This window comes from Coregonus lavaretus, assembly GCF_964263955.1.
Source record: "Coregonus lavaretus genome assembly, chromosome: 23".
Lineage (NCBI taxonomy): Eukaryota > Metazoa > Chordata > Actinopteri > Salmoniformes > Salmonidae > Coregonus > Coregonus lavaretus.
In genome coordinates this window covers 40101572-40245750 of record NC_140010.1, presented here as the reverse complement: position 1 = coordinate 40245750, position 144179 = coordinate 40101572, and the positions used below count along the sequence as shown (strand labels likewise).

Sequence of the window (144179 nt, the reverse complement as noted above, 5' to 3'; positions counted from 1 at the left end):
TTCGCCTTCTACTCATTGAAGTAGAAGTCCTCGTCCAAATCTAGGTTAGTGATAGCTGTTCTGATGTCCAGAAGCTCTTTTCAGTCATTGGAAACGATGTTGGAAAGCTTTGTCAGGGATTAAATGCAACGTCTCAACACTTATATCCCAAGAAAGCACATCTAATTAGTACATTTTCTAACTGTATTAAATTATTCCTTTTTTAAATTCCACAAAAAATGAATACCCATTCAAATAAAGTTTTCTTCTCTTTCTTGTGATGTAAGTATTGAGACAGTGCGTTTAATCCCTGATGAAGCTTTAGCGTTCTTATAGATTCAACGGAAAGACAATGTATTCCATTGAGCCCATTTCAGCCATTACCGAGGTGTGTTTGACAGGTCATTACAAACGTTTCCGCGGTCGTAAGGTTATATGATGGGATTCTTCATCCTTTTCCAGTATTTTGTACCACAGGGCCCGAAGAGACAAGGAACATTTGTACCCCATTTAAGAGGTTCCTTGCATTAAATGCCAAATAGTATTTCTGAATATCAGGAAGGCCCAGGCTACCTCTATTTCTGTCCATTGATCATTTTGAACGGCTGACTCAAAGAGGTTTCTCTCTCTAGAGGAACTTCCTGAACAAATTATTTAACTTCTTGAATCAGTCTCCTGAAAGGGGTAGAGAGATTGCACTGAGGAGGTACAGTATGTTATACGTGGAAGAATGTTCATTTTTATTGTGTCTATTTTACCCCAAAGTGAGAGAGGGAGGTCTTTCCATCTTTCAAGGTCATCAGTTATCATAAACCAAACTCTGATAGTGTTCTAAACAGGTATGACCATTCTATGTGATCCAATGCCTTCTCCAAGTCCAAGGAAACAGCCATTGTTGGGAAATGGGACTCTGGTGTTTGGGACTCTCTGGCGTAAAAAAAGAGTTTCCGCATATTTGTCTATTTTTTACAAAGCCAATTTGGTCTTTGTGGATTAGTTTGTGTAACATCTTATCTAAGCTAATATCTTCCCAAATATTTTATTATACACGTTAAGTTCAAATGGTCTGTAATTTCTGCAATCTACCGAGTGTTTATTTGGTTTGGGCAATAGGGTTATTATGGAGGAGTTCAATGGTTTTGGAAAGGTGCTTTTAGAATTAGAATTGTTTTTAAAACCTTTTAACAGTTTCGATGACCGTTGCTAATCAAACACTCCAACTTGTGAAAATCACATTTTAAAGGTTACAACATCTGTGATGAATACAGTACGTCATGTTACCCTCACTAACCAAATTAATTCCCCAGTTCTATTGCTGTTCGAGTTTTGCACTGACTGTTAATCTAATAGGGTGGTTCCCTGTCTCTGTTTCACTATCTGTCTGTTATTCCCTTTCTCTATATCTCCTTTGTTTCCTTTGTTTCCTAATCCTTTTTTTTTCCCTTTTCCCTCCTTTTTTTCCCTCCTTCCTTTTTGTTTCCTTCCCTGAGGATGTGATTAAAAGTATAGGCGGTCCTGGTGGGAAATTGGTCATTTCACTGCATGGTGTGTCGGTGGTGGACTGTTTTTCCTGCTTACCGCCGGCTAAATTACTGTGCAGACCTGGGTGGAGGAGGAGGACAGATGCTATTTTAAAGAGACTAGAGAACTGCACTAAACCCTTAACACTGCTCTGTTCCATCTCTCCACCATGGAGCTCCACGTCCAGACCTGTGCATGCTGTAAACACTTTTAACAGTGCTTCTAAACTTGAATTGCTGGAGTTCTTTGTGTGCATGTCTGTGAGCGCTGAAGTACATTCCTAAGGCAAATCTTCACTCAAAGGGAAATTTGGCGGATTTATTAAGACTGATTAAAATGTTGCTCTTATCACCAAACGCATATGAAACAGAATAGACTTAGGCCGGGATTCAATCCGAACTGTGTTGTAGCTCGCTTGAAATGTAAAGGTAAATTCCAATTGAGCCGTCAACTTGCACTGTTAATGAATGAACATTACCTTTAAATGCTAGCTGTTATTGGCAGAGCGGTTTGGAACTCCCTTTGTTATTGTTCTATTAACCAATTTATTGCATGGTGATGTCACCATGGAAACCTGAAACTCACACCCATGCAAATCTGCTGATTAGAAGGTCCTGTGTAGATTGTATTTTCAACCTGTGAGAGTGGGATATGAAGGAGTCAGGCCAGGGGGGTAAATCACAGAATACAGAGTTTATTCCGTAGTACACAGTTACACTGGATAGCGTCAACAGCACAGGGCGTGACAGTACCCCCCCCCCCCCCCCCCCCCGACGCGCAGCACCAACAGCACGCCGACCCTGGCCTCGGGGACGGCCAGGAGGACGCGGAGCAAGGCGAGCCGGATGGCGTCAGTGGAAATCCTGCAACAGAAAGGGATCAAGGATATCCCTCACCGGGACCCAGCACCGTTCCTCCAGACCATACCCCTCCCACTCCACGAGGTACTGATGGCCCGCCACCCGACGCCTCAAATCCAGGATGGAATGGACAGAGTACGCCGGGACCCCCTCAATGTCCAGAGGAGGTGGAGGGACATCCCGCACCTCAGACTCCTGGAGCGGACCAGCCACCACCGGCCTGAGGAGAGACACATGAAACGAGGGGTTAATACGGTAATCAGGGAGAAGTAATAACCTATACAGTGAGGGAAAAAAGTATTTGATCCCCTGCTGATTTTGTACGTTTGCACACTGACAAAGAAATTATCAGTCTATAATTTTAATGGTGGGTTTATTTGAACAGTGAGAGACAGAATAACAACAACAAAATCCAGAAAAACGCATGTCAAAAATGTTATACAATTATTTGCATTTTAATGAGGGAAATAAGTATTTGACCCCCTCTCAATCAGAAAGATATCTGCCTCCCAGGTGTCTTTTATACAGGTAACGAGCTGAGATTAGGAGCACACTCTTAAAGGGAGTGCTCCTAATCTCAGTTTGTTACCTGTATAAAAGACACCTCTCCACAGAAGCAATCAATCAATCAGATTCCAAACTCTCCACCATGGCCAAGACCAAAGAGCTCTCCAAGGATGTCAGGGACAAAATTGTAGACCTACACAAGGCTGGAATGGGCTACAAGACCATCGCCAAGCAGCTTGGTGAGAAGGTGACAACAGTTGGTGTCATTATTCGCAAATGGAAGAAACACAAAACACCTGTCAATCTCCCTTGGCCTGGGGCTCCATGCAAGATCTCACCTCATGGAGTTGCAATGATCATGAGAACGGTGAGGAATCAGCCCAGAACTACACAGGAGGATCTTGTCAATGATATCAAGGCAGCTGGGACCATAGTCACCAAGAAAACAATTGGTAACACACTACGCCGGGAAGGACTGAAATCCTGCAGCGCCCGCAAGGTCCCCCTGCTCAAGAAAGCACTTATACAGGCCCGTCTGAAGTTTGCCAATGAACATCTGAATGATTCAGAGAGAACTGGGTGAAAGTGTTGTGGTCAGATGAGACCAAAATCGAGCTCTTTGGCATCAACTCAACTCACCGTGTTTGGAGGAGGAGGAATACTGCCTGACCCCAAGAACACCATCCCCACCGTCAAACATTGAGGTGGAAACATTATGCTTTGGGGGTGTTTTTCTGCTAAGGGGACAGGACAACTTCACCGCATCAAAATGACGATGGACGGGGCCATGTACCGTCAAATCTTGGGTGAGAACCTCCTTCCCTCAGCCAGGGCATTGATAATGGGTTGTGGATGGTTATTCCAGCATGACAATGACCCAAAACACACAGCCAAGGCAACAAAGGAGTGGCTCAAGAAGAAGCACATTAAGGTCCTGGAGTGGCCTAGCCAGTCTCCAGACCTTAATCCCATAGAAAATCTGTGGAGGGAGCTGAAGGTTCGAGTTGCCAAATGTCAGCCTCGAAACCTTAATGACTTGGAGAAGATCTGCAAAGAGGAGTGGGACAAAATCCCTCCTGAGATGTGTGCAAACCTGGTGGCCAACTACAAGAAACGTCTGACTGCTGTGATTGCCAACAAGGGTTTTGCCACCATGTACTAAGCCATGTTTTGCAGAGGGGTCAAATACTTCATTAAAATGCAAATCAATTCATAACATAGTATTTTTCTGGATTTTTGTGTTGTTATTCTGTCTCTCGCTGTTCAAATAAACCTACCATTAAAATTATAGACTGATCATGTCTTTGTCAGTGGGCAAACATACAAAATCAGCAGGGGATCAAATACTTTTTTCCCTCACTGTAGGTGACCTCGTTGATTCTCCTCAGGACTTTGAACGGCCCCATAAACCGCGGTCTCAGCTTCCGGCAGGGCAGGCGGAGGGGCAGATTGCAGGTCGAGAGCCAGACCCGATCCCCCGCTACGAAGACCGGGGCCTCGCTGCGGTGGCGGTCAGCGTTGGCCTTCTGACGACGCACGGCGCATTGGAGGTGAACGTGGGCAGCGTCTCGGTCTGGCTTCGGTGCCACGGTACCAGAACCGGTTGGTAACCTAAAACACATTGGAATGGCGTCAGGTTAGTAGAGGAGTGGCGGAGAGAGTTCTGGGCATATTCTGCCCATGGCAAGAACACTGACCACTCCCTCGGTGGTCCTGGAAGTAGGACCGCAGGAACCTACCCACATCCTGATTTACCCTTCCACCTGCCCATTATTCTCGGGGTGGAACCCAGAGGTCAGGCTGAACGAGACCCCCAGACATTCCATGAACACCTTCCAGACTTTGGATGTAAACTGGGGACCTCGGTCAGACACTATATCCTCTGGTACCCCGTATTGCCGGAAGACGTGTGTAAACAGGGCCTCTGCAGTTTGCAGGGCCGTGGGGAGACCGGGCAGAGGAAGGAGGCGGCAGGCCTTTGAAAAGCGGTCCACATCGACCAGGATGGTAGTGTTACCTTGGGAGAGGGGAAGATCAGTCAGGAAATCAACACTTAGGTGAGAACATTGTCATTGTGGAATTGGTAAACGTTGTAACTTACCCGCTGGGAGGTGCCTAGGTGCCTTACTCTGGGCGCACACCGAACAGGAGCAGACATACACCCTCACGTCCTTAGCCAAGGTAGACCACCAGTACTTTCCGGTCAGGCAGCACACTGTACGACCAATACCTGGGTGACCAGAAGAAGGTGACGTGTGTGCCCAGTAGATCAGACGATCACGGATAAGAGCAGGCACGTACCGCAGACCAGCTGGCCATTGAGGTGGAGATGAATCTGTGCACAATGCCTGCTCTATATCCGCGGCCATCGCACATATTACCGGCGCCACAATGCAGGAAGCTGGAAGTATGGCGGTGTTGTCTCTGGGCCTCTCCTCTGTGTCATACAGCCATGACAATACCCGGGATGTATGACAGTGAAAAATCAAACCGGGTGAAGAATAGGGCCCACCTGGCCTGGCGAGGATTCAGCCTCCTCGCTGCCCGGATGTACTCCAGGTTACGGTGGTCCGTCCAGACGAGGAAAGGGTGTTTCGCACCTTCGAGCCAATGCCTCCACACGGTCAAGGCTCGGACAACAGCCAACAGCTCCCGATCACCAACGTCGTAGTTCTGCTCCGCCGGGCTGAGCTTCTTAGAGAAGAAGGCACAGGGGCGGAGCTTGGGTGGCGTGCCTGAGCGTTGAGATAGGACAGCACCTATCCCTACCTCGGACACATCCTCCTCCACTACGAACGGTAGTGATGGATCGGGGTGGGCCAGTAACGGGCTGAGATGAACAGACAACTCAGTTTCCTGAAGGTCAGGTCAGCCTCAGCAGACCAGCAGAGCTGGGACGGCCCACCCTTCAACAGAGATGTAATGGGAGCTGCGACCTTGCCAAAGCCCCGGATAAACCTCCGATAGTAGTTGGCGAAGCCCAGAAAGCGCTGCACCTCCTTAACCGTGGTGGGAGTCGGCCAATTACGAATGGCTGAAATGCGATCCCCCTCCATCTCCACACCTGAGGCGGTAATGCGGTATCCGAGAAAGGAGACGGACTGCTGGAAAAACATAAACTTCTCTGCCTTGTCATAAAAGTCATTTTCCAACAGTCGGGCCAGCACTTTGCGAACCAGGGACACATGCTCGGCGCGCGTAACGGAATACACCAGAATGTCATCGATGTAGACCACTACACCGCGACCAAGCATGTCCCGAAACACCTTGTTCACAAAGGACTGAAAGACGGATAGAGCATTCATCAAACTGTAGGCATCACGAGGTATTCATAATGCCCCATGGTTGTGCTGAATGCTGTCTTCCACTCATCCCCCTCTCGAACACGCACCAGGTTGTACGCACTCCTGAGATCTAATTTGCTGAAGAAGTGCGCCCCATGCATTGACTCGATCACTGACGGAATGAGCAGGAGAGGATAACTAAATCTTACCGTCTCCTTGTTCAGTGGTCGATAATCAATGCAAGGGCGCAGACCACCGTCTTTCTTCTTCACAAACAAGAAACTCGAGGAGGCGGGTGAAGTGGAGGGATGTATATACCCCTGGCGCAGGGACTCTGTGACGTATGTTTCCATAGCCGCCATTTCAGCCTGCAACAGGGGGTACACATGACTCCTGGGAGGTACAGCATCTACCTGGAGGTTAATCGAGCAATCCCCTGCCCGATGAGGTGGTAACTTGGTAGCCTGTGTCTTAGAGAATGCGTGCGCCAAATCGAGGTATTTGGGGGGAATGCGCACGTTGGAGGTACTGTCTGGACTTTCCACTATGTTTGCACCAACGGAAACACCTAGACACCTACACTGACACTCTCGCGACCACCCCGTGAGAACCCTCTGCGGTCATGAGAAGGTGGGGTTGTGGAGTGCTAACCAAGGGAGACCTAATACCACAGGGAAAGCAGGAGACTCAATAATATAAAAAGTGACCTGCTCACAATGAGTCTCCTCATGGTGACTGGTGCAGTAACCTCCTTAACAAACCCGGACCCTCCTAATGGTCGACTATCAAGTGCTCTAATGGGGAGTGGAATGGATAGGGGAACCAATGAAATGCCTAGCCGGTGTGAGAATGCCCTGTCCATAAAGTTCCCTGCTGCGCCTGAATCGACTAGTGCCTTACAATGGGGAACTACCATGTGATCAGGAAAGTAGATGGGTAGGGTACAGTGCGCAGCAGAGGGCTCTGATTGAGTGTGGGTGTTCGATGCCTGGGGTGATGCGAGAGTGCCCTGCCTGCCGCCTCCAGACCCAAAAGAGCGCTGACGACAATTTGTGGTGTACTGTCCCTTCGTGCCACCAGTGTGACACTGTCGCTGTCATCCTCCGCTTTCTCGGATGGCGGTTCCACCCAGCTCCATCGGCTCGGGATCCAAGTCGGCCGGGGTGAGAACGGGCAGACCCCTTCCAGGACGTCCTCTGGCTGCCAGCAGGTTGTCCAAACAAATGACCATGTCCACCAGTTGCACGAAGGACAACATGGTGTCCCGGCAGGCTACCTCCCGTTGAACGTCCTCCCGCAGATGGCACCAGAAATGGTCGATAAGGGCCTGCTCGTTCCACCCGGACCCCGCTGCCAGAGTCTGAAACTCCAAGGCGAAGTCCTGTGCAGTCCTTGTCCCCTGCCTCAGGTGGACCAGCCGCTTGCCTGCCTCTCGACCTTCGGGCGGGTGATTGAAGACAGCCCGAAAGAGGCGAGTGAACTCCCCGTAGTTCTCCAACGCGGCTCCTCCTTCGTTCCACACCGCGTTGGCCCACTCTAGGGCTTTCCCCGAGAGGCAGGAGACGAGGGCGGACACCTTCTCCCGCTCCGATGGGGCCGGCCTGATGCTAGAGAAATAGAGCTCCAGTTGGAGGAGGAATCCTTGGCAGAGAGCCGGCGTCCCGTCGAACTCCTGTGGTCAGGATATCTGGATCCCTCCGGGTGCTGGGGTGTGGGTGGCTGGATCCGGTTGGCCAGCTGGTCTCGACAGATCGGGTCCTCTCCTCTCCAGGCGTTGGACGACCTGAAGAACCCGATCCATCGCTTCTCCCAAGCTGGCCAGCATCGTGGAATGCTCCTGGACCCGTGCCATGACTCCAGGCATGTGCTCCTCTCCCGCTGACTCCATAGCGGGTGGGTGATTCTGTGAGAGTGTGATTTGAAGGAGTCAGGCGCAGGAGGGTAAATCATCGAATACAGAGTTTATTCCGTAGTACACAGTTACGCTGGATACCGTCAACAGCACAGGGCGTAATACAGGCGCACTGGAACACAATACAGGCACACAGGGAGAAATAACCCCTGTAATACAAAGTACGGGTAGCTCAACCGAGCTACACTCATCTTCACATAAAACAAACCCAGGGGGCAGAGGGAAAACTTATTCACGGACTAATGAGGGGATATGAACCAGGTGTGTGTAATTGACAAGACAAGACAAATGGAATGATGATACAGGGAGGGAAAAAAGTATTTGATCCCCTGCTGATTTTGTTCGTTTGCCCACTGACAAAGACATGATCAGTCTATAATTTTAATGGTAGGTTTATTTGAACAGTGAGAGACAGAATAACAACACAAAAATCCAGAAAAATTCATGTCAAAAATGTCATGAATTGATTTGCATCCACAACCCATTTTCAATGCCCTGGCTGAGGGAAGGAGGTTCTCACCCAAGATTTGACGGTGCATGGCCCCGTCCATCGTCCATTTGATGCAGTGAAGTTGTCCTGTCCCCTTAGCAGAAAAACACCCCCAAAGCATAATGTTTCCACCTCCATGTTTGACGGTGGGGATGGTGTTCTTGGGGTCAGGCAGCATTCCTCCTCCTCCAAACACGGTGAGTTGAGTTGATGCCAAAGTGCTCGATTTTGGTCTCATCTTACCACAACACTTTCACCCAGTTCTCCTCTGAATCATTCAGATGTTCATTGGCAAACTTCAGACGGCCCTGTATATGTGCTTTCTTGAGCAGGGGGACCTTGCGGGCACTGCAGGATTTCAGTCCTTCACGGCGTAGTGTGTTACCAATTGTTTTCTTGGTGACTATGGTCCCAGCTGCCTTGATATCATTGACAAGATCCTCCCGTGTAGTTCTGGGCTGATTCCTCACCGTTCTCATGATCATTGCAACTCCATGAGGTGAGATCTTGCATGGAGCCCCAGGCCAAGGGAGATTGACAGGTGTTTTGTGTTTCTTCCATTTGCGAATAATGACACCAACTGTTGTCACCTTCTCACCAAGCTGCTTGGCGATGGTCTTGTAGCCCATTCCAGCCTTGTGTAGGTCTACAATCTTGTCCCTGACATCCTTGGAGAGCTCTTTGGTCTTGGCCATGGTGGAGAGTTTGGAATCTGATTGATTGATTGCTTCTGTGGACAGGTGTCTTTTATACAGGTAACAAACTGAGATTAGGAGCACTCCCTTTAAGAGTGTGCTCCTAATCTCAGGTCGTTACCTGTATAAAAGACACCTGGGAGCCAGAAATCTTTCTGATTGAGAGGGGGTCAAATACTTATTTCCCTCATTAAAATGCAAATACATTTATAATATTTTTGACATGCGTTTTTCTGGATTTTTTTGTTGTTATTCTGTCTCTCACTGTTCAAATAAACCTACCATTAAAATTATAGACTGATAATTTCTTTGTCAGTGGGCAAACGTACAAAATCAGCAGGGGATCAAATACTTTTTTCCCTCACTGTATATGGAGCGGCAGCGGCTAGTAAGCCGGTGACGACGAACGCCGAAACCTGCCCGAACAAGGAGGGGAGGCAGCCTCGGCGGAAGTCGTGACACTAAAAATGTAAATGTATTAGGAAATAACACTGATCCAATGTTTTGGGAAAAACATAATAGTTGGCCTATTGGTCTGCCCTTACAAAAATACATTTGTTTTGGTGAATCTGCAGCAAACTTTTGGTAACAACAGTATTTATTGCCACTAGTGGCAAACAGTTCGCCAGAGGTTTTTTTCAGGCTAACAATTCTCTCAAGGTTCTATTTGAATCTGTGGCAAACCTACACTACATGACTAAAGATTTGTGGACACCTTCTCGTCGAACATCTCATTTCAAAATCATAGGTATTAATATGGAGTTGGTCCCCCCTTTGCTGCTATAACAGCCTCCACTCTTCTGGGAATGCGTTCCACTAGATGTTGGAACATTGCTGCAGGGACTTGCTTCCATTTAGCCAGGTTGGGCACTGATGTTGGGCGATTAGGCCTGGCTCGCAGTCGGCGTTCCAATTCATTCCAAAGGTATTCGATGGGGTTGAGGTCAGGGCTCTGTGCAGGCCAGTCAAGTTCTTCCACACTGATCTCAACAAACCATTTCTGTATGGACCTCGCTTTGTGCACAGGGGCATTGTCCTGCTGAAACAGGAAAGTGCCTTCCCCAAACTGTTTCCATAAAGTTGGAAGCACAGAATCGTCTAGAATGTCATTGTATGCTGTAGAGTTAAGATTTCCCTTCACTGGAACTAAGGCGCCAAGCCCGAACCATGAAAAACAGCCCCAGACCATTATTCCTCCTCCACCAAACTTTACAGTTGGTGCTATGCATTGGGGCAGCTAGTGTTCTCCTGGCATCCGCCAAGCCCAGATTCATCCGTCGGGGACTGCTAGATAGTGAAGAATGATTCATCACTCCAGAGAACGCATTTCCACTGCTCCAGAGTCCAATGGCGGTGAGCTTTACACCACTCCAGTCGACGCTTGGCATTGTGCATGGTTATGTTAGGCTTGTGTATGGCTGATAGGCCATGGAAACCAATTTCATGAAGCTCCCGACAAACAGTTTTTGTGCTGACTTTGCTTCCAGAGGCAGTTTAGAACTCGGTAGCGAGTGTTGCAATCGAGGACAGCACTTGGTGGTCCCATTCTGTGTGCTTGTGTGGCTTATCACCTTGCGGCTGAGCCGTTGTTGCTCCTTAACATTTCCACTTCACAATAACAGCACTTACAGTTGACCGGGGCAGCTCTAGCAGGGCAGAAATTTGACAAACTGACTTGTTGGAAAGGTGGCATCCTATGACAGTGCCACGTTGAAAGTCACTGATCTCTTCAGTAAGGCCATACTACTGCCAATGTTTGTCTATTGAGATTTTATGGCTGTGTGCTGGATTTTATACACCTGTCAGCAATGGATGTGGCTAAAATAGCCAAATCCACTAATTTGAAGGGGGTCCACATACTTTTGTATTCAGTATACAGTATAGTGTATGTGTGCACCAGGTCAAAGCTTCTTGCATGCATGGCTTTGAGATGTAAGTTAACAATATTTCATTTTTGAAAAAAAATATGAATTGCCATATTAGGCATAACTCAATTTTATGTTGCTTTTCTTTTACTCAAGCCATATACACTTTAGTCAGGAAGAAGAGACAACTAGTAGACAACTGATTCTTAATGATGAAGTCCCCAGTCTTTGAATCAATTGTTTTGAGGCTTGGCTGGAGAAAAATGTTGTATTATGTGGCTCTCTAGGAACAGTTGGCAACACATTTAAAGGTAGATTTAGTGGGCCTGAGTCCCAGTTTATGCTAGCTACATCGTTTGTTTATATAGCATTTATACAAGGCAGAAACATTGTTTCCTTGCTGAACAATATATAGATTGCCAGTGTCAGTGAGAAGCATTGCAACATCAAGACAACTTTGTAACAGCTGACGCCAAAACCTTACCTGCACATTAGCCACTGAATCTACATTTTCAGATCAAATCAAATCAAATCAAATTGTATTGGTCACATGCGCCAAATACAACAGGTGCAGACATTACAGTGAAATGCTTACTTACAGCCCTTAACCAACAGTGCATTTATTTTAAACAAAAAAAGTAAGAATAAAACAACAACAAAAAAAGTGTTGAGAAAAAAAGAGCAGAGGTAAAATAAAGTGACAGTAGGGAGGCTATATATACAGTAAAATAAAGTGACAGTAGGGAGGCTATATATACAGGGGGGCACCGTTGCAGAGTCAATGTGCGGGGGCACCGGCTAGTTGAGGTAATATGTACATGTGGCCAATATAGAACATGTTTTCAGTAATTGTTTTCAGTATCCTAATGTTGTTTTGTGTTTTCTGATTGTTTCAGTGCATGCATTCAACAAGCTTTGGGTGGAGGACTTCGACAGGGCAATAGTTTTTGTTGTTTTACTTATTTACATTTTGATCATTCTCTTTTAAATGTCCATTGGTTGGAAGCTATTGCTCTGTCTTTACTTGGCTCATGTAAATTATGTAACTGCCCCTTTAAACATCCTAATTAATGGAACCATCCAACATCCAGTTGAGAATGTCCTGGATAAAAGTTAAAGGTTAAGCCCAATGACCTTGTGACCCTAGTAGCGCCCTTGTAAAAGGAGAGCTCTCTGAAGTCAATCAACGGTATTGACCTAAAAAACTACGAAATACCACGGAAGTCCCACTGAGATCATTAAATGGAAAATATATTCAGCAGAAGACCTAAAATGTCTGAATCCAACCCAATTAGGGCTGTGTATCTGGAAGACGTTTTTCATATTAAATGTCGCCATGCTGTTTTTAAATGGGTAATTAAGCTTGAAAAAAACGGTAGTTTGGGAAGTACTTTCCATCCGTCTCCTATAGTGCAAGAGCAAGCATAGGCTTTTATGGCCATGCATGTGACTATAGAGTAGTCTTACATTACAGCAATGAGTTTATAACTACCAAACCAAATGCAGCCTTCTTCCTCATAATGGACGGTTAAAGGTCCATGCGTGGGCACCAAAAATAATTTGTCTCACACAGTCGACAACGGAGACATCTGGGAAATGTCCATGTCATGTGATTCGGAGTACTTCAAATAAAATTGTATTGGTCACATGCACCGACTATAACAGGTGTAGACATTACAGTGAAATGCTTCCTTACGAGCCCATTCCCAACAAAGTTAAAAAGTAAGACAAATGTTTGCTAAATAAAAATGGCAATAGTTACACAATAAAAACAATAACGAAGCTACAGTGTGTGTTTTTCCTATTTTGTTGCATTACAACCTGTAATTTAAATGGATTTTTATTTGGATTTCATGTAATGGACATACACAAAATAGTCCAAATTGGTGAAGTGAAATGAAAAAAATTACTTGTTTCAAAAAATTCTAAAAAATAAATAATGGAAATGTGGTGCGGGCATATGTATTCACCCCCTTTGCTACAAAGTCCCTAAATAAGATCTGGTGCGACCAATTACCTTCAGAAGTCACATACTTAGTTAAATAAAGTCCACCTGTGTGCAATCTAAGTGTCACATGATCTGTCACATGATCTATGTATATATACACCTGTTCTGAAAGGCCCCAGAGTCTGCAACACCACTAAGCAAGGGGCACCACCAAGCAAGCCGCACCATGAAGACCAAGGAGCTCTCCAAACAGGTCAGGGACAAAGTTGTGGAGAAGTACAGATCAGGGTTGGGTTATAAAAAAATATCCAAAACTTTGAACATCCCATGGAGCACCATTAAATCCATAATAAAAAAATTGAAAGAATATGGCACCACAACAAACCTGCCAAGAGAGGGCCACCCACCAAAACTCACGGACAAGGCAAGGAGGGCATTAATCAGAGAGGCAACAAAGAGACAAAAGATAACCCTGAAGTAGCTGCAAAGCTCCACAGTGGAGATTGGAGTATCTGTCCATAGGACCACTTTAAGTTGTACACTCTACAGAGCTGGGCTTTACGTAAGAGTGGCCAGAAAAAAGCCATTACTTAAAGAAAACAATAAGCAAACACGTTTGGTGTTCGCCAAAAGTCATGTGGGAGACTCCCCCAACATATGGAAGAAGGTACTCTGGTCAGATTAGACTAGAATTGAGCTTTTTGGCCATCAAGGAAAACGCTATGTCTGGCGCAAATCCAACACCTCTCATCACCCCGAGAACACCATTACCACAGTGAAGCATGATGGTGGCACCATCATGCTGTGGGGATGTTTTCCATCGGCAGGGACTGGGAAACTGGTCAGAATTGAAGGAATGATGGAATTCTTGAGGGAAACCTGTTTCAGTCTTCCAGAGATTTGAGACTGGAACGGAGGATCACCTTCCAGCAGGACAATGTCCCTAAGGCATACTGCTAAATCAACACTCGAGTGGTTTAAGGGGAAACATTTAAATGTCTTGGAATGGCCTAGTCAAAGCCCAGACCTCAATCAAATTGAGAATCTGTAGTATGACTTAAAGATTGCTGTACACCAGTGGAACCCATCCAACTTGAAGGAGCTGGATTAGTTTTGCCTTGAAGAATGGGCAAAATCCCGGTGGCTAGATGTGCCAAGCTTATAGAGACATATCCCAAGAAACTTGCAGCTGTAATTGCTGCAAAATGTGGCTCTACAAAGTATTGACTTTGGGGGGGTGAATAGTTATTCATGCTTAAGTTCAGTTTTTTTGTCTTATTTCTTGTTTGTTTCACAATAAACAATATTTTGCATCTTCAAAGTGGTAGGCATGTTGTGTAAATCAATTGATACAAACCCCCAAAAAATCCATTTTAATTCCAGGTTCTAAGCAACAAAATAGGAAAAATGCCAAGGGCGGTGAATACTTTCGCAAGTACAGTGTAGACATTGTTCATGTTGTAAATGGCTATTGTAGCTGGAAACTGCTGATTTTTATTGGAATATCTGCATAGGCGTACAGAGGCCCATTATCAGCAACCATCAATTCCAATGGCACGTTGTGTTTGCTTATCGAAAAATATCATTTTAAAAGGCTAATTGATCATTATAAAACCCTTTTGCAATTATGTTAGCACAACTGAAAACTGTTGTCCTGATTAAAGAAGCAATAAAACTGGCCTTCTTGAGACTAGTTGAGTATCTGGAGCATCAGCAATTGTGGGTTCAATTCCAGGCTCAAAATGGCCAAACTCGTCAGTCTAGAAATTGCCAAGAAACTGAAGATCTTTTACAACGCTGTGTACTACTCCCTTCACAGAACAGCGCAAACTGGCTCTAACCAGAATAGAAAGAAGAGTGGGAGGCCCGGTGCACAACTGAGCAACAGGACAAATATATTAGAGAGTTTGAGAAACAGACGCCTCACAGGTTGTCAACTAGAAGCTTCATTAAATAGTACCCGCAAAACACCAGTCTCAACGTCAACAGTGAAGAGGCGACTCCGGGATGCTGACCTAGGCAGAGTTGCAAAGAAAAAGCCATATCTCAGATTGGCCAGTAAAAATAAAAGATTAAGATGGGCAGTCTGAGATATGGCTTTTTCTTAGCAAATCTGCATCCAAGAAGGCTCAATGTCATTGGCCACAGATAAAATGACATCAATTTAAGTTATATCTAGAGTAGCTTTGATTGGACTGATCATGTCAACATCATACTTTGAAAATCTTAGCTAGCAAGCTAGCAGTCATTAGCATGAATCAAGTCGACAATCTACTGGCCAATCCTTTTCAATCCTTGTCATATGAAGAGAAATTATGAAGATAAATTATAGATAAAACGTACCGGTGCTCATCGGCCATTGGACATAAATATTGCACAACAAGTTGGAAATCGCAAATTCAATAATGAGTGGTTTGGAAGGAATCAATGGCTAACTGCAAGCATTGCAAAGCAATCACTAGTCTGCTATTCAGTGGAGTAGATGTGTGGTCCAAGTCTGGGTTTAAGGGTCTCTTTTCCAAGCTTAGAAGGATAAACATTCAACATTGGCCATGCTTTCAATCGAACATGGCTTCTGCCACTTTCAAAACAACTCGGAACTGGGAAATGTCAGACTTCAGTGAGTTCAAGACAACTGGGAACTCTAAAAAAAAAACGAGCTCCAACTGGGAAAATAGGTTTTGAACGGGCATCCGACTCGGAATTCCAAGTCGGGAACTTGGGCCTCTTTCTAGAGCTCCGACCTGAAGATCACTAATGTCATGATTCCACCTTGTTTTTTTCAGAGTTCCCAGTTGTCTTGAAAGTACTGTAAATCCAGAGAGTGCCAGACTTAATGACAAAGTTTGATGACAGAATTTGCCCACGAAGGACCGCCGTGCCACCTTCCAATTCAAGTGAGCACAGCACAACAAGGTGAGTCCAAAAATTGATTGTATGCTGCTGCATAAATTATGTAAAATGCCAGGGAGATATGTACACTGCTCAAAAAATAAAGGGAACACTAAAATAACACATCCTAGATCTGAATGAATTAAATAATCTTATTTAATACTTTTTTCTTTACATAGTTGAATGTACTGACAACAAAATCACACAAAAATTATCAATGGAAATCAAATTTATCAACCCATGGAGGTCTGGTTTTGGAGTCACACTCAAAATTAAACTGGAAAACCACACTACAGGCTGATCCAACTTTGATGTAATGTCCTTAAAACAAGTCAAAATGAGGCTCAATAGTGTGTGTGGCCTCCACGTGCCTGTATGACCTCCCTACAATGCCTGGGCATGCTCCTGATGAGGTGGCGGATGGTCTCCTGAGGGATCTCCTCCCAGACCTGGACTAAAGCATCTGCCAACTCCTGGACAGTCTGTGGTGCAACGTGGCATTGGTGGATGGAGCGAGACATGATGTCCCAGATGTGCTCAATTGGATTCAGGTCTGGGGAACGGGCGGGCCAGTCCATAGCATCAATGCCTTCCTCTTGCAGGAACTGCTGACACACTCCAGCCACATGAGGTCTAGCATTTTCTTGCATTAGGAGGAACCCAGGGCCAACCGCACCAGCATATGGTCTCACAAGGGGTCTGAGGATCTCATCTCGGTACCTAATGGCAGTCAGGCTACCTCTGGCGAGCAAATGGTGGGCTGTGCGGCCCCCCAAAGAAATGCCACCCCACACCATGACTGACCCACCGCCAAACCGGTCATGCTGGAGGATGTTGCAGGCAGCAGAACGTTCTCCACGGCGTCTCCAGACTCTGTCACATCTGTCACATGTGCTCAGTGTGAACCTGCTTTCATCTGTGAAGAGTACAGGGTGCCAGTGGCGAATTTGCCAATCATACCACCCTCATGGAGTCTGTTTCTGACCGTTTGAGCAGACACATGCACATTTTGCAGGGCTCTGGCAGTGCTCCTCCTGCTCCTCCTTGCACAAAGGCGGAGGTAGCGGTCCTGCTGCTGGGTTGTTGCCTTCCTACGGCCTCCTCCACGTCTCCTGATGTACTGGCCTGTCTCCTGGTAGCGCCTCCATGCTCTGGACACTACGCTGACAGACACAGCAAACCTTCTTGCCACAGCTCGCATTGATGTGCCATCCTGGATGAGCTGCACTACCTGAGCCACTTGTGTGGGTTGTAGACTCCGTCTCAAGCTACCACTAGAGTGAAAGCACCGCCAGCATTCAAAAGTGACCAAAACATCAGCCAGGAAGCATAGGAACTGAGAAGTGGTCTGTGGTCACCACCTGCAGAACCACTCCTTTATTGGGGGTGTCTTGCTAATTGTTGTCTATTCCATTTGCACAACAGCATGTGAAATGTATTGTCAATCAGTGTTGCTTCCTAAGTGGACAGTTTGATTTCACAGAAGTGTGATTGACTTGGAGTTACATTGTGTTGTTTAAGTGTTCCCTTTATTTTTTTGAGCAGTGTATATTGTAGCTAAGAAAGTAATACTAAGTGTATGTTGTGTAGTAAACTGTTAGTCACCCATGTGCCTCACCCTAATCATTTGGTCCCTTTCCCCTCATAATTTAGCCTACTGTTCTGACTTGGTGGTGCACACACTGTAAACGGTATGCTTTACTAGCACAAATATATTGAGTAGACTGACCTTAAATATTTCCAAATGTTTTACATTGAACATTCATTTGCAATTGTAACATAACAAAACCTGATTTTTATAAGTAAGCATTACATTTGTTTTGCTTTAAGTACCTTGAACTCAATTGATTTCACTTCCTCACACATAAATAAATATATAAGACGGGGCGGCAGGTAGCTTAGTGGTTAAGAGCGTTGTGCCAGTAACCGAAAGGTTGCTGGTTCTAATCCCCGAGCCGACTAGGTGAAAAATCTGTCGATGTGCCCTTGAGCAAGGCACTTAACCCTAATTGCTCATGTAAGTCGCTCTGGATAAAGAGCGTCTGCTAAATGACTAAATAAAAAAAATAAAATGGTATCTTTCAAACAACAGTTATTTGAGTCATTTTGCACACAAACGTATTTAGTGCAATTTACATTAAAAATATTTATTTATTTTACATGTGATATTTAGTTGGCATTTGTAACATTGTAATTTTGTGTTCAGATCAGGTAAACATATTGTGTTAAACTTACATTTTAATTGTCAACCTTGAATTTTATATATTTGTTCAGCTGACTTCGCAATAAAAGTATTATGACCTTGCTAATTTAAGTACTTATGTAGCACTCAAATATTAAAGTAGGCTAATTTGTTGATTTATAAGTCCATGTCAGGTGAACATAACAATTGCAATGGGTGTGCACAAAAACGTTCAATAAAAAAATATGATGTGGATATTAGAGCAAGTTTTTTGTGTTGACTTCAATTCTGAATATTGTGTCTTCAACTTACAACTTATTTATCTAATATGACTTACAGGTTTTCGTCCAGCTGACTTCGCAATAAAAAATAGCCTAATTTAAGGATCATTAGCTAACGTTACTTGCTACTGTTGTAGCAAATTGTCTTTGTCCTCAGTCAAACACAAAGTATTTCAGAGTTTTTGTAGAATTAAGATAGACTTTATTACACAAGCAATAGAGCCGAGGTGGTCTGCAGAGCATCTGATTGTCCACCTCCCAGCTCTCAGTTTATATAGTAATTTTACATACATTTTTATCTTAACCCCTCCCTCTTGGGTTCCACCACCACTGTCTTCAGTTTCCCCTCTTGACCGGTCCGCCCACTTCCTTAGTTTATGATAGTGGCACAATCTGATTTCTATTCAGTTTAGAAACAATGGTGGTGTGACCAATCAAGCTTTGTCATGCACAAATAACAGCCCTGTCATGTAAAAATAATCATGTTCAGTTTGAACTTTGTTCAACCCTGGCTCACCCTGGCTTAACCTGGTATGGATTGTGGACAACATGGCAGGCCCACAATCAATCTCTCAAACATACCCAAGCCTAACCCCTCTGTCCCAGCCATCACGCTATAATTTAATCAGGAAGACGCTCAAGGAGAGACGTTTCAGTCACTGATAAGATAAGACAACCGAAGACAGGTCAGATGACCAGAGAACAAACACATAAACCCAGTGAGAGAAACCAATTACGTTCTTGCCTAGCAACAGAGATGTATCAATGTTTAACCCTAGCTCTGTGTTAGTTGATTAACCATGTCTATCCCATAGTCCACTGAAAAATCCTCATCATATGGTTAAAATCTAACAGAGCCATTTCCTGGCTCTGTTTCACAATGTTTCAGGCCTCTTCTTGTCATGTTGTGATTAACTATTTAACCATACATTGTTAGCTTGTCATGATGTAATTAACTAGGCTTACTATGCTTAAATGGAAAATCCCCATCACTTCCTGCTAAGAATGTTCAGGGTTCGCCTGCAGCGTTGCGATTACTTCCATTGTACTTGCTCATTTACGATTACGTTGCCACTGCTAGCAAACAACAATACTTTTGTTGCGTGTGGCCACCGACATCACTCAAAACAGCTTCACATTCACATATTATGGATATGCTTAATTCGAGCATATGCATATTAATTCCATTACTACTTATTAAATTACAGTCTTGACATCAGTCGTCTTAACGTAATTGTTATTATGTTCTCTCTGGTTTTGCAGAAATGGATATGACATCATCTCCCTTCAAACTTAGTGATCTTGGAGGAAGGTGGAATTGAAAGAATGATAATACCAAAACGTCTAGCCTCGGTTGACCAACTTATCATTTTATTGAGGCAGCAATTTTACATTCCTTACACCATTGACATTCAATTTCAAAACTCACGGTCTGATTCACAGTTTTGCAAGCTGACCTGCATTGATGATCTGCCAAACAGGGGCACAATTAAGCTTTTGATATTGGAGGTTTCCATGACTGGCTCTGGGGTGTCATTGAGTAATCCACACTTATCAACTTCACAGCATCCAGGACAACCGAGTGACAACTTTGAGGTGCCAACCTTTTCACATGATCTTGAATTGTTACTGAGAGAAAGATATCAAGGATATGACCAATTTGGAAGACAACTGGTGTTGACCAGAAACCAAAGAAAACTGATGTTTGGATGGCGTGGCAAAAGCTATGTATGAGAGGAATGAGTATCCAAGTGAATGTGACTTTGAAGATGATGCAGAAGCCTTAGTCCACCGACAAAAATGCCTTGCTGACAATGGGTCATCAAAAGGGTGGGAGGGATGGAAGAATGGCCTTAAGTTTAAAGTAGGCAAATACAGAACAAAACTAGGCAGAGAAAGGTGTCCTGAGGTCGGTAGAAAAAGTGCCAAAAAATCCAGAACCACCACTAAAACACACCGTTTACTGTGGCCCAGTCAACCTCTCACAGCTCCCTCATTCAAAAGTTGAAGCAGATCTGGAAAAGCTAAGGACCGATATTGCTCTTGAGATGAAGAAGACACACAAAGACTTGGCTGTAATCAATCGCTGTATGGGAAAGACATTTGCCCTGAGAAGACAGGAGATTCTGAACAGCAGTCCTGAACTGTGGAGAATAGATGGCCGGCACTATTTCTAGAGTCACAGGTATTGCTTTGGCCTGGTGGCAGGGTTTACATTATGTTACAATGTCTAAAACGGAGGGAATGGAGGGTAAGTGTGTCTGTGTGTGTTTGGTCAGTTTCCTTGGTCTGTGCGGGCACTCTCCCTATTTATAATTTTTTTATTTCATTTTTTACTATTTTCCGAACCCCACCTGCAGTGTACATAAAATTGGTTTGGGGTGAAATGTTAGTAAAATGGGTGTTGTCTCGATTAGGGATTGAGCCTATGGATAGCCATATTGGTTTAAAAGCACGTTGCCTGTATACTTTTCCCATTTGTCCTTTGCAAGTTGATTTATTAATGTTCTGTCTGTATACTGTTCTATGTAAGTTTATGTCAAATGCATTACTTGTCCACAGAGTTATGGGGACAATGTAAATGGTTGTTTGGCTAATGTGTGAAATGCATTGTCTTTGAGAGTTAATGTTAAGCCTGCTTGCTTGCTAATGATGCATTTGCCTGTTCTTGCAGACCTTGGGACAACTGTGCAGTATTTCACCTTTGCCATAGACCTTGTAGAGAAAGGTAAGTTGTCAACAGAATTTTGGCCCAATAACAAAAGGCTTAATATACGTTTATATAATGAGGTTGTTAACCAAAGATCCAATAGGCATAGAACAGTATACATCCCCATTCTTTAAGCTCTACAATAAATCAAGTCAAAACATGCTAACCTTAGAGTTAAAGGCATACTAGAGTATTTTCAATTTTAGCTGCTTTTCAGTCACCCCTGCTGATTAATTAGAACTATTTTAAAGTCCATCAATCTTAGGTTAATGAAATGTCTGAATTACACTGTGAAAGTGGATGGTTTGGATGAATCGGGAAAAACACTACAGAAAATAATGTTAACATTTGTTGGTTGGCCCTGAATGCAATAATATATCCAAACAGGCATCTGAGTTATGTGCATATAACTTAAATTGTAAATAGCTTTTTTGAATTTCTATAATAAAGTGCATGAATTGTTTCCACTTCCATTTTTGCAGACATCCATCAACCAAACATGCTGTGGAACTGTAAACTCTGCCGTTTTTCCTACCATTCCCAAGGAAATCTTCTCAAACACTACCGTTTAATACATAGTCCTTTGGCATGTTTGTATGAAACCTGCATCTGCACCTTTTGGCTCTTTGACTTCACAAAAAATCTATTTGTCAAGACTCCATGCACCGATACGTGCATGTTCAGCTGTCGAGACACATTTGGCGTTCCACTGCCCAATTTGTGCTTTTACACAACCATTTGATGAGAGAGAGCTTTTTGTCACATTTAAGAGCACATGTGAAGAATCATGAAATGGTTCAGTGTCCAGTTAAAGATTGCACATTAAAACAAATGTGTCAAGAAACCATTCCTCTTTAAGCTCTACTGATTTCAAAGTTGGCATTGTGAGACAAGCAAGTGAGTCCCTAGATGATTTTTCTCAAAGCCAAATTACAGATGTTGCAGGTAGCTCCAAGGATGATGAATCAAATGCGCGGGATAGCACACCTTCTCTTAAACAGCAGCTGCAGCAAAACCTGGCCTCCTTGCTGTTAAAATTACAATCACTTCTTCATGTGTCACAAAGTGCAACTCAAGAAATGCTAGTGAACTTGGATCAACTGCTCTTACTATCTAAACCCCTAATGAAACAAACAGTCTCGGAAATTCTAGAAAAACATAATGGTAATGTGAGCACTGATGTCGTCAAGGAAATTGTGAATGGCATAGTAGACAATGACGTTCTTCACAGTTGTACTTCAAAAGATGGACCTTTGTCAACAGCATAAAGAAGGAATACTTATTATGATAGGAAATTCCCTGTGGTGAAGCCAATTGAGTACACCACAGATGGTGCAAAACATTCCATAATGTATGTCCCCATCCTCACAATGTTACAAGAAAAAATGTATGTTTTAGAGCAAGCAATGAAGAAGCTGCACAACAAGGTGGCCAGTATGCATCATATCGTGATGGATAATTTTGTAAAGACAATGAAATGCTTTCTAGTGAGGAGTTTAAGGTTGCTGTTCAACTCTATATTGATGATTTTTAAGTAGCTAACCCACTTGGTACATCAAGAAAAAAGCACAAAATATGCTGTGTTTACTGGACTTTAGCCAATATTCAACATTGCATACAATACAGCTAGCATTGCTATGCAATTTCAGTGACTTGAAGACTTGTGGATATGCAAAGGTTTTGGAGACACTGTTGAATGACTTAAACATTGTGGAAACAAACGGTTTATATGTTGACACTTTTGGAGAATATGTTCAAGGTACAGTGTAAGTTGTGGCTGATAATTTAGCTGCACATGGACTTGCAGGGTTCAAAGAGAGCTTTAGTGGAAAATACAATAGCAGATTTTGTCGGGCAATGAAGGAGGACATTCAAACATATGAGGCAAGGACTTTCGAGATGAGAACAAAAGAAAGCCTTGATAATTTATGTAACGATATACAGTTGAAGTCGGAAGTTTACATACTCCTTAGCCAAATCCATTTAAACTCAGTTTTTCTAAATTCCTGACATTTAATCCTAGTAAAAATTCCCTGTCTTAGCTCAGTTAGGATCACCACTATATTTTAAGAATGTGAAATGTCAGAATAATAGTAGAGAGAATTATTTATTTCAGCTTTTATTTCTTTCATCACATTCCCAGTGGGTCAGAAGTTTACATACACTCAATTAGTATTTGGTAGCATTGCCTTTCAATTGTTTAACTTGGGTCAAATGTTTTGGGTAGCCTTCCAAAAGCTTCCCACAATAAGTTGGGTGAATTTTGGCCCATTCCTCCTGACAGAGCTCGTGTAACTGAGTCAGGTTTGTAGGCCTCCTTGCTTGCACACGCCTTTTCAGTTCTGCCCACAAATTTTCTATAGGATTGAGGTCAGGGCTTTGTGATGGCCATTCCAATACCTTGACTTTGTTGTCCTTAAGCCATTTTGCCACAACTTTCGAAGTAGGCTTGGGGTCACTGTCCATTTGGAAGACCCATTTCTGACCAAGCTTTAACTTCCTGACTGATGTCTTGAGATGTTGCTTCAATATATCCACATCATTTTCCTTCCTCACGATGCCATCTATTTTGTGAAGTGCACCAGTCCCTCCTGTAGCAAAGCACCCCCACAGCATGATGCTGCACCCACGTGCTTCACGGTTGGAATGGTATTCTTCGGCTTGCAAGCGACCCCCTTTTTCCTCCAAACATAACGATGGTCATTATGGCAAAACAGTTCCATTTTTGTTTCATCAGACCAGAGGACATTTCTCCAAAAAGTATGATCTTTGTCCCCATGTGCAGTTGCAAACCATAGTCTGGCTTTTTTATGGCGGTTTTGGAGCAGTGGCTTCTTCCTTGCTGAGCGGCCTTTCAGGTTATGTCGATATAGGACTTGTTTTACTGTGGATATAGATACTTTTGTACCTGTTTCCTCCAGCATCTTCACAAGGTCCTTTTCTGTTGTTCTGGGATTGATTTGCACTTTTCGCACAAGTACGTTCATCTCCAGGAGACAGAACGCATCTCCTTCCTGAGCGGTATGACGGCTGCGTGGTCCATGGTGTTTATACTTGCGTACTATTGTTTGTACAGATGAACGTGGTACCTTCAGGCATTTGGAAATTGCTCCCAAAGATGAACCAGACTTGTGGAGGTCTACACATTTTTTCTGAGGTGTTAGCTGATTTCTTTTGATTGTCCCATGATGTCAAGCAAAGAGGCACTGAGTTTGAAGGTAGGCCTTGAAATACATCCACAGGTATACCTCCAATTGACTCAAATGATGTCAATTAGCCTATCAGAAGCTTCTAAAGCCATGACATCATTTTCTGGAATTTTCCAAGCTGTTTAAAGGCACAGTCAACTTAGTGTATGTAAACTTCTGACCCACTGGAATTGTGATACAGTGAATTATAAGTGAAATAATCTGTCTGTAAACAATATTTGGAAAAATTACTTGTGTCATGCAAAAAAGTAGATGTCCTAACCGACTTGCCAAAACTATAGTTTGTTAACAATAAATTTGTGGAGTGGTTGAAAAACAAGTTTTAATGACTCCAACCTAAGTGTATGTAAACCTCCGACTTCAACTGTAGAATCTGGCATAAGTGCAGAGAACTATTGTGTGAAGAGTGCTTGTGTTTTTTTCACAGCAACTACAGAACTTTCATACAACAAGTGGATTTCCTCCAGATATCCTTCATGATTTCCTAGAAGGTAGAAATGTCTCTGTGTCTACAATAATTAATTAGAAAGAAGTGTTTCTCGTTAAAACAATTGAACATTGCTATTGTCAAGTTTCCTTATGAGAACAGTGACAGAGTTGATCGACCTCAGCCTATACCTAAGAGCTTTGTAAAAAGAAAACGAGGCAATGGCCACGAAAATCTCACATTGCTTAGGCTGCTTCCTGCAATAATTGGCTACGAGGTACCAGAGGATGAGAGTGCTTGGGAGATTTTGATGGATTTGAAAGACATTGTGGAACTAGTATTGTGTCATGTGTTCACAGAGGAAGTGATTCAGTACTTGACTTTAAAGATATCCGATCATAGACAACTACTGCAGAAGGTATTTCCACATGTCCAACTGCGTCCAAAGTATCACTTCATTGAACAATATCTACAATTGTACATTTCTGGACGATCAGATTTGAAGGAAAGCATCAAGTATTTAAAAAGATTATACATGACGCACAAAACTTCAAGAACCTTAACAAAACCCTTGCGCAAAGACATCATAGAATGATAGCATATCATATCATATTTTTTAACACTCTTCCGACTGTAGCACAGGATTATATTCAGGAAATAACTGACAGCACCTCGGTGTACAGCACTTCACATGTTGTTGTAGACAACACACATTTTGTCAGTGGCATGTTTGTTTGCACTAGACTACATGGTGGTTTGCCCCAATTCAAACAAATTGGAAACATCATACTCGTCAACAATCAAACTCTGTTTCTATGCCAAAGCTGCCAGTCTTGGTATATAGAGCACCTGCGCTCCTATGAGGTGACAACAGAAGAGTCATATGTTGTAACAACACCATCAGATCTCCATGACTTCATGCCTCTAACTGCATACAGACTGAATGGACAACTTGTCCTTACTACTAAGCACTTCATACTTTTGAGCAGGCAGAAAAGTAATCTTTGTTCCTCTGTCCTACAGCGACTCAGACTGAGAGTCCACTTAGGAGACGGAGGCATTGAATGGGTGACACTCCCCTGTCGTCCAGATTCTGTCCCTCAACTGACTGATTTACTGCGTGATCAAATTAGAAATTCCATACAGTGTCCTTGTCCAGTTTGAAGACCCTGATTTTGGTGGCCAGCTATGCAATCTGACCAGTATTCATGAACTACAAAACATGGGAACTGTCAAATTGATCAGAGTAATGGACTGTAGCTCAACTTCCAACTCTGCAGGGACAAGTGAGTGGAGAGACCGACAGCTGCCTAACACCCCAAAGGGAAAGTGCATGGCCAGACGTGTTTGTGGATCCCAACTTTCCACATGACATAGATTTTGCTCTCAGGGAAGGCAATGAAGCTAAAGAGCTGCATGGGAAATGCCTTACTTTAAACTAAGAGCAAAAACATATGATTCTTGAGGGCATGGCTAGAGCAATATTTGAATACAAGGCGTACCCTTGCAGCAAGGAGATTAAAAGTGCTGATGAAGCGTTTGTTCAGAAACATCCATGCCTGGAAGAGTCTGGCTCCAAAAGTAGCTGTGATGGATGGAGAGACAGCTTGGTGTTCAAAATGGGCAATTTCAGACGCAAACTCAGCAAGTCAGGGTGTCCAGAAGTGAAAGTTAACAGTGGCAAGAGAAGTAGAAGTAGCCCAGATGGCGACTCGCCACATTCAAAGATAAAGTGGCCTCGACAAGCAGAAGTAAAGCAGTTTTCAATTGCCTTTGTACTTTGTTTTAGGTATGTGCAGAGTACCATTGCATCACAAACCAGCAACTCCGGGATTCGTTTTATTCCATGTTGGACCAACACACAGAACGCTTGCTAGCCCTATCCAGAGAGAAGCAGGGAAAGACTGCAAGAAATGGACAGAAGATAGCTGCCATTCTGAATTTGTACAGTGATACCCTTACACAGATGTATAGTTCATGTTTCTCTGTAGCAACCACGTGACGTGAACACCGATGAAACTGTTGTCCTCAGATGTCTTCCAGCAATACTCCAAGAGGATGACTCTGGAGTGTTCATAACATGCACAGTGGGTTGTGTTTGTGTGCGAAGTTGTTCAAATATTATTTGACCCAAAATAAAGGAGGGGAGAAACTACCTGTGTGTCTTCATAAGAGTTTATTGTGACATGATCATAATATTTTCATGTTCTTTCTCAGGTGTGAACATCCCAAGACCCTGCAGCCATCAAGAGACCAGCAGCCATCATCTCAGTCATTGATGACAATGGAGATATAGCTGCTATGCCATTCCATCCAGGAAGAGTCTACGTGGTCCTTGAGGAAAAGGTGGTTATGAAGGATTTCCGGTGCTGGCCTGATGCACTTGTATGTTTGTACGGGCTAATGTACTCACTCCAACATGGATACCCGAATTGCATGAAGAACATGTTTGGGTTTATATAAAAGTGTTGTTAAACTTGAATGGAGACAGAATGAAGCCAAAGGTCCTTGCTTTGAAAAACCAACTGTAAAATACCAATACCAAAAACATTTATGGTGCTAAGCAATTGTAAATAGTTAAGTTATCCTATAAGGAAAAGAGATTAGGGACAAAAAAACAACAACTGAAGACGACTAAATGTTTTGTAGGCAAATGCCAACTAAAATGTCTGCCTGCATTTGATTTGATCTGTGCCTTAAGTCGAACCGGTCACAAAAATGAGAAAGTCATGCAATACTATTGGCCTTTAATCTATTGAGTCTTAACATGTACAGCGATACAAGACTAACTTGACTTCAGTTGGTGTAGAGTTTAATTGAAAGTGTTACTGTTTGGGGAAACTGAACATTGGCATTGTGAAGTTACCTTACAAATCAGTGATGAATTTGTTGGCCTCAGCCTAAATCCTTGTATATAGGAAGCTTTAGAGACATTGGCCACAAATCTCACATTGCTGACGTCATCATGCGAAAAATGGCTGAGGTCCCAGAGGATGAAAATGTATAGGGAATCTTCATGGAGTTGTAAGGAGAGGTATTTTGCATACCTGTGTAGTGTTGTTGACCAAGGAAGTTGGGGAAACAACGTTCGCACACACTGTCTACTTGCATTTAGAACGTGTATTTGTCTGTTTAATGATTCGGCCCTACACCTTAGTCAGAAATGAAGGTTTAGGACCGAAACATTGCCTGCATAAGCACATTTTATAATCTGCAAGTATAACTTTGTTTTGTAAACATAATGGAGTGAAAATTTGTCGTGGAGGAAGACATTTCAATTGTCAACATTAAACATTTTGTACAGTTAAATGTAGTCAAGTAGTTAGACTGTGGAATGGCACATCACTACCTCGTTATTATGATGTTATATCCTTCAGCACAGCTTTTAATTGAATGGAAGCTACCACATCAGTTGAAAGTGTTAATTGGAGAAGGGTCATTATACTGTGCTTATGTTTTAATAGTTAAGTTGTTGATGGGGAATGTTGCAATATTACACAGTATTAAATTGATTGAAAGTTGGGGTTTTGTTATCGGAGCCTTTTAAAAGTTATAGCATATGTTAAAATGAGTCATCCTGTACAGAATTGGCTTTCATCTATTGATAGAGCTTAAAATAGATGAATCATGTTTTGTGCATTCATGTAATTAGAGATGTGTGGTTCTGAAGACGCAGTGTTTTAAAGAAAATGTCATTTTATTTTTTAAGAATTAACTGTTGTAAAGCTGACTTGCTTTAGAGTAGTTGATTGGAAGAAAGAACTTGGATTTTAAGAGTAGTTTTTGACTTAAGATTTTGAAGTGCAGCTGGTTTCCACAAATTATTTGAGTTACGTAAAAGAAACATCAAGTTACACAGGACTAAAATGTGATATTTTGTTTGTTACTGTTTTATGTTTAATTTACTAAATAAAAGTTGGATGCAAACTTGAACATGTTGATTCGGTATTTGCTGAATGCACTCCAAAGAATACAGTAAGTCATTAATTACAGTGATACAACATGAATGATTTAAGTTATTAATCAAGTGATATTAACATATGCAATATAGTAATATTACTTGGAATTGTAAGTAAGTTGCGCAAAAGTTACAGTTTGGATACTTAAACAATTTAATTCACAGTGACACGATAGAACCAAGTTAAGTGCCAAGTTGCCATGGCTTTAATGTTTTGAGTACAAACAGAACTTTACAACTAAAGTTATTGTAGGGAGTAAAAGCAAGTTAATGGACAGACATCTTTTAAGTATTCTGCACTCAGAAAAATATACTTCAACATGTTGCCCAGAATCCAAATATTTTAGTAGATTTAGCTCAAACTATTATGTTTATGTAACTGAAATTACCATTAGTGGACAAAAATTATTTCAGTGTGTGTTACACTACTAATCTACTTCATTTAGCAAACGATGTTGAGTACAATGTACTTAAAAGATCTCTACTTACTAAAACCTTTTGTGTTTAATCAACTTTAAATTGTGGCTCATTTGGGATCATGTGACACTTATAGTTTGAGTAAAGCCAGCTCTAACGTTCTAAGGAACTGTACTTTAGTATATTTGTGCAGCAGGTTTCCACAAAACTTTTGAGTAAAGATAACTAATAAGGGTTTACAGTGCATGTAGCCTATACCCTGTTTCAGAGAAATGTCATTGAATATTGTAAGATATTTCATTGTCTGCTTATATGCCCCCTTTATTTATCCTACAGTTCTGACTTGGTGTACAGGGAGAACACTGTAAGAACGGCTCATGTTCTGAATTCTGTCGCTGTACATTTCAAAAGTGCTGAACAAATGGTTATATTAACTACGTCTGTCCTAGCTCGCTCATTAATGTCTTAATCACGGATTGCCTCTTATCTGCTCGTCGTCCCCTTATGCCATAGTTTGTACATCTCAATTGTCAGTAGAAACCACATTTGTTTAAGCAAGTCAGCCATATCAGCTGTGTTTTTTTTAAGGCAGTAAATGAGGCTGAATGAACTGTTTAGCTGCCAGACAAGGCTCCGCTGATAGCCAGGTGTAACAGTGGTAAGGTGTTGGGACTGCTGTTGGGACTCTGCTGTTGGGACAGCTTTATGTAGGCCCGAACAGTTTGTGGGCACCGTTTGTCACCGTTATGGTCCAATTACTGTATTGTTTAGTGTTGTGTTGTGGCTTTGCTGGCATTCATTTTTTTTTTAAATGGGGAGTTTGCCCCACCAAGATTTACATGCTAAAATCGCCACTGGCCACCACCATGCTTCACGGTAAGGATAGTGTTAGACGGGTGATGAGCTGTATCTGGTTTTCTCCAGACATAGCGCTTTTGCATTCAAGCTAAAGAGTTACATTTGTCTTATCAGATGACAGAATCTTTTGCGTTATTATCTCAGTCTTTCACATGCCTTTTTGCAAACTTCAGGTGTGCTGTCATGTGCCTCTTTCTCAGGAGTGGCTTCCGTTTGGCCACTCTCCTATAAAGCCCAGATTGGTGAAGTGCTGTAGAGACTGTTGTCCTTCTGGCAGTTTCTCCCATCTCAGCCAAGGAACTCTGTAGTTCTGTCAGAGTGGTTATTGACCAAGGTCCTTCTTGCCCGGTTGCTCAGTTTGGTCGGACAGCCAGCTCTAGGCAGAGTCTGGGTAGTTCCATATTTTTCCAATTTCCCAATGATGAAGACCACTGTGCTCTTGGAAACTTTCAACACTCTCGAAATTGTTTTATACCCTTCCCCAGATATATGCCTCATACCAATTATATCTCAGAGATCTACGGATAGTTTACTGGACTTCATGGTATAGTTTCTGCTCTGACATGCACTGTCAGCTGTGGGACCTTATATAGACAGGTGTGTTTCTTTCTAAATCATGTCCAAACAATTGAATTGGCCAAAGGTGGACTCCAATCAAGTTGTAGTGACGTCTCAATGATGATCAAAGGAAATTAGATGCACCTGAGTTCAATTTTGAGTGTCATAGCAAAGGGGTGTGAATACTTACAGTACCAGTCCAAAGTTTGGACACACCTACTCATTCAAGGGAACCTACGGAATCCAATATGATTACTTTTGATTTCCAATACGAAAAAAGTAATCCAATAGGATTCTGATAGAGGTGACACAAAATCCTATGGGGTTGCAAGAATCCTATAGGATCCAATTCACCCATCTGTATCCAAAACCACACTGGCTCTGTTAATATCAGAGCTCTGTACAGCAGCTCCAATCTTAACAAAAATGTTATGAAATGTTATATCATCTCGGTCTGAGATCATCCTGCGACAACAATACACAGCTTGATAATGAATAGGCTATATTGGATTTGCAACTTTACCTTTGTTTTACATAGAAATTATAAATGACCTTAACAACGAAGACAGACTGATGGCAAGCACAAAACAGCCACAGACTGTCATGTGTAGCCTATAACCGATTTATGTGTTATGGATTAAGTGCTACGAATGAAAATGCGAGTAAAACAAAAGGAACAAATTAATCCCCTGAAACAGAAGAGTAACTCCTCCCTCACCGGATGCTGACATTCATAAAGGGAACTATTTTGTACGAAACTTTTCGCACCGATGATTGGTGGCGATATTTAGAACAGTGATGTAATTCAATTGGAAAAGATTTCAGGACCATGGACCGCGCCTGCAGCATCCAACAGGCGCGTGCACGCGGTGGTTACTAAGGTACAGAATAACAGTATCAGTGGTGGCTACTATCACAGCAGTTAGCCTAAATTTGGTTAGATTTTGATCAAAAGAAGTTCAGAGTCGGCTGCATTTGGGAGGGGCGGCAGGTAGCTTAGTGGGTAAGAGCGTTGTGCCAGTAACAGAAAGGTCGCTGGTTCTAATCCCCGAGCCGACTAGGTGAAAAATCGGTCGATGTGCCCTTAAGCAAGGCACTTAACCTTAATTGCTCCTGTAAGTCGCTCTGGATAAGAGCGTCGGCTAAATGACCTGAGTAACATTTATATTCGCTCGCTTTCATCTGCGTTGTCCTTCTAACCCTCACTGCATTTTCAGGTCATTTGTACCCCATGCGAAGACAACGTGCCCAGTTCCACCGCGCTCACGTCAGCTGTGAAAGTGGTACAATAATATCAACAGATGAGGGAGTCTAGTCCGCCTGTGTGTGTGGATTTTAACTACCACATGGTGGAGCACAGCCTCGTCTAACTTTGTGCTGGCTTTAAAAACTGAACTGGGAAACAAAGTTCTACATTTGGAAAACATATTAATCAAAGCAAAAAGTGACTCAGAAGCCCACATTTTTCGTCTCTCCTAAAAATGCCAACCACACGCTTGTGCCGCAAAAACAGATTGCGATGATTGTGCCCAACGTGAGCATCAGCGGCTGCACAAGGGCCAATAGCGCGCTGTGTGCGGGTGCTGGAGACAGAAATCTGGAAGCGTCATACCGCACCACCCTAAGCCCGACCGGGAACCTGATAGTCGCTGTGTGTTTGGGCTTTATTGGTACCTTCGGATTCCTCAACAACCTTCTGGTTCTCGTCATCTTCTGCCGCTACAAGGTGCTGCGCTCGCCTATCAACCTGCTACTGATCAACATTTCCTTCAGTGATCTGCTGGTGTGTGTGGTGGGCACTCCGTTCAGTTTCGCGGCAAGTACACAGGGAAGATGGCTCATAGGAAAAAGTGGATGTGTATGGTACGGCTTTGCCAATTCACTATTTGGTAAGTGTATTATATAGTTGCTTCATTATTAGTGTTTGGTTATGTTTCAAATGTGGTTGTAAAAGAGGTATAGGCTATCATCGATGTGGTGTACGCTTTTGGAATCTGGCCAGGACAATGCGTAAAGAGGGGATATATATATGCTTGGTATTATTTTTTGACTGTTTAATTTGAATATCACAATTGCACATCGATAGACATCTGTTCTAACCGTGGCATCCAGACCTAGATGAATGATGGGTCCTTTCTATTAAAACGTCCACATATCACCAATTAATATCTTGCTTCAACATCCCCATCTGAAGTCTCTGACTCATTTGTGATAGATAATAACCTGTAAAAATATATATACAGTACCAGTCAAAAGTTTGGACACACCTACTCATTCCAGGGTTTTTCTTTCTTTATTATTATTATATTATATTCTTTATTTTTACTATTTTCTACATTGTAGAATAATAGTGAAGACATCAAAACTATGAAATAACAGATATGGAATCATGTAGTAACCAAAAAAGTGTTAAACAAATCAAAATATATGTTATATTTGAGATGCTTCAAAGTAACCACCCTTTGCCTTGATGACAGCTTTGCACACTCTTGGCATTCTCTCAACCAGCTTCATGTGGTAGTCACATGGAATGCATTTCAATTAACAGGTGTGCCTTGTTAAAAGTTAATTTGTGGAATTTCTTTCCTTCTTAATGCATTTGAGCCAATCAGTTGTGTTGTGACAAGGTAGGGTTGGTATACACAAGATAGCCTTATTTGGTAAAAGACCAAATCCATATAATGGCAAGAACAGCTCAAATAAGCAAAGAGAAACGACAGTCCATCATTACTTTAAGACATGAAGGTCAGTCAATATGGAACATTTCAAGAACTTTGAAGTGCAGTCGCAAAAACCATCAAGCGCTATGATGAAACTGGCTCTCATGAGGACCACCACAGGAAAGGAAGACCCAGAGTTACCTCTGCTGCAGAGGATACGTTCATTAGAGTTACCAGCCTCAGAAATTGCAGCCCAAATAAATGCTTCACAGAGTTCAAGTAACAGACACATCTCAACATCTACTGTTCAGAGGAAACTGCGTGAATCAGGCCTTCATGGTCGAATTGCTGCAAAGAAACCATTACTTAAGGACACCAATAATAAGAAGAGACTTGCTTGGGCCAAGAAACACGAGCAATGGATATTTGACCGGTGGAATTCTGTCCTTTGGTTAAAATTTGAGATTTTGGGTTCCAACCGCCGTGACTTTGTGAGACGCAGAGCAGGTGAAGGGATGATCTCCGCATGTGTGGTTCCCACCGTGAAGCATGGAGGAGGAGGTGTGATGGTGTGGGGGTGCTTTGCTGGTGACACTGTCAGTGATTTATTTAGAATTCAAGGCACACTAACCAGCATGGCTACCACAACATTCTGCAGCGATACGCCATCCCATCTGGTTTGTGCTTAGTGGGACTATCATTTGTTTTTCAACAGGACAATGACCCAACACACCTCTAGACTGTGTAAGGGCTATTTGACCAAGAAGGAGAGTGATGGAGTGCTGCATCTGATGACCTGGCCTCCACAATCCCCCGACCTCAACCCAGTTGAGACGGTTTGGGATGAGTTGGACCGCAGAGTGAAGGAAAAGCAGCCACCCCTAAAACAGAGCCTCCCCATTAGCCAATACAGTCACATACGCAGGATTTGTAGTACACATCGTTATAAAAATAGGGAACATTATAAAACAGGGAACGTTATAAAAATATGACCCAGGATGACAGCCTCACGCCCAAACCTCCCCGCTCTCCTGACCAACGCGTTCAATGCTTCCTTCAGTACTCCCCACTTGGTAAACAGTTCGACCACATCATTAAAAAACACTGGTACATCTTGAGCACTGATCCACAACTAGATAATATGTTTAAAGGACCCCCGCGGGTAGTTTTCAGACGCGCCCCCAATATCAGTCAAATGGTGGTGAGGTCTGATCTTCCACCAGTGCCACGCAGTACCTTTCTAGACAATGTTCCGGACGGTAACTATAGATGTGGAGGATGTACAATCAAATGTACAATGTTCAATCACCCTATTACGGGCAAGGCCATTAAGATTAAGGGCATCATTACATGTTCCCCCAAAAATTGATATACCTGATCAAGTGTATTTGAGGTCTATGCTATGTAGGAAAAACAAAATGAGCTCTGAAAACAAGAATAGCAGAACACAGGAGTAATATCAGGACCCTTCACCAGAGAAACCCTGTGGCTGCGCATTTCATGGAGGCTCGTCACAACATCAGCTCTTTGAGATACATTGGCATCGAACATGTTAAGACTCCTAGGAGAAGAGAATTGTATTGGATTCACCATTTGTGTACCATGTCTCCTAGAGGTCTGAACCAAGAGTTTGATATCAGACCATTTCTTACATGAATATGTCACTTTACTTTGATTTGTCTTGCCTTCCAGGTTACCCACTTGGTCATTTTGTAAATATATATTCTTTTCTGGAACTACTACATGTACCCATCTCATTGTTATTACATTATTACATTATTTTGAGAAACACAAATGTTTTTTGCACCCACCATGCGTCATGTCCGCAATGGTCATGTGAGGTGAAATTTGTACATTTTGGGATGTGAGCACTCAGTTTGTTTGACCTGATGAAGATCAGTTTCGGATCGAAACGTTGTCAGGCGTTTCGATCCTTCAGGCTCTGATCAGTCCCTACACCCAAACGAGGGCATTGCGTTCATCCACCTCTGGCCTGCTGGCCCCCCTACCTCTGCGGAAGCACAGTTCCCGCTCAGCCCAGTCAAAACTGTTTGCTGCTCTGGCACCCCAATGGTGGAACAAGCTCCCTCACGACGCCAGGACAGCGGAGTCACTCACCACCTTCCGGAGACACTTGAAATCCCACCTCTTTAAGGAATACCTGTGATAGGATAAAGTAATCATTCCACCCCCCCCCGCCCCCCCCCCCCCCCCCCAAAAAAAAAAGCATATTGTAATGTGGTTATCCCACTGGCTATAAGGTGAATGCACCAATTTGTAAGTCGCTCTGGATAAGAGAGTCTGCTAAATGACTTAAATGTAAATGTAATAAAGTGGTGAATTGGGAGCTTTAAAGGTGTGCGGGCCTTCTTGTTCTATACTAGTGTACTCATCTTAAACTCAGGCGTTCAGAATACAAGATTAAACATGATAGTCAGCTTTTTCCAGTCATTTCCAACCAGGAGAACATCTATATCTCCTGAGTGTTCAGATTTTAAACACTAGTGGTTACATTCCCATCATCATTAGAAATGTATGTGACCTTCCATGCCTTTTATTCAGTTCAGTGTTAGGAATGTCTGTCACCTTACCTACATTTCAGCACAACTGAACAGTACATTTCATTCAATAAATATTTTCAATTGCGTGGTGTTACATGTATTTCTGTTAACTCTCTCAGAGTGAAAAAGACGTGGGAGGGGCCTCATCATATTTCCCAGTATACTATTTTGCAGGTAGATTTTTAGAATAGTTTGTTTTAATATCTATGTTTCCTCATGCACATTGATAAATTAATTGATCAATACAAAGATAAATAACTGACATTTTTCTAAACTATTCCAACCTGTTAGGTAGTCTTGTTTGTTAAGTTCTTCACCATAGTAGTTATTCTGAGTACAGGTTGAAGGTGATAAAATATTCAAATTCTTGGATATCCTCCCTCACTTCACAAACCAACGTATTGTGACATGCAGGTCTGATGTGGCCCATGAGCCAGGATTTTCAGACCACAATGTTGAGGATATCTAGGCCATAACTAAAGTCCTTATGTAATGTATAATATGTGGTCATAAAGGGTTTACTTTTAATTGAAACACATTCACTTAGGCAGTCACTTGGTGAAGGCTTCAGGAATAGAAGTTATTGAAGGCAACAACCAAGTCTCTGACACTAACAAACACAGTCATTGGTGGGTATCGCTCTCATTCACTCGAAAGACACTCTAGGAAATATGAAAATACGTATTTTACACCCTACAGTGTTAAAACAACACCCCCAGTGTTTAGTGTTTAAAACCTAAACACCTTGTGTAGAATAAATGTGTTAATGTGTTTAAAAAGTTTTACAGCGAATAAACATGTTCTGGTGTTTACGATCTAAACACTATGACACGTTTTCATTGAAATTCTAAATTCCTTGATGCATTTAAAAAGTGTTACAGAAAAGTGTTTAGTTATGTGTTCAGATCATAAACACTTGGTTTTACAGTGTACCAGAGATTCAGGATACCATTGACTTAATTTCTTGCGATTTCAACCTAACTGAATTGTCCAATGTAATCAAGTCAACTCTGTGATGCTGTTTCACTCCCTCACAGATGTCTGGAGTTTAGAACTGTGCCATGTTGGCTTCTCATGAGTTAAATTGTCTGAGTGTTAGAAAATGAAGGTTATGTAAATACTCCAGTCAGGCTTATTCAGCGATATCGGATAATACAACATTAGGCTGCCTCTTTGTGTGGTTTTTACTGTTGTTTTTGGAGTTTCTCCTAATTGCCCGAAACCCAGCTCTTTTGCTGCCTTGCACATTAAACTGTCCAAAGTGCATTAGTCCATCCAACCAGGCCTCAATAGGCTGTTAAGGAAGAATCACCAATGTTCCTGTGATCTGTTTGCCGATATAAACACAAGTTTATTGAAACTGGCCGTATGTGGGCTGCTCAGGTTGTTCTAGGCCAGAGCCAGTGCATATCCTCTTTTTATAACATCTCAGGCTCTCTGCTATCTTTATACAACAGTATTTAGCAGCTATAGCTCTTTTTAATAGTCTCCATAAAGCTTGTTTAAAAGCCCACTGGCAAATAATGTTTTAATGTGTCCAGACCTGCATTAATACCCATTGGCACCATTTGAAAATAAAATGTAATGTTTCAACCCAGTATGGCACATCCAAACCAGTTTTAACTGCCCCAATCACATCCAATACTAGTCCCTCTCTTTTGACGACACGTGATAAAAGCTGGAATGTCAGCCCCTAAGACATGTTGTCACAAAGATATATAAGTGTTGGTTTTCCATCTGTCCCTTGTGATTAAGAGATGCAGGCCGTGCAGAGACATTCAGGGGGGCTAAAGTTTAGGGTGGCAGGTAGCTTAGTGGGTAAGAGCGTTGTGCCAGTAACCGAAAGGTTGCTGGTCCTAATCCCCGGGCCGACTAGGTGAAAAATCTGTCGATGTGCCCTTAAGCAAGGCACTTAACCCTAAATGCTCCTGTAAGTCGCTCTGGATAAGAGCGTCTGCTAAATGACTAAAATGTAAATGTTTAAAAATGGCACATCCAATTTTGTATCATGAATTCCGTTTTTGCCATCCAATGTTCCATTAAAAAGCTTTTCCACACTGGTTTGCCTAGAAGTGCTTACTAGGCAGTGGCGGTGAGCCATGGCAACAACAGAATACAACCATCACTTAGGACTATTGAATACAGATGCGTTTTTCATTAAAATTATGTTTAGTGATACTCCAGCATGGTTTAATTCATTCATTTTTGGGAAATGAAGTTGAAATCGACAGGAAACTGATATTCTCCTGTCTTCAACAGCTTACTTCTAAAACAAAAAAAGGGTGCTTTTCGGTAGAGCTATGGGCAGTATCAACTTAATTTAATACAGGAACATTGTTAGTGCATCCCTTCAGGTTAGATTACTTGTTTCCTTGTGACATTGTTAAAACTTGACACTCGCAAAACTATCTTGACTTTTTCACTTCTCAAATAGTTTTTTGCCTCCAAATTGAAAGGAAGCTCACATTCAATCACACCAGCTCCCGGAGATGCATGAGCAGTTTTGGCTGGGACATTTCAATGTGATCATTTCAGACACAATGAAGCAAGTCCCTTAGTCTCGCTTTATTGCTTACTAAGTTAGACATTCTGTGGTTCCGCATTACTTATATTAGCCTCTGAAGTGGTATCACAGTACGATCCGCAAGGAGCCAATTTACTAAACCTAATAACCCTTTGACAAGTTTTGGCATCTTAATCTGAGGCATGGAGTGTGGTCGCTAGGCACTGTTGCTCCCAGACATCAACATGGCTCTATTTTATGTTGGCTGTGGCTGAGGAATTACTCTAGGAGTTACAGTGTCACGTCCTGACATAGAGATCTCTAGTTGGTTTGGTCAGGGTGTGAATATCTATGTGTAGATCTATGTTATCTATCTCTATGTTGGCCGGGTGTGGTTCCCAATCAGAGGCAGCTGTCGATCGTTGTCTCTGATTGGGGATCATACTTAGGTAGCCATTTTGCCTACCTATGTTGTGGGATCTTGTTTCAGTTTGGCTTGTTGGCTGTTTAGCCTTTTGAACTTCACGGTCTGTTGGATTTTGTTATTTTGTCGGTGTTTAATATAATAAACAACTATGTACGCATACCACGCTGCACCTTGGTCCGATCCTTTACTCAAAGAACGTGACAGAAGATCCCACCACCAACGGACCAAGCAGCGTGAACAGGAGGAGCAGACATCCTGGACACAGGTGGGGAAGACATTTTGGACATGGGAGGAGATATTAGCCGGTAAAGGACCCTGGGCGAAGGAGCCCAGGCAGGAGAGGATCAACGGCGATGCCGACGGTGCCGACCGCGAAGGAAGCACGAGAGGCAGCCCCAAGAAAATGTTGGCGGGGGGCACATGGAGCAAAAGGAAGCCCTGAAAGGGCTGACTGTGGAGGAAGAGGAGGCCGCTATTATAGAGGCCCTCCAAGACATGCAGCTCAGCACTCTGAGAGAGGAGATAACTACCGTACAGGGGCTGTTAGCTAAGAGAGAGCAGGATAGCTCCCTTCAGAGGGAGGCGCTGCAGGAGGCCCACTTAAGGAGAGAGGAATTAACCCTAGAGAAAAGGAGAACGCAGTCCTTAGAGCAGAGGCTGGCGGAGCCAGGTTTCAGTGTAAAACCAACTCCCTGCACTCGTGTTAAGGAGCGTGGGACCATACAGGCACCCTGTTATGCTGTGATACGCACTGTATCTCCAGTGCGCATTCACAGCCCGGTGCGCTTGGTGCCTGCGCCCTGCTCTTGCTGGGCTAAAATGAGCGTTCAGCCAGGACGGGTTGTTCCTGCTCCTCACACCAAACCAGTGGTGCGTGTCTCCAGTCCGGTACGGCCCGTTCCTGCTCCTCGCACCAAACCAGTGGTGCGTGTCTCCAGTCCGGTACAGCCCGTTCCTGCTCCTCGCACCAAACCAGTGGTGCGTGTCTCCAGTCCGGTACGGCCCGTTCCTGCTCCTCGCACCAAACCAGTGGTGCGTGTCGCCAGCCCGGTACGCCCCGTACCTGCTCCCCGCACCAAACCAGTGGTGCGTGTCTCCAGTCCTGTACGGCCCGTACCTGCTCCTCGCACCAAACCAGTGGTGCGTGTCCCCAGCCCGGTACGGTCCAGTCCAGGGTCAGAGCAGTCCGCTCCACCGGTGCCTAGTCCAGCTCCGGTCAGCTGCTCCACTCCAGTGCCAGAGCAGTCCGCTCCACCGGTGCCCAGATCAGCTCCGGTTAGCTGCTCCAGTCCAATGCCAGAGCAGTCCGCTCCACCGGTGCCCAGTCCAGCTCCGGTTAGCTGCTCCAATCCCATGCCAGAGCAGTCCACTCCACCGGTGCCAAGTCCAGCTCCGGTTAGCTGCTCCAGTCCCATGCCAGAGCAGTCCACTCCACCGGTGCCTAGTCCAGCCCCGGTCAGCTGCTCTAGTCCAGAGCCAGAGCAGTCCGCTCCACCGGGGTCTAGTTCAGCTCCGGTCAGCTGCTCCACTCCAGTGCCAGAGCAGTCCGCTCCACCGGTGCCCAGATCAGCTCCGGTTAGCTGCTCCAGTCCAATGCCAGAGCAGTCCGCTCCACCGGTGCCCAGTCCAGCTCCGGTTAGCTGCTCCAGTCCCATGCCAGAGCAGTCCACTCCACCGGTGCCAAGTCCAGCTCCGGTTAGCTGCTCCAGTCCCATGCCAGAGCAGTCCACTCCACCGGTGCCAAGTCCAGCTCCGGTTAGCTGCTCCAGTCCCATGCCAGAGCAGTCCACTCCACCGGTGCCTAGTCCATCCCCGGTCAGCTGCTCTAGTCCAGAGCCAGAGCAGTCCGCTCCACCGGGGTCTAGTTCAGCTCCGGTCAGCGGCTCCACTCCAGTGCCAGAAGCAGTCCGCTCCACCGGTGCCGAGTCCGGGTCCGGTCGTCTACTCTCCCACACCAGGGTCCAGACAGGACTTGGTGCATCGCGGGAGGACTGAGAGTGGAAGCATCGCGCTGGGGTCCAGACCGGACCAGGTGTGCAACGGAGAGCCAGAAAAGGAGAGGACAGTAAGGTTGACGTCGCGCCCGGAGCCGGAGCCGCCACCGAGGCTAAATGCCCACCGAGGCTAAATGCCCTCCCCTAATGAGTCAGTTTTGCGGCCGGAGTCCGCACCTTTGGGGGGTGGGGGTACTGTCACGCCCTGACATAGATATCTCTAGTTGGTTTGGTCAGGGTGTGAATATCTATGTGTAGATCTGTTATCTATTTCTATGTTGGCCGGGTGTGGTTCCCAATCAGAGGCAGCTGTTGATTGTTGTCTCTGATTGGGGATCATACTTAGGTAGCCATTTTGCCTACCTATGTTGTGGGATCTTGTTTCAGTTTGGCTTGTTTGATGTTTAGCCTTTTTGAACTTCACAGTCTGTTGGATTTTGTTATTTTGTCAGTGTTTAATATAATAAACGACTATGTACGCATACCACGCTGCACCTTGGTCCGATCCTTTACTCAACGAACGTGACATACAGAGTCACTGTTGAAGTGATTATTTCTCAAATTCAGTGTTATGCACTCAGGCTTGTAGGATCTGTCTTATGTAGGCTTGTCTGAAAATAACTCAGTGGAAGAACAATATGTATCATAAATCATGCTTATAAGAAATAATCACTTAGAGGGACAAAAACAGAAAGTATACACATTTATAATATACACACAATTGATGTGTTTGGTATCAAAATACATATTTTGATATGTACGATAGAGTGTAAAGCAAGAGGCTGCAGTTGTCGGCACCCACACATATACTGTTAAGCATCTTCCCATATACACATGGGTTCGCTGAGCTCTGCTGCAACTTGACAGCTGTGTGACAACAAATACTGACAAGGATAACCTCACTTCATGTTCTCTTTCAGGCCAATTCAGAGTTTAGGTAAGTGTGCACAACTCAGACGTTCATGTAAGTCATTAATTGATGTCAATGGATGACTTCTGTGGAAATGTGTGTTAACTCTGCAGATCTCAAGTCGGAATACCATCCTTTATTCTATATTGTTAGTTGCCCAGCATGGGAACATCATATCGCTGAATAAACAATCTACCTAAAGAAAAGCACACCAACTTACCCACAAGAAGCTGTGCTCATGACATAAGCACAATATCTAGCTTTGGTAGGATTTCTTTTTGTTCTTTTTTGAGGCTGTAAAACAGTTGAATGTTGCATACGTCAGTCTCGCCCCTGGACCTGAACTGCCATTATTGTAGTTAAGTGATGTCTGGAATGACTCTAGAACCTGCTGCCTCAACTTAATGGCCTGAAAAGAGAACTCAGCAGGTTTCAGACCGGGAAAACATGATTGCAGTCACACATTTTTCACATTAAAATGGCTTGCTTAGTTAGCAGCCCTGGGCTCCCATTTAGCCAGTCCAACTCCTCTTTGCAGGTTCTAAAGTCATTCCAGACATCACTTAACTACAATAATGGCAGTTCAGGTCCAGGGGCGAGACTGACGTATGCAACATTCAACTGTTTTCCTTCCTCTTTTTGAAATTCCTTCCCTCCATCACTGCATACGGTATATACACTACATGACCAAAAGTACAAGGACACCTGCTCGTCGAACATCTCATTCCAAAATCATGGGCATTAATATGGAGTTGGACCCCCTTTTGCTGCAATAACAGCCTCCACTCTTCTGGGAAGGCTTTCAACTAGATATTGGAACATTGCTGCGGGGACTTGCTTCCATTCAGTCGCAAGAGCATTAGTGAGGTTGAACACTGATGTAGGGCGATTAGGCCTGGCTCGCAGTCGGCGTTCCAATTCATCCCAAAGGTGTTCGATGGAGTTGAGGTCAGGACTCTGTGCAGGCCAGTCAAGTTCTTCCACACCGCTCTTGACAAACCATTTTTGTATGGACCTCGCTTTGTGCACAGGGACATTGTCATGCTGAAACAGGAAACGGCCTTCCCCAAACTGTTGCCTCAAAGTTGGAAGCACAGAATCATCTGGAATGTCATTGTATGCTGTAGCGTAAAGATTTCCCTTCACTGGAACTAAGGGGCCTAGCCTGAACCATGAAAAACAGTCCCAGACCAATATTCGTCCTCCACCAGACTTTACAGTTGGCACTATGCATTCGGGCAGGTAGAGTTCTCCTGGCATCCGCCAAACCCAGATTCGTCCGTCGGACGGTCAGAGCGTGATTCATCACTCCAGAGAACGCGTTTCCACTGCTCTAGAGTCCAATAGCGGCAAGCTTTACACCACTCTAGCCGACGCTTGGCATTGCGTATGGTGATCTTAGGCTTGTGTTCGGCTGCTCGGCCATGGAAACCAATTTCATGAAGCTCCCGACGAACAGTTCTTGTGCTGACGTTACTTCCAGAGGCAGTTTGGAACTCGGTAGTGAGTGTTGCAACCGAGGACAGACGATTTCTACGCGCCATGCGCTACAGCACTCGGCGGTCCTGTTCTGTGAGCTTGTGTGGCCTACCACTTCGTGGCTGAGCCGATGTTGCTCCTAGACATTTCCACTTCACAATAACAACACTTACAGTTGACCGTGGCAGCTCTATCAGGGCAGAAATTTGACGAACTGACTTGTTGGAAAGGTGGCATCCTATGATGGTGCCACATGAAGGTCACTGAGCTCTTCAATAAGGCCATTCTACTGCCAATGTTTGTCTATGAAGATTACATGGCTGTGTGCTCAATTCTATACACCTGTCAGCAACGGGTGTCACTGAAATATCCTAATCCAGTAATTTGAAGGGGTGTCCACATACTTTTGTATATATATTGTATCTGCCTCAGGTGTACACAGGCTTTGAATTAACCTAACCTTGGTCTGCTCTTGCTGAATGCAGAAGTTGGACTGTATTCTGTATTTCGGCCCTGATTCGTCTAGTGGTTTTTTGACAGTAAAGGGAAGCGCAATCCCTCTAACCTAAAGGTCTTGATACGACGGTAATGAGCAAGTCCAATAAATAGTGAATAAACACATCTCACAACACTCATTATGTATGATGGGAGGTGGGATTTCAGAGCATTAGTATTCCTATACAGACTTGCCTTGGGTGCAGACAGCAAAGGCAGTCATTTGTACTTTATCCGTAACCTTTAATTCATAGAAAGAAAAATCGTACACAGCTTATGTTAAGCGTGTAAGCTACTTTGAGATCCTGTATCTTGTCAGTGGTGCATTCTTTGACCTTTTGTGCCTGTAATGCCTTTTAAATTTATGCACCTCCGCTGGCCTTATGAAAGATAAAGCAGAGGTTCGCAAACTTTTGCAAAGGCTTCCTGTCGCTAATTTGTGTCATTCCCCACATTGAAAGTCATTCACAGTGGTTGTTTTCTTTCTAAATTGAATTTAATCAATCACACAGCCGCTTCTCCATAATAAAACAGTGTATCCACTAGAGTCCAAACTTTTAACAATGGGCCTTCATTCATTTTCTTGCTGATTGTATTTTCCTTATGGTACAAAGTATTCTGAGGCTAGTTTATGTATTCTGTACTGATATTGTATGGCTTACATGATTTGTGAAATCATGTGAAAACGTGTTTTTGGAACACTTCACATGTTCATGTGAAATTGATGTGGCAGGTAGCTTAGTGGTTAAGAGCGTTGTGCCAGTAACCGAAAGGTCGCTGGTTCTAATCCCCGAGCCCACTAGGTGAAAAATCTGTCGATGTGCCCTTGAGCAAGGTACTTAACCCTAATTGCTCCTGTAAGTCGCTCTGGATAAGAGCGTCTGCTAAATGACCAATTATTTATAATTATATGTGGTTTTTCTGTAAGGGCGACTATGGTTGAAGTACAGATAGTGTCTATGCAAGAAAACCTTTTGCAAAACAGTTGTGGTGAGCTCTCAAGTTTATATTTGATAGGGAAACTTGTCCGAAATATTGCACTGATTAAACTTTTCCAGATGTTGAGTTACTGTCCGAAATGGAAATCAGAAATGACGGCAGTCCAGGGTTTATTCTGGCGTGGAGATAATTGTTTAGAGATAATTTTCTCAAAGTTCTCAATGGAGCTACATTTTAAAGCACATTTCCTGCAATTCTACACATTATGCCATGCAGCTGAGAGAAAATGTAGCATTTTTAAAGCAAATTTCATGCGATTCTACATATTCTGCCATGGCGCCGAGAGAACATTTAGCAGTTTTAAAGCTAATTTCCTGCAATTCTATTCATTTTGCCATGGCTAATCCTGTGTTCTTTTGCTCAAACATGATTACAAAATGCATACTGCTAAATCTCCCTGACTCTCTTGCTTTTATTTTGGTAATTGTTAGTTCTCAAAGATTATATAATATAAATATATATAGGTCCATTGTCTTTTCTACATACTTTATCTCTGGTTTAAGTTAACACTGAAAGCGTTTTTCCATCCTGAAAATGTCATTTAAATGTGTAAAATTATTTATACAGTTTGAATTTAGGCGGCCCGAGAAAACGCTTAGGCGGCCGCCCAAGGATTTCAATGGCAGAAAAATCCCTGCAGGCAATTATTGGGCAAATGTAGGTATCATTCCATCCTGGGGTAAAAACTGTACAATACCGAAACATTTACTTTATTCGATTTTCATTGAAAGACAAACACACGATGCACAAGGAACTAACCCAAAACGGGGGAGCTGCTCAAGTGAATTTAATCTTATTTAGTTAATTTCAAAACATTTCAGATCACATTTTGAGCATTTTGAGGATATTATATTAAGCTGGCCTCTCTGATGTGAGGTCCAACGAGTTGGTCCTACTCCATAAGGACCTACTTTGAATAAGCAGTCCCATGTCGATTTCATGCTAGCGAGCTGGCCCAATCTTGGGCAGAGGCATCTGCTTGGCCAACTAACATAACCTAATTTCGCCGGTTGGTTCCTCCACATAATGATGGGAATATTAGATTTCATATTCGCCGTCTTTGAAGAAAGGCTTCAAATTCACTGCTGTGAATCAGTGTGCGCGCGCACGGACGCACGCACACACACTCACACCTAAACAATCTGCACTTTCAGAGCCCTTGCAATATCTCCCATTGCCTTTGAGAGCTGAGAACTATACAGCACCTCAGTGAAAGGTCTGGCCCACACTTTTAAATTAGAGGGCTGGTTAGGTCTGCTTCATTGCTGTTGGAAATCAATGGCCGTGAAGGACAGCCTCATGGATCAAATCAAATGTTATTTGTCACATGCTTCGTAAACAACAGGTGTAGACTAACAGTGAAATGATTAGGGGCCCTTCCCAAAAATGCAGAGAGAAAGAAAATGGAGAAATAATATTAAAGTAATAACACGTAATAATAAAAGTAATAATAAATACACAATGAGTAACGATAATTTGGCTATATACATGGGGTACCAGTACCGAGTCGATGTGCAGGGGTACGAGGTAATTGAGATAGATATGTACATATAACTGGGAATAGAGTTACTAGGCAACAGGATAGATAATAAACAGTAGCAGCAGTGTATGTGCTGAGTGAAAAAAAAGGGTCAATGTAGATAGTCTGGGTAGCTGTTTGGTTAACTATTTAACCAACTATTTAGCAGTCTTATGGCTTGGGGGTAGAAGCTGTTCAGGGTCCTGTTGGTTCCAGACTTCAGTGCATCAGTAACGCTTGCCGTGCGGTAGCAGAGAGAACAGTCTATGACAGGTGTCTGGAGTCTTTGACCATTTTTAGGGCCTTCCTCTGACACTGTCTGGTATAGAGGTCCTGGATGGCATGGAGCTCGGCCCCAGTGATGTACTGGGCTGTATAAACTACCCTCTGTAGCGCCTTGCGGTCGGATGCCAAGCATTTGCCATACCAAGAGGTGATGCAGCCAGTCAAGGTGCTTTCAATGGTGCAGCTGTAGAACTTTTTGAGGATCTGAGGGCCCATGCCAAATCTTTTCAGCCTTCTGAGGGTGAAGAGGCGTTGTCGTCACCTCTTCCCGATTTTGTTGGTGTGTGTGGACCATGATAGATCCTTAGTGATGTGGACACCGAGGAACATGAAGCTCTCGACCCGCTCCACTACAGCCCAATTAATGTGAATGGGGGTGTGCTCGGCCCTCTGTTTACTGTAGTCCACGATCAGCTCCTTTATTTTGCTGACTGCCAGGTCTCTGACTTCTTCCTAGGCTGTGTCATCGTCGTTGGTGATCAAGCCTACCACATTGTGTCGTCAGCAAACTTAATGATGGTGTTGGAGTCGTGCGCGTTCACGCAGTCCTGGGTGAACAGGGAGTACTAAGCACACACACCTGAGGGGTAGGGCTGTTGCGGTGACCTTTGAGTCACGGTAATCTCCTTTTATGCACTCTGGACATGCTTTGGTAGTACCCAACTTGCTAACAACCATCAGGTCCTAATGAACTGGCACTCAGGTCTCTATTGTCCCTCTAACCACTCTGACATCAATGCAAGTGCAATCGAAAATCACATCAAACACATATAATCAAAAAAGTAGGCCTATAGTACTTTTAAAACTCACCTCACTGTGATTATCAATTTGAAGAAAGAAGTTCAACAGCAGGTTAAAGTGCAAAACATGGTTGTTGTGGATGTTGTTTCAAAGCCTAACATAAAGAGCAAAACAGGGTTGTTGTGGATGTTGCTTCAAAGCCTAACATAAAGAAATGGACAGCGCTTTCTAAGGTGATGATTAATTCAAAACACCCATAAGCATATTAGAGCATATGCATGAGCTTATGAGTTCCCCCCGTGCTGTTATAAAATACATACTGTAGCCTACCGCATATATGATGGCAGAAAAACATATAACAAAACTGATTAAAGATGTCTTTGGTACATAATTGGTCTAGCCTATATTCAAAAATTAAACAAATTCAATAAATAATCTTTGAGTGTGGACTGGATGGACTGGTTACCTTACGATACGCTCCCAAATGTATATCCATGAGTTTGGGAGAGTAAGTATAGCCCTAGGCGATGCTGTTGGTTCATTGATTGTCCAGGGCGGCTTACAGTTAGCCGGGGCAGCGAGAGCATGCTCCTCAAACAGTGATTGATGCATGGAGTGAAATAAGTGTTCTTCTATGTATTTCTCAGCTGGTCATATTAAGCACATCTCCGCCATAAAACCGAAGTAGCCTACAAAACGGACCGGTGGGAAACCGTGCGGCTCCATTCGCTATTCGAGAGAATACAGATGCCATGTCTTGTTTCCCCTGCCCCGGTTCCTGCCCAATTGATAATGGGCCCTTCTAAATCGAAACTAATTTTACATACAGTGGGGGAAAAAAGTATTTAGTCAGCCACCAATTGTGCAAGTTCTCCCACTTAAAAAGATGAGAGAGGCCTGTAATTTTCATCATAGGTACACGTCCACTATGACAGACAAAATGAGTGAAAAAAAATCCAGAAAATCACATTGTTGGATTTTTAAAGAATTTATTTGCAAATTATGGTGGAAAATAAGTATTTGGTCAATAACAAAAGTCTCTCAATACTTTGTTATATACCCTTTGTTGGCAATGACACAGGTCAAACGTTTTCTGTAAGTCTTCACAAGGTTTTCACACACTGTTGCTGGTATTTTGGCCCATTCCTCCATGCAGATCTCCTCTAGAGCAGTGATGTTATGGGGCTGTCACTGGGCAACACGGACTTTCAACTCCCTCCAAAGATTTTCTATGGGGTTGAGATCTGGAGACTGGCTAGGCCACTCCAGGACCTTGAAATGCTTCTTACGAAGCCACTCCTTCGTTGCCCGGGCGGTGTGTTTGGGATCATTGTCATGCTGAAAGACCCAGCCACGTTTCATCTTCAATGCCCTTGCTGATGGAAGGAGGTTTTCACTCAAAATCTCACGATACATGGCCCCATTCATTCTTTCCTTTACACGGATCAGTCGTCCTGGTCCCTTTGCAGAAAAACAGCCCCAAAGCATGATGTTTCCACCCCCATGCTTCACAGTAGGTATGGTGTTCTTTGGATGCAACTCAGCATTCTTTGTCCTCCAAACACGACAAGTTGAGTTTTTACCAAAAAGTTATATTTTGGTTTCATCTGACCATATGACATTCTCCCAATCCTCTTCTGGATCATCCAAATGCACTCTAGCAAACTTCAGACGGGCCTGGACATGTACTGGCTTAAGCAGGGGGACACGTCTCGCACTGCAGGATTTGAGTCCCTGGCGGCATAGTGTGTTACTGATGGTAGGCTTTGTTACTTTGGTCCCAGCTCTCTGCAGGTCATTCACTAGGTCCCCCCGTGTGGTTCTGGGATTTTTGCTCACCGTTCTTGTGATCATTTTGACCCCACGGGGTGAGATCTTGCGTGGAGCCCCAGATCGAGGGAGATTATCAGTGGTCTTGTATGTCTTCCATTTCCTAATAATTGCTCCCACAGTTGATTTCTTCAAACCAAGCTGCTTACCTATTGCAGATTCAGTCTTCCCAGCCTGATGCAGGTCTACAATTTTGTTTCTGGTGTCCTTTGACAGCTCTTTGGTCTTGGCCATAGTGGAGATTGGAGTGTGACTGTTTGAGGTTGTGGACAGGTGTCTTTTATACTGATAACAAGTTCAAACAGGTGCCATTAATACAGGTAACGAGTGGAGGACAGAGGAGCCTCTTAAAGAAGAAGTTACAGGTCTGTGAGAGCCAGAAATCTTGCTTGTTTGTAGGTGACCAAATACTTATTTTCCACCATAATTTGCAAATAAATTAATGAAAAATCCTACTGTGATTTTCTGGATTTTTTCTTCTCAATTTCTCTGTCATAGTTGACGTGTACCTATGATGAAAATTACAGGCCTCTCTCATCTTTTTAAGTGGGAGAACTTGCACAATTGGTGGCTGACTAAATACTTTTTTCCCCCACTGTATTAATAAAGACGAGATTGAATTGAGAACAGTCTGATGGGTGAAAATATGATCACGCTGCACGCCTGAGACAAAGAACAGAGCTTTTTTTGCTACTTTCTCAAATCATCAATAGCACCATGCAGCCCATATATGTTTTAATTTCAAAGAAATTCTAAGGTTTGTATTATTCACAATTAAAGTTGCCAAATAAATCTAGCATATAGGACAAATGATAAGTTTCAAATGGGTTTCAAATGATCACTTTTACGCTCAACATAGCCACTTCATATGCAGAGTCGCTCCTTAATGGGAAAAATATCCTTTCTATTTTATTCAGCTAAGTTCAATTATAGTCTTTTGCTATAAAATCATATATAAAATAAAATAATGGCACAGGACGTATAAATATATCTTGTCAGCTAAATGAATAAGCCTACAGCCTATGGCATGGAGCATAGCCAGATAACATAGGCCTACAGTAGGCCAACTCATATTCTGTTTTTCTGAAATACATTTTCTTCATATCATAATGTTTCTTTAGACCTGACTAAAATAAGGAATGGATTTATTGTGATGGTGTATATTAGATTGATTTATTAGATTTGTTTAAATGTAGATGTTTCAAAACGTGTGCATCAGCAGCGTGTATGCGTGAAGGCCTGGAGATGCTAAATATGTTTATGTTAATTAACGGTAAATTACTGTGAGACCAGCAGTATTTTTCATTACACTAAGCAGCTGACAAAATGTCATGACCGCCACAGCCCTACTGAGGGGTCCCCACGTTGAGGGTCAGCCCTACTGAGGGGTCCCCACATTGAGAGTCAGCGTGGTGAATGTGTCGTTATCTACCCTCACCACCTGGGGGCAGCCCATCAGGAAGTCCAGAATCCAGTTGCAGAGGGAGGTGTTCAGTCCCAGGGTCCTTAGCTTAGTGATGAGCTTGGAGGCCACTATGGTGTTGAACGCTGAGCTGTCCTGGTAATCCATCTGGCCCTGCGGCCTTGTGAATGTTAACCTGTTTAAAGGTCTTACTCACATCGGCTAACATGAAGGAGAGCATGATCACACAGTCGTCCGGAACAGCTGGTGCTCTCATGCGTGGTTCAGTGTTGCTTGCCTCGAAGCGAGAATAGAAGCAAGCATAGTTTGCAAGCCCTGCCACATCCGACGAGCGTCAGAGCCGGAGTAGTAGGATTCGGCCTAAGTTCTGTATTGACGCTTTGCCTGTTTGATGGCTCGTCGGAGGTCGTAGCAAGATTTCTTATAAGCGTCCGGATTATTGTCCTGCTCCTTGAGAGTGGCAGCTCTAGCCTTTAGCTCAGTGCGGATGTTGCCTGTAATCCATGGCTTCTGGTTGGGATATGTAAGTATGTCACTGTGGAGACGACATCGTCGATGCACTTATTAATGAAGCCGGTGACTGATGTGGTAAACTCCTCATTGCCATCGGATGAATCCCGGAACATATTCCAATCTGTGCTAGAGAAACAGTCCTGTAGCTTAGCATCCGCTTCATCGGACCATTTCTAAATTGAGCTGGTACTTCCTGTTTTGAATTTTTGATTGTAAGCAGGAATCAGGAGGATAGAGTTGGAGGGTGAGTGCGAGCTTTGTATGCGTTTCTGTGTGTGGAGTAAAGGTGATCAAGAGTTGTCTCCTCTAGTTGCACAGGTGACATGCTGGTAGAAATTAGGTAAAACGGATTTCAGTTTCCCTGCTTTAAAATCAATGGGCACTAGGAGCACTGCCTCTGGATGCGCATTTACTTGTTTGCTTATGGCCCTATACATCTCGTTGAGTGCGGTGTTAGTGCCAGCATCAGTTTGTGGTGGTAAATAGACAACTACGATAAATATAGATGAAAACTCTCTTGGTAAATAGTATGGTCTACAGTTTATCATGAGGTATTCTAACTCAGGCGAGCAGAACCATGAGACTTTCTTAATATTAAAGCTGTTGTTAACAAAGAGACACTCACCTCCCCCCTTGAGCTTACCCGATGCTGCCGTTTGATCCTGCCGATGCATAGAAAAACCAGCTAGATGTATATTATCCATGCTCTCGTTCAGACCACGACTCGCGAAACATAGGATATTACAGTTCTTCAGGTCCCGTTGATAGGATAGTCTCGAACGGAGCTCGTCCAGTTTGTTCTCCAGTGATTGTATGTTCGCCAATTGAACGGAGGATAGAGGCAGATTATTTATTTGCCGACTTCGTTTCGTAAGGGTGCCCGCACGCCGGCCTCTCTTACACCGTCTTTTCCTTTCATTTCAAAGTCTCTGAGATTAGGGCCTGGTCCGGGGTGAGCAGTATGTAGTATGAAGTAGAAATCTTCATCCAAATTTATGTTAATGATCGCTGTTCTGATGTCCTTTTCGGTCATAGGAAACGATGGCAGAAATATTACTTACAAAAAAGTTACGATCAGCACAAAAAAACACACAATAGCAGAATTGGTCAGAATCCTGTAAAACGGCAGCTATCCATTGCGGTGCCATTCTAACGCCATCATGTTAACTTCAAAGGAAATGACAAACAAGGCAAACATGGGATAATGTTCACTTCGATGAAAAAACAAACAAGATAAAGAAGATGAGGGGTCAGGTTTCTGGGAGCAGTGGCTGGATATGAAATGCTCCTTTGCGATTGCTGCAGAGCAGGAAATGTGTGCATTGAGAGGTGATAAATGATAGATCTATTGATGCTGTTGTGGCATCTACTCATCACTGGTATCATGGGCCCTCCTGCGGAATGTCTAAAAGCTGAATTCTGCATGCCCTATTCTACTTTATGTGAAGCAATCACACTTACCTGTTGTATAGTACATTGGGATCTCTCTTTGCAAAGTGATAACAACCTATATGGATGCATTACTTACCCTTCCAGGATAAAACAGTAGGAATCCAGCATACACCCAAGTGTGATATAATTTACTTGTGTCTGTATGAGCACTCCCACTGTTGAGTCTGCATGCATTTTGTTCAAACACCCCAGAGGTAAACGTTTGTTTTAAGGCTAGAGTGTTGTGTCTGTGTTGTTGTCTTTGACCCCCGATGAACTCCTGTATTGGCCCTGTTCTACATAGTCTGAGCGAGTGTCTGTGTTCTCGTTCCCAGGCATCGTGTCCCTCATCACCCTGGCTGTGCTCTCCTACGAGCGCTACAGCACCATGATGGGCCCAACCGAGGCTGACTCCACCAACTACCGGAAGGTAGCCTTGGGCATCGCTTTCTCCTGGGTCTACTCCTTGATGTGGACCCTGCCGCCGCTCTTCGGCTGGAGCCGCTACGGCCCCGAGGGGCCCGGTACCACCTGTTCCGTGGACTGGAAGGCCAAGAGCGCCAACAATGTCTCGTACATCCTTTGCCTCTTTGTTTTCTGCCTCATCATCCCCTTCCTGGTCATAGTCTACTGCTATGGTAAGCTGTTGTATGCAATCAAACAGGTGAGTAGGACAACCACACTTGTTTTTTAGAATTCATTCATGTTGATTTTCATTACAGTAGCTATTGCACACATAACTCTGTTACAGTGCACACTACGAAATGCATAGACTACTGTTCCTTGGTCTCAGCAGTGCTGAGTTGCAGTTACAGAGACATGTTATGACCATTGTGGCCCGCTCTGACCTCCCCATCCTTACTAATAACAACATACACTATGGGGTATTTTTGCAGCTACTTTATTGTTGCAGTAAATGCACTACATGTTGTAAGAACACACGTGGAAATGACTAGAGATTCATGCATTAAAATCTTTTTCAGCCATTGTCCAAGTTCAGCAGTTAAATACGATACAGTATATGGAATAAACCACAATTGTGTCTAGAGTGCAGCAATGATGTACACTACCGTTCAAATGTTTGGGGTCACTTAGAAATGTCCTTGTTTTCCATGAAGACATACATGAAATGAGTTTGAATAGGAAATATAGCAAAATGATTAGGAAATGTAGTCATTGACAAGGTTAGAAATGATGATTTTTAATTGAAATAATAATTGTGTCCTTCAAACTTTGCTTTCGTCAAATAATCCTCAATTTGCAGCAATTACAGCCTTGCAGACCTTTGGCATTCTAGTTGTCAATTTGTTGAGGTAATCTGAAGAGATTTCACCCCATGCTTCCTGAAGCACCTCCCACAAGTTGGATTGACTTGATGGGAACGTCTTATGTACCATACGGTAAAGCTGCTCCCACAACAGTTCAACAGGGTTGAGATCCGATGACTGTGCTGGCCACTCCATTATAGACAGAATACCAGCTGACTGCTTCTTCCCTAAATAATTATTGCATAGTTTGGAGCTGTGCTTTGGGTCTTTGTCCTGTTGTAGGAGGAAATTGGCTCCAATCAAGTGCCGTCCACAGGGTATGGCATACCGTTGCAAAATGGAGTGATAGCCTTCCTTCTTCAAGATCCCGTTTACCCTGTACAAATCTCCCACTTTACCACAATCAAAGCACCCCCAGACCATCACATTGCCTCCACCATTCTTGACAGATGGCGTCAAGCACTCCTCCAGCATATTTTCATTTGGTCTGCATCTCACAAATGTTCTTCTTTGTGATCCGAACACCTCAAACATCGATTCATCTGTCCATAACACTTTTTTTCCAATCTTCCTCTGTCCAGTGTCTGTGTTCTTTTGCCCATCTTAATCTTTTCTTTTTATTGGCCAGTCTGAGATATGGCTTTTTCTATGCAACTCTGCCTTGAAGGTCAGCATCCCGGAGTCGCCTCTTCACTGTTGACGTTGAGACTGGTGTTTTGCGGGTACTATTTAATGAAGCTGCCAGTTGAGGACCTGTGAGGCACCTGTTTCTCAAACTAGACACTCTAATGTATTTGTCCTCTTGCTCAGTTGTGCACCGGGGCCTCCCACTCCTCTTTCTATTCTGGTTAGAGCCAGTTTGCACTGTTCTGTGAAGGGAGTAGTACACAGCGTTGTACGAGATCTTCAGTTTCTTGGCAATTTCTCGCATGGAATAGCCTTAATTTCTCAGAACAAGAATAGACTGACGAGTTTCAGAAGAAAGTTATTTGTTTCTGGCCATTTTGAGCCTGGAATCGAACCCACAATTCTCAAGAAGGCCAGTTTTATTGCTTCTTTAATCAGCACAACAGTTTTCAGCTGTGCTAACATAATTGCAAAAGGGTTTTCTAATGATCAATTAGCCTTTTAAAATTATAAACTTGGATTAGCAAACACAACGTGCCATTAGAACACAGGACTGATGGTTGCTGATACGCCTATGTAGATATTCCATTAAAAATCAGCCGTTTCCAGCTACAATAGCCATTTACAACATTAACAATGTCTACACTGTATTGCTGATCAATTTGATGTTATTTTAATGGACAAAAAAAATTGCTTTTCTTTCGAAAACAAGGACATTTCTAAGTGACCCCAAACTTTTGAATGCTAGTGTATGTTATGGTACTTCCAACTTGTCTCACATTTGTATGTTCTTAACTGCATTATTACCCCAGTAAATCACCATGAACTATGGCAACTTTTGTTTTCGCTTCCACCTTCATCTCTGACTATGAGCAGACAAGCTGTAAAGGCAGTGTTGTCTCACACTGAGAGAGAGAGACCTCCCGGGAATCTCGCCCCCTGCTCTGATTTCTGAAAGCCAGTCTCAGAGCAATCTTTCCAGGATTACAGCTCACTCAACTCTCAGTGCATCATACCTTAAATGATAAACACTCAGCGGTTCGTCAACAACCATGAGGAGCGACATGCCGCCATGAATAATAACCAAAGTTTCCATTATTTTAATAAGCAGATCCCTCCTTTCTTAATTTTCTTATTTTTCCTTCTGAAGACGCATAGTAATCAAAGCAGAGAAGCTGACAGCATTGAATTCCCCAATCTAATAAAGTGCTCGTCTTTGGTTCGGGCCACACGAGGATAGCAAAATTGATTAATCTCTTTTAAGCTGCGACAGGCTCCACCATCTCTACTTTATCAATGATAAATAGCCAATCAATGTAGGGGAGGTGAAGGAGGGAAGTTTGGGATGATGCAGCTTCCCCATTGTGGGTGTTATCATATTTTTATTGCTGCCGTATTGTACGGACAATAGGGGTGTTTATCAGTAGAGAGGAGTTGGTCATGGGACAGACTCCCTCTCTCTGTCCTTACATAGAGAAGACTTAGGGACAGTTTTGCAGGTTTAACTATATAATTTCTTCCATCCTAGACAAATTTTCTCATCTGCTTGCATGCGCCTCCCCTATCAAGGTGTTTTGGTACCTCCCTTATACACTAAGCTTTTCGGCACGCTAACTATACCACAGGTCAATATAGTCTACCAGCCTAACGGTGTATCCTGCCCTCTATCCACCATTCATAGTGGCAATAGTGGGAGGTGGATCGTTTGTCCAGATCTGCAATAGGCTAACTAGCAATCATACCACACATAGAAGCATTGTTGTGTGGTGCATTGGCACAGAAAACTGTTGGTGGAAAATGTGTTGCATTTATTTTATAGAATTATAAATAAAGCATTGAAATGTTGAAAATCTGTTTTCCCCCTAGCTGATCATTGTCTGCAGCCGGCTCTGATCATAGTGTAATGAGACAGGAAGAGTGAGCTCATACGTGGTGGTCGGTGAAACCCTGCGTGGAATCAACTGTGCCACAAAAGCATGCTTGACTTGAATGTGGTATTTGATTAATCAATCAATCAATCAATCAAATGTATTTATATATCCCTTTATACATCAGCAGATGCCACAAAGTGCTATACAGAAACCCAGCCTAAAACCCCAAACAGCAAGCAATGCAGATGTAGCATGGTGGCTAGGAAAAACTCTCTAGAAAGGCAGGAACCGAGCAACAAACCTAGAAAGGAACCAGGCTCTGAGGGGTGGCCAGTCCTCTTCTGGCTGTGCCGGGTGGAGATTATAAGAGTACAGTGCCTTGCAAAAGTATTCAACCCCCTTGGCTTTTTTCCTATTTTGTTGTATTACAATCTGTAATTTAAATAGATTTTTATTTGGATTTCATGTAATGGACATACACAAAATAGTCCAAATTGGTGAAGTGAAATGGAAAAAATGACTTGTTTCAAAAAATTATAAAAAATAAATAACGGAAAAGTGGTGCATGCGTATGTATTCACCCCCTTTGCTATGAAGCCCCTAAATAAGATCTGGTGCAACCAATTACCTTCAGAAGTCACATAATTAGTGAAATAAAGTCCACCTGTTTGCAATTTAAGTGTCACATGATCTGTCACATCTGTCTCAGTATATATACACCTGTTCTGAAAGGCCCTAGAGTCTGCAACACCACTATGCAAGGGGCACCAGCAAGCAAGCGGCACCATGAAGACCAAGGAGCTCTCCAAACAGGTCAGGGACAAAGTTGTGGAGAAGTACAGATCAGGGTTGGGTTATAAAAAAATATCAGAAACTTTGAACATCCCACGGAGCACCATTAAATCCATTATTAAAAAATGGAAAGAATATGGCACCACAACAAACATGCCAAGAGAGGGCCGCCCAACAAAACTCACGGACCAGGCAAGGAGGGCATTAATCAGAGAGGCAACAAAGAGACCAAAGATAACCCTGAAGGATGTGCAAAGCTCCACAGCGGAGATTGGAGTATCTGTCCATAGGACCACTTTATGCCGTACACTCCACAGAACTGGGCTTTACGGAAGAGTGGCCAGAAAAAAGCCATTGCTTTAAGAAAAAAATAAGCAAACACGTTTGGTGTTCACCAAAAGGCATGTGGGAGACTCCCCAAACATATGGAAGAAGGTACTCTGGTCAGATGAGACTAAAATTGAGCTTTTTAGCCATCAAGGAAAACGCTATGTCTGGCACAAACCCAACACCTCTCATCACCCCGAGAACACCATCCCCACGGTGAAGCATGTGGTGGCAGCATCATGCTGTGGGGATGTTTTTCATCGGCAGGGACTGGGAAACTGGTCAGAATTGAAGGAATGATGGATGGTGCTAAATACAGGAAAATTCTTGAGGGAAAACTGTTTCAGTCTTCCAGAGATTTGAGACTGGGACAGAGGTTCACCTTCCAGCAGGACAATGACCCTAAGCATACTGCTAAAGCAACACTCGAGTGGTTTAAGGGGAGACATTTAAATGTCTTGGAATGGCCTTGTCAAACCCCAGACCTCAATCCAATTGAGAATCTGTGGTATGACTTAAAGATTGCTGTACACCAGCGGCACCCATCCAACTTGAAGGATCTGGAGCAGTTTTGCCTTGAAGAATGGGCAAAAATCCCAGTGGCTAGATGTGCCAAGCTTATACAGTAGAGACATACCCCAAGAGACTTGCAGCTGTAATTGCTGCAAAAGGTGGCTCTATGAAATATTGACTTTGGGGGGGCTGAATAGTTATGCACGCTCAAGTTTTCTTTTTTTGTGTGTCTTATTTCTTGTTTGTTTCACAATAACAAATAGTTTGCATCTTCAAAGTGCTAGGCATGTTGTGTACATCAAATGATACAAACCCCCCAAAAATAAATTTTAATTCCAGGTTGTAAGGCAACAAAATAGGAAAAATGCCAAGGGGGGTGAATACTTTCACAAGCCACTGTACAGTCGTGGTCAAATGTTTTGAGAATGACACAAGTATTGGTCTTCACAAAGTTTGCTGCTTCAGTGTTTTTAGATATTTTTGTCAGATGTTACTATGGTATACTGAAGTATAATAACAAGCATTCCATAAGTGTCACAGGCTTTTATTGACAATTACATTAAGTTTATGCAAAGAGCCAATATTTGCATTGTTGACCCTTCTTTTTCAAGACCTCTGCAATCCACCCTGGCATGCTGTCAATTAACTTCTGGACCACAACCTTGACTGATGGCAGCCCATTCTTGCATAATCAATGCTTGGAGTTTGTCAGAATTTGTGGGTTTTTGTTTGTCCACCCGCCTCTTGAGGATCGACCACAAGTTCTCAATGGGATTAAGGTCTGGGGAGTTTCCTGGCCATGGACCCAAAATGTCTATGTTTTGTTCCCCGAGCCACTTAGTTATCACTTTTGCCTTATGGCAAGGTGCTCCATCATGCTGGAAAAGGCATTGTTCGTCACCAAACTGTTCTTGGATGGTTGAGAGAAGTTGCTCTCGGAGGATGTGTTGGTACCATTCTTTATTCATGACTGTGTTCTTAGGCAAAATTGTGAGTGAGCCCACTCCCTTGGCTGAGAAGCAACCCCACACATGAATGGTCTCAGGATGCTTTACTGTTGGCATGACACAGGACTGATGGTAGCGCTCACCTTGTCTTCTCCGGACAAGGTGTTTTCCGGATGCCCCAAACAATCGGAAAGGGGATTCATCAGAGAAAATGACTTTACCCCAGTCCTCAGCAGTCCAATCCCTGTACCTTTTGCAGAATATCAGTCTATCCCTGATGTTTTTCTTGGAGAGAAGTGGCTTCCTCGCTGCCCTTCTTGACACCAGGCCATCCTCCAAAAGTCTTCACCTCACTGTGCGTGCAGATGCACTCACACCTGCCTGCTGCCATTCCTGAGCAAGCTCTGCACTGGTGGTGCCCCGATCCCGCAGCTGAATCAACTTTAGGAGATGGTCCTGGCGCTTGCTGGTCTTTCTTGGGCGCCCTGAAGCCTTCTTCACAACAATTTAACCTCTCTCCTTGAATTTCTTGATGATCCAATAAATGGTTGATTTAGGTGCAATCTTACTAGCAGCAATATCCTTGCCTGTGAAGCCCTTTTTGTGCAAAGCAATGATGACGGCACGTGTTTCCTTGCAGGTAACCATGGTTAACAGAGGAAGAACAATGATTTCATGCACCACCCTCCTTTTAAAGCTTCCAGTCTGTTATTCTAACTCAGTCAGCATGACAGAGTGATCTCCAGCCTTGTCCTCGTCAACACTCTCACCTGTGTTTACGAGAGAATCACTGACATGATGTCAGCTGGTCCTTTTGTGGCAGGGCTGAAATGCAGTGAAATGTTTTTGGGGGATTAAGTTCATTTTCATGGCAAAGAGGGACTTTGCAATTAATTGCAATTCATCTGATCACTCTTCATAACATTCTGGAGTATATGCAAATTGCCATCATAAAAACTGAGGCAGCAGACTTTGTGAAAATTAATATTTGTGTCATTCTCAAAACTTTTGACCACAACTGTAAATGGCCATTTGAGGCCAGATTGTTCTTCAAGATGTTCAAACGTTCATAGTTGACCAGCAGGGTCAAATAATAATCAGTGGTTGTAGAGGGTGCAACAGGTCAGTACCTCAGGAGGAAATGTCAGTTGGCTTTTCATAGCTGAGCATTCAGAGGTCGTGAGAGAGAGAGATAGTCGAAAACAGCAGGTCTGGGACAAGGTAGCACGTCCGGTGAACAGGTCAGGGTTCCCTAGCCGCAGGCAGAACAGTTGAAACTGGAGCAGCAGCACGACCAGGTGGACTGGGGACAGCCAGGAGTCATCAGGTCAAGTTGTCCTGAGGCATGATCCTTGGGCTCAGGTCCTCCGGGACAGGAGAGAGAGAGAATTAGAGGGAGCATACTTAAATTCACACAGGACACCAGATAAGACAGGAGAATTACACCAGATATAACAGACTGACCCTAGCCCCATGGCACATCGACTATTGCAGCATAGATACTGTAGCCCGCGAAGATCTCCTCCACCGCACAAGCCCGAGGGGGCGCAAAACCGGACAGGAAGATCACGTCTGTGTCTCAACCCACTCAAGTGAAGCACCCCTCCTAGGGATGGCATGGAAGAGCACTAGTAAGCCAGTGACTCAGCCCCTGTAATGGGGTCAGAGGCAGAGAATCCCAGTGGAGAGAGGGGAGCCGGCCAGGCAGAGACAGCAAGGGCGGTTCGTTGCTCCAGTGCCTTGCCATTCACCTTCGCACCCCTGGGCCAGACTACACTCAATCATAGGACCTACTGAAAAGATGAGTCTTCAGTAACGACTTAAAGGTCGAGACCGAGTCTGCGTCTCTCACATGGATAGGCTGACCAATCCATAAAAATTGAGCTCTATAGGAGAAAGCCCTGCCTCCAGCTGTTTGCTTAGAAATTCTAGCGGCAATAAGGAGGCCTGCGTCTTGTGACCGTAGTGTACGTGTAGGTATGTACGGCAGGACCAAATCGGAGAGATAGGTAGGAGCAATCCCATGTAGTGCTTTGTAGGTTAGCAGTAAAACCTTGAAATCAGCCCTAGCCTTAACAGAGGCTAGCACTGGAGTAATATTATCAAATGTTTTGGTTCTAGTCAAGATTCTAGCAGCCGTGTTTAGCACTAACTGAAGTTTATTTAGTGCTTTATCCGGGTAGCCGGAGAGTAGAGCATTGCAGTAGCCTAGTCGAAGTGACAAATGCATGGATTAGCTTTTCTGCATCATTTTCTGACCAAAAGTTTCTGATTCTTTTCCAATGTTACGAAGATGGAAAAAAGCTGTCCTTTAAATAATCTTGATATGTTCGTCAAAAGAGAGATCAGTGTCCAGAGTAATACCAAGGTCCTTCACAGTTTTATTTGAGACGACTGTACAACCATCAAGATTAATTGTCAGATCCAACAGCAGATCTCTTTGTTTCTTGGGACGTAGAACTAGCATCTCTGTTTTGTCTGAGTTTAAAAGTAAAACATTTGCCGCCATCCATTTCCTTATGTCTGAAACACAGGCTTCCAGGGTAGGCATTTTTGGGGCTTCACCATGTTTCATTGAAATGTACAGCTGTGTGTCGTTCGCATAGCAGTGAAAGTTGACATTGTGTTTCCGAATGACATCACCAAGAGGTAGAATATATACTGGAAACATTCTAAGTTTACCAGTAAACGACCATTTAAAAACAAAGGTTTAGTCACCTTTTATGATACTTCAGATTATCACAGGTGTCTGTAATTATAATTATATTACTATTATGTAAAATATCTAAAATAATCAAGTAAGATGATTTTTTTTAAAAATATGACAAAGCTGTAAAACATTATCCTAAATTAAACCATCAATTTAGTGAATACCATTGCTGTTTAATATGAGGGTTTCGGCATTAAATATGCTTTCTTTCACACTTTGACTGGATTAGCGCACATTCTACAAATCTGATCTAACAAAGTGGATATTCGTCAAATCCGTAATGATGTATGCATTGTAACAGGCTCACATACAGTATGGTTACTTAAGTCTGATTTGGATATATGTGGCTGTTTTGCTGCACAACATTTAACAGGTGTCCTTTTTCAGGTTTAGAAGAAGTGACTGCTAAATGCTAACTCCTGTTCGTATAAGCTGGTTAGCATAGCTAGCATACAGAAATGGGGTGGTGGTAGTCAAAGTCGTTTTTAACTGTAAGGCAGTTGATTGGTGACAATGACATTAACATGTGTTGGGGTTGACATCCATACAAGCATTATACTCAGATTTCTACCTCAACATAGTGTGAAATACACATATAAACAATAGCCTAAATCTTGGCTAATTTTGCTGGGGGGCAGTGAGGAGATTCGGGATCAATCCCCCATGCATTTCCATGGCAATTCCATTGTTTTGGTCGAGTTCGATTGACCTCTGTCACGACTTCCTCCGAAGCTGCCTCCTCTCCTTGTTCGGGCAGGCTTCAGCGTTCGTCGTCACCGGCCTTCTAGCCACTGTCGCTCCTCATCTCATCATTCCATTTGTTTTGTCTTGTTTATTACACACACCTGGTTCATATCCCCTCATCAGTATCTGTATAAGTGTTCCCTCTGCCCCCTTGTCGTGATTTTACTAATGCAGGAAAATAAAAGTAAGGTATGTGATATATCAGAAAGTGTAATATAATTATTGTCAACCTAAAATATTATTATAGTTTATATTGGTTTTATACCAATTTTCTATATAAATATCCTCTAAAATATATGTAAACAGACCATAAATGTCTCAATTTCTGTTTTTTTGGAAAGCTGTGAGTGCTATTATATGATACAATATCAGTACTTGTTGCATTTACAACTTGTCTAAGTCCTATTATCAACTGATTTCAGCCAGTGTAAGTGTATTGCTGTGGATCGACTGCATTGTTTGAATGGAATGTTGGAATAATTCCTCTAAAACTGTCTGGCTAGCTAGCAAACAAACATACAGTGCAGATAAATTCTTCAAATTCATTATTTTACACAAAATCTTATCACAGCAGTGGCAAACCATGGTTGACCAACTGACCAAAATGAATTACCTTTATCCCATCATAAGAAGGTTCATGTCCATTCTAGTATTCTAATTCCTAATTCTATGGATTCGACCCCCTCCCCCACGTTCTCTCCCGTATTGGGTGCAGAGCTTCCACCAGCTTGATAATATGTGACCGACCGGCTCGATTCGGTCTTATGTAGCAACATTTGAAATTGTGTTTTTTGCATTGGATAAAAGTAGAGACTCAGAGCTAGAAAATGGTATGTCATACACTACAGTTGAGGAACAATGGGAAAGTAATTCTGCTTTGAAAGTTGATAAACTTGTAACCCCACTTTTAAGAAAATGGCCTTTGAATTTTTTGGAACACCTACTGGAGACCTCTTCTTTGTCTACACCCAATCGGCATCGTTCACACCCTCTTAAGCTTTATCCCCACCCATCTCTTTAAGGATTGATCCGAGCTCACTCTGACCATTTTACTCGCCCTAGCAGTGCTGGTTAGGCTGTTTTCATGTTATCCAGAGCGTTGGTGACTGCAACTGTGCTGCTGGCAACAATTTATGCTTTTTTGCCAACGTTTATCGACACTGGCCATATTCAACGGGTGTTGAGCGTTCGTAAATTCGTCAGTTAGTCTGCGCTCTGGCACACTCAAATGAGAGTGCTCTGAAATCGGAGTAGATAGCCAGAGCGAATTTAACAGCTGCGTCTATCAACAGTTGTCGCAGTGACATCATTAACATTCTGTTGAAATGGTTACTTGCATAGTGGAGTCTTTTGTTAAGACATGTAGCTAGCTAGCTAAACAATGAACCATAATCCCAACTCATGACGTTACTACCCTGCATGAATCTGCAGGTAGCTTACCAACCAGGTTCAATGTTAGCTTGCTAACATTAGGCTATAACTAGCAAAGCAAATGGCTCTGAGATACAAATAATATTACTACACAGATCATACATGTAACGTTAGCTAGCTGACCTAACAACAGCAGTCAAGCACCCAAGCTAACTGGCTAACGTTGGCTAGCTACTTCCAGACACAAATGAGAGAACAGCTCAGTGTGACCATTTTACTCGCCCTATTGAAATGGCAAATGGCTCTGAGATACGAATAATATTACTACACAGATCATACACGTAACGTTAGCTAGTGAGCCAGCCAGCTAACGTTAGCTAGCTAGCTAACAGTACACTTTAACTTGAAATGAAAACAATTTTCTGACAAAATTAGAAACGTGTAATATCTGAAAATGTAGCTAGCTAGACTCTCTTACCCGTATACAGTGGTGGAAAAAGTACTCAAAAGTCATACTTGAGTAAAAGTAAAGATACCTTAATAGAAAATGATTCAAGTAAAAGTGAAAGTCACCCAGTAAAATACTACTTGAGTAAAAGTCTAAAAGTATTTGATTTTAAATATACTTAGGTATCAAAAGTAAATTGAATTGCTAAAATGTACTTTAGTATCAAAAGTAAAAGTAAAAGTATTAATAATTTCAAATGTCTTATATTATGCAAACCAGACAGCACAAGGTTCTTGTTTTATTTTATTTACGGATAGTCAGGGGCACACTCTGACATTAATTTACAAACAAAGTATTTGTGTTTAGTGAGTCCGCCAGATCAGAGGCAGTAGGGATGCCCAGGGATGTTCTCTTGATAAGTGTGTGAATTGGACCATTTTCCTGTCAAAATGTAACAAGTACTTTTGGGTGTCAGGAAAAATGTATGGAGTAAAAAGTACATTATTTTCTTTAGAAATGTAGTGAAGTAAAAGTAAAAGTTGTACAAAATATAAATAGTAAAGTAAAGTACAGATACCCCCAAAAACTACTGAAGTACTACTTTAAAGTATTTTTACTTAAGTACTTTACACCACTGCCCGTATACATGGACGGATGCTTCTCCCTCTCTCATGGATGCCATGGTTGCCCTTAGTTTGAAGATGTAATCCGGAGACAGGTGTTTTCTCCATCTCCTTAGCTATCATACTCTAATTCCACTTTCAAAACTCGGTCCCCCAGAAAGTGGAGAGCAACACTAATGCAGTTCTACTACGCAATGTATTTTTTTTAAAGCCGCGTTAGACAGGATTATCTACACATACTGACCAGCTCAAATAGACAGAAGGTGCAGACCAATCCGAACTCATCTCTCAGCATGTCCAGCCCACTCATTATCTCAGCCAATCATGGCTCGCGGGAAGGTTGCTGTCTTTTTCTGTCGCTAAACCAACTAGGCTCGTAATTGAACCATTTTATTCGTATTTACAGATGGCATACATGTTTGTTATTAAGGCACATGAAAGGCATTTCTGCCAAAAAACGCATTTTGATTTAAAAAAAAAGTTTACGTTCAAATGGCTCTCCTGTGAATTAGTGACGCACGACATACGCCTACTTTCCTGAAACTAGTCACATATGGCTGTTATATCCAGAACGAGTCCCAGGGTGTGTGTGTGTGTGTGTGTGTGTGTGCGCACAAGTATGTACACGTTTGTGTGTGCATGTGTGTGCACATGTGTGTGTCTTTGTGTTAAGGCTGGATTACAGTCTGTCTATCGACATGTCTGTAGACAATTAGAATGTGACTAGTGTTGCTGGTCAAAACGAGATTTCATTTAAAATCCAGTGGAATGTCTGTAGACCATCGCTGTGACTTTCAGTTTCCTTGTTGCACAGACATGATAAAAGTTTATGTCTCTGCGACTGTCGCAACATCTGTTGTCGTGGTTACCGGACTGCCACAGCAACCAGACCAAATCCTCCTGTGATAAGATGATGCTGGAGTTCCAAAGTTCTCAGATATAATTACCTACTTATATTTCGTCACACTGTGGCAGTAAGTTATTTTCTTTGAGCTCTCCATTACCTTGTAATTATGTTGTTGTGGGTTTATTTTCCTGTAATGATGAATAAAAAGTAGTTATTTGAACCTGCTAGCTAGCCAGCTAACTAGCTAGCAACAAACCAAACCATTGTTTAGAAAATTGCTTTTATTTGCCTGGCTTGCTAGGTTGACATTTACTGAATTCATTTTTAAAAGGATGGGTTTATTGGTGTTAAAATAGAGAAAGTATGCTATTTGAAGCACCGGGCTGCTGATGTCATGCAGAGGCTGTTGTTTTGTGTTTATACTTTTTCATAATGACAATGATGTTGGACAACAATAGAATGTTCATGATGTCGCTACGACAATTGTCTACAGACTTGTTGATAGACGTACAGTAAACCAGCCTTTAGTCCCCCTGTCTAACGGTGCTAAATGAAAAGCAGTGAAGCAAAGATCGTGTGCGTGTGCACAAGTGGTTTTTAATTGTACCTGCTTTTGGGGATTGGGAGAAGTGAGCACTTTGCAGAGCCGTGTGTTATTGGAAAATCATACCTACTTTTGGACTTGACTATTTTGTATTAGCTGAGACATGAGTAATGGGGAAATTGCCCATGCCTGATGCCATTTGCGAGCTGCAAGTGTAGGCGGAAGAACCATCCTAGTTTCCTGTGAATATAAATTATTACTGATGTGAAATTAAACACACGGTAGTCATTACATTTACATTTACATTTTAGTCATTTAGCAGACGCTCTTATCCAGAGCGACTTACAGTTAGTGAGTGCATACATATTTATTTTTTTCATACTTCAAATCAAAAAGGTCATTACCATGATTCCAATTTCCAAAAATGTCATTTGATAAAACTACCAACATACAATTAGTAGAAAATAAGTAAAACTATATCAAAAATGGTCAGTGAGTTTGATTTACTGTCGGTATTGCTTCTACAACTTTCCACAGCAACACAGTTCATAAGAACTCTGAAAATGAACACAAAAATCGTGACAAATATTTAGGAGAGTTCATACAGTAACATTCTGTACATCTCAGTCCAGTCCACATCATCACTCCAAATAAGCAATGCCTTAGTGTTGCCCTTAGCGGCGCATATACCCATGAGTATATGGTCCTCTGTAGCTCAGCTGGTAGAGCACGGCGCTTGTAACGCCAAGGTAGTGAGCTCGATCCCCGGGACCACCCATACGCAAAAATGTATGCACGCATGACTGTAAGTCGCTTTGGATAAAAGCGTCTGCTAAATGGCATATATTATTATTATTATTATTATATTGTTTCAGTTCACCTATTGAACACTGTCTGGCTTTTCAGTTTAAAAAAACCCTGGTAAGTTAGTATTGATAACGTCCTTTCTTTCCTCCATGACCCCAACCAGCTCCACCACCTCGCCAGCCACCCTTACCCCCTCCTCCCCAACCACCACTACCACCACCACCTCCTCGACCACCACCACCACCACCACCTCCCCAACCACCATCACGAACACCACCACCTCCCCAACCACCACCACCTCCCCGACTCTTTTTCCCTATCCCAGAGAACAGCTCTGCTACTCCCTGCTCTCTTGGCTCTGGGAGCTTCAGTGGTTCACAGATTGCCTGGAGATCGTTTCTGTTTTTGTGTTCTTTGTCCTCAGCAGGTCGTCTCTTTACTATCTGCGCAGCTTGTAGCTCGGAGCATAAAAATAATGCTAGCTTTAGATAGTCTTTATTATTCTGCAGCCCTCCCTGTAGAATCCCGGAGACAAGGCCTTGATAGGGGCACTGCAACTCCTTCAGTATGCCACTCATCTCAAACTGAAGGCCATCAGTGTCACCTGAACCTGACGTAATGCTCTCTTCCAGATCACATAACGGTTTCAGACGGGATGCTAACCACATGCATAGGTTGACATACTCAGGTGATGACAGTCCACCTTCACATGCTCTGACAAGCGTCTCCTCATTCTGCAGAGGTCCGTCATACCCGACTTGTTCCAGCGCATCTGAAATATCACTTTCCATTGCGGCAGACAACAATATCAGAAGATTCCTTCTACTTTAAAGATGTAACCGATAGAAGCTTGAGTGTGTTGACATTGTGATACAAACATATAATTAGCTTAATTCATCATCTACTAGCTAATTTAGCTACAACGTTTTGAAAAACATGCCGCAAGTGCATGCATCATTACACATGCACATACACATGTGATAGTCGGTGTATAGTAATTGTTTCAATTAGAGACCTTGGTTTATTGCTGGCTCTAAAATAACATTATACAGTCTACTGAATACATGTACAGTATCACTGTAATTGTATAGGATTGACTACTAATATGCATCTTTGCATTACGAAACCACATGACAATAAATCAAATCAAATCAAATGTTATTTGCCACATGCGCCGAATACAACAGGTGTAGACCTTACAGTGAAATGCTTACTTACGAGCCCTTAACCAACAATGCAGTTTTAAGACTAAATAAGTTTTAAGTAAAAAATAGATAAGTAAATTTAAAAAATAAGAATATTTAAACAGCAGCAGTAAAATAAAATAACAGTAGGGAGGCTATATACAGGGGGTACCGGTACAGAGTCAATGTGCGGGGGCACCGGTTAGTCGAGGTAATTGAAGTAATATGTACATGTGGGTAGAGTTAAAGTGACTATGTGTAGATAATAAACAGAGTAGCAGCAGCGTAAAAGAGGGGGTGGGGTGGGGGGGACAATGCAAATAGTCCGGGTAGCCATGATTAGCTGTTCAGGAGTCTTATGGCTTAGGGGTAGAAGCTGTTAAGAAGCCTTTTGGACCTAGACTTGGCGCTATGACTAGGGTGGCTGGAGTCTTTGATAATTTTTAGGGCCTTCCTCTGACACCGCCTGGTATAGAGGTCCTGGATGGCAGGAAGTTTGGCCCCAGTGATGTACTGGGCCGTACGCACTACCCTCTGTAGTGCCTTGTGGTCAGAGTCTGAGCAGTTGCCATACTAGGCAGTGAAGCAACCAGTCAGGATGCTCTCGATGGTGCAGCTGTATAACTTTTTGAGGATCTGAGGACCATTGCTAAATCTTTTCAGTCTCCTGAGGGGGAATAGGCTTTGTCGTGCCCTCTTCACGACTGTCTTGGTGTGTTTGGACCATGATAGTTTGTTGGTGATGTGGACACCAAGGAACTTGAAGCTCTCAACCTGTTCCACTACAGCCCCGTCGATGAGAATGTGGGCATGTTCAGTCCTCTTTTTTTTCCTGTAGTCCACAATCATCTCCTTTGTCTTGATCACGTTGAGGGAGAGGTTGTTATCCTGGCACCACACGGCCAGGTCTCTGACCTCCTCCCTATAGGCTGTCTCATTGTTGTTGGTGATCAGACCTACCACTGTTGTGTCGCCGGCAAACCTAATGATGGTGTTGGAGTCGTGCCTGGCCATGCAGTCATGGGTGAACAGGGAATACAGGAGGGGACTGAGCACGCACCCCTGAGGGGCCCCCATGTTGAGGATCAGCGTGGCAGATGTGTTATTACTTACCCTTACCACCTGGGGGCGGCCCGTCAGGAAGTCCAGTATCCAGTTGCAGAGGGAGGTGTCCCAGGGTCAGCTTAGTAATGAGCTTTGAGGGCACTATGGTGTGGAACGCTGAGCTGTAGTCAATGAATAGCATTCTCACGTAGGTGTTCCTCTTGTCCAGGTGGGAAAGGGTAATGTGGAGTGCAATAGAGATTGCATCATCTGTGGATCTGTTGGGGCGGTATGCAAATTGGAGTGGGTCTAGGGTTTCTGGGATAATGGTGTTGATGTGAGCCATGACCAGCCTTTCAAAGCACTTCATGGCTACAGACGTGAGTGCTACGGGTCAGTAGTCATTTAGGCAGGTTATCTTAGTGTTCTTGGGCACAGGGACTATGGTGGTCTGCTTGAAACATGTTGGTATTACAGACTCAGTCAGGGACATGTTGAAAATGACAGTGAAGACACTTGCCAGTTGGTCAATGCATGTTCGGAGTACACGTCCTGGTAATCTGTCTGTAGTGAAAGGACACCCCTTCAATAGTGACCCATTCAATTGCTGTGGAACTGGAGACTGAGGATTTTCATAATTTTGCACTTTCAAATAGTGCTGAGCGATTAACCAAAATGTCTACTAAGCTAAAATAAAATATGAAATTGTTTTAAGATGGTCATACCATGGATCATAAAAAATATTGGATAAAATATTGAATTTGGCCTTTAGTTCTATAGCCCATAGAAACACATTGAATAACACATTAGTAAATGGCAAAAAAGACCGTCAAAAATATAAGATATGAGACAGCTCAGATTTTTTATTTATATTCTTTATTTAACCCCTTATTTTGGTTGGCACAAAACTACCTCCATGCTTCCATTTATTTGTATAGGTTACCTTCAGACGAGTCCTGTGACACAGACAGAAGTTGGCACATCAGCATTTACCAACTTCAGACGAGTCCCGTGGGGCTTGTGGGAGTCGTAGAGCAAAACGGAGAACACCATCGTGAGAGTCTTATCTTTTCATAGAGTGGTCCAATTAGTTTGCCAAACCGTTCGTACACTACAGCTGATTTCATGACAAGACCGATGTCTCATAGTCTGACAAACATCGCTGTAGCTCGGCCACCTTCCACTGTAGATGCGGGAGGCTGACATAGGCGGATGCGGTGGATTGAGACGCTGCCCATGCAACAAAACAGACACTATATATACAAAAGTTTGTGGACACCCCTTCAAATTAGTGGGTTCGGCTATTTCAGCCACACCCGTTGCTTACAGGTGTATAAAATCGAGCACACAGCCATTCAATCTCCATAGACAAACATTGGCAGTAGAATGGCCTTACTGAAGAGCTCAGTGACTTTCAACGTGGCACCGTCATAGGATGCCACCTTTCCAACAAGTCAGTTCGTCAAATGTCTGCCCTGCTAGAGCTTTCCCAGTCAACTGTAAGTGCTGTTATTGTGAAGTGGAAACGTCTAGGAGCAAAAAAAACTCAGCTGTGAAGTGGTAGGCCACACAAGCTCACAGAATGGGACCGCCGAGTGTTGAAGTGCATAGCGTTGTGTGGATCAGACACGGAGATGGAGAGAAGAGAGAATGCGTGATCAAGATGGATAGAGAGCAGTTGCTTTGTGAGGTATCTCTACCTGAAAATACATGATCTAAGTGATTGATATTTGGTATTCAGCAGTATGCCTTATTTACTTTGAAGAACTACTCAAATAGTGATTTTGTCAGACAGCATAGGCTGCAGCTCTATAGAGTCATCAAATAAAACCAATACATAACAACTGAAATATTATATATATATTTATTTTATTAAAGTAAAGTAATGTGAATAAATGATGGTTAATAATGAAAAATGGGCAGTCACTATCAAAAAGCACTAATCGCTCAGCACTACTTTCCAATGAACTTTTCAAAACTGTAGACTAAACTATTGGGAACGAAAAGCAAACAAACTACTTTTCCATGGCAACGTTTCAGGCCATAATCATAGATGTAATTTCCTTCCATTCTGCCGTGGCAGCTTATGACTGATAACAATCACTGAAGATGAATCACTCACCTGTTAGGGATGTCTTTGTTCCTGAGTGTGGAACCGCCTGACATTTAACTGCCTGCCCCGCCGACAAGACATCTTAGATTTCAGTTTGGCAGCCCTGCAACTTTGTGACAACTTATCATGTTTCCAAAGAGCGTCCGTTACTAGCATATCACAGTAATGAAATTGGGTGTTCCGTACCTGTAATCTACATATAATTATCCTTTATCTTGACTCTATATTTTCTCAGAGGAAATTGCCTGTATTCAAATTGACACAGGCCATTGGTTCAGTAATTATGTCGGTGGTATCTGATTATTTTTGCGAGCACATCTGAAACCTTATATGTGTAATTCTGTGTTATAATTAATTAATTAATTTGGTGATGTATTCATTAGAGAGACCTTCATGTTCACCATTAATTTCATTGCTCTTATAACCACATAATATATAATCCATTTGATGGTTTGATCAATGGAACTTTGTAGCTCCGTGATCCGAATTGAAGAAAGTCAGAACCACTCTAAAGCTGGATTTACAGAATGTGCTAATGATTTAACTTTTTACCTTGGAGCAACCTTTAGCTGGTGAAACTAAGTGAAACTGCAGGTAAAGAACTTCAAACCTTTTGATTATCAGACAGTCCATGGCTAGGTTCCAAAGTTAGCATATATGCCCAATACTTCTCTTCATTCTGAGTGGTAGTGTACATTTTGGAACTGAGCCCATATTCCTGACCCTGCTATTATTCTCTTCTATTTTTGGTCATCGCTCTCTGTTGGACTCTTTCACTGTCCTTCATTCCCAATGAAAGCTTTTCTCCTCTCCGTAATTGCCATTCCAACACACACTTCAGACATGTCTCATCTCCTGTCTAATTTTTGATGGTTTGGGCAACTATTTTCTGTCGATAGGGAGGTACGAAACAGTTTCACAGCTGTCAAGATGATACCACACAGCAGTTGCATTGAAATAGATGAACATTTGACATAGACACCATACTGTAGTAGTCTTTTTTATTTTAATTATACATTTGAGATCGAAATGTTCTGAGTTGAGACAACTATTGCTATTTATTGGACATGGCTTTGTAGTGAAAGTGATTAGAAGACTTTTAACAACGACACCTCCTACTTAATTATACTTTTAAGGTGTCAATGTGATGTGTGTGTTTGATACATGTCCCCTGTGTGGTCCTCTGTAGCTCAGCTGGTAGAGCACAGCGCTTGTAACGCTAAGGTAGTGGGTTTGATCCCCGGGACCACCCATACACGACATATTTTTTTAAAAATTATGCACGCATGACTGTAAGTCGCTTTGGATAAAAGCGTCTGCTAAATGGCATATTATTATTATTACTACATTTTGTGATGGTCAAATTTTTTTTTTTTTATCACCTCTTTCCTCCATCTAAATTGGTGATGACACACACTCGACAGGCAAAAAACAGCAATTATGTGTTCACTTTATTGACATACAGTTAGATGTAGAGTGGATAAGAGCACCTTTGCAGCAACAGATTGACAGACATTTATCCCTTAGCAGTGAATACCTGTCAGATTTAGTCATTTTTCCTCAATCCCTTGGCTTTAGGTGATTATCATCTCTGCTTTGACACATCCAAATTGTCTGTGGCCATGATTTCACTTAGCAAGGTCTGCCACATATGGCAGACCCATAGGGAAGGCTGAAATACCTCACTTATTACCAAGTGTTGCTGTTAGTTACCAAAGTGTTCTGCTTTCATTCTCAGCGACAGGAGGTTTTTGTTCCAACACCATTGTCTCACGTCAGATAGCGCGACGGCCGTCTAATAACTCGCAAACACTCATGGGATAGCTACAAAGAAGTCCGGCTACAATATGCTGTTCTAACTAGGGCTGTTACCATCACACCGCAGTAAAATTCCATGTGACCGCTGAGTCACAGTAATCTCCTCTTATGCACTCTGGACACGCTTTATTAGTACCCAACTAGCTAACGACCATCAGGTCCTAATGGCCTGGTACTCAGGGCTCTATTGTCCTTCTAACCACTCTGACATCAATGCAAATGCATTTGAAAATCACATGAAACAGTTAGCACCAAAACAGTATCCTGCTTTTAAAACTCACCTCACTGTCATGATCAATTTGAAGAAGCTCAACAGCAGGTTGAAACTGAGTGGAAAACATGGTCATTGTGGATGTTGTTTCAAAGCCTAACACAATGAAATGGACAGAGCTTTCTAAAGTGATGATTAATTCAAAACCCATACGTACACTACCAGTCAAAGGTTTTAGAACACCCACTCATTCAAGGGTTTTTCTTTATTTTTACTATTTTCTACATTGTAGAATAATAGTGAAGACATCAAAACTATGAAATAACACATATGGAATCATGTAGTAACCAAAAAAGTGTTAAACAAATCAAAATATATTTTATATTTGAGATTCTTCAAACAGCCACCCTTTTCCTTGATGACAGCTTTGCACACACTTGGCATTCTCTCAACCAGCTTCATGAGGTAGTCAACTGGAATGCATTTAAATTAACAAGTGTGCCTTCTTAAAAGTTAATTTGTGGAATTTCTTTCCTTCTTAATGCGTTTGAGCCAATCAGTGTTGTGACAAGGTAGGGGGGGGTATACAGAAGATAGCCCTATTTGGTAAAAGACCAAGTCCATATTATGGCAAGAACAGCTCAAATAAGAAAAGAGAAATGACAGTCCATCATTACTTTAAGACATGAAGGTCAGTCAATACGGAACATTTCAAGAACTTTGAACGTTTCTTCAAGGGCAGTCGCAAAAACCGTCAAGCGTTATGATGAAACTGGCTCTCATGAGGACCACCACAGGAATGGAAGACCCAGAGTTACCTCTGCTGCAGAGGATAAGAAATTGCAGCCCAAATAAATGCTTCACAGAGTTCAAGTAACAGACACATCTCAACATCAACTGTTCAGAGGAGACTGTGTGAATCAGGCCTTCATGGTCGAATTGCTGCAAAGAAACCACTACTAAAGGACACCAATAAGAAGAAGAGACTTGCTTCTCTGCATCTGTATTTCCAACTTAAAGCATGGAGGAGGAGGTGTTATTTACATTTTTAGTCATTTAGCAGACGCTCTTATCCAGAGCAACTTACATTATCTATTTTTGTAATAAATTTTTTATACTGGCCCCCCGTGGGAATCGAACCCACAACCCTGGCATTGCAAACGCCATGCTCTACCAACTGAGCTACATCCCTGCCGGGCATTCCCTCCCCTACCCTGGACGACACTGGGCCAATTCTACGCCGCCCCATGGGTCTCCCGGTCGCGGCCAGCTACGACAGAGCCTGGATTCAAACCAGGATCTCTAGTGGCACAGCTAGCACTGCGATGCAGTGCCTTAGACCACTGCGCCACCCGGGAGTGTTATGGTGTGGGGGTGCTTTGCAGGTGACACTGTCAGTGATTTATTTAGAATTCAAGGCACACTTAACCAGCATGGCTACCACAGCATTCTGCAGCGATACGCCATCCCATCTGGTTTGGGCTTAGTGAGACTATCATTTGTTTTTCAACATGACAATGACCCAACACACTTCCAGGCTGTGTAAGGGCTATTTGATGACCTGGCCTCCGCAATCCCCCGAACGCAACCAAATTGAGATGGTTTGGGATGAGTCGGACCGCAGAGTGAAGGAAAAGCACCCAAAAAACCTGAATTAAAATGTTGATTGTACCAGTTGTGTAGTGGTGCCTGGAGAAGTGGGTATACTATAATTTTGCCCTAAAAATTGCAAGCGGCCAGCCCTGGCGAAGGAAAGGCGCCCTGTGTAAAACATTCTATAAGAAACGGTGACATACACTCTGAATGACTTAAATGATAAATCCCATATTGGTCTTTCACAGTCAGGCCAACCCAAACTGTACTGTGCAGTAGGCTAATAGTAGGCCTACTATTGAAACAGATAAACTGAGTCAGAAATTCACAGGTTTCAGATTTTCCCAAATTTTTCCAGGTTTTCGTTCTCAAAGTCACACTTTTTTTTTTACAGAAAAACTTCACAATTATCAATGTTTAAGCCACATCAGGAGACCACTTTTGAGGTCTGGGAAAAATCTAAGAAATGTTGATTTTTTAGAGTAGTTACCCTTTAATTCAAATGTGCAGGCACCTGGCACTATTGTTTGATAATAGGTGTTTCTGTAGCACATGAGATGGAGTTCGCAAAATAAATGGCCACTGGATTGATGCAAATAATCATGATATCATTCTGCCAGGTAGGCATAGGCTACTTTGTAGCTAGTTAACATTTAATAGAGAACATTTTGGGGAAAGCCTTTCCATCTAACATAAGGTTAGGCCTATCATTAGCATCACAATATTCTTCCTGTTTCTTAATTGTTTGAAACCTGGATGTTTCACTTAATATTATGAGGCACCTTTCTTCAAAGTAGACAATAGCCAAAATCCCACCATAGAAACGTGGAGGCAATTATTTAAATAAAGACTTACTCATATGCGTTCTCTTGTTCTATTGGTTTTCTTTTAACTTTCTTTCATTGTCTAGCAGCCAAATGGCATTATTCTAATTATATTAGCAACCCATGATAGTTGTTGCATCTTTTAATCCCCCCTCTTCCTAACTGATATTTCCATCTCAGTCCATGAAACCTCTTGCATGTGCGGTGCTCATTTTAGAAAGGTGTTTTCCTGCTAATTGCATTTTGGAACATTCACACGTAGGCCTACTGCAGTGTGTACACTGTGCCTGTAAAGAAATAATAGTTTATCAACATTTTAAGCTAAACATTACGATCTGTTCCATGAGCCCTACTAATTGATATGGCATATACCTCCACTACACTACTTTGATACGTATCAGTGAGTATAGGCAATGCCCACTGAAAAATAAGTGGGTAGCCTAGATGGCATACCTGCGTATACCCTCCACTACACCACTGATTGTGTCTTATACAATACATAGCCTACCGCATATTGCATACTACACATGGCAGAAAAACATCAAACAAAACTGATTTAAGATGTCTTTGGTACATAGGCTAATTGGTCTAGCCTATACTCTAAAATCACTTGCTTTCCCAAATGAAGCACTGGGTAGCTGCAGGAACAGGGTTCGAGAGCCCATGGCATACAGAGTTTGGGTGGATTTTCACCTGTCGCACAGGGAGAGCATGCTCCTCAAATGCATGGCGTGAAATAAGTGTTCTTATATTTATTTTTCAGCTGCTCATATTAAGCACAGCTCTGCTATAAAACCGAAGTAGCCTCCAGGCAAAATTGGAAAAAACGTACAGGCTGGAAAGCGCACAGCCTCCATTTGCTATTCGAGTGCATACAGGTGACATGTTTTTCCTCTGCCCCTGTTCCTGCCCATTTGATAATGGGCCATTCTAAATCTAAACTAATTTTACACTACATTAATAAAAGTATGTGGACACCTGCTCGTCATTCCCCCCTTTGCTGCTTTAACAGTCTCCACTCTTCTGGGAAGGCTTTCCATTAGATGTTGGAACATTAGTGAGGTTGGGCACTGATGTTGGGCGATTAGGCCTGGCTCGCAGTTGGCATTCCAATTCATCCCAAAGGTGTTCGATGGGGTTGAGGTCAGGGCTCTGTGCAGGCCAGTCAAGTTCTTCCACACCAATCTCGACAAACCATTTCTATATGGACCTCGCTTTGTGCACGTGTGTATTGTCTTGCTGAAACAGGAAAGGGCCTTCCCCAAACTGTTGCCAGAAAGTTGGAAGCACAGAATTGTCTAGAATGTTATTGTATGCTGTAGCGTTAAGATTTCCCTTCACTGGAACTAAGGGGCCTAACCCGACCCATGAAAAACAGCCCCAGACCATTATTCCTCCTCCACCAAACTTTACAGTTGGCACTATGCATTGGGGCAGGTACCATTCTCCTGGCATCCGCCAAACCCAGATTCGTCCTTCGGACTGCCAGATGATGAAGCGTGATTCATCACTCCAGAGAACACGTTTCCACTACTCCAGAGTCCAATGGTGGTGAGCTTTACACCACTCCAGCCGACGCTCGGCATTGCGCATGGTGATCTTAGGCTTGTGTGCGACTGCTCGGCCATGGAAACCCATTTCATGAAGCTCCCGACGAACAGTTCTTGTGCTGACATTGCTTCCAGAGGCAGTTTGGAACTCGGTAGTGAGTGTTGCAACCGAGGACAGGCGATTTTTACGCTTCAGCACTCTGCGATCGTGTTCTGTGAGCTTGTGGGCCTACGACTTCGTGGCTGAGCCGTTATTGCTCCTAGCCGTTTCCACTTTACAATAACAGCACTTACAGTTGACCAGGGCAGCTCTAGCAGGGTAGAAATTTGATGAACTGACTTGTTGGAAAGGTGGCATCATATGACGGTGCCACGTTGAAAGTCACTGAGCTCTTCAGTAAGGCCATTCTACTGCCAATGTTTGTTTATGGAGATTGCATGGTTGTGTGCTCGATTTTATACACCTGTCAGCACCGGGTGTGGCTGAAATAGCCCAATCCACTAATTTGAAGGGGTGTCCACATACTTTTGTATATATAGTGTATTAGTAAAGATTAAATTGAGAATAGTCTGATGGGTGAAAATATGATCACTTGATGAGAGAACAGCTGTGCAGCCTGAGGCAAGGAATAGAGCGCAAGATTTGTTTGCGACTTTCTCAAAATTATCAATAGCCTGTAGTCGCATCATGCAACCCATATATGTTTGATTTCTAAGACATTCTAAGGTTTGTATCATTCACAACTAAAGTTGCCAAATAACTATAAATCTAGCATATAGGACCTGTTTCAAATGATCACTTTTAGCTCAACATTACATTTACATTTTAGTCATTTAGCAGACGCTCTTATCCAGAGCGACTTACAGTTAGTGAATACATATTTTTTTTATACTGGTCCCCCGTGGGAATCGAACCCACAACCCTGGCGTTGCAAACGCCATGCTCTATCAACTGAGCTACATCCCTGCCGGCCATTCCCTCCCCTACCCTGGACGAATTGTGCGCCGCCCATGAGTCTCCCGGTCGCGGCCGGCGGCGACAGAGCCTGGATTCGAACCAGGATCTAGTGGCACAGTTAGCACTGCGATGCAGTGCCTTAGACCACTGCGCCACTCAGGACATAGCCAACATAGCCACTTCATATGCATACTCACTCCGGAATGTGAAAAATATCCTTTGTATTTTATCCAGCTAAGTTCAATTAAATTCTTCTTACTATAAAGTCATATAATATAAAATAATGGCACGGGACTTATACATATCTTGTCAGCTAAATGAACAAGCCTACAGCTTATGGCATGGAGCATAGCCAGATAACATACAGTAGGCCAACTTCAGAAATACATTTTCTTCATATCATAATGTTTCTTTAGACCTGACTAAAATAAACAATGGATTTATTGTGATGGTGTATATTAAATAGATTTATTAGACTTGTATGTGTGGAGGCCTGGAGATGCTAAACGTGTCAACTGCCGAGAGACCGGCAGTCTTTTGCATTACAATAACCGGCTGACAAAATGTCATGGCTGCCACAGCCCTTGTCCTAACATTAGAAAATGTTACCAAGGTGACATCATCCACTGAACCCCCTTTCATCCTCAAAAGAGTCAGAGTTAATCTTACCAAAAACTATAAACCTGTAACTAACATTTTTTTCATGAGCAAGTCTTCACCACCTAATTCTACATCTAGCGAAGGTGTTTTGTGGTGGTAGAATCAGTATTTATGAAATGTTAAATGTGCACGTAAATTTCCTAGCTAAGGAGGAAGTGTCTGCTTGCTGGCTGAACCAGTCTCAAATCAATCCATATTAAATGAAAGGCAAGGATGCTAACAACATCAGTACACACACTCAATGCTGAATACTCCCCCTAGTTAACTAGCTAGCTAGTGTAGTCAAGTTCTAGCTAATGCACAAATGAGTTTTCATGACATCTGTTCTTCCGTGATTAGTGCGTCGAGTTCTACAGCACAGCTGACTGCTCTCTGCATAGTTATCGCGTTGGCCAAATATTACAAAGTAGCCAGCTGGCACCGTGCCAGCTTTCAGAGTCAGATACATGCTGATTTCTGAGAACAGTCCCACAACTGTGGTGCCTTTGGGATTATCTCCCTACTGGAGTTAGGAACCCTCCGGAGAGAGGAAGACAATGAAAGGCCACCTGTGGTCCCCATCCCACTCCATCCAAAGAACATCACTCCAGACACCACAGCCCAGAATAGCAGCACACAGGCAGAGCACACTATGGCATTCATTTTACGTGACTCCAATGGGATATTTATCATAGAGAAACTGCTATTCCCTGGCATGTAGTCAGAAAGCTATGGTGCCCAACAACAGGAAGTGCCTTGAAAAGTCTGTCAAGCAACAAATTAATTGGGGCCAAACATATTATAATTCACACAGGTACTAATGATTTGACGGCAATAAGACATGTAGCAATGCAGCATGTGGCAGCCAGAGCTGTAGATAGATTACCTAACCAAAATCACTATGTCCACCTTGTTGCCATGTGGCGATGTGCCCTTCCACATTATTCAAGGCAAACAAAGCTGAACTGTCTAGAGTTCTGTGCTCTCTTGGACAATGTTTACCTAGGGAACCACCGTGACATTTACCGCCAGCTGATGTGCAACCTAGTACACTTGAACAAACATGGTTTCAAGGTGTTTGCTAGAAAACGGAAAGAAAAAAAACGAAAAAAGAGGAACTCTGCCATACATCCTCCAAGAGCACAAACACCAGCCCCAATCCAGAGAGACCAGCACCACCCTACACCACCAGGCCCTAATCCAGAGAGGTCAGCCCCAGCCTGCACCTTCGGGCCCCTTCCAGAGTGGACAGCACCCACCCCACCCCACTACCCCCCATGCTAAGAGGACAACACCCCAATCAGAAGAGACCAACAGTCCAGCAAGACAGCTATGCAGAAGTGGCACAAAGAATAGAGCACCCTGCTGCAGCTGAGCTAACAGGGCCTAAAATGTACTTTTTGGTCCACCAGCCACTGTGGTAGGTAGATTTAAAAATAAAAACACAAAAATAGATGGGCATGCTTTGTAATGTTTCTAAAACAATACATGTATTACTAGTAAGAAGTAATGTGGTAAATTGTTTAATTTCATAAAAAAATGTGTGACCTGAGTCTAACCAAAATATCACAGATGAGACAAATGTTCACCTGCCCCTTTAAGGGTGGGAGGTTACGTTGGTAACGCTAGAGTCTGAGTAGTAGCAGCATTGTCTTCTCTTCCCTAGCAGTTGAAACTCAAACATTGAAAAACAACCTAGCTTGTTAGCTTGTGAACAAAACAATGTAAATAGCCAAGAAACACAAGGACAAAGTCTCACTTTAGTTTCAAGTAAATTAGACCAACTTTTATGCCTGTGCGCAGCACTTCTAAAAAGTTATCTTTCACTCAGCTCTTCATGTGCGCACAGCCTCCAGCCAGGCAGTGTTGCAGCACGAGGTGGGATAGGATTCGTAGTTCTTTTACTTTGTGCGATTAATTTACCAGCTATGAAACAAAACAGCAGAAATACTTTGAAATCAGCTACTGCAGCATTTCTTTTACTATAAATGTGATCATGCTTGACCATTTTTATTCACAACTGCGAGTGAAATGCTCACATTGTGGAGCCCAGCTGACCACCCGCCAACGTGGCTGGTGAAATAGTAATCTTACCCGCCAATGCCAAAATCTACCCGCAGACATAAAAAACTATGGAGAAAATACTTTGGAGCACCTGAAATGATATTATGGGCAGAAAACCCAATTAATCTCCATCGTTCATTGAAGTTGATGGGTAATTTATAACAAAACCTTGTGATATAGCCAATCATTTCAATGACTATTTCACCGGTGAAGTGGACAAACTGAGAAGTGAAATGACATTGAACAGTGAACCATCAAATTTGTGTATTGAAGATCTAATAATGAAAGAGAAGGATTGTCGTTTTGAATTTGGTCAAGTTTGTGTGGAAGAGGTGGAAAAACGGTTGGTATCCAATGATACGCCACCAGGTATAGACAACCTAGATGGGAAACTATTGAGAATGGTAGCTGACTGTATTGCCACCCCTATTTGCCATGTCTTTAACCGAAGCCTAAAGGAGTGTGTGTGTCCACAGGCGTGGAAGGAAGTTAAGGTAATTCCACTACCTAAAAATAGTAAAGCACCCTTTGCTGGCTCTAACAGCCGCCCAATCAGTTTTCTGCCTGTTCTTAGTAAATTTATGGAGAGAATTGTGTTTGAACAAATACAATGCTCTTCTTTTAATAACAAGTTAACTACTGACTTTCAGCATGCATATAGGGAAGGGTATTGAACTTGTACTGCACTGACTCAGATGACTGATGATTGGCTAAAATAAATAGATAATACGATGATAGTTGGGGCTTTATTGTTAGATTTCAGTGCAGCCTTTGATGTTATTGATCATAATTTGTTATTGAACAAAACTCACTTGTTATGGCTTTACATCACCTGCCATCACATGGTTGGAGAGTTACTTATCCAATAGAACCCAGAGAGTGTTCTTCAATGGAAGCTTCTCTAACATCAGATATGTACAGTTCGGTGTCCCTCAGGGCAGTTGCCTTGGGCCGTTACTCTTCTCTATTTTTACATATGATTTGCCACTTGTCTTACAAGAAGCTAAAATGACTATGTATGCTGATGATTACACACTCTACACATCAGCACCTACAGCCAGTGAGTTCACTGAGAATCTTAGCAAGGAGTTACAGTCAGTGTCAGAATGGGTAATTAACAATAAACTGGTCTTAAATACATCTAAAACCAAAAGCATTGTATTTGGTTCAAAGCATTCTCTTAGACCTAAACCTCAACTGGAGTTGTGCATAAAGCGTGTGACCATTGAACAAGTTGAAGAAGCTGAACTCCTAGGAGTAACATTGAATGGTCAGTTATCATGGTCAAGTCATAATGACAAAGTTGTTATGAAGATGGGGAGAGGTACTGTATGTCTGTTATTAAAATATGTTCTGTGTTTTTTACACAGAGATCAACTGTACTAGTTGTTCAGGCTTTGATCTGGTCCAGTCTTGATTGCTGTCCGGCAGAGCATATGAGCGGAGTGGAGCGGGAGCGAGCGTGGAGCGTGAGCGGACGGATTTTGAACAGAGCGCAGAGCGGCATTTTTAAAAGGACGGAGCGTCGCCCTATGTCCTGCTCCAATTTCGCTCGCTCACACCACGAGTCTGAAGCATGCTCAAGCCTGACCCAGAATCCATCTGTTTAATTTAATTTGTGTCGTCCATGAATTTGTATTTTATAGAGCGAGAGGAGCAGCAGCAGCAACAAGAGAAAAGGGTTGAGGAATTCAAAAGTTTATTCACTGCACGCAAAGGCCCAACCATAACAAGGGAGAGAAAAAGAGAGCTGGATGTAGCATTTTTTAAAATGATTTTCATGGACTATGAACCGCTGAGTAAAGGAGAACGCGAAGGGATGCAACACTTCGCCAGCGCAGCTCAACCGGGATACACCCCCCCCCCCCCCCCCAGAAACTATGATAAATCAGTACTTTACTTTGTCAAATTTACATCTGAGATGCCCCATTCACATGCTTCAGCTGGCGATCAAAAACGCTGTTAACGAGCACAACAACGTTAATAGGCTGTTAGTGAAAGTCGGGCACCTGGTGAAAAGTGTACGCAAGAGCACAGAGGAAACCGACCAATTAGGTGTCCGCCCCACAAATGCCTGCGCCATTCGATGGATCAGCCAGCTGCGTATGATTCAGTTGTTCATCCGGTTGTTCCAAAAAGACCCGTTATGGCAAAACAAACTCAAGTCTAATGTTGCTAACATCACCCTGAATCAAGTACGGCAGCTGACGCACCTTGTCAGTGTGCTGACACCACTAGCAGACCTCACAGACAAAATGCAGAAGGAGCTGGGGAACCTGGGGGTGATCCTCCCTGCTGTCACAGAAATCAAATCCCTGCTCACCGATTACACTCACTCTGCACTTCCAATGGGCATCGCTGCTTTTGCAGAAACATTGGCAAACAACGTGTCAATTCGCTATGGAATATACTATACTGATTAACATCTCATTTTAGCGTCAGTGTCCCCGTTTCAAGACAGAATGGATAATCCGAGATGAGTCTGTATGCAACAAATTCGGGGAGATAAAGTAAGGCTGTGGTTTAAGCTAAAAGTGAAATACATGCAGATTTTGTTCCTTTTTTGGAGTGAGCGGGGGGCGATTTGAGTGGAGCGCGATGCAAACTGCGTTGAGCGCTGAGCGATAATGAGCGGACTGGCCTGATGTGGCTTTGAGCGGGGGGAGCGGAGGGGTGAACAGCTCCGTGAGCGAGGAGCTGAGATTCTCACCGCTCCACTCCGCTCATATGCTCTGCTGTCCGGTAATATGGTCAGGTGCAGCAAAGAAAGACGTAGCAAAGCTGCAGCTGGCTCAAAACAAAGCAGCATGCCTTGCTCTTAACTGCACACACAGAACTAACATCAACAACATGCATGATAGTGTTTCATGGTTGAGGAGAAATTGACTACATCTCTTCCAGTATTTTTGTGTGTTGAAAATGCCTAACCACTTGTATAATCTATTTGCATACACTTCAAACAGACATACATAAAAAACAGATACAAAAACATATTGCATCACAGTGCCTCTCCTCTTTCTGAAGATCTAATTTAACTGTACTGTATATAAGAATATGAATATGTATATGTAAATAGTGTGTAAATAGTATTTCTGTTGTCTCTTGGTGTCTTTCCTGTGTATAACTCTTATTTGTTATTTTATTTTTTGGAATTTAGTGTAATGTCTTATGTTTGTCTTGTCTAATACTGTTCTGTACTTTGTCATGTATTTGTATGTTTTATGTGGACCCCAGGAAGAGTTGCTGCTGCATGTGCAGTAGCTAATGGGGATCTTAATAAATATGGCAATTCAAACAAGCTTGCACTGGAGCATGGTTTGGTTTGCCGTAGTACAGTGCATTCGGAAAGTATTCAGACCCCTTGACGTTTTCCACATTTTGTTATAATACCGTCTTATTCTAAAATTAATTAAATACATTATCCCATAATGACAAAGCAAAACCAGGTTTTTAGACATTTTTGCACATTTATTACAAACAGAAAAACCTTACTTACATAAGTATTCAGACCCATTGTTATGAGACTCGAAATTGAGCTCAGGTGCATCCTGTTTCCATTGATCATCCTTGAGATGTTTCTACAACTTGATTGGAGTCCACCTGTGGTAAATTCAATTGATTGGACATGATTTGGAAAGGCACACACCTGTCTATATAAAGTACCACAGTTGACAGTGCATTTCAGAGAAAAAACCAAGCCATGAGGTCGAAGCAATTGTCCTTAGAGCTCCGAGACAGGATTGTGTAGAGGTACAGAAAAACATTTCTGCAGCATTGAAGGTCCCCAAGAACACAGTGGTGTCCATCATTCTTAAATGGAAGAAGTTTGGAACCACCAAGACTCTTCTTAGAGCTGGCCGCCCAGCTAAACTGAGCAATCAGGGAAAAGGGCTTTGGTCAGGGAGGTGACCAAGAACCCGATGGCCACTCTCACAGAGCTCCAGAGTTTCTCTCTGGAGATGGGAGAACCTTCCAGAGGGACAACCGTCTCTGCAGCACTCCACCAATCAAGCCTTTGTGGTAGAGTGGCCAGACGGAAGCCACTCCTCAGTAAAATGCACATTACAGCCCGCTTGGAGTTTGCCAAAAGGCACCTAAAGGACTCTCGGACCATGAGAAACAAGATTCTCTGGTCTGATGAAACCAGGATATAACTTTTTGGTCTGAATGCCAAGCGTTCAGGAGGTGGCAGCATCATGCTGTTGGGATGTTTTTCAGCGGCAGGAGACTAGTCAGGATCGATGGAAAGATGAACGGACCAAAGTACATAGAGATCCTTGATGAAAACCTGCTGGACATCAGACTGGGGCGAAGGTTCACCTTCCAACAGGACACCGACCCTAAGCACACAGCCAAGACAATGTAGGAGTGGCTTTGGGACAAGTCTCTGAATGTCCTTGAGTGGCCCAGCCAGAGCCCGGACTTGAACCCGATCTAAACATCTCTGGAGAGACCTGAAAATAGCTGTGCAGCGATGCTCCCCATCCAACCTGACAAAGCTTGAGAGGATCTGCAGAGAAGAATGAGAGAAACTTCCCAAATACAGGTGTGCCAAGCTTGTAGCATCATACCCAAGAAGACTCAAGGCTGTAATCGCTGCCATAGGTGCTTCAACAATGTACTGAGTAAAGGGTCTGAATACTTATATAAATGTGATATTTCAGTTTATTTTTAAAGAAATGTAAAAAACCTGTTTTTTGCTTTGTCATTATGGAGTATTGTGTCTAGATTGATGAGGGGAAAAAACTATTTAATCCATTTTAAAATAAACCTGTAACGTAACAAAATGTGGAAAAAGTCAAGGGGTCTGAATGCACTGTATGCAGCGTTTACCGTGAATTCAGTCCCCTCGAATGAACATTGCCTTTGAATTTCAATTGCGCTATAGCACTGAACTTCTGCGATATGGATTGAATCGAGCCAGGGCCTTAAACAAACTTTTCGGTCCACCAGCCACTGTGGCAGGTAGATGAAGAAATGAAGAAATCTACCAGCCACTCAGATCTTTTACCATAATTACACAAAAAACTAATAGCATGCTTTGTAATGTTTCTAAAACAATAAATGTTTGTGTGGTATATTGCTCAATTTCATTTCATTTTTTGTGGCCCAAAATATCACAGATGAGACCAACATTGTGGGTTACCATGGTAACAGGCCTGGATTTTGTTGCAGTCATTGTGCAGGTAATAACTGTACTGTCCAAACTAACAAGAAGTCAGAGAAACTGGACATTATTATCTACACTCAAGTCATGTGCCTGTGAGATTGAGAGAATGTTGACTACATTTACATTACATTTTACATTTAAGTCATTTAGCAGACGCTCTTATCCAGAGCGACTTACAAATTGGTGCATTCACCCTATAGCCAGTGGGTTAACCACTTTTCAATAAAACATTTTTTTATTTTTATTTTTTATCTTTAATTTTACTTTATACTTTATTTTTTTTTATTTTATTTTTTATTTTTTCTCTTTTATTTATTAATTTTATTTTTTATTTTTTATTATTTTTTTTGGGGGGGGGAGCGGGGGGGTAGAAGGATTACTTCATCCTATCCCAGGTATTCCTTAAAGAGGTGGGGTTTCAAATGTCTCCGGAAGGTGGTGAGTGACTCCGCTGTCCTGGCATCGTGAGGGAGCTTGTTCCACCATTGGGGTGCCAGAGCAGCGAACAGTTTTGACTGGGCTGAGCGGGAACTATGCTTCCGCAGAGGAAGGGGAGCCAGCAGGCCAGAGGTGGATGAACGCAATGCCCTCGTTTGGGTGTAGGGACTGATCAGAGCCTGAAGGTACGGAGGTGCCGTTCCCCTCACTGCTCCATAGGCAAGCACCATGGTCTTGTAACGGATGCGAGCTTCAACTGGAAGCCAGTGGAGTGTGCGGAGGAGGGGGGTGACGTGAGAGAACTTGGGAAGGTTGAACACCAGACGGGCTGCGGCATTCTGGATGAGTTGTAGGGGTTTAATGGCACAGGCAGGGAGCCCAGCCAACAGCGAGTTGCAGTAATCCAGACGGGAGATGACAAGTGCCTGGATTAGGACCTGTGCCGCTTCCTGTGTAAGGCAGGGTCGTACTCTCCGAATGTTGTAGAGCATGAACCTGCAGGATCGGGTCACCGCCTTGATGTTAGCGGAGAACGACAGGGTGTTGTCCAGGGTCACGCCAAGGCTCTTCGCACTCTGGGAGGAGGACACAACGGAGTTGTCAACCGTGATGGCGAGATCATGGAACGGGCAGTCCTTCCCCGGGAGGAAGAGCAGCTCCGTCTTGCCAGGGTTCAGCTTGAGGTGGTGATCCGTCATCCATACTGATATGTCGGCCAGACATGCAGAGATGCGATTCGCCACCTGGTTATCAGAAGGGGGAAAGGAGTAGCCGATGACCGTTGAAGCAAACTCAAACATTGAAAAACAACCTAGTTTGTGAACAAAACAATGTAATTAGCCAATAAACATGAGGACAAAGTTTCACTTTAGTAAACTTTCAAGTAAATTAGACCAACTTATATGCATGTGCACAGCACTTCTAAAAACTGATCTTTCAGCACTTCACTCAGTGCGCACAGTCCCCAGCCAGGCAGTGTTGCTGCGCGAGGTGGGATATAGGATTCCGGGTTCTTTGTGCGATTACCAGCTATGAAGCTATGAAACAAAACAGCAGAAATCATTTGAAAACAGCTACTGCAGCATATATTTTGCTATACATTTGCGCATACTTTACTTTTAACTGTATTTTTATTTGCAAATGCGAGTGAAATGCTCGCACTGTGGAGCCCTGACCACCCACCAACGTGGCTGGTGAAATATACAGAAGACTGAAATATAACAAAACCATTTGATGTAGAAAAAACGAATTTTCTGCTGTAAAAAAAAAAAAAAATGTAATTATTAAAAATATTAATAACATTCCACCCATGAGGCCACTAGAGGGTGATTTGGTAATTTGACTGCAGGAAAGGGCTACTGTTATGGCGAGGGTGTCTGTGTCTGTTTATTACGTCACTTCCTCATAGCTATGATAAAGAGAGGGGTGGGGTGGGGTGGATGGTATATCTGCTATCCAACGCATCAACAGATTACACCTCAATTTTAAGCTAAAACATTGAACATTAATAATGGCATAGCTTAAACGAGAAACTGATAATACTTTTATTTCCCTTTTGACCCACATTTTAATCGCATAGACAATCAGGTGAAATCCAGTACAGTAAAAGTGTCACTTGAACACAAGCATGAAGATGCCCTCATGCAGGAACCAATGGTATGCTCAAGGGAGGTTCCAAACGCCTGGAATTGTGGGCCGCAATCACACACTATTGCCCACAATTGCCTTGACTTCCAACCTTGCAAGCCTTGCTTTGCCTTAACATAATGCTTTAATAACAACTGCCGATTTGTATTCCCCAGCATTAGTTTTTTCTCCTTCTTTCAGTAAAAGCAACAATCATTCCCTGTGTCTGACCTCACAGAGGGGAAACACATTGATGGTGTGACAGAGACGGAAGGAGGGATTGTTGGGTCCAAAGCACAGAGAGAGAATCTGGCTGCATATTTTAATTCACGGGCAATAAAGATAAAACACCAGGTATAAAACATACTGTGCCTTCAGAAAGTATTCACACCCCTTGACTTTTTCCACATTTTGTTGTGTTACAGCCTGAATTTAGAATGGATTAAATTGCGATGTGTTGTCACTGGCCTACACACAAAACCCCATAATGTCAAAGTTGAATTACAGTGGGGAGAACAAGTATTTGATACACTGCCGATTTTGCAGGTTTTCCTACTTACAAAGCATGTAGAAGTCTGTAATTTTTACCATAGGTACACTTCAACTGTGAGAGACGGAATCTAAAACAAAAATCCAGAAAATCACATTGTATGATTTTTAAGTAATTAATTTGCATTTTATTGCATGACATAAGTATTTGATACATCAGAAAATCAGAACTTAATATTTGGTACAGAAACCTTTGTTTGCAATTACAGATATCATACTTTTCCTGTAGGTCTTGACCAGGTTTGGACACACTGCAGCAGGGATTTTGGCCCACTCCTCCATACAGACCTTCTGCAGATCCTTCAGGTTTTGGGGCTGTCGCTGGGCAATACAGACTTTCAGCTCCCTCCAAAGATTTTCTATTGGGTTCAGGTCTGGAGACTGGCTAGGCAACTCCAGGACCTTGAGATGCTTCTTACGGAGCCACTCCTTAGTTACCCTGGCTGTGTGTTTCGGGTTGTTGTCATGCTGGAAGATCCAGCCACGACCTATCTTCAATGCTCTTACTGAGGGAGGGAGGTTGTTGGCCAAGATCTCGTGATACATGGCCCCATCCATCCTCCCCTCAATACGGTGCAGTCATCCTGTCCCCTTTGCAGAAGAGCATCCCCAAAGAATGATGTTTCCACCTCCATGCTTCACGGTTGGGATGGTGTTCTTGGGGTTGTACTCATCCTTCTTCTTCCTCCAAACACGGCGAGTGGAGTTTAGACCAAAAAGCTCTATTTTTGTCTCATCAGACCACATGACCTTCTCCCATTCCTCCTCTGGATCATCCAGATGGTCATTGGCAACCTTCAGACGGGCCTGGACATGCGCTGACTTGAGCAGGGGGACCTTGCGTGCGCTGCAGGATTTTAATCCATGACGGCGTAGTGTGTTACTAATGGTTTTCTTTGAGACTGTGGTCCCAGCTCTCTTCAGGTCATTGACCAGGTCCTGCCGTGTAGTTCTGGGCTGATCCCTCACCTTCCTCATGATCATTGATGCCCCACGAGGTGAGATCTTGCATGTAGCCCTAGACTGAGGGTGATTGACCGTCATCTTGAACTTCTTCCATTTTCTAATAATTGCACCAACAGTTGTTGCCTTCTCACCAAGCTGCTTGCCTATTGTCCTGTAGCCAATCCCAGCCTTGTGCAGGTCTACAATTTTATCCCTGATGTCCTTACACAGCTCTCTGGTCTTGGCCATTGTGGAGAGGTTGGAGTCTGTTTGATTGAGTGTGTGGACAGGTGTTTTTTATACAGGTAACGAGTTCAAACAGGTGCAGTTAATACAGGTAATGAGTGGAGAACAGGAGGGCTTCTTAAAGAAAACCTAACAGGTCTGTGAGAGCCGGAATTCTTACTGGTTGGTAGGTCATCAAATACTTATGTCATGCAATAAAATGCAAATTAATTACTTAAAAATCATACAATGTGTTTTTCTGGATTTTTGTTTTAGATTCCGTCTCTCACAGTTGAAGTGTACCTATGATAAAAATGACAGACCTCTACATGCTTTGTAAGTAGGAAAACCTGCAAAATCGGCAGTGTATCAAATACTTGTTCTCCCCACTGTATGTTTTAAGGAATTTTTACAAATTCATTAAAAATGAAAAGCTGAAATGTCTTGAGTCAATAAGTTTTCAACCCCTTTGTTATGGCAAGCCTAAATATGTTCAGGAGTAATGATGTGCTTAACAAGTCACATAATAAGTTGCATGGACTCACTCTGTGTGAAATAATAGTGTTTAATATGATTTTCGATTGACTACCTCATCTCTGTACCCCACACACAATTATCTGTAATGTCCCTCAGTCGAGCAGTGAATTTCAAAGACAGATTCAACCATAAATGTCACTTGAACCGATGTGGATGTGGTGGAGGAGTCAGGCGCAGGACACAGAGGTTAAGTCCAACAAGACTTTAATAGTCTAAATACAACGAGGGAAAACCCCGACCTCGAAAAATACCAAGAGGCGAGGGAAAATTACGCACACGCGTAAAACACTAAACATGAAACAAAACGAAGTGCAAACACGTAGCACTGACTAAGTGGCAACAAATAACAACACACAATAGTCTAGTGAAAAAACAAGGAACTTATAAGACACGTAATCAACACACAAATGGACACAGGTGTAACAGACAGACAAAAGCAATCAAATAACGAAACATAGAGCGGTGGCAGCTAGTACTCCGGGGACGGCGAACGCCGAAGCCTGCCCGAACCAGGAGGAGGAGCAGTCTCGGCAGAATCCGTGACAGTACCCCCCCCTTGACGCGTGGCTCCAGCCGTGCGCCGACCCCGGCCTCGGGGACGGCCAGGAGGACGCGGACCCGGGCGCGTGGGATGCCCACGGTGGAACTCAGTCAGGAGGGATGGATCGAGTATGTCCCTCCTGGGCACCCAGCACCGTTCCTCTGGACCGTACCCCTCCCACTCCACGAGATACTGGAGACCACTCATCCGGCGCCTCGAGTCCAAGATGGTCCGGACCCTGTACGCCGGGGCCCCCTCGATGTCCAAAGGGAGCGGAGGGGTCTCTCCTATCTCATCTTCTTGGAGTGGGCCAGCTACCACCGGCCTGAGAAGAGACACATGGAACGAGGGGTTAATATTTTTATACTCTATAGGCAGTTGTAACCTGTAACACACCTCGTTCAATCTTCTCAGGACTTTGAAGGGCCCCACAAACCGCCGACCCAGCTTCCGGCAGGGCAGGCGGAAGGGGCAGGTTTCGAGTCGAGAGCCAGACTCGATCTCCCGGTGCGTACACCGGTCCCTCACTGCGGTGGCGATCGGCGCTCGCCTTTTGTTGACGGATGGCACGCTGCAGATGGACATGGGCAGCGTCCCACGTCTCCTCCGAGCGCCGAATCCACTCGTCCACCGCAGGGGCCTCGATCTGGCTCTCGTGCCATGGTGCCAGGACCGGCTGATAACCTAAAACACACTGGAAAGGTGTTAAATTGGTGGAGGAGTGGCGGAGAGAGTTCTGGGCCATCTCTGCCCAGGGGATGAACCTAGACCACTCCTCCGGCCGGTCCCGGCAATAGGACCTCAAAAACCTACCCACATCCTGGTTGACACGTTCCACCTGCCCATTGCTCTCTGGGTGGTACCCCGAGGTAAGGCTTACCGAGACCCCCAACCGTTCCATGAACGCTCCCCAAACTCTGGAGGTGAACTGGGGACCTCGGTCAGACACAATATCCTCGGGGACCCCATAGTGCCGGAACACATGGGTAAATAGGGCCTCAGCGGTTTGTAGGGCAGTAGGGAGACCCGGCATGGGAAGGAGACGACAGGCCTTGGAAAACCGATCCACAATGACCAAAATGGTGGTATTCCCCTGGGAGGGGGGTAGGTCGGTTACGAAATCCACCGATAGGTGGGACCATGGTCGTTGTGGAACGGGCAGGGGATGTAGCTTACCCCTGGGCAAATGTCTAGGCGCCTTACACTGGGCACACACCGAGCAGGAGGAGACATAAACCCTCACATCCCTAGCTAACGTTGGCCACCAGTATTTCATGCTAAGACAGTGCACGGTCCGGCCAATACCTGGATGTCCAGAGGAGGGTGATGTATGAGCCCAATAAATAAGACGATCACGAACCTCGAGCGGAACGTACGTCCGCCCCACAGGACACTCGGGGGGAGTAGGGTCGGTACGCAGTGCCCGCTCGATTTCCGCATCGACCTCCCATATCACCGGAGCCACCAAACAAGACTCCGGCAATATGGAAGTAGGCTCGTTGGACCTCTCCTCCGTGTCATACCGCCGGGACAGGGCGTCTGCCTTACCATTCTGGGACCCTGGGATGTATGTGATCTTAAAAACAAACCGGGTTAGGAACATATTCCACCTAGCTTGACGAGGGTTCAATCTCCTAGCTGCCCGGATGTACTCCAGGTTTCGGTGATCAGTCAGAATGAGGAAAGGGTGTTGAGCCCCCTCAAGCCAATGCCTCCACACCTTTAGGGCCTGGACTACGGCTAACAGCTCCCTGTCCCCAACGTCATAGTTGCGCTCCGCCGAGCTGAGCTTCTTGGAGTAGAACGCACAGGGGCGGAGTTTAGGTGGCATGCCGGACCGTTGTGACAGGACTGCCCCAATATCGGTCTCGGACGCGTCTACCTCAACTTGGAATGGTAAAGAGGGATCCGGATGCGCCAGCACCGGAGCCGAGGTGAACAGGTTCTTCAGTTTGACAAATGCCCTGTCCGCCTCAGCCGACCACTGCAAACGAACCGGACCCCCCTTTAGCAGGGACGTAATGGGAGCTGCAACCTGTCCAAAACCCAGAATAAACCTCCGGTAGTAATTAGCAAAACCCAAGAACTGCTGCACCTCTTTTACAGTGGTTGGAGTTTGCCAATTACGCACGGCCGATACCCGGTCTACCTCTATCTCCACACCAGACGCGGACAACCGATAACCCAAAAAGGAGACGGACTCCTGGAAGAACAGGCATTTCTCTGCCTTGACATACAAGTCATGCTCCAACAGTCTTCTCAACACTCGGCGCACCTGGGCTACATGCTCGGCTCGTGTAGAAGAGTACACTAGGATGTCGTCGATGTAAACTACTACACCCTGCCCATGCATGTCCCGGAAAATCTCGTCAACAAAGGATTGGAAGACTGAAGGAGCATTCATTAACCCGTATGGCATGACGAGATACTCGTAATGACCCAAGGTGGTGCTAAATGCTGTTTTCCATTCATCCCCCTCCCTAATGCGCACCAGATTGTACGCGCTCCTGAGATCCAACTTTGTGAAGAACCGCGCTCCGCGTAATGATTCCGTCATCGTCACAATCAGTGGAAGTGGGTAACTGTATTTAACTGTGATCTGATTGAGACTACGGTAATCAATACACGGGCGCAATCCCCCGTCCTTCTTCTTCACAAAGAAGAAACTCGAGGAGACCGGGGAAGTGGAGGACCGTATGTATCCCTGTGCCAAGGACTCGGCTATGTAAGTCTCCATAGCCGCTGTTTCCTCTTGAGACAGGGGATACACACGACTCCGTGGAAGAGCCGCTCCAGTTTGGAGATTTATCGCACAGTCCCCCTGTCTATGAGGAGGTAGCCGTGTTGCCCTCGATTTGCTGAACACGAGTGCTAAATCCTCATACTCAGGGGGAATGCGCAGTGCGGGCACTTGGTTCGGACTCTCTACCGAGGTCGCCCCTACGGAAACACCTAGACATCTCCCTACACACTGGGCAGACCACTCCATAAGAGCCCTCTGTTGCCACGCTATGGTAGGATCATGGGTGCTTAACCAGGGAAGGCCCAACACCACGGGGTACGCAGGAGAGTCAATCAGATAAAACTGAATGACCTCCTCATGACCCCCCTGCGTCGTCATCGTCAGTGGTGCTGTGACCTCCCTGATCAGGCCCGACCCCAACGGCCGGCTGTCTAATGCGTGGACAGGAAATGGAGCTTCTACCGGCCGAAGGGGAATTCCTACCCTACCACAAAATGCCCGATCAATAAAGTTCCCAGCTGCGCCGGAATCTACTAGCGCCTTATGCTGGGAATGAGGTGCCACCTGTGGAAACCTCACAGGAATACTCATGTGACCAACAGAAAGCTCTGGGTAAGTGGGGCGCCTACTCACCTGAAATGACTCCCCAGTGCGTGGCCTGTTGTCACCTCTCCCAGGAGACCCTCCCCAGCACCTGGCCGCGGTGTGTCCTCCACGACCGCAGGTGGTGCAGGGGATGGCCCCCCTCGGGTTCCCTCTCCTCCTCTCTCTAGCGCCAGCACCCCCGAGCTCCATGGGAATCGGCTCGGAGGTGCTGGAGGGTGGAATGGATGACCCCCACTCGGAACGTCCGCGGGTAGCCAGCAGGGTGTCTAGACGGATGGAAATGTCCACCAACTGGTCAAACGACAGGTTGGTGTCCCTGCAGGCCAGCTCCCGACGAACGTCCTCTCGTAGGCTACACCGGTAGTGGTCGATGAGGGCCCTCTCATTCCACCCCGCATCCGCCGCTAGTGTCCGGAACTCTAGTGCGAACTCCTGTGCGCTCCTCTTCCCCTGTCGGAGGTGGAATAGACGCTCTCCCGCCGCTTTCCCCTCAGGTGGATGATCGAAGACAGCCCTGAAGCGGCGGGAGAACTCTGCGTAGGTGATGGTTGCGGCGTCTATTCCCCTCCATTCGGCGTTGGCCCACTCCAACGCCTTGCCGGAGAGACAGGAGATGAGGGCGGAGACGCTCTCGTATCCCGAGGGCGCCGGGTGTATGGTGGCAAGGTAAAGTTCCACCTGCAGGAGGAATCCCTGACACCCGGCTGCAGAACCGTCATATGCCCTCGGGAGCGAGAGCCGAATGCTACTGGGTTCCGGTGCTGAGAGAGGAGGACTGGCCGTTGGTGATGGGATGTTGTAAGAGTGCGTGGGCACCTCTCGATTCACCAATCGGCGCAGAGTGTTGGACACCTCGTCCATGGCGGCCCCGAGTTGCCGGATCATGATGTCCTGGTAGTTGATCCGGTCTTCCAGGGATTCGGGTGCCGCCGCCGTTCCTGCTGACTCCATGGTGGTGTGTTGTTCTGTCACTTGAACCGATGTGGATGTGGTGGAGGAGTCAGGCGCAGGACACAGAGGTTAAGTCCAACAAGACTTTAATAGTCTAAATACAACGAGGGAAAACCCCGACCTCGAAAAATACCAAGAGGCGAGGGAAAATTACGCACACGCGTAAAACACTAAACATGAAACAAAACGAAGTGCAAACACGTAGCACTGACTAAGTGGCAACAAATAACAACACACAATAGTCTAGTGAAAAAACAAGGAACTTATAAGACACGTAATCAACACACAAATGGACACAGGTGTAACAGACAGACAAAAGCAATCAAATAACGAAACATAGAGCGGTGGCAGCTAGTACTCCGGGGACGGCGAACGCCGAAGCCTGCCCGAACCAGGAGGAGGAGCAGTCTCGGCAGAATCCGTGACAATAAAGACCAGGGATTTTGTTATAATGCCTCTCAAATAAAGGCACCAATTGGTAGATGGGTAAAAAAACAAAAACAGACATTGAATATTATTTTTGACCATGGTGAAGTTATTAATTACACTTTGGATGGCGTATCAATACAACTAGTCACTACAAAGATACAGGCGTCCTTACTAACTCAGTTGCCAGAGAGGAAGGAAAACGGTCAGGGATTTCGCCGTGAGGCCAATGGTGACTTTAAAACAGTTACATGAGTTGAATGAGTGTGATAGGAGAAAACTGAGAATGGATCAACAACATTGTTGTTACTCAACAATTGATACAGTGTAAAGAAGGAAGCCTGTACAGAATACAAATATTCCAAAACATGCATCTTGTTTGCAACAAGAGACTAAAGTAATACTGCAAAAAATGCGGCAAAGCTATTTACTTTGTGTCCTGAATACAAAAAGTGTTATGTTTGGGGCAAATCCAATACAACACATTACTGAGTACCACTATCCATATTTTCAAGCATAGTGGTGGCTGCATCATGTTATGGTTATAATAATAATATGCCACTTAGCAGACGCTTTTATCCAAAGCGACTTACAGTCATGCGTGCATACATTTTTGTTTATGGGCGGTCCCGGGGATCGAACCCACTACGCTGGCATTACAAGGACCGTGCTCTACCAGCTGAGCTACAGAGGACAAGGCTTGCAAGGTTGGATATGCTTGTAATCAAGGACTGGGGAGTTTTTCATGATAAAGAATAAATGGAATGGAGCTAAGCACAGGCAAAATCCTAGAGGAAAAGCTGGTTCAGTCTGCTTTTCAACCAGACACTGGGAGATGAGTTCAAAAATCTAAAACACAAGACTAAATCTACACTGGAGTTGCTTACCAAGAATGTTGCACAATCCAGGTGTGGAAAGCTCTTAGAGACTTACCCAGAAAGACTCACAGCTTACAGTACGAGTCAAAAGTTTGGACACACCTACTCATTCAAGGGTTTTTCTTTATTTTTACTATTTTCTATATTGTAGAATAATAGTGAAGACATCAAAACTATGAAATAACACATATGGAATTATGTAGTAACCAAAAAAGTTTTAAACAAATCAAAATATATTTTATATTTGAGATTCTTCAAAGTAGCCACCCTTTGCCTTGATGACAGTTTTGCACACTCTTGGCAAATATTATATTGGTATTTAAATCAATCCATGATTGTGCACCCCAACACATGTCAGACATGCTTTTTAATTATGTACCCAGTAGGTCTCTTAGGTCCTCTAGCACTGGCATTTTAACTATCCAAAATCCTAGGAACAAGAGGCATGGAGAGGCAGCCTTTAGTCACTATGGCCCCAGCCTCAGGAATAACTTGCTAGAGAACCTGAGGGGGGCTGAAACTGTGGTAATTTGAAAAGTGATCTTAAAACACACCTTTTTAGCTCTATTTTTCCTTAGGGTGCTTTTTAGTCTTTCAGTTTGTATTTTTATTCTTTCATTTTTTTATCCTCTGATGTTTGTTGTGTAGTAAATATTTCTGTTTTTATTTTCATTGTTTTTTATTTATGTTTTTTTCCTGTGAAGCGCATTGCGTTGCATCCATGTCTGAAATGTGCTATATAAATAAAGCTTGATTTGATTTGGAAAGGATTGTGAGCGTTTGTGGCGGGGCGCAGTCGAGCGTTCAGGCTTCTTGCTGAGAGAACCCTTTACTGGTGACAAGTGAATCTTGCCAGGCCACAGGAGCCTCATGTAGGGTAATGTGGGAGACACAAAGAGTATGATCAATCACATTTAACGGCTACAGCAGGACTGACAGGAACTCCTTGTGGAATAAGGAAATGGAATGCTGAAGCAATTTGAATGCTGTGTGTGTGTGTCTTTGTGGAGTTTGTGTGTGTGTGTGGTGTGTGTATGGGCATACAAATGTACTATCTTAATAAATATCACTGTTGTCGCAGAAACATTTTCTGATCAGCAGGAAATGCAAATTGTAGCGTGTTCGATGTTTAAAAAGTATTCTAAAGTTTATAATTTCCACTTTAAAATGTCAGTCTTGATTTATCCATCCCAAAAAAATTATCAACCTCTACAAAAATGTCCATTCATTATAATCCACACAATAATTCACAGTTACTGTTGTTGCAGGATTATTTTCCTGCTGTGAGAAACTGGTCAAATTAAGCTAGCACATTTGTGTAAGTGAGTGTGGCTGTTTGATTTGGAATAACAAAGTGTGTGAATGTGCGTTTGTGTGTTTATTAGTTTTTTGGGTGGTGTGGGTAAAGTCGTGCATGTGTGATAAGCTTAAAGAGTGTCCCCCCCCGTTGCCTCTAATACTGCACAACATACTGTAGAAGGACACTTTGGGTAAATACATTTTGAGGAGTGAAGATTAATTTTTGTATGACACTCTGCATTAGTGGAATTAATTATTTATCTGACTTTTAGCTTTTATGGAGAGAAGATGAGGAGAAGAATGATCTGATCTGATCTGATTGGATGTAGCTTTCTAAGGCATTTATGTCCTGGTGCATGGCGTTTGCAACGCAAGGGTTGTGGGTTCGATTCCCACGGGGAGCCAGTATGAAAAATGTATGCCCTCACTAACTGTAAGTCGCTCTGGATAAGAGCGTCTGCTAAATGACTAAAATGTCAAATGTAAGAAGAAATCACCAGGATAGACTCCAAGATTGATAATTGGCCAATACAATTAAACACTTATAGAAGTGTGTTTGTGAGGTGGTTTCCCCTTGCCTATTTTTTTTTACACCAAGTCCTCATAAACACTGTTTTGTGTGTAGCTTGTGAGGGCAATGGAGGTAAAAGTGTGTAATGTAGACCGCAATCACATTCAGACCTGCTGAAGGTCCGTCACAGACATGGAAATTACAACTGTCAAAGTGACACAGAAGACATCTTTCAGAGCTTTTTGTTCCCAGGGAGGGACACTCGTTTGACACATACTATTTATTCTACTTTATTGCCATTACAGTGTCAGCTAGAGTGAAAAGAACCCCCTATACTTGGCACGCACATACACAGCACCCACGGACACAGCATCTTATTTAAGCTCCTGAGTGGCGCAGTGGTCTAAGGCACTGCATCGCAGTGCTAACTGTGCTACTAGAGATCCTGGTTCGAATCCAGGCTCTGTCGCAGCCGGCCGCGACCGGGAGACTCATGGGCGGCGCACAATTGGCCCAGCGTCGTCCAGGGTAGGGGAGGGAATGGCCGGCAGGGATGTAGCTCAGTTGATAGAGCATGGCGTTTGCAACGCCAGGGTTGTGGGTTCGTTTCCCATGGGGGGCCAGTATAAAAAATGTATTCACTAACTGTAAGTCGCTCTGGATAAGAGCGTCTGCTAAATGACTAAAATGTAAATCTGGATTATATTTAATACCACAATACCATATCTGTTGGCATAGATTTGTATTCATTTTTTAAATTGCACTGCACAACATAAAAGGATTTCAGTACCTGCCGAGGGAATTCAAAAGACAATGCATTTATTAATGTCTACATTTGTTTTTGCCACGTTTATTCTATTACAGACACATTCATGTATACTTTAAATTATATTATGTGAGCTAAACATGTACATATTTTTTCATCCTTCAAGTATAATTTTTTGAGATGACTAATGTTACTGTCCCCACTACAACAACAAAATACTTAAATACATGGTATTTTGTCCTTGAAACCTTTCATTGAAATACTGTAGAAATCCATTCATTCCTATGGAGGACTGCTCCAACTGGGGAGTGCCAATATGGCCGACCGGTGACTTCAAAGCCTCTCAATGGCCAATATATAGCATCAGCAATCCAGGGTTTATATACATCACTGGTTCACACTGTGGAGAGGTTTTGCCATTGGATACTCATCGAAGGTGCCTTATGCTGTGAAGTATTGCTGCGCTGACCTCAGGCCACCAATGCATCTTCTGTACGCCATATAAAATGTTAACTAAACTAGTTCTGTTCTCTTAGCTTTCTACCTTATTTCTAGAGTTATAAAAGGTAAACTCAGCGTTGCATGCATGAAGTAAACACATAGTGGGTCAATTTTCGCAAAAACTAAGAGCATTGAAGTGGGAGGCTAAACTTCTCCACTGTTTTGGTCCCGTAGCTACTACGTTGTAGCAGCTTAAAGCGCACCCGTGCACATGCGCAGATACTCTGTGTGACTGTGTGAGAGCAAAGTCTCGCATCCCGCTCATTCCAATATCTGCGGTGCTGTTCGATGCGACGCCATCTCGCTGAGTCTACCTTGAAAGGTATAAACTTTATTAAGAGAACTAGTTCCCACATATTCACTAACATTTCACCCTTTAGTTTTGTGGGATAATGGAATTGTTGACTATTGGTAACTATACCTAACGAATACTGCTCGCTGCCACATTTTTTATTTTATTTTTTTGCAGTAAATGATATGAAGACAGTGAGTCAGACAGACAAATAAAGTGAGACAAGATCTCTTATTGGCTACTGATCCTTGAAGGACATTTTGTCTACCTTTGTATCTTCCGTATTTCTGTCTTTCCAAGTCACTGAGCAGTCTTGATTTACCCAATCAGTCTATAGATTGAACCCATTAAGTGTCCTTTGCCCAGTGCTGACTGAGTGAAAGGGTCATGGAGACGGAAAGGCAAACCGTTATCTTCTGGATCAAAGCCCTGTTGGAGCCAAAATGGAGAGCGTATCAAACAGCCGAAGCCCTGCAGATCTTTTTTTTAAAAGGATCTTAAAAAAGATGGAGAGAAGCCATACGTCCATCGTAAATGTGGCATTACCTCTCTAACTCTGACCTTTTCTCACATGCTTTAAATGCAAGGGTCCATAACTTCTGTCTTAAATAGCAGTAGAGTCTGCTGTTCAATCAGTGATGATAATCAATTAACTAAGTAGCATGGGGACAAAACAGTGGGCACAGTGGCCCTTTAGGCATGGAGAGAGAATAGTTCGTTTTTTAGGGAAGAACAAGGTAAGATGGCTGCAATCCTACGAAGACACTGGTTTAAGGCAGTTAGCGCTTAGCCTTTGGCGAAATCGGTCTCTGCCCCTAGGCAAAGCTGAAAAATGTTGCTTATAATGCAGAAGGGTCATCAACAGCATGAATACAGAGTCCCAAGCAGTCCAAACTTTAACTGATGGGCCAATTTACTGGAAATTCCCACAGCAAACAGCATAATTATGGTCATGTTTAGGAACAGTTTATATAAAATACTTTGAAATGTGATAGTACTCCCCTGCTCGCTAGTGCCTAGTTCTCCCACACGCATAACCCACAATACAAAGGGGAGCTGGAAGAGGCCTCCAACATTTATCAAATCATCACAGAGACAGTGGGAGAGATCGACTGAGCAACCTGGTCTCAGAGCATTTCGTATTATTCTGTATGTATGTCCGAGATACTCTGTTACTTTTCGTATGGTATTTATTAATTTGTGGACGATCATCACCCATTTCGTATGATACACTATATATACAAAAGTATGTGGACACCCCTTCAAATTCGTGGATTCTGCTATTTCAGCCAAACCCGTTGCTGACAGGTTTATAAAATCAAGCACACAGCCATGTAATCTCCATAGACAAACATTGGCAGTAGAATGGCCTTAATGAAGAGCTCAGTGACTTTCAACGTGGAACTGTCATTGGATGCCTCCTTTCCAACAAGTCAGTTCGTCAAATTTCTGCCCTGCTAGAGCTGCCCCGGTCAACTGTAAGTGCTGTTATTGTGAAGTGGATACGTCCAGGAGCATCAACGGCTCAGCCGCAAAGTGGTAGGCCACACAAGTGCACAGAATGGGACCGCCGAGTGTTGAAGCGCGTAGTGCATAAAAATCGTCTGTCCTCGGTTGCAACACTCATTACCGAGTTCCAAACTGCCTCTGGAAGCAACGTCAGCACAATAAATGTTAGTCGGGAGCTTCATGAAATGGGTTTCCATGGCCAAGCAGCCGCACACAAGCCTAAGTTCACCATGCGCAAAGACATGCGTCAACTGGAGTGATGTAAAGCTTGCTGCCATTGGACTCTGGAGCAGTGGAAACGCGTTCTCTGCAGTGATGAATCACGCTTCACTATCTGGCAGTACGACGAACAAATCTGGGTTTGGCGGTTGCCAGGAGAATGCTACCTGCCCCAATGCATAGTGCCAACTGTAAAGTTTGGTGGAGGAGGAATAATGGTCTGGGGCTGTTTTTCATGTTTTGGGCTTGGCCCCTTAGTTCCAGTGAAGGGAAATCTTAACGCTACAGCATACAATGACATTCTAGATGTTTTTGATTTTTGGAATGAGATGTTCGACAAGCAGGTGTCCACATTATTTTGGTAATGTAGTGTATGTTATGAATTACAATTTGTATTATATGTTATGATTTTGCAAAATGTACAATATTTTATGAAATTTCAAAACCTATGATATGTTACGAATTCTAGCTAGGTGGCTAATGTTAGCTAGCTCGCTAACGTTAGCTAGGCTAGGGCTTAGGAGTTAGGGTTAAGTTTAGGAGTTAGGTTAAAGGGTTAGGGGAAGGGTTAGCTAAAAGGGTTAAGGTTAGGGTTAGGTAAAGGGTTAGCTAAAAAGGTTAAGATTAGGGTTAGGGGACGGGTTAGCTAATATGCTAAGTAGTAACAGTAGTAAGTAGTGGAAAGTTGTTCCTGATGAGATTTGAACACGCAACCCTCCTTTCATTTTTGCCTTAAGTAACTATCTGTCTTCTGTAACCATTCAAAACGTAACATATACTATATGTAGTTCATGGATTTACGTACAGAATAATACAAAATGCTCTTAGACCAGGTTGGACTGAGAGTGAATCTCGCTGACATGAGAATAGTGATTAATGGCTGAAACCCGAAAGTTGTTTTATGTTTTAGTAATGTTTTTTGTTGTTGTTTGGGTGGAAACACTCCGATCCCCTAAATCATGTCAGCACTGCAGCCTTTTGAAACCGGGTTTCTGCTGAAGTGTCTGTCTCTGTGGCAACTTGAGTGACAGGGGATGATGGGCAGTCATCGGGGAAACAATGCAGACAGTCAAATATAAACAGCTCATGTTTGTGGAGAGCATGAGACCCAGAGGGCTTTTTGTGTGTGTGTTTCTAGGCCACGACAAGATGGGTGACATTTAGCCCTGATGTCTCAGTGTGCCTCCCAATGGAGATGCCAAGATTCTGACACTGTTTACATTTGGGGAAACATTTCAAGAAATTAGGACTCCTGTCACATGCCAGTAGCTAAACAGACAATGCACTTTGTCAGAGCATGCATGTCTGGGAAAAGTGGTCGATGGTGGGCCGCTCAATCTCATTCCTTTCGCTTTCTTTCTCTGATTCCACTCTGTCAGTGCAGTGTCTGAGGAGCAAGAGGGACATTCCAGAGGTTGCTCTCTCTCGCTCCCTGTCTTTCTCTTCCTCTGCTACCCCTTTTCCTCTGGACTCTTTCATCGACTGCACATTTCTTCCTCTAATCTCCTCCCTTGCATCTTCTCTACTTCCCTGCTTATTGCCTCCCAAGGTTAGCGGCATCAACAGAGCTATGAGCAGGAAGAGGGAGCACCGTGTTCTTGTCATGGTGGTCGCCATGGTGTTGGTGTACCTGATGTGCTGGATGCCCTACGGGGTCTTGGCCTTGCTGGCCACCTTCGGACGCCCCGGCCTGGTCACCCCTGAGGTCAGCATTGTGCCCTCGGTCTTGGCCAAGGCCAGCACGTTCATCAACCCCGTTATCTATATCTTCATGAACAAGCAGGTAAGATAGATAATCACGGTCATCACTGTCATAATGTAATAGTCATACTTACAAAATTCCCAGGTTTTCCGGGATTTCTGGAAAAACTGAGAATTATGGGAAATGTGATGGAATTGTGCAATCCTAGCCATGCTGTGTGTTACATCTTTGATGTATTTGTAACACAACACCACCGAGTCACCTACATTACATGACTGTCATAGTGTAACATTTGCCCTAGGTCAACTACATCTTCACAAACAGGTAAGAGAAACTTGGTCCTAATCATCCACACGAATTCGGCAGATAAGTTACAAAATAATGATCTAAAGTGGGTGAATCCTCACTACAGAAACAATGAGAAAAAAAAGAAAAGTGAGAGAAATAGGGTATTTACATTTTAGTCATTTAGCAGACGCTCTTATCCAGAGCGACTTACAGTTAGTGAGTGCATACATTCTTTTTTATACTGGCCCCCCGTGGGAATTGAACCCACAACCCTGGCGTTGCAAACGCCATGCTCTACTGAGCTACATCCCAGCCGGCCATTCCCTCCCCTACCCTGGAACGATGCTGGGCCAATTGTATGCCGCCCCATGGGTCTCCCGGTCGTGGCCGGCTACGACAGAGCCTGGATTTGAACCAGGATCTCTAGTGGCACAGCTAGCACTGCGATGCAGTGCCTTAGACCACTGCGCCAGTCGGGCGGTTGGCGGGAACTGGAACACGCTGTTGTACACGTTGATCCAGAGCATCCCAAATATGCTCAATGGGTGACATGTCTGGTGAGTATACAGGACATTTTCAGCTTCCAGGAATTGTGTACAGATCCTTGCGACATGAGGCCGTGCATTATCATGCTGAAACATTGTGTTCGTTGTCCGTACCTTATGCCTGCCCATACCATCACCCCACCGCCACCAAGGGGCACAAAGTTGACATCAGCAAACCGCTCGCCCACACGATGCCATACACGCTGTCAGCCATTTGCCCGGGACAGTTGAAACCGGGATTCATCCGTGAAGAGCACACTTCTCCAGCGTGCCAGTGGCCATCGAAGGTCGAAGTCGGTTACGACACCGAACTGTAGTCAGGTCAAGACCCTGGTGAGGACGACAAGCACGCAGATGAGCTTGCCTGAGATGGTTTCTGACAGTTTGTGCAGAAATTATTCGGTTGTGCAAACCCACAGTTTCATCAGCTGTCCGGGTGGCTGGTCTCAGACGATCCCGCAGGTGAAGAAGCCGGATGTGGAAGTCCTGGGTTGGCGTGGTTACACGTGGTCTGTGGTTGTGAGGCCGGTTGGACATACTGCCAAATTCTCTAAAATGAACGTTGGAGGCGGCTTATGGAAGAGAAATTAACATTAAATTCTATGGCAACAGCTCTGGTTGACATTCCTGCAGTCAGCATGCCAATTGCACGCTCCCTCAAAACTTGAGACATCTGTGGCATTGTGTTGTGTGACAAATCTACACATTTTAGAGTGGCCTTTTATTGTCCACAGCACAAGGTGCACCTGTGTAATGATCATGCTGTTTAATCAGCTTCTTGATATGCCACACCTGTCAGGTGGATGGATAATCTTGGCAAAGGAGAAATACTCACTAACAGGGATGTAAACAAATGTGTGCAAAGAAATTGAGAGAAATAAGCTTTTTGTGCATATGGGAAATTTGTGGGATCTTTTATTTCAGCTCATGAAACATGGGACCAACACTTTACATGTTGCTTTTATATTTTTGTTCAGTATAATATAATTTTTACTTTTTTGAGCATACAATTTAGCTCAGTATTTGTATTATCTATGCACCCTCATCTTCCCCAAATACATTAACTTCTACTATTGTTACACAAAAATATGGTATAAGTTATTCAAATTTACTTAATACATTAGCCTTTTACTCATCAAGAAATAGTACATACAAACACCAGTACCTGGTTTCCCTTCCATATTGAAATCAAGAATAAATAAATAATAAATGAGAAATAAACCAGCTTACTGCTCTGCAATGTCACATGAAATGAAGCTAGATTGGGCCAATTTCTATTGTAGATTCTCAAATTAAAATAAAAACAAAAGTTGGTTCTGGAAGTATTGTGATGGTGATTATTAGGTTGCATAAACATGATTTGTGCTTCCCGCCCACAATTTTGGCCTAAATAAGGAGGACAGGCAGGCTGCCTCGGACTGGGGAGACAAACAGGCTCGCTTGAGCCTACTGCCTGAGGTTCATAGAAACAATCCTTCTCTAAATCTGAGCCTACTAGAAACTAGATGTTTTAAGGTTTATAATACTACCTAAGAGCCCAATATAACCATATACCAATAACTACTCTTTTGAGAAATGCGCATTGCCATTTGAAAAAACATCATTTTCTATATAATTCTTATTCGTGCTAATTAATTTACCATGTTACATTTGACTTTACTCTTTTAAATGTTCCAAGTTAGCCTTGCTAAACTTTTTTTCCCTCCACAAACCAAGCCTTCGGAGGACCGGGCCAAACCAAAAGCATAATTAGCGGGGGGGGGGGGGGGGGGTCCAATCATATAAAACGAGGAAATGAGTAACACTGTGTGGTGTAAAAGACACAGAAAGCCAGTAGCTGCCTGACGCTTTACGGTGGGAAAATAATTTCCTATTAATATATTATTGAGGAGGTCAAATTGACCTGTCTCTAATTTTGGTTGGGTCATCATCCCCGTCCCCCTAAAAGTTAAGCGCTTGACTGTGAGACATGGTCATTGACTTACTGTACTCCTCACATGTCATCTAGTCAATGCTCATCATTTTTATGTAAAGATGTCTCCATTTATATGTCTTAGGCCATGTCTGCTGATGAATTTCATCTATGATGTTGAACCTTCATCAGAGCGTTGACGGTCCGTTACTGTATATCCTCATAAGGTCAAAAAGAAACTGCTGATCTTTACCAACTTCTGAAACTTCCTGCACCTTCAGCATCTGGTGTGGGACAGAATAATTAACAACCCACCTAGTGCTCATCCACTATTTCTGATAAGATCGCTCTAATCAAATGTATTGGCATCACTTAGGCAAACACTTTCATGTGATGTTATCTGATTGGTTGTGTTCCATTATTAGTTTGTCAAACTGACTCAAATTATCAGCTGGTCTTACTGTGGCCATAGTTCATGAGGAAGGTAAAAAATAGGGTATTTCTCTGAATGCAGCTGTTGTTAGAGACTTTATTATACCCAGAAACACCAAGACAGTGCCAACTTAGAGGAGGGAAACTTCTGTAACTCAATCACAAGTACTGCCACATTGTACTCTGTGTGTGCATGTATTCGTCTTGTTAGTATGCTCTTTTGGCCAGTGATACTCTTTCGGCCATAATAAAGGGGTATTGAACAGGGGTCAGGACAAGGAAGTAAACTGTCATGCAGAGAGTTGCTTCAGTATAGCTAAACCCCTGGAGTTGCCTCTAGTGGAGAGCATATTGTTGCCAACCTATCAAAGAGATTGATCAAATATCCACAAAAATAGATAAATAATTGATTAGGAGCCTGACAAAGACCTTTATGAATGAATCATCCACAAATACCAAAATAATTGATCAGGTATAGACCCTGGTACATATTATGATATATCTTCCTCCGCTCCCTTGTTTGTGTTATTGTTATCAAATGTATTCCCCTCACGGACAGATAAAACAGAGTGTATTTTTGGTTGAATTATTCTGAAGGTTTTATTTTTGGTAGGTTTGATTCTTCTGAAATAAAAGTTCAGACTTGAATGTCTTTTTTTGTGTTTGTTGGACAACGAATAACACAGTTTCCAAAGTAAAGATTATTCAAAAGAGTATTGTTTTGCAGGTGATAAAAAAAAAAAAAATCCCTTAAGGGATGTAAAACTTTGCCATTCTGTCTTATTAATGGCCTTGGCGCGTCTTGGTGTCCCTTTCAGAGTAATTAATTGCGGTAAAGCCTCGTTTACATGCATTTGCTTTTCGTCTGTCTTAATGATGAAGGGCTGGATCGAGGCTGCATTAATTCTGAGTGTGATTAATCACATCTCTTTTTACTGACGTGTTCAGATTCACACTGTTTCACGCAGTCATCTCTTTTCATCAAAGGGGTCAGAATAAGTGACAAGTAAAGCACTGTCAGTGTGTTTCAGTGTGTGTAAAACACTGAGACATTGGCTGTTTATCGTGTAGCGCAGGAGATGGGAGAATCCCAGGGCGGGATGACAGAACACATTGCCGACGTTGTCTAGTGGACACAGGCATGTCATGAGTTTTAACTGGAAACACAATACATTGTTTAAACTTTGTTTAGTGAACTAGAGCATGTCATCTTGTAGGAGACTCATAAATTAAAGAAAACCTCAATATAACTTGAAGTATTCCGTAAACTAATATGGCTAACACAATTGTAATCCTTTTATCCACAGCTCAAAGGCAAATGGATGTTCAGGTGATAATCTAAAATAAGTTTATGATATCAGTAATATGTAGGCGGAAGGTAGCCCAGAGGTCAGAGAGCCGAGCCAGAAACAAGAGAATTGCCAATTCGAATCCCAGGTCAGATGAGAAAAATCTGGTGGGAAGTGAGCTGACCACCAGAGGGTTGGTATCAGTATCCTAGCTGCCATCTTCAGCCTTTGTGCCCTTGAGCAAGGCACTTAACTGCTCACTGGGCGCAGTGTGTGTGTATGAGTGTGTTAGTGATGGGCATTCCTGAGTCTTTTCGGTGAGCCGGTTCATTTGGCTCCATTCATGTAAAAGAGCCGGCTCATTTGGCTCCCAAAGTCATGCCCACCTTTCATCATGGGGGAACATGGCTCCCAAACGGCTCTTCGTTCAAAATGCTTCAAAATGCTAATCTCCAATGTAAAGCCCAAAAGGTAGGCTACCATTATGTCAGAACGTGAAATGCGTGTTCAAGTACATTTTTAACTGGCCAAATTATTAGATGGCCTGCAAAATTTTTGGTTGTTTTTTACGCTCTGAAAAGATCAGCATGGACCAGATTGACGAGCTCTCCCCACTATTTATTGCTTCTGTAGTGAGGATTCACCCACTTTAGATGATGATTTTGTAACTTATCTGCAGAAAAACTTTGTTTTGAGCTGAAAAAGCAGTAGTAGCAGTATGCAAATCAGGGAGCCAAATGAACAGCTCTTTCACCGATGCGATTCGGTTCCCGACATTCGCCAAAAAGATCCATTCAAAAAAATCACTAGTGTGTGTGTGTGTATTGAGTGGTTGGGTGTAAAACAATAAAAAAGAAATGTCTTCTTCTTGTAATACCAATAGCGCTTATACCTGTATGGTGGCCTTGAGGGGCAAAAGTGACCATAAGACAGCGTTTCCCAAACTCGGTCCTTGGACCCCAAGGGGTTCACATTTTGGTTTTTGCCCTAGCACTACACAGCTGATTCAAATAATGAACTCATCATCAAGCTTTGAATCAGCTGTGCACCCCTTGGGTCCCCAGGACCAAGTTTGGGAAACGCTGCCATAAAATATGAGAGAGAGAGAAACCTTGACTTCTTGGAAAACTATTTCCTACCAGTCCAGCATTATGTGTATCAAGTGCAACATTTACTCAGCAGTAAAACACTGGTGTTCCGAGTTGAATACCCTCTATGTCTTCACTGAAGGTGTATTTCTCACAAGTTTGATATTAATGCAAGATATATTTAGATATAATGGTATGTGATGACAGTACGAATGCTCCACTGTCCCTTCCTGGCACTTCAATTATACATTCTCCTCCCTTGTGTATCCCACCAATGGCTGACCTTTCAAGAAGATTTGAGCCCACTCATCAACTTATCGGAGACACGAATGTCCTGTATGTCATTTTCAGTCTTCAATTCCTCCCAGCCCGTTACTATGGAGACTGTGAGTTGAGGCGAGTTGAAGACTAAAAATGCTGTACAGATACAAGTAGCGGCATGGGTTTGTCCCACTGAAGAACTATGGTAACAATCGTCAGAGAAGACAGATCATGGCCCTCTAGACGGGGGTATGGCACTGTGCATATTGTGAGTACAATTTTCTGCTTCTCTCCCTCTCAGTACAGTGGAGGTGGCCATGGATGTTGCAGATGGGTATTGTTAAAATTGCTATAAAAACGAGCATAGGCTGAGAGGAAAAGATAGGGACAAATAAACCATCAACTACACCATGAAGTTGATTTAAAGCACCGCTCATTCCCCAATTGAGTCCAGGTAACTGTTGCATATAAAGTTAACCGGAGACTGAAGGATGTGTACTCTGTCCTAATCAAAGTTCAGTAGTGAGACCCTGGAGGGCTACAAACTGTCAGCTGTCCCTTGAGAACAACAATGAATGTAGAGGGAAATGTGCAATGTTGCGGCTACTAAGCACCCCCCACTTGTCTCACCTTGTGTATTCAGACCTTTTATCCAAATGATGACTTTAATTAAACACTTAAGTGCTGAGGCTCATTGAAAAGAAAAGCAGCCGACTCTGCATCTCTGCTGCCCCTGAGGAGCATTGAAAGGCATTACATTAAAGGCCTAATGAATGTGTAGATGGTACATGTAATGTCAAATATGTGTTCACAAAATATGTGCTCACTGGCTTAGAGCTTGGGTTTATTATCAACTCCAAATATGACCCCATTTAGAAACAACCCTTTGCTGGTACCCCAAACCCCCATAGGCACATGTGTAGATCTGAGACAACTGATGTTAGAATTATGGCAAACAGTCCAGCAAGTTTATCAGAGGAAAAGATGGCGCTACGTACAGTGCCTTCAGAAAGTATTCACACCCCTTGACTTTCTCCAAATGTTGTTGTATTACAGCCTGCATTTAACATGTATTAAATTGAGATTTTGTTTTACTGGCCTACACACAATACCCCACATCATGTTAAAGTGTAATAATGTTTATTTTTTACAAATTAATAAAAAAAGGCTAAATGTCTTGAGTCAATAAGTATTCAACCACTGTTATGGCAAGTCTAAATAAGTTCAGGTGTACAAATTTGTTTAACAAGTCACATTATAAGTTGCATGGACTCACTCTAGTGTTTAACATGATATTTAATGACTACCTCATCTCTGTACCCCACACATACAATTATCTGTAAGGTCCCTCAGTCGAGCAGTGAATTTCAAACTCAGATTCAACCACAAAGACTAGGGAGGTTTTCCAATGCCTCGCAAAGAAGGGCACCTATTGGTAGATGAAAAAAAAAAAGCAGACGTTGAATATTCCTTTGAGCATGGTGAAGTTATTCATGACATTGAATGTTCCTGAGTGGCATAGTTACAGTTTTGACTTAAATCGGCACAGAAATCTATGGCAAGACATGAAAATGTCTGTCTTGCAATGATCAACAACTAACTTGACAGAGCTTAAAGAATTAAAAAAAGAATGTGCAAATATTGTACAATCCAGGTGTGCAAAGCTCTTAGAGACTTATCAAGAAAGACTCACTGCTGTAATCACTGCCAAAGGTGATTGTAACATGTATTGACTCAGGGGTGTGATATTTCAATGCATTTGCAAACATTTCTAAAAACATGTTTTCACTTTGTCATTATGGGGTATTGTGTGTAGATGGGTGAGAAAAAATCACTTTAGTCTATTTTGAATTCAGGCTGTAACACAACAAAATGTGGAATAAGTCAAGGGGTAAGAATACTTGAAGGTAGTGCATATATTGTTTGTATCTATTCAATTCTTTCAGCGCTACAAAACTGCCTAGGGGGTTGGGACTTCTTGCAGCAAGGTGTCTGTGACTGTACAGTATACTCATATTTAACACACACAGTAATGCATAAAAACACAAGTACTAACATACATGCACAAACATACCGGAATACACAAACACACACACACACACGCACACACACACACACGCACACACGCACGCACACACACACACACACACACACACACACACACACACACACACACACACACACACACACACACACACACACACACACACACGCACACACACACGCACACATACACACACACACACACACACACACACTGTAAAGCCATAATACATGTGTAAATTCTAAATGAAATTGTCATTCTGTTCACATGCTCCATGTGAGAATGCTTTCTCTAGGTAGAATTTACATGTTTATTTTGCACTCCACGGTTGGAAAATAATTCACATTCGGGGAGTTTATTCATTCAAATTAAGTTGCATGAGGTGTCAAATTAAGTGGTGGGTTGACTACTGTAGCTTAAAAAGAAAGCTCCATGTATCACTCTTAGCTGATATTGTTTAACTCATTTAAACACAGGCGTCAAGACTATTTTAAAATCAAAATGAAAATACAGTCTCTAGGCCTAGGGTACAAACGTGAATCCGTGAAATGTCTTTATCTTCACTCTTGCAAGCAAACTTAGCAAGCCTAATCCTTTTCTGTGAGGAACACAGTCACCTTCCTGAACATTCTAAACTCTACTTTTAAAAAAAAACCTTTTGAGGCACAGGGTAGAATACACAAGGCATCTTATTGCAGTTGGCTGACCAAATAACCACCAAAACCACCAAGTCAGATTGACCTGCATTTAAAGCTGGAATCCTTAATGGTGAAACTGCCACGTCCATTTGTGATATTACAACAACAAAGAAGTTACTGCAAAACATGAACACAAATGTTTCCCTCTGACATCATTGCACACGCGCGATAGAAAAGCACAATATGACGCTCCTCATCTCGGCAACAAAAACAATAACAACGTGGTGCTGTTTCCCCCAACTGTGGATTCCATCTTTATATAAAGAAAAAGAAAAATGAACTACTAAAAATAGGGCGTTTTCACACATAGTTCTGAGCTATATTTCGAATCAGCGTTAGATTATTTGTACATAGAATTTTTTTCATTTGGTCGGGTTGGTTTCACATTGCCAAATGTCAAACGAACTAAAATGCCTAAACAAAACCATGTGTTAATGCAAGTCATTTGTTTAAATCCATCAATGATTATCAAGAAGCAACATGCGGGAGGAATCAGCGCAATAGCCGCTCTAATTGCGACGTGAATAGCCTATATTCAGTAGCCTATATCCCCGGTATAGCCCCCGTCTCCCCTAATCTGCATCCGATGCGCTCATGAATGCGCTGCTACTCACATAATGTTTCAGATATGGCAAGTTATGGTACTCAGTGCATTTCATCAAATGCTTGTAGTCAAACAACCAATAATACTGTGCCTCTGGTTCTTTTCCTGTGTTTGGTCCAGACTGCTTTCTCACTGCCTTCTCAACTGCAGCGAACCGCACCATGGTAGGAAGACCATCCTTTTTGAGCGAACCATGGTGCATTGTTCAGTGCGCTCCAGAGTGCGGATAGAGTGTTCCCACCAGTCCAAACTAACCGAACTAAGGGGGAAACACGCCAGAGTTCAGGAAAAACGCTATAGCGTGCTTTACATTTAAAGGTAATTTTCAATTGAGCCTACAGCGTTTACCTTCAATGCGATCTCTGCGAAGGCGGTAACATTAACTTTAAAAGCTGCATTGTCGGCCCGGGCGCCTGCAAGCTGACTTCGGTCGCCAGCTGGATGGTGTTTCCTCCGACACATTGGTGCGGCTGGCTTCCGGGTTAAGCGAGCAGTGTCTCAAGAAGCAGTGCGGCTTGGCAGGGTCGTGTTTCGGAGGACGCATGGCTCTCGACCTTCGCCTCTCCCGAGTTTGTAGGGGAGTTGCAGCGATGGGACAAGACTGTAACTACCAATTGGATATCACGAAATTGGGGAGGAAAAGGGGTAAAAGTAAAAAAATTAAATAAAAATAAAGCTGCATTGTCGACTAGACCGCACAGATTGAATCCTGGCCTTATATCAACCTTTGTGTTTGCAGCGCTAGCCTCGGCACTCACTAACTCCTCTACCCCTCTTCGTGACATCTAGGTTGTATGTTTTCATCCAGACATCTACAGTGAGGGAAAAAAGTATTTGATCCCCTGCTGATTTTGTACGTTTGCCCACTGACAAAGACATGATCAGGAGTGGAACAAAATCCCTTCTGAGATGTGTGCAAACCTGGTGGCCAACTACAAGAAACGTCTGAACTCTGTGATTGCCAACAAGGGTTTTGCCACCAAGTACTAAGTCATGTTTTGCAGAGGGGTCAAATACTTATTTCACTCATTAAAATGCAAATCAATTTATAACATTTTTGACATGCGTTTTTCTGGATTTTGTTGTTGTTATTCTGTCTCTCACTGTTCAAATAAACCTACCATTTCTTTGTCAGTGGGCAAACGTACAAAATCAGCAGGGGATCAAATACTTTTTCCCCCTCACTGTAGATCCAGCTTCACTGTACTGAACATGACCAGAACAGTCAAAGTCCATGAAAAACTCTCAAACTTCCTGGTCATAGACCCGCTTTTGTAGTTTCCATATTTCACCCATATATGACCTTATGCTGTGTCTCCTGCTGTACTTCCCGTCTCACTTATCTATCTATCCTCTCAGCGCCTCAGTAGGGTTTGTGTTTTGACAGCTGACAAAATCAAGGGATGCTCAACAAGATCATAGAGGTTCTATGCTTTATACAACTCATGCCAGTCTTCAGTCTCTCCAATATGACATTATGAAATGGGGATTGTGTTTACTTTGCCAATGCACTTACTGTAGGTCAACAAAAGGTGGATCTGTGTTACTGTATTTTTGTTTTGTCTGGATGTTCTTTTCGATTGTCTTTGTGTATTCCCTCTGAAGAGACAGCAGTGCCGTAGGACACTTATTTTTTACGTCTCTTGAGGAAATGTAGTAGACTATAAGTATACATGAAACATGCAGAGTATACTAAGTACACTACGTTTTCTCAAGGGAGGTGACATCAGAGCCCTTAAGATGACGGTATGGAACGGGAGGGTTGTTAAAGTTCAGCCTGGGCCGTAGGCCTTTTCTACCAAGGTCTCTGTCTCCATCTGTATGTGTGTATGCCTGGAATAAAAATGAACCAAATACCCTCATTGCATTGTTATGCTTTCAAAACTGGATCTGAAGTTTTTTAATAATTCACTGTGTCGGTCTGTCTCCAACAAGCGCTAAATTAAATATCTGCGCTTTGAGCTCTTGACTTTGAGCTCTGTTGACTTTGGAGTGAAAAGTGATATCAGTGTGAAGCACAGCACCTGGGGTTTCCTGATCAGTTTGTGGGTTTTAAATATGGATGGCATGTTCATGCAGAATTCCTTCTGCAAAAACTGAAAAGAAAATATCTGCTGCAGGTAGCTCCTGGCTTTCCTTTTCTGATATGTTTTCCGATATGTTTACAAAATATTGTCGTATAACTTTTACAAACACTTTATAAAATCATATAAGTATATACAAGTTACTTTGTTGGTGGATTAAAGGATTAGTGGGGTCACTGCAAATGTGAGTTGCTTTTCAAGTTATGTTATGAGTTATAAAGGCTATTAGGAGCTCACTCCTTCCTTTACCATGCAGAGTGTCTTGAGACCAGCTATCTAGTCCATTTTGTATTCATTACTCATTTGTATGGGACAAGAGTATGATGTAGTGGTTAGGGTACGTATGAAAAAATCAGCCTCTGTTGTCGTCTTATTTTAGCAGGCTTTCTATTTAGCCAGTCAAGGTTTCCAGCTCCTCACATTAGCGAATACTTATCCAATTGAAAATGCTGTAATTGTCCCATTCTTTATTGAGAACGTAATTAGTTCAGCATTTAAAACCATTTGGGAAATGTACAAATAATGAGTGTCTCTCAGAATTGTTCCAAGTGAAAAGGCAAGGAGAGACAACAAGCTCGATGAATGTCAGAACGGGAGGAAGAGAAGAGGAAAAAGGAGGTCTCCAACAAGACAGCTCTTAATTATCCACCACTTCTCAGAGATAGAGGGAACAAGAGAGAGGGATAATTAATTTCCCTGGTGAGAAAGGTGCAACTTGTATGGACCCTTTGTTTGTCAGCGGGAAGTAGGAGAGTTTAGGTGATTGTGCCTGCGGAGGTGGGATGGGGAAACAACTTCAAGTAGGTACATAAGTATCTATAAGTGTTCTTGGTGGAGTTGGGGTAGGGAACAACTTGAAGTAGGTACACTACCAGTCAAAAGTTTGGACACACCTACTCATTCAAGGCTTTTTCTTTATTTTTACTATTTTTCACATTGTAGAATAATAGTGAAGACATCAAAACTATTAAATAACACATATGGAATCATGTAGTAACCAAAAAAGTGTTAAACAAATCAAAATATATTTTATATTTGAGATTCTTCAAATAGCCACCCTTTGCCTTGATGACAGCTTTGCACACTCTTGGCATTCTCTCAACCAGCTTCATGAGGTAGTCAACTGGAATGCATTTAAATTAACAAGTGTGCCTTCTTAAAAGTTAATTTGTGGAATTTCTTTCCTTCTTAATGCGTTTGAGCCAATCAGTTGTGTTGTGAGTTACCTCTGCTGCAGAGGATAAGTTCATTAGAGTTACCAGCCTCAGAAATTGCAGCCCAAAAAATGCTTCACAGAGTTCAAGTCACAGACACATCTCAACATCAACTGTTCAGAGGGGACTGTGTGAATCAGGCCTTCATGGTTGAATTGCTGCAAAGAAACACTACTAAAGGACACCAATAAGAAGAAGAGACCTGATTGGGTCAAGAAACACGAGCAATGGTTATTAGACTGGTGGAGATTTGTCCTTTGGTCTGGAGTCCAAATATGAGATATTTGGTTCCAACCGCCATGTCTTTGTGAGACGCGGTGTGGGTGGACGGATGATCTCCGCATGTGTAGTTCCCACCATAAAGCATGGAGGAGGAGGTGTTATGGTGTGGGGACTTAATTAGAATTCAAGGCACACTTAACCAGCATGGCTACCACAGTATTCTGCAGCGATACGCCATCCCATCTGGTTGGGGCTTAGTGGGACTATCATTTGTTTTTCAACAGGACAATGACCCAACACACCTCCAGGCTGTGTAAGGGCTATTTTACCAAGAAGGAGAGTGATGGAGTGCTGCATCAGATGACCTGGCCTCCACAATCCCCCGACCTCAACCCAATTGAGATGGTTTGGGATGAGTCGGACGGCAGAGTAAAGGAAAAGCAGCCAATAAGTGCTCAGAATATGTGGGAACTCCTTCAAGACTATTGGAAAAACATTCCAGTTGAAGCTGGTTGAGAGAATGCCAAGAGTGTGCAAAGCTATCATCAAGGCAAAGGGTGGCTACTTTGAAGAATCTCAAATATATAAATATAGTTTGATTTGTTTAGCACTTTTTTGGTTACTACATGATTCCATATGTGTTATTTCATAGTTTTGATGTCACTATTATTCTACATTGTAGAAAATAGTTAAAAATAAAGAAAGACCCTTGAATGAGTAGGTGTGTCCAAACTTTTGACTGGTACTGTACATTGGTATAATGGTCCTTAAACCTTAATCCTGCTGTTTGTGACGGATAAAGGGTAACAGCAGGACATACTCACATTATTTGTTTCCCCCATTTTAAGAAAAGCGATGACTGGTTGGGTTGGAGTTTTGTAGCCTCACCATTCATTATAGTACATTTTTCTGATAATTCAGCATTCGAACAAACAGATGCTGTACAGTTAGTCCAACTTGACTTACGCCTTTCTGTCTCCCCATCTCGTTTTCTGTTTGTCCGTCTGTATGTTGGGGATGTGTTTGAACGTGGGCATGTGTGTATGTGTTTGCGCACTGGTATGCCAGTTCTACAGGTGTTTCCGAGCCCTGCTGAGGTGCCAAGAGCAGCAGAGGGGTTCCAGCGTCAGGAGCTCCTCCAAGGCGCCGACCAAAGCTGTCCGTGGTGGCGCCCACAAAACCAACGGCAACAACTTCACCTTCGAGGTGGCCTCCATCGGGCAGCCCACCAGCGTCGTCCCCCAGCTGGGGAACACAACTGTGGACGCAGCCGTCCCCTCTTCCTCTGACATGGTCAAGCCCACCATGGTATCGCTTGTGGCCCACTACAATGGCGATGGTCTGGGGCCGTCAGGGGTCACGACCCCTAGGAACCAATTACAGGGAGGGGAGGTGGATCCAAAGGGGCCGTCAAAGTGGATTTAGTGCTGTTACGAAGCTTGCCTTTCGCCAGTATGATGGACAGGAGGCATAGAGGGAAATCTTTGAACGCCTCCGGACTCGAAGTGGAGCCACAGGAGCTGCTAGTCCGTCTTGAGGAAGGACATCAATCTGTCTGGCTCTGCACAATGTTATACATTCTTTCGCAATTTGCTATCTCAAATACGCCTATGGACCAAGAGTCGGGAGAAAAGTGTGCAAAGAAACCCTGTTATTTTGTACAATTTCTAATGTTTTGTAGAATTTATTAGTTCTATGAAAAGTCATGATGTGATTTCACGCTCTGTCAGCGTACCTTTACAGTACAAAGAGAAAGAGAGATGAAGAGTGCATTTTTGTATTGATCTGAGATTGGAGTCACAGATTGAGGAAACTCAATTATTGTATTTCAAGTATTTTCAGGAGACAGTTTTCACAAGTGTGAAGATGACAAAATGGTAATGACAAAAAAAACCCACTAAAGGTAATGATGGGATTGTACTGTTAATGAATTTTGAGCATTGATCTACTGCTGAACTCAGCAGTTCCATCACTCAAATGTATTCAACTATAGCTAGTCTCATATATAACTTGTGTCATAAGCATAGGTAGCATGTGTCTGGCATGTATATTTATTTTGAAAAACATTTTATGTACACTACCATTCAATAGTTTGGGGTCACTTAGACATTTCCTTGTTTTTGAAAGAAAAGCAATTTTTTTGTCCATTAAAATAACATCAAATTGATCAGAAATACAGTGTAGACATTGTTAATGTTGTAAATGGCTATTGTAGATAGGTGTACAGAGGCCCATTATCAGCAACCATCTGTCCTGTGTTCCAATGGCACGTTGTGTTTGCTAATCCAAGTTTATCATTTTAAAAGGCTAATTGATCAATAGAAAACCCTTTTGCAATTATGTTAGCACAGCTGAAAACTGTTGTGCTGATTAAAGAAGCAATAAAACTGGCCTTCTTGAGACTAGTTGAGTATCTGGAGCATCAGCAATTGTGGGTTCGATTACAGGCTCAAAATGGCCAGAAACAAATAACTTTCTTCTGAAACTCGTCAGTCTATTCTTGTTCTGAGAAATTAAGGCTATTCCATGCGAGAAATTGCCAAGAAACTGAAGATCTCGTACAGCGCTGTGTACTACTCCCTTCACAGAATAGCGTAAACTGGCTCTAACCAGAATAGAAAGAGGAGTGGGAGGCCCCGGTGCATAACTGAGCAAGAGGACAAATACATTAGAGTGTCTAGTTTGAGAAACAGGTGCCTCACAGGTCCTCAACTGGCAGCTTCATTAAATAGTACCCGCAAAACACCAGTCTCAACGTCAACAGTGAAGAGGCCACTCCGGGATGCTGACCTTCTAGGCAGAGTTACAAAGAAAAAGCCATATCTCAGACTGGCCAATAAAAATAAAAGATTAAGATGGGCAGTCTGAGATATGGCTTTTTCTTTGCAACTCTGCCTAGAAGGTCAGCATCCCGGAGTCGCCTCTTCACTGTTGACGTTGAGACTGGTGTTTTGCGGGTACTATTTAATGAAGCTGCCAGTTAAGGACCTATTGATGTAACCCTCAAGCTATCAACATATGTCACATAAGCAAAGGGTGGCAGAAGAGTATGCCACAATTGGCAAAGCACCAGATAAAAAATGTACATCCTCCTTTATATATGACATTTGCTTGTAAATTATATGTGTAGGCCTTATAAAGTACTTTGCTCCTTAGGGCTACGGTAATGGAGTGTTTATGAAGGCTTCATTAAGCAATCATAAGATGTATTTAGTAAAGTGTAACTCAACTGACCATTCGCTAACCCCCACCCCCCTTGGTTACTGTTGCGACCTCGGACAACATTTTCCCAGGAAACCCAATTCCCCCTTCTGACCACTAGCGAAATCCCCTCACAATTATCTAAAACTGTGTTTTAATACACAATGAAATTAAACACAGACTACCCCTTGCTAATCAGGAGATTCTCGGGTATGTTGTGGTGGACTGTTATTACAATTGCTTCACAGGAGCCTGGTAAAATGAAAGTTGTAGTGTGGCTAGCCACTGGATGGCTCTGAATGCACTGTCAGCATGCAGACGAAGTTACTAACCACCTTTGGCGCTAACTAATGCTCTCTCAAATGATGCCGACAGCAGATGAGTGTTGTATTCATAACATGGCTAACTTAGCTAAATAACATACATTTAGAAGAAAACAAGTTATATCAAAGTTAGCTAAGTTGGGTGGTCAATAAGACTGAGAACTAGTTAGCTAGTTCACTAAAATAGGGGCTATCAATGAGTAGGCTGAGCTATTCTACACGCAACAGACCGAAGACCAAACACACACTAGCGTTTTTTTTCATAGCAAAGAGAATGAGGAGTGATCCAGCGAGGGAAAGAGAGGATCGGGCAGACATACAGACAGTCAGAACCGTGCGCATAGGCTATATCTTGGTCATCTGTATCTAGCAATGTCTTGTCTAGCAATGCCTCGTAAATTCACCAAAGGTATATTAAAGTATATATTAGGCTATCAATGAGTATGATTAAGCTATTCTTCATGGTGCCAGTGAATTGAAGTTGAACATTGCCAAATGCATCAGTTTAATTGGCCCTAAATGTGCAATATTGTGCCTATAGCTTATTTAATGAAACCCTGGCTGGCTGTTGATGTCCTAGGTCAGGGCACTCCCACCCTGTTCCTGGAGAGCTACCTTCCTGTAGGTTTTCGCTCCAACCCCAGTTGTAACTAACCTGATTCAGCTTATCAACCAGCTAATTACTGAATCAGATGCGCTAGATTAGAGTTGGAGTGAAAACCTACGGGATGGTAGCGCTACACAAACAGGGTTGGAGAGCCCTGTCCTAGGCAATAGATCCCTAAGCAGCATCCCCGCTAAAGTTCACTTTCTCATCCATAAACACAGTCAAGTGAAAATATGGTTCAACAGCTCAAATCAACATGATGGGGGCATTGTTATTAGGAAGGACGTCTACCATGGATCGCTAAAATAAGTATGATCGCACTTCATCAATTTAAATATTATGGGGAGACTTATAGATTTGGCAGCCAAGCACAAGTTATCAGTGTAGCCTGTTATCTTCTAGACACGACGTTGAAAATCTTTATGCCTACAATAAAAACCTACAGGCTTCTATCATAAGGGTAAATTCATTTATACAAAATTAAGAATTACAGGGAGCAGTTTTGAAAAACTAAGCCTGTGTGAATCCTCTGGAATAACACACATGCTTGGATAATAATTACAAAACCAACGTCTCTAGTAATACCCGTCCGAATATAACATGGCAAAGAATAGGCTTATCAGCGTACAGCGCGCCGCGTCATCCCATGGGATCCGTCAGGGCCGCACACAGCAGAAGTACTGTATCACTGAAATATTCTAGTTCCTACACATCACCTTCTATATTCAAACAACAGGCCTTTTATATGCTAAGTTGATGAGCAAATGGGCACCATCATGCTCATGTCAGTCCTCTAGAACTCAAATGTAATCTTCCTAGTAGAACTCTGCAGTAATGAGGTGGTGAGTACAAGTGTGCGCATCGGTTTCAGCGTGTTTTGGGAGTCGAGCAAGTATCGACTCCTACGACTCCAACCACAGGAGTTGGAGTCGAGCAAGAGTCGACTCCTTTCGACTCCAACCACAGAGTGAGAGTCGACTCCAAAAATCATGCACCACTACTTTCATGTGTTTCAAATGTGAGCTTGTCCGAGGTGTTGAACTTGATGACAGTTGTTATCCGTTGGAGCGCTGTGATTGGTTGCCCAAATTCTGGGGCGGGGCTTAGTGAAGGGTCAATTGGGTCCCAGCAACAAATTATCATTGTCTAGGGGCATTATCCCTTAAAGCTTTTACAAGCAAGCTTTGTGTAACAGTGACAGGGAAAAGCTTGCACAAGTTAGCAAGAACAGGCAAGAACAGGAAACAACAAGAGATTACCCGGCAATGTGGCGCTGGGCCGGTATAGATTGTACGCCTTGTAATAGACCTTTGAATCGACAGAAACTGATGCTATCAGCCTGGAGTGAAGCAGACATTTGGAGTTTGCGGTGTAGGGCTGGGATTTGGACACTAGTGCTCATAGAGGCCTCAAGGGAGTGGAGATATGTGCAACTTCAATAATCAACATGGCTGGCCCACATTGTCGTGGATCGTTCCGAATTTCCCCAGAAGGCTTCAGCCAGGTAATGGCTGATTAACCTTGTGGACAGCCTTATGACGTCCCCACCTCCTAGCATAGGAGCCTGAATGAAATCAAAATGACCCTTTTTGGCGTGGATCTGTTCACCTTCGGGCAAAAATAGTTCTGATAAATAGCCGCCCTGTAATGACACAGGTCCTGCATCATAATTGATTATTTTTGTTCCCGCCGCCATAGAACGCCAAGGACTCCTCGATGTTGGTATAGGACAGGAAAACGAACAGAAGGAGGAAATGAAAAGCTGCTCTTGAGCTTTGACCTGACCGAAAATGTACTTCTTTTGAGTAATGGGGCTGATTTTTCACTCGGTTATTTCATCCCCCACAGTTTGTGTACACTCACCTCCATTCAAACATGTTGGCGTGCTTTTTTATTTAACAGATCACACAAGGTGGCACTACGTATAATTATTATTTTAAATGTGTAAAAAATATATTATTAAAATGATTGATAACTTATTTAGAATGATTCAGAATGATTCAGATTTTTTTTCTTGATTTTAGGTTTTATTTTTATTATCTGTCCAGAATTAATGTTCTAATCATACACATATTAATTATACAGCTATTTAACCCTCAACTCCTATTTTGTTCTTATCCTTAACCACAGGTTAGACCACTGATAAATATACTGTGAGATTTGAACTCGCATTAAAATGACAGACATAGGCCGTGTCTTCTGCATTCTGCTCCTGTAAATGAATAGTATCTTTGACACCGAAGTGCTCCAAATCTGTCTTATATTGTATTGACATGCCCCGGAACAGGTGGAATTTGTCTTCAGCTCATGCCAAATAACACTCATTGTCATGGCGCTTGGCTGTGTGCCCAGCTATCAGTGGATGGCCAGCAGCAAAATGATGAACCACTGGGTAAATACAGAGAGATGGGGCAGGAAGTTCAATAGCTAATTGGTTAATTGTATAAATCCCTACAAGAACTTGCCTCGTATGGATTTTTTGATGACGATTATTCCATCTGACCTCTCAGGATTTCTGTGTGCAGGAACCTTCATATTCCCACTTCGCCACTTGATTGCGAACCCAGTTCTAAAACCTTATTTATTGGATAAATGCTCTTTGGCAATTGGAAGGAGGTCACCCATAATGTGTTATTGTATTATGTTTTTAATTATGTTTCACATGGCATAGTAGCAGACTTGATGTAGTATTGAAATGCAGAAACTGACTGGCCATAGGGCAGTTTGGGCAAATGGCAGATGAGCTGGTCCAATCTTTAGTTCAGTGGGCTGGTCTAAATTGGGGATTTTGTTCAGAATTTTCATTATGTCACTAATAATGCGGCCATGTTGAAACCCACCTCTAACCCATTAACATTCCAGATCTGTACCTAGGGGATCTGTACCTAGGGGAAACGAATTACCACTGGAGGCTGGAGCAGACATTAGCTCCCTCTCCCCCTACACTCAACATCCCTTTTCATGACTCCCTAGGTTGGTACTTAAGATGAGGGCTCCCCAATGACTATAATGAGGAAAATGTTAAATAGATAAGTCTAGTTCCCAATATCCTTGCTTTCAATCGATTAATTTTGGCTGGTTTTTACATTTTTTGAAGAACCAACACACTGGGATGTACACTATACAAACACCCAGACAGACAGACAAAAGCACACAGGACTTCACATGCTTTTATTTCTTCTCATTTCATTATCAGTCCATGCATTATTTAGCCTTTTTAAATCCAGGATTGTATCAGAGATAAAAAACCTCTTGCACAAGGAAGCAAAGGAAGCCCTGGTCCAAGTAAATTCTTAATTGTGCTGACCACCACAACAAATTTAAAGGGCCAGAAATGTTTTTGAGAGGGAAACTTGGGATCTTGTTGATCCACTCAGATAAATACTGGTGTTGTAGTGATAGCACTGCAAAATACAGTCGCAGCTCCACACACCTTTAGTCTTTACTTTAAATATACATGCAGTGGTAATGTTAGCTAGATAGCATGAAGAACACCGGGGTTTAATGACGATAATCGATAGATAATGGCCACCTAAATTAAACCTGACGATGTCATAATGATGACAAAGGGATTATTTGCCTACTTTAGAAATGTAATCGGAGTTCCAACCCACGCACCTTCTAGCGTCAGTCGGTTATCATAACAAACATAAAAATGGAGTGACACGTTGTGAAATCCATGAATAGAAAGCTCTACAGGGGGAGTGACAGGACAAACAGGGTCAGGAATATAATTCCTGGTGACTGAAAACTGAAGTGCTGATCTAGGATAAGTTTAGCCTTTTAGATCGTAGTGATAAGGTTAAATGGACACGGGAGACCTGATCCAAGATCAGAACTCCTACAGTACTCTGAGGCAGTTTGTGAAAACGGGCCCAGGTGTCCTCACACTGAAGTGACCTGGATCCACAAGGCCTTTGGCCTGGCTCCTGGCGCTCTGCATAAAAGAGTAAGGCTTCTCAGATCTCTAACTCTCTCTGTCCTGCTCTTATTCTGTCTTTTGTTATTGCCCATTGGTCATTTGCAGCTGTATCTTCCTCTCTTTCTCTCTCTCTCTCTCTCTGGCACACACAGACACACATTTTCACATCATCCGTATAACTATCCTAATCCTCTTTCCGAGTGAAAAGGGAAAAGGTATTATTTATGCATACACACACATCCCTATATAATCCTAAACATCTCACAAATGAAAAAGTAAGAGAATGGTCATGTCAGTGTAGTTTGTTTAGAAATGACATTTTGATTTCCTATACCACAGATAGTTAGTTGGTATGCTATTAGTATTGGGCAAAAGTTGAAAGCGCTTGACATACTTACTGTATGCTGAATTCTGCAGTGATATTAATGGCAAGCATTTCAGTAAGGATGCCAACTGGACACTATTGGGTAAATCTCTGTCTTGTGGTCAAGCCAGACCATCTGCAATTAGATACAATACCAGTACAGTCCTCAAGTGAGGGCCCTTCGAGAGTAAGGCTGAGAAACTCTCTAGTTAGTTATTGACTTAAAGAGACTTCTTTCAGGCCAAAGACGTCATATCTATTTAAATTGATGTATTATCTGTATGTGTGAAACGTTTTGCAAAGATCTCAGAATAGTGGAGAAGAAAGCACGTATTAGCTGATAATTATACATTGATGAATGCGTCATCCAATTCAACAACACAGACATTAGTAAGCACCTTATGACTGACATGATCACGTGGCCTCCTATTCTGAAGTACTTTTTTTCATTTCATATCTTTTCACAACAGAAGAATGAGGACGTGTCCCAAATGACACCCTATTCCCTTTATAGTGTACTTTTTTTTTTTTTACCAGAGCCCTATTAAAAGTAGTGCACTATAAAGTGAATAGGGTGCCATTTGGGACACGTACTAAGTCGCGATTAGAAGACGGAAGCCATGGTGAAACAAATGAAGTGCAGCTTTTAATGGCTACATTAAGCCTTCATAAGCACCACATACATGTGTTACAAAGCATCTATAACCGTATGTCATGCTTTATAAAGGTTTCATAAATTTGGCATAACTGTGTGACATAACCACCAATGTCAAATGTGACATAACCCACTATGTAGAATATGACAAAACCTGTGCTTCTTAAAGTGTGACATAAGCATTACTTTATAACGGCATATTAATTTCAGGCGTCACAAAGCATCCATAACCTTGTCATGTCATACTCTAAAAAATGTATAGAATGGCCCAACCTCTTTCCCTCTTGGGTGCATAGCCAATTCGACCTGACCCCAACCTTCATGTCATTCAAGTAATGGTAGTCACATTACACAAGGAACCACTTACTTTGATAAAACCTGAGGATCTTGAAAATCTTCATAATTGGGCAGAACATTTAACCTATTTATTGACATTTTATGTAGTGTCCTGTGATACTTCGTATTAAGTGAGACTCCTTCGGTCATTCATAACACATACATAAATGCCTTATATCATATGACACTGTACTTAATTTAAAGTCAGACACCTTTGGGCATTCATAACACACATAAAGGCTAAATGAATTATCTTAAGGAATTATCATTAACAGCTAAAGTACATACATTTCCTTTTATTTTGTTTGTACTGTATTTTAAATTAGTTTGAACTGTATATAAACAAAGCGCGATAGAATAGCAGAGTATGTACTGCACATTTTTACCATGATGCTGGATGCTCCTCTCCTCCGGTTCATCAACAAAACAAAAACAAAATCAAATGCACTGGGGCGAACAGTGGCGCTGCCTGTTTCTTTCAGCTTTAAGCTGGTGTACAAAACCAAAAGTAAAAACAGGCAAAAGCTAAAGGACGGGACACATTGAAATAGTGCACATATAACGGATGTACATACAACAAAACATGTTGGTCACCCACAAAGCTACATACTGGACTATATTTTTATGAAAAACAAACAGATCTGCTTATCTGATGTACAGCTTAATGTCTTTCGGTAAATGGCCCAACGCACCACCTCTTATGTTTTTCAGCTAGCCAGTAACGACAGAGATGCTGCTTTAACAACTTCTCAGTGCAGTTGCCACGTTGCCTCTTCACTTCGATCTTTATGGTGCCCCATGCTCTCTCAATGTGTTGTGTGTGGCAGTGACGGGGTTAACAAATGATCTGCTATGACAGACTGTGTAGTGATGGTAACCATTCTCCTCCAGAGCATTTCTATATGCTCTCCACTCATCAGACAGAATTGAGGAACCACTTCTGACATGGTGCCGAATGATGGGGAGAAGACGTCTTGAGCATCTGTCCACCAGCCTGAGGATGTGTTTTCTGCTGGTCCTTCCTACCTCCATCATCCCGAAGACCCAAGAGCGTCACCTCCATGTACCTCTGAATCTTACTGCCATTTCATTGGGATTTAGCTTGGTATGTAACACATGGTCAAAATAAATGTAACTACTGTATAATGATGAGTAATGTAGCCTAACCATTGCAAAATCAATCATTGAATTCCTTTTGTTTTGTAGATACAATACCTGACCAAAAGTATGTGGACACCTGCTCGTCGAACATCTCATTCCAAAATCATGGACATTAATATGGAGTTGGTCCCCCCTTTGCTGCTATAACAGCCTCCACTCTTCTGGGAAGGCTTTCCACTAGATGTTGGAACATTGCTGCGGGGACTTGCTTCCATTCAGCCACATGAGCATAAGTGAGGTCGGGCACTGATGTTGGGCGATTAGGCATGGCTTGCGGTCGGCGTTCCAATTCATCCCAAAGGTGTTCAATGGGGTTGAGGTCAGGGCCCTGTGCAGGCCAGTCAAGTTCTTCCACACCGATCTCGATAAACCATTTCTGTATGGACCTCGCTTTGTGCATGGGGGCATTGTCATGCTGAAACAGGAAAGGACCTTCCCCAAACTGTCGCCACAAAGTTGGAAGCACAGAATCGTCTAGAATGTCATTGTATGCTGTAACCGTAAGAATTCTCTTCACTGGAACTAAGGGGCCTAGCCCGAACCATGACAACCAGCCCCAGACCATTATTCCTCCATCAACCTTTACAGTTGGCACTATGCATTTCGGGCAGGAGGCGTTCTCCTGGCATCCGCCAAACCCAGATTAGTCTATCGGACTGCCAGATGGTGAAGCGTGATTCATCACTCCAGAGAACGCGTTTCCACTGCTCCAGAGTCCAATGGTGGAGAGCTTTACACCACTCCAGCCGACACTTGACATTGCACGTGGTGATTTTAGGCTGCTCGGCCATGGAAACCCATTTCATGAAGCTCCGGGCGAACAGTTCTTGTGCTGACGTTGCTTCCAGAGGCAGTTTGGAACTCGGTAGTGAATGTTGCAACCGAGTACGGTCGCTTCAGCACTCGACGGTCCTGTTCTGTGAGCTTGTGTGGCCTACCACTTCACAGCTGAGCCTTTGTTGCTCCTATACGTTTCCACTTCACAATAACAGCACTTACAGTTGACCAGGGCAGCAATAGCAGGGCAGAAATATGACGAACTGACTGGTTGGAAAGGTGGCATCCTATGACGGTGACATGTTGAAAGTCACTGAGCTCTTCGGTAAGGCCATTCTACTGCCAATGTTTGTCTATGGAGATTGCATGGCGGTGTGCTCAATTTTATACACCTATCAGCAATGGTGTGTGGCTGAAATAGTCGAATCCACTAATTTGAAGGGGTGTCCACATACCTTTGTATATTCTTTTTTGGGGGGGCATTTTCGTCAGTGTTGCTTAGCTGCTTGCTGCTATAGGTCAGCCCCCGAAGTGACACTTCTTATCAACTATATACAAGAATTTGCTATGTGTTGTCTTAGGAATTCAGCATTCTCTGTGTTGGTCTTGCCAACCCCCATTGTCACACCTCTGAGAAGCAGAGGTTACATCATGTAGGTCTGATATCTGATTGGAGGTTAACTTAACAGTAATACTATTGGTCAACATCTCAGGTTTTGAATCCAAACAACTCAGATGCTTAAAAAAGGGTCTAAGATTCATTGTTCACTCTCTTAATTTTAATGTTGGAGCTTTTCTATTCTATACATTTCTATGTTCTATTCATGTGCTGTTCTAATAACCCATTTCTGTGTTCATGCAAGTGACTGATAAGTGAATCCTCACTTATCAGTATCTGCAATTTGGCAGTACGCCCAGACCTTGTTTTGAGAACAAAAGATATCTCAGTTTCAAGGTCTCAGCTTAGAGAGAAGAAGCCTCGTGAGGTATTGGTCTGTCACATGTTACGAACCAGTATTGGTCGGTCACATGAATAGAACAAAACAGTAATGATGAATTAATTATGCTAAATCATGCAAATATAACTTGTCTGTGTATAGCCGTATAAAAGACAACTGCTGGGACTGCCTTTTCTGACAGATGTTCACCATGGTGCATTAAGTTTGGTGGAACCTCTCCAGCGCGCTGACAATAAAGGATGGTTAATTTAAGATTGACTTTGAGTGTCCCTGTGTAAGGATTTCCAAGAAAATTTGGCGTCAACGAACAGCATGATTGATTCTGCCTGCGGAGCTTTCCTGCGGGGGTCTGCGAGGAAAACCGGTGGCGCATTTTATGAAGCGTGAGGGAAATTCCAGTCTAACCAAAAGAGGACTAGGACCCGCCCCTTACTGTGAGGTGCCCAGGAGGAGACACATCATCCGCGAAAAATTGAGGGACGGCAACTGATTTCAGTAAGTTAAGTTAAATGAATTTATATAAAAATTTAAATAATAAAACCAATTAAATTAAACATAAAAATGTAGAAGGAGGGTACCACTAGCCTACAAAATAACACAAGGTGTTTTTGAATACGGGGTGTTATTTACATGTATGGAAAGTGGCAAGACTACAGAGCCTATAGAGACCATAGCAATTATGGCTTGCGAAAATATTCACCCCCGTTGGCATTTTTCCTATTTTGTTGCCTTACAACCTGGAATTAAAATAGATTTTTTGGGGGTTTGTATCATTTGATTTACACAACATGCCTATCACTTTGAAGATGCAAAATATATTTTTTTGCGAAACAAACAAGAAATAAGACAAAAAAACAGAAAACTTGAGCGTGCATAACTATTCAACCCCCAAAGTCAATACTTTGTAAAGCCACCTTTTGCAGCAATTACAGCTGCAATATCTTGGGGTATGTATCTATAAGCTTGGCACATCTAGCCACTGGGATTTTTGCCCATTCTTTAAGGCAAAACTGCTCCAGCTCCTTCAAGTTGGATGGGTTCCGCTGGTGTACAGCAATCTTTAAGTCATACCACGGATTCTCAATTGGATTGAGGTCTGGGCTTTGACTAGGCCATTCCAAGACATTTAAATGTTTCCCCTTAAACCACTAGAGTGTTGCTTTAGCAGTATGCTTAGGGTCATTGTCCTGCTGGAAGGTGAACCTCCGTCCCAGTCTCAAATCTCTGGAAGACTGAAACAGATTTCCCATTTCCCTGTATTTAGTGCCATCCATCATTCCTTCAATTCTGACCAGTTTCCCAGTCCCTGCTGATGAAAAACATCCCCACACCATGATGCTGCCACCACCATGCTTCACTGTGATGGTGTTCTCGGGGTGATGAGAGGTGTTGGGTTTGCGCCAGACATAGCGTTTTCCTTGATGGCCAAAAAGCTCAATTTTAGTCTCATCTGACCAGACTACCTTCTTTCATATGTTTGGGGAGTCTCCCACCGAACACCAAACGTGTTTGCTTATTTTTTTCTTTAAGCAATGTCTTTTCCTGGCCACTCTTCCGTAAAGCCCAGCTCTGTGGAGTGTACGGCTTAAAGTGGTCCTATGGACAGATACTCCAATCTCCGCTGTGGAGCTTTGCAGCTCCTTCAGGGTTATCTTTGGTCTCTTTGTTGCCTGTCTGATTAATGCCCTCCTTGCCTGGTCCGTGAGTTTTGGTGGGCAGCCCTCTCTTGGCAGGTTTGTTATGGTGCCATATTCTTTCAATTTTTTAATAATAATGGATTTAATGGTGCTCTGTGGGATGTTCAAAGTTTGGGATATTTTTTTATAACCCAACCCTTATCTGTACTTCTCCACAACTTTGTCCCTGACCTGTTTGGAGAGCTCCTTGGTCTTCATGGTGCCCCTTGCTTGGTGGTGACCCTTACTTAGTGGTGTTGCAGACTCTGGGGCCTTTCAGAACAGGTGTATATATACTGAGATCATGTGACAGATCATGTGACACTTATATTGCACAAAGGTGGACTTTATTTCACTAATTATGTGACTTCTGAAGGTAATTGGTTGCACCAGATCTTATTTAGGGGCTTCATAGCAAAGGGGGTGAATACATATGCACACACCACTTTTCCGTAATTTATGTTTTAGAATTTTTTGAAACAAGTTACTTTTTTCATTCCACTTCACCAATTTCAACTTTTTTGTTCATATCCATACATAAAATCCAAATAAAAATCAATTTAAATTACAGGTTGTAATTCAACAAAATAGGAAAAACACCAAGGGGCATGAAAACTTTTGCAAGGCACTGTAAACTATTGATACTATGGATGCTGAGGGACTGTAGATGCTGAGGGACTATAGATGCTGTAGGGACCATAGATGCTATACTATAGGGACTATGGATGCTATTGGGACTATGGATGGTCAGGGACTACAGATGCTCAGGGTCCATGGATACTGTAGAGACTATGGCGACTATAGAGGAACCGTTGAAGATACATATGACGTGGAAGAAGGCTAGAGCTAGTCTTAGAGAGAAGACTAGCCCGAGGGCAAGTAAAGGTACCATGCCCCACTGACAGCTGTCTGTAGGCATTTATAAGAGAAATGTCTACGTGATCTGCAGCCACTGGTAGAGAATAGCATAAGGTGCACTCTGTTCTATTTTATATGTATAGTGAAGATACATATGGTGTATAGCATGTAACAACAAGAGAATCGTTGACGATGCACATGGGGTAATGAGGGAGATTATGAGTGTGTTTGGGAATAGTACTAAGTGAATGTGGATGTGGACGTTGTGTGATTGTCAGATATGACATTTTAAGCTGATTGATATTTGGATAACAAGAGCTGATTGATTGAAATTAGGATATTATGCTGTTTAGTTATTCTTACTATTAAGATTGGAATTTGGATAATAAGATTGATTGAGAAATCTACTGAGTGAATGAGAGCTGTCAGGGGACTAGCTCCGGTGAGAAAGAGGATTACTGAGTGCGTGAAAGAATGGATACCCCAGCCAGTTCTGTGAGTTTTTAGATCTATAACGTTATCTAGGGGTTCTGTCCACCACTGCCCATCGACCTACAGGTAGTGAGCACTGACAGGAGAAGCCATTGAATGATATTTGTACCTCTCGGACTGCTGCGCTGTGATTGTTGGTGAAAACCTAAAGATTTATAATGTTTTAAAGGGATTCTGTATGGAGATATGAAAGAAGAGAGCACTATTTCCGAATATGCTGTTAAATAGAACACGAGGGAATATTTAAACCCCTGTATGGATAGAACACTGGTGTAGAGAAGGAATTTGTGATATAACACAAATGTATAATGGGTTACTAGAGATAAAGTAACATAATATTTGTATAATGGGTTACTAGGGATCTGATGAAGTAGCAATATAAATAATAATACAACTTGCACACCCACATGTAGACATACGTAAGTGGTGTAAAAAGTATTCTGTTCAGTGGTCCCTTTATGGATCATTTGATGAAAATTAGGTGAAAGCATTGTAAGGGACTTGATTTACCCCTAACCAATAAAACTATACACGCTTATGAGATTTCCTCCACCCTGGTAATACATTTTGAAATAAGCCCATACCCTGTTAAATAGAACCAATGATTTTCTGTATTCAACTACTCAACTGTTTAACGTGCTAGGTAGATACTTATTATGGACAGAGCATACCATCTACAGGGGACTGATAGACAGTAAAACCCAGTTAATACATAATGATCCCTCCAAAGCATTACATATGAATCTTAAATAATAGACATTTAATCAATATTGAAGCAGAAAGTGAATATCCAACAGAGATTGGTAATAAAAATATAGAGTAACTTTTTGAAGGTATAATAAAATGAAAACTATGCCTTCCAATATGGAGAAAGTTATCATGCTTGTTTTGTTTTGTTTTAAACCTTGAAATAGGGGGAAAAGCAGAATGTTGTTTGAGAGTGATCCGTGTGTTTAAGCAGTAGTGATTGAGGTACTCCTATATGGAACGAAGTCCTAGTTGAAGCTATAAGCTGTAAGAGAGACAGTGGAAATGTGGGACAGAGGTAAATAATTGAATAAGACATGTTTCTGACAATTTATTTCTCAATTCTATAGTTTGGGTAGCACCAGGGATTTAAGAGGGGCTCTGGGATTGTTTACTTTAGAAGGTGTCTAATTCAGCTTTAAGGGACACCGTATCATCTGATGTTTCTGAAGTATAATGCCAAGATGCAGTAAACTGGATTATGTTTATTTTCTTTCTTCCAGGACTGATGGAATGTCTGCTACCAAGTTTTTTTTACGTTTATCAATGATTCTGTATCTCTCCCTTTTGAAAGGCTTCTTGAGGCAGGTGCCTTAGGAGATCAGTTAAAAGTACCCGGATCCAGCTGTTAGGGGACCTCCCGAATTAAGCAAGGCCTCGTCATTTTATTTCTGTTTACCCTACGATTTTTGCCACATACACGCCAGCACCCACACACAACCCACCTGTTAATGAATATTTGTTAGTGGTTAATACTCCGTTTTATTTAGAAGTGTTTTTTATTTATGTTTTAGTGGGTTTTTCACAGGTTAGTAAGGATGCTGTACACAAATGAATGTTTCTATTCTCAGAGTTTTGGTTGCACACATGCAAATTCTCTTGATTTGAAGAAATGTACTGAAAAACCCAATGTAAGCCTGATACACAAAATGTTTGAAATGTTTGAAATAACTTTAAATAATGTCTGAGGTACAGGAAAACAAACACTCACTTAATAGGGCTGACTGACCTCTGACCTCTGTTCTGACTTCCTGGTGAGGCCTGATCACCCTCACTAGAGTGCCTAGAGACATTGGGTGAGATTTAAATGGGCTATGTAAACACTAATTAATAGAAGCAGTTTATAATTTATCAATAGTCCCATGAGTGATTCGGACCGTGAGAAGGACAGAGCAAGAGAGCGCTGCCCCTGCCTTTAGTCTATTTTACCATTACCTTATGGGATACAATTATTTCCTTATGGAGTTATCAAGAGTGGTAATTCTAATCTGATTTGTTATTCTGTTGATTTTTTATTTAACACGCAGTGTTGTTGTTTTTTGGACGCATGAATCATGATGTGAGTCATTTGTCTAAAGGGGGAATTACCAGTCCCCTGGGGCCCTTTGGTATATAAGCAAATTGATTTCGTTCACATGCCTGCCTAATTGAGTTTGTTCACATGCCTGCCTAAATAAGCAAATTGATTTCGTTCACATGCCTGCCTATAAAATAATGGATTTAAGTTTTCCCCACCTCTATTTTAATATTAATTAGTATTGCTGTTGTTGTGTTGTTTGTTTGTTTGTTTTTGTTTAGCTTCAATATCACCAGATTGGGACTGCTGGATGGTTGGGATTTCTCTCTAAGGATAAGCCCTCTGACTCCCTGACCTGTAACTCTGCAGTGAAATCGCCAAGATGATAGGGGAGTATAAGTTTAAAAAAATAAAAAATAATGTATTTGTGTGTTGTTATTCTCTTTGACATTTGTTTCAGAAATTTGGATTTCCTGAATCAGAAATGAGCTAAACTAAACTGTTGTTCTGGTCTGTCCTCTCTCTCGAAGTTATGGCGAAGGTGACCACAGATGGTGTCTAGATGCATGGAAGGGATAATTTGACCAAGAACAGTGTGAACCTCAACACCCCCTCTAACAGGCTGAAGCAATGGCAATAATGGCGTTCAGTATGGTCCTACACCACTTCTACCGTGAGACCTGAGTCCGAGCCAGTAACCTGTACACAGCATCCAGTCGAAGCTATAAACTGCCTTTTCTCTCATGCCTTTTCTCTCAGGGGTGCGACATGGGTCCACGTGGAGTAGGCATGGGGAGAGATCCCATCCAAACTTGCTGGTGTACTTGTAGGAGAATGGACAAAGACAAAATGGACTGTAAAGGACAGGGGCGACTCAGGTGAGAGACATTATCAAGGGCCATCCACTTGTGCCATTAAAAAGACAAACTGAAACACTATCTGAAGAAGAACATGAAGAAACGCCAGAAGGATCAGCGACGGGTCAACCGTGCCCGTAATTGATTTAGGCTTATCCAAAATTGTTTATTTGGGGTATCAGGTTGATTGTGGAGGTCTGCACACTGCAAAATGTATAGCAATTTAGACTAAGAATGCATTGAGATACCAATCTGTAATTACCACAAGTGATGAGAAAAGTTAATGCTAGAAAAATAAGATGTATATACTGCATTTCAATGTAAATGTACATTCTGCCAGTATCGGTGTGTGCTAAGTTGAGGGTCTTAAATTAAAGTGATAGAACCAAAGTGAAGTTCTAAGGACTGTCATTCTAAATTTGGGTTGGATAATTTATCAATAGTTATAATTATGATTAGGAAAGGCGAGGCTTCTAGAGACAGAGCTGTGCCCTAAAAATGTGAGGAGAGCCACTACATTGTAGCTTGGGCTAACCTTGCCCCAATCTCATTCTTAGCAAGGTTGGTGTGAAACTGTTATAACATTTGTTCTCTCTCTCTTCCCTGTGAAATGTTATTAACATGCTGTAAGGCGATCTGTGCCTCTCTGGCTGATAAGATTTCAGCATCTATCATGTTTTCTGCTCCTCCAGAGGATGGTGAAACAAATGAGCTACCAACTCTGGATAATAATAATAATATAATATGCCATTTAGCAGACGCTTTTATCCAAAGCGACTTACAGTCATGCGTGCATACATTTTTTCATTGCCCCCTGTAGATACGGACGATGAGTAATGATTGAAGGTTGTTTTCGTTTAACAAGTTGAGGGTAAGATCATCTAAACCCTTAACCTGTTTACATTATGTGGAACACTGCGCTGATGAGCCAGCACCAACCTTTTGAAGGTTTTAGCAGAATTGTTAAACAACAGGGTTTTATATTTTGACTAAGTTGATGCCCCAGGGACAGTTAGTGAAAAATATAGGTCAATCCAACCCGATGGTGGTAAGATATGGAAACAATGGTTAACATTAAGATATTTATTCACCTCTGAATCTACAGATCCCTTGTGTATGTGTGTGTGTGTGTTTTATACTCACTCCCATTAATAGAAGTATAACCTTTATTATGATTATAGTAGTACCATACTAATTGGATTGTACAACCCAGAATGAAGGGTTTGAAATGATGAAGTGTCAGTTTTTTTTCCCTGTGTTGATTTTCCTTACTTTAATAGGAGTAGAGAAAATGTTGATATAGAAGCTAAAATCTAAATGCTTGCATTAACATTGTATGATTATTATCACACAAGTGATAAGAGGATGGAATGTGATGGAAATTATAATATTGGTGCTTTTCTATTCTATACATTTCTATGTTCAATTCATGTGCTGTTCTAATAACCCATTTCTGTGTTCATGCAATTGACTGATTGGACGAATCCTCACTTATCAGTATCTGCAATTTGGCAGTACGCCCAGACCTTGTTTTGAGAACGAAAGATATCTCAGTTTCAAGGTCTTTGCTTAGAGAGAAGAAGCCTCGTGAGGTATTGGTCTGTCACATGTTATGAACCAGTATTGGTCTGTCACATGTTATGAACCAGTATTGGTCGGTTACATGAATAGAACAAAACGGTAATGATGAATTAATTATGCTAAATCATGCAAATATAACTTGTCTGTGTATAGCCATATATAAGACAACTGCTGGGACTGCCCCAGCAGAGATTCTGACAGACGTTCACTATGGTGCATTAAGTTTGTTGTAACTTCTCCAGCGCGCTGACAATAAAGGATGATTCATTTAAGATTGACTTCGAGTGTCCCTGTGTAAGAATTTCCACGACAGCTTGTTAATGCTTTGTAACTTATGTTTATGCCTTGTATGTGAATCCATTCACTTTACAAAGTCATTAAATACAGTTGTATTTAGAACTCTTAATTGCCTATTACTGTAACTCAAACATAGCCCGAGTGGCGTAGTGGTCTAAGGCAGTTAATGATAATTAATTTAATGGGCTAATTGCTTAGTCTCATTACGAGTCGCATGTGAGGTATTTATAATATAGACATACTGTCCACCACACTACACCATCCATCATCATGTTGATCTGCCTCAGTTGAAGCACATGGTGTTGACTGTATTTCTCATGATTTGTCCCCTCATTCGATCACAAACTTAATATTAACAAGGTTACAGCTACTTGGTGAGTGACATCACTGTTCGCCTGGGTACAAGTTGTGGTGACTGACGGTTTTAAAGATGGCTGGCGCCTACCCATCAAAAGTGAAACATTTTGCCAATTTAAACCGCCAGAAGGCTTTTTATTAAGAAATACAAATGTTCTTTATGATTTTTGTTGTTTCTAAATGGCTGCTGGGTAATTTTATATGCGTCGAAATCTGTTTGTTCGTAGCTGTGCAGGTTAACTGAGTTGCAAACCAAATGGATGGGCCTAGTTCATTGATTAGTAGATCTGACACAGTTGCTACCTCAGATTATGAGCCCAGCGAGTGTTGAATGAGGTATGTAGTACCCGTAGATGGCGACGGGAAGGAGCACGAGAGCTATAAACCCATCTTGTTTTTTGCAGAAAAAACCTAAACCTAACCCTAGGTTTAGCCCTTAAAAAAGTTAGGCATAACATATTTTAGCCTTAACCCTAACCCTGAACAGACTTAAGTAACCCTAGCCATAACCCTTACTCTAGGGTAGGGTAGCCTACAACACTTTTATAAACTATTGTAGTAATAATATTAGGTTAGTAAATACCATTATAATACTAAATAGCATTTTCATTATTTTTTTTAATCAAAACCTATGTAAGTATTTGATTTTTTTTTAAATTATTAGTTATTTTATGGTATTCATTATTGTAAGGCAGAACACTTGATAAACAAGCCACATTTTATTTTATTTTTTATTTAAAATGTGGTTTGAACTGGGTGCGACCAAACCTCTATGTGAAAGTCCAGCAATTGGCTTGGGGCAGGTTTGAGACTGATCTCTGGAATTAATAAGAAAAATATACTTTATTTCTCAGCTGCCTATCCAATGTCTTTAAGGTCCTGTGTGAATTAATAACTTTTAATTGCTAAATATTTCCAATAGATGACAGCATAAGACCACGAAGCATCAGTTATAGGCTACAAGCAGCATATGATTGACATAAAATAGCATGCAACCAAAGACTATGTCCCATGATTTTCTAAAATGGTCACTCATTACTTTACAGTTAGCTATATGTATATTAGGCCTGTGTTGCTTTTGGGAGAGCAAAAAATAATAATATAGCAGGTATTGTACCCCGGCCAAATAATTTGTAGTCAGATGCGCTAACCTCAACGCTAGTATGCCTGCATTTTGAAACATCTCCATATCTGATATGACAATGCGCGTGAAGGCCTTGGCGTAGTAAAGAGAAAAGAGTGCATCTTCCACAGCCCGCCAAGAGATTACATCATGCAACCGTCGCGGTTAGCAAATTACCGACATCTGCATTGTCTATGCAGCATTTACGGTGATACGGCCTCTGCAGAAGTCAGGGCATTCATACTTCTTGCACTTTGTGGAGCAGCACAGACCTGTTGAGTAGAGCTGTTGTTAAGGAAGTTATCAAGGAAGTGAGTTTGTGTTTAGACTGGACCTCCCGCCCCCACCTACCGTCAACCAATCAACCAATCATGTCAATGCGGAACCCTCTGCATTATTACAAAATTACAAGATTTGGGAGGCGCACTGCGATGGGTATGAGCTCAACTTGGCCTCTGCATGCTTCCGGGAGGCTCCGCAATTGCGTCACATCCTCCATACGGAGCCTCTGACCACATTTTCGGATCAAGCATAAGTTGGCTTTGAAAGCAGAGTGAAACGCTGCAGCTGGCACAAGCTTGTGGCAGGGCTTGTTGAGTAGGATACAGCTACTTGTACTAGAAGGCAGATCGGCTAGATGCAGGTTGATGAATTTGACAATGAATGTATATATATATATATTTTTTTTTTGTCATTTAGCAGACGCTCTTATCCAGAGCGACTTACAGGAGCAATTAGGGTTAAGTGCCTTGCTCAAGGGCACATCGACAGATTTTTCACCATGTCGGCTCTGGGATTAGAACCAGCGACCTTTCGGTTACTGGCACAACGCTCTTAACCACTAAGCTACCTGCCGCCCCAATGTACTAGGGAAATACGTTTTTATCGACCAGAGGTGAATTAATCGTGAATTAATGTTCATGATTATTGATAATCGTTATTGAAATAGTAATCAAGTATAATTTCAAAACATGAGCATGAAAACAGGTAATAATAACATGAATCATCATTATATTAATTCAGTCATCTGTTAAAATACTTTTTCAGTCCTTCCTATTGCATTAGCAGTGTGGTACACCTCGATCACACCGACAGCAACTTTGCATTTTGGTACACCAGAATTACATTCATTTCCAATGGAACACTGAGTTTGCCTTGCAGCATTGCGTTGCAGAGGCAGTTGAGGTGCGTTCTGTGTGGTGCATACATTGGATTTATCGAACGTATGCGTCAAACTGTATGCGTACAGTGCATTCGGAAAGTATTCAGACCCCTTGACTTTTTCCACATTTTGTTACGTTACAGCCTTATTCTAAAATTAATTGAATAAAAAAATGTCCTCATCAATCTACACACAATACCCCATAATTACAAAGTGAAAACAGGTTTTAGACATTTTTGCAGATTTATTAAAAAGAAAAAACAGAAATACCTTATTTACATAAGTATTCAGAGCCTTTGCTATGAGACTCGAAATTGAGCTCAGGTGCATCCTGTTTCCATTGATCATCCTTGAGATGTTTCTACAACTTGATTGGAGTCCACCTGTGGTAACTTCACTTGATTGGACATGATTTGGAATGGCACACAAATAAAATAAAATTGTATTGGTCAGATACACGTATTTAGCAGATATTGAGTGTGTAGCGAAATGCTTGTGTTCCTAGCTTCAACAGTGCAGTAGTATCTAACTGTTGCGCCTTCTTCACCATACTGTCTGGACCATTTCAGATTGATAGTGATGTGTACGCCGAGGAACTTGAAGCTTTCCACCTTCTCCACTGCGGTCTCGTCGATGTGGATAGAGGGGGTGCTCCCTCTGCTGTTTCCTGAAGTCCACGATCAGCTCCTTCAGTTTGTTGACGTTGAGGGAGAGGTTATTTTCCTGGCACCACTCGACCAGGGCCCTCACCTCATCCCTGTAGGCTGTCTCATCATTATTGGTAATCAGGCCTACTACTGTTGTGTGGTCTGCAAACTTGATGATTGAGTTGGAGGTGTGCGTGGCCACTCAGTCATGGGTGAACAGGGAGTACAGGAGGGGGCTGAGCACGCACTCTTTTGGGGCCCCTGTGTTGAGGATCAGTGAAGTGGAGGTGTTGTTTCCTACCTTCACCACCTGGGGGCGGCCCGTCAGGTAGTCCAGGACCCAGTTGCACAGGGCGGGGTTCAGACCCAGGGCCCTGAGCTTAATGATGAGCTTGGAGGGTACTATGGTGTTGAAGGCTGAGCTATAGTCAATGAACAGCATTCTTACATAGGTATTCCTCTTGTCCAGATGGGATAGGGTAGTGTGCAGTGCGATGGCGATTGCATTGTCTGTGGATCTATTGGGGCGGTATGCAAATTGAAGTGGATCTAGGGTATCAGGTAAGGTAGAGGTGATTTGATCCTTAACTAGCCTCTCAAAGCACTTCATGATGACAGAAGTGAGTGCTACAGGGCGATAGTCATTTATTTACGTTACTTTTGCAGTTACCTGGTCTGCGCACACCTGTCTATATAAGGTCCCACAGTTGACAGAGCATGTCAGAGCAAAAACCAAGCCATGAGGTCGAATGAATTGTCCGTAGAGCTCCGAGACAAGAATGTGTCGAGGCACAGATCTGGGGAAGGGTACCAAAGCATTTCTGCAGCATTGAAGGGCCCCAAGAACACAGTGGCCTCCATCATTCTTAAATGGAAGAAGTTTGGAACCACCAAGACTCTTCTTAGAGCTGGGGAGAAGGGCCTTGGTCAGGGAGGTGACCAAGAACCAGATGGTCACTCTGACAGAGCTCCAGAGTTCTTCTGTGGAGATGGGAGAACCTTCCAGAAGGACAACATGACAGCCCGCTTGGACGTCTGGAGGAAACCTGGTACCATCCCTACAGTGAAGCATGGTGGTGGCATCATCATGCTGTGGGAATGTTTTTCAGCTGTAGGGACTGGGAGCCAGAGAAAGCAGGGGTTCAAACTGTAGAACCCAGTTCCTACATTTTAATCTCTGGGACCCTTTGGATGACAAATCAGAGCAAGATTACTGAATGTAAGTACGTTATTTACCTTCAGAGGTGAATGTATCAAAGCAGTTGCCGTGATAAATGTTTTGTTGTTTTGCACTCTCCTCAAACAATAGCATGGCATTTTGTCACTGTAATAGCTACTGTAAATTGGACAGTGCAGTTAGATTAACAAGAATTTAAGCTTTCCTGGAAAGTTTGCTGTTACTTATAACAGTCATGCTAATCACATTAGCGCACGTTAGCTCAACTGTCCCGGGACACCGATCCCGTAGAGGTTAAATAAAATACTGCTCTTAGAACATTCAGATTACCATTGTTTTGGGGAAATAGGGACATGTCTGTCTATTTCGCCAAGTATCTCAAAATGTATGTAAGTTCTACACCATTTTAATCAGGATAACCTATTCTTTCTAATGATGTACGTTTGGGCAGCATACTATGCTGTGACCAATTGCTGGTAGTTAAAATGTCAAAAATATAAAATTTACTCATGGAACTCTGAGGTCGTCCCGTTGTTTCCTACAGGGGACGTAGGGGTATGTCTGTTTATTTCACAAAATATTTTAAAATGTGACTCAGGAGAATTTCCTCTTTGTAATGATGTAAGGCTGGACAGCGTACTCCGTTGTCATCAAAAGCTAGCATTTAAAATGTCCGAAATTACACATTACAGTTGGAACGCTGAGGCTACCCCATATTATGTCTGTCTATTTTGCCAAATATCTCACAATGTGTATATTTAGATTTTTCAAGTCTGACACCATTTTAATCATGATAATCTCCTCTATTTAATTATGTAAGGCTGGGCAGTGTACTCTGTTGTCATCAAACGCTAGCTCCTAAATACTTTTTGCCCTTGGAACTCCGAGCTCCCCCCCTTGTTTTCCTATTGAGAGGCATGCTGGTCTATTTCGCCAAATATCTCACAATGTGCATATTTACTTATTTTCTTTTTTGGACATTTCTAAGCATCGCCCCAGTCAGTAGAGGCTCAGCGAAGGTTAGTTTCAATTAATTTGCTATGGCCTAGCGCTAGTGTTCCTGCTCAGCCAACGTTCTTTGGCTTTTTTTCAACCGTGGGTGAAATTTGGCTGGTTCTGTAGTCCAGCCTAATCCTAGCTAGCTAGTAACGTTATCAGCATAACATTATTTACGTTGTGCATTCTAACATTAACATCAACGTTAGTTAGGTTGTCCGACACTTGTTGTTATTCATTTAGATAGCTAGCTAGAACCAAAGATACTGATAACTGTGTAGTTAATTTACTGAGCCACGTATCCAAGAGGCGGTTCAGTATATTTTAGTCTGTCTGTAACATTAGCGAGTCCTCTTCCAGAATACATTGTCCATAATTGTGTAGCTAGGTGTTTGCATGATATGGATAGCCTTATAATTTAGCTGGGAAACAACAGTAGGTTCTATGAGTTTACCATGTAAAAGACAGACAGGAAAATTGGCATATTCAATGCCCCTGCCTCCGGTAGCCTCCCCCGTAGAGCCCCCTTGGTGACCTCCAAGAAATACGGGCTCAGCGTGAGTCAGAATTAGTTTTTCCATTTTGTTGACCTGTGGTTAGAGACAGGACTTCCACCCTCCCTTTCTGTCCTCCCTCATTCTCCCCTCCTCTCCCACCCTTTTAGATGTTCATTTTTTGTAACGAGCACCCACTGCTCTCTTGGAGAGTCAGAAGTGGGAAGCTCAACTTGATCTGGAGAAAATGAAGACCAGCATGCTTGAAAAGCAAATTAAGCAACTGATGATGGACAAGGAGTTCCTTCAGCAAAAGCTTGAACAGAGAGCCATCCCAGGTGAGCCATTGCACATACTGTACAGGAACATGGAACATGTCAGGAACATAATATTTCATTATGAGATGTTGAATTAATGTTGTGAAGGTTGTCATGAAAAATACCTCAACACTCATAACGGTGTCATCAATGGTCTCATAAAGGTAATGCATGCTCATGTAGAAGTGATAGAGTTACCACCGCTTTGCTTTATCTTATGCCACATTTTCAACAGGCCCTACTATAGCAGTCGACCGTCAAGCAGCTCCCGGGGAAGTCCCACCAGAACAGCGAAACTTCCAGCGAGTCAGATGACAGTGACTCTTCTAGTGACTCCTTGTCAGTGGAGGAATCCAGGAAGATGAAGAAGAAATCCCAAAAAGACAAGATAGTGAGAAGAAAGAAAGCTCCTTGGAGACGAGGTAAAGACAATAAAAAATAGTTTTATTTTTATGAAGAGTAAAATGTGTAACTCCTAGACAATCTGTTCAAATCAAATTTCAGTAGACTTAGTGATATATATACAGTACCAGTCAGAAGTTTGGACACACCTACTCATTCAAGAGTTTTATTTTCTTCATTGTAGAATAATAGTGAAGACATCAAAACTATGAAATAACACATATGGAATCATGTAATAACCAACAAAGTGTTAAACAAATCAAAATATAATATATATTTGAGATTCTTCAAAGACGCCATCCTTTGCCTTGAATACAGCTTTGCACACTCTTGGCATTCTCTCAACCAGCTTCATGAGGAATGCTTTTCCAACAGTCTTGAAGGAGTTCCCACATATGCTGAGCACTTGTTGGCAGCTTTTCCTTCACTCTGCGGTCCAACTCATCCCAAACCATCTCAATTGGGTTGAGGTCGGGTGATTGTGGAGGCCAGGTCATCTGATGCAGCACTTCATCACTCTCCTTGGTCAAATAGCCCTTACACAGCCTGGAGGTGTGTTTTGGGTCATTGTCCTGTTGAAAAACAAATGATAGTCCCACTAAGCTTAAAACAGATGGGATGGCGCAGGTGGTGTGATGTTGTGGTAGCCATGCTGGTTAAGTGTGCCTTGAATTATAAATAAATCACAGACAGTGTCACCAGCAAGGCACCCCCACACCATCACACCTCCTCCTCTGTGCTTCACGGTGGGAACCACACATGCAGAGATCATCCATTCACCTACTCTGCGTCTCACAAAGACACGGCGGTTGGGCTCCGGTCTAATGTCCGGTCTAATGTCCATTGCTCGTGTTTCTTGGCACAAGCAAGTCTCTTCTTATTATTGGTGTCCTTTAGTAGTGGTTTCTTTGCAGCAATCGACCATGAAGGCCTGATTCATGCAGTCTCCTCTGAACAGTTGATATTGAGATGTGTCTGTTACTTGAACTCTGTGAAGCATTTATTTGGGCTGAAATCTGAGGTGCATTTAACTTAAATGAACTTATCCTCTGCAGCAGAGATAACTCTGGGTCTTCCTTTCCTGTGGCGGTCCTCATGAGAGCCAGTTTCATCATAGCGCTTGATGGTTTTTGTGACTGCACTTGAATAAACTTTCGAAGTTCTTGACATTCTTGACATAGTAAAAATAAAGAAAAACCCTTGAATGAGTAGGTGTGTCCAAACTTTTGACTGGTACTGTATATATATACATTTGAGCCAATGCAATGACATTTCATACATGATACATCACACACAGCCACCATTGGGATGCAAAGCTGGTGGGAAAGAACTGGTTTTTATATTTTAGCTGGCCAAATGGATCAACATTATGCAATTGTCTTGGTCTCTCTTTTCATAGCCACGAACGTTGATGGAGTGCTGAGAAGGTATGATAAGGCCCTCCACATACAGAGCATTTGGAAAGTATTCAGACCCCTTGACTTTTTCCACATTTTGTTACGTTACAGCCTTAACATTT

The 144179-nt window shown here is 42.8% G+C and overlaps 2 protein-coding genes across 2 annotated transcripts; one reads left to right on the top strand and one right to left on the bottom strand.

Moving 5' to 3' along the window:
• Positions 1–32072: 32072 nt before the first annotated feature.
• On the top strand, positions 32073–117458 carry LOC311150843 (pinopsin-like; the record flags this gene model as incomplete). The annotated part of the gene is made up of 4 exons (XM_084188396.1): positions 32073–32442; positions 52659–52987; positions 103042–103275; positions 116944–117458. The coding sequence occupies 4 exons, from the start codon at positions 32073–32075 to the stop codon at positions 117298–117300; spliced, it is 1290 nt and encodes a 429-aa protein (XP_084044522.1). The 3' UTR covers positions 117301–117458.
• LOC311098814 (protein FAM98B-like) lies at positions 66502–67652 on the bottom strand (the record flags this gene model as incomplete). Its single annotated transcript, XM_084139385.1, has 2 exons — positions 67022–67652; positions 66502–66512 (listed from the first exon to the last, which is right to left on the bottom strand). Exons 1-2 carry the CDS (start codon positions 67551–67553, stop codon positions 66502–66504), a joined length of 543 nt encoding a protein of 180 aa, XP_083995511.1. The 5' UTR covers positions 67554–67652.
• Positions 117459–144179: the final 26721 nt, after the last annotated feature.